At 54.2% G+C, this 126,806-nt stretch overlaps 6 protein-coding genes and 1 pseudogene across 14 annotated transcripts; 3 read left to right on the top strand and 4 right to left on the bottom strand.

The window, feature by feature from the left end:
- Positions 1-7,073: 7,073 nt before the first annotated feature.
- Positions 7,074-24,238, top strand: PGAP3 (post-GPI attachment to proteins phospholipase 3). 2 transcript variants are annotated; one of them, XM_050762834.1, is made up of 8 exons: positions 7,074-7,283; positions 9,403-9,500; positions 10,650-10,802; positions 20,607-20,669; positions 21,283-21,344; positions 21,717-21,853; positions 22,109-22,313; positions 22,498-24,238. In XM_050762834.1, the coding sequence occupies exons 1-8, from the start codon at positions 7,103-7,105 to the stop codon at positions 22,559-22,561; spliced, it is 963 nt and encodes a 320-aa protein (XP_050618791.1). In that variant the 5' UTR covers positions 7,074-7,102; the 3' UTR covers positions 22,562-24,238. The 2 variants fall into 2 exon arrangements, with proteins under 2 accessions (XP_050618791.1, XP_050618792.1); XM_050762835.1 differs by lacking the exons at positions 20,607-20,669; positions 21,283-21,344; positions 21,717-21,853; positions 22,109-22,313; positions 22,498-24,238 and adding an exon at positions 18,553-18,663 and having other exon boundaries at positions 7,103-7,283.
- LOC126938619 (uncharacterized) lies at positions 22,648-24,238 on the top strand (annotated as a pseudogene). Its single transcript, XR_007720118.1, has one exon. The product of XR_007720118.1 is annotated as an uncharacterized LOC126938619 (transcript).
- Positions 24,239-24,898: 660 nt separating this feature from the next.
- PNMT (phenylethanolamine N-methyltransferase) lies at positions 24,899-27,530 on the bottom strand. Its single transcript, XM_050762820.1, has 3 exons — positions 26,994-27,530; positions 25,543-25,750; positions 24,899-25,428 (listed from the first exon to the last, which is right to left on the bottom strand). Exons 1-3 carry the CDS (start codon positions 27,340-27,342, stop codon positions 24,990-24,992), a joined length of 996 nt encoding a protein of 331 aa, XP_050618777.1. The 5' UTR covers positions 27,343-27,530; the 3' UTR covers positions 24,899-24,989.
- A 1,562-nt stretch (positions 27,531-29,092) lies between these two features.
- On the bottom strand, positions 29,093-31,589 carry TCAP (titin-cap). The gene is made up of 2 exons (XM_050762951.1): positions 30,171-31,589; positions 29,093-29,924 (listed from the first exon to the last, which is right to left on the bottom strand). The coding sequence occupies exons 1-2, from the start codon at positions 30,278-30,280 to the stop codon at positions 29,531-29,533; spliced, it is 504 nt and encodes a 167-aa protein (XP_050618908.1). The 5' UTR covers positions 30,281-31,589; the 3' UTR covers positions 29,093-29,530.
- A 582-nt stretch (positions 31,590-32,171) lies between these two features.
- Positions 32,172-59,773, bottom strand: STARD3 (StAR related lipid transfer domain containing 3). 3 transcript variants are annotated; one of them, XM_050762755.1, is made up of 16 exons: positions 59,607-59,740; positions 58,558-58,705; positions 41,892-42,161; positions 38,536-38,613; positions 37,792-37,869; positions 37,618-37,671; positions 37,131-37,248; positions 36,824-36,922; positions 36,540-36,595; positions 36,095-36,187; positions 35,372-35,434; positions 35,122-35,217; positions 34,741-34,820; positions 34,545-34,649; positions 33,294-33,387; positions 32,172-32,837 (listed from the first exon to the last, which is right to left on the bottom strand). In XM_050762755.1, the coding sequence occupies exons 3-16, from the start codon at positions 42,108-42,110 to the stop codon at positions 32,733-32,735; spliced, it is 1,338 nt and encodes a 445-aa protein (XP_050618712.1). In that variant the 5' UTR covers positions 42,111-42,161; positions 58,558-58,705; positions 59,607-59,740; the 3' UTR covers positions 32,172-32,732. The 3 variants fall into 3 exon arrangements, with proteins under 3 accessions (XP_050618712.1, XP_050618711.1, XP_050618709.1); XM_050762754.1 differs by lacking the exon at positions 58,558-58,705 and having other exon boundaries at positions 59,607-59,773; XM_050762752.1 differs by lacking the exons at positions 58,558-58,705; positions 59,607-59,740 and adding an exon at positions 42,447-42,589.
- A 443-nt stretch (positions 59,774-60,216) lies between these two features.
- On the bottom strand, positions 60,217-70,690 carry PPP1R1B (protein phosphatase 1 regulatory inhibitor subunit 1B). Of its 4 annotated transcripts, none has more exons than XM_050762919.1 (7): positions 69,858-70,690; positions 68,084-68,144; positions 67,759-67,781; positions 67,276-67,351; positions 63,243-63,446; positions 61,111-61,230; positions 60,217-61,021 (listed from the first exon to the last, which is right to left on the bottom strand). In XM_050762919.1, the coding sequence occupies exons 1-7, from the start codon at positions 69,936-69,938 to the stop codon at positions 60,972-60,974; spliced, it is 615 nt and encodes a 204-aa protein (XP_050618876.1). In that variant the 5' UTR covers positions 69,939-70,690; the 3' UTR covers positions 60,217-60,971. The 4 variants fall into 4 exon arrangements, with proteins under 4 accessions (XP_050618876.1, XP_050618879.1, XP_050618877.1 ...); XM_050762922.1 differs by lacking the exon at positions 69,858-70,690 and adding an exon at positions 68,615-68,811; XM_050762920.1 differs by lacking the exon at positions 69,858-70,690 and adding an exon at positions 68,513-68,531.
- Positions 70,691-88,691: 18,001 nt separating this feature from the next.
- NEUROD2 (neuronal differentiation 2) lies at positions 88,692-91,943 on the top strand. Of its 2 annotated transcripts, none has more exons than XM_050762797.1 (2): positions 88,692-89,073; positions 90,200-91,943. In XM_050762797.1, exon 2 carries the CDS (start codon positions 90,205-90,207, stop codon positions 91,351-91,353), a length of 1,149 nt encoding a protein of 382 aa, XP_050618754.1. In that variant the 5' UTR covers positions 88,692-89,073; positions 90,200-90,204; the 3' UTR covers positions 91,354-91,943. The 2 variants fall into 2 exon arrangements, with proteins under 2 accessions (XP_050618754.1, XP_050618752.1); XM_050762795.1 differs by lacking the exon at positions 88,692-89,073 and adding an exon at positions 89,933-90,022.
- Positions 91,944-126,806: the final 34,863 nt, after the last annotated feature.

The raw sequence follows: 126,806 nt of genomic DNA, 5'->3' as shown, positions 1-126,806 counted from the left end.
AGCCAGTAGCTTCTTTTCTGCTTTTCAATGATGCCAAGCATGTTCCTACCTTAGGGCCTTTGCGTTGGCGTTGACAGAACAATCTGTCCCCAGGTGTTTTTTGTGTGTGTGGTTTTTTGTTTTGTTTTGCTTTTTGAGACAGGGTCTCACTCTGTTGCCCAGGCTGGAGTGCAATGGCATGATCTCAGCTCACTGCAACCTCCACCTCCCAGGTTCAAGTGATTCTACTGCCTCAGCCTCCCCAGTAGCTGGGATTACAGGCACATACCACCACGCCTGGCTAATTTTTTTTTTTTTTTTTTTTTTGAGATGAAGTCTCTACCTCCCAGGCTGGAGTGCAGTAGCATGATCTTGGCTCACTGCAACCTCCGCCTCTCAGGTTGAAGCAATTCTCCTGCCTCAGCCTCCTGAGTAGCTGGGACTACAGGCGTGCATCACCGTGCTCAGCTAATTTTTTTTTTTTTTTTTTTTTTTTTGTATTTTTAGTAGAGACAGGGTTTCACCCTGTTGGCCAGGCTGGTCTCGAACACCTGACCTCAAGTGATCCACCCACCTCGGCCTCCCAGAGAGCCAGGATTACAGGCAGGAGCTGCTGTGCCCAGCCCCAGGTGTTAATGTGGCTGTTTCCTTCTGGTCATGCTGGTTTCAGCTCAAAAAAGCCTTTCCTAGCCACCCAATCCAAAGTAGACTTTCCGCCGGGCGCGGTGGCTCAAGCCTGTAATCCCAGCACTTTGGGAGGCTGAGGCGGGCGGATCACAAGGTCAGGAGATCGAGACCACAGTGAAACCCCGTCTCTACTAAAAATACAAAAAAAATTAGCCGGGCGCGGTGGCGGGCGCCTGTAGTCCTAGCTACTCAGGAGGCTGAGGCAGGAGAATGGCGTGAACCCAGGAGGCGGAGCTTGCAGTGAGCCGAGATCGCGCCACTGCACTCCAGCCTGGGCAACAGCGTGAGACTCCGTCTCAAAAAAAAAAAAAAAAAAACAAAGTAGACTTTCCCTCCCTCCCCATTCCCCTCCTCCTGCTGTCACTGTCACATTATCCAGTTACACAGTTCACTTGAATACAACATGGAGGATAGGGGTGCTGTCCCTTATGCAATCAAACATCTGTGCATAACTTTTTTTTTTTTTTTTCCGAAACAATGTCTCGCTCTGTCGCCTAGGCTGGAGTGCAGTGGCACAATCATAGCTCACTGCTACCTTGAACTCTTGGGCTCAAGCAATCCTCCCACCTCAGTCTCCCAAGTATCTGGGAATACAGGTGCATGCCACCATGCCTGGCTAATTTTTAGAAAAATATTTATTTTGTAAAGACAGGGTTTTGCTGTGTTGCCAGAGTCACCTGGAACTCCTGGCCTTAAGCAATCTTCCCTCCTGCCTCCCAAAGTGCTGGGTGCTGGGACTAGAGGCATGAACCATCAGCATGCCCAGCCTTTTTTTTTTTTTTTTTTTTTTTTTTTTTTAAGAGACAGGGTCTTGCTCTGTACCCAGGCTAGAGTGCAGTGGTGTGATCATAGTTCACTGTAACCACAAATTCCTGTGCTCAAGCGATCTGTGTATGTATAACTTTTGACTCCCCCAAAACTTAACTACTGGCCAGTACCATGGCTCATGCCTGTAATCCCAGCACTTAGGTAGGCTGAGATAGCAGGACTGCTTGAGCTCAGGATTCAAGACCAGCCTAGGCAATAGGGAAACACTGTCTTTACAAAAATTTAAAAAAATTAGCTGGGCATGGTGGCAAGCACCTTTTTTCCCAGCTACTGGAGAGGCTGAGACAAGAGGATTGCTTGAGCCCAGGAGTTTTTGGTTGCAGTGAGCCATGATCGCACCACAGCACTCCAGCCTGGGCAACAGAGGGAGACCTTGTCACAAAACAAAAAAACTAATAATCTACCGTTTACCAGAATCCTTATCAATAGCAAACAGTCCGTTCACACACATTTTGTATGTGATATGTATTATATACTATATTTTTACAATAAAGGAAGCTAGAGAAAAGAAAATGCTACTAAGAAAATCATAAGTAAGAAAAAACATATTTACCATTCATTAAGCGGAAGTGGATCATCATAAAGGTTTTCATTCTCATCACCTTCACACTGAGTAGGCTGAGGAGGAGGAAAAGAAAGGAAAAGAGATGGGTTTGGTCTTGCTATTTTGGGGGTGGTAGAGGTGGAAGAAATGTGTGTATAAATGGACCCGTGCAATTCAAACCTGTGTTGTTCAAGGGTCAACTGCATTTAACTCGATGCTTGCTACTGCATGAAATTGTTTGTACATTTTTTCTTCGCGTTTTTGTTTTTGTTTTGAGACAGAGACTTGCTCTGTCACCCAGGCTAGAATGCAGTGGTACAATCTTGGCTCACTGCAACCTCTGCCTCCCAAGTTCAAGCGATTCTCCCGCCTCAGCCTCCCAAGTAGCTGGGATCACAGGCACCTGCCATCATGCCCGGCTAATTTTTGTATTTTTGTAAAGATGAGCTTTCACCATTTTGGTCAGGCTGGTCTTGAACTCCTGACCTCAGGTGATCTGCTGGCCTCAGTCTCCTTAAGGGCTGGGATTACAGGCAGAAGCCACCGCATCCAGCTTTTCTTTGTTTTTAATTCATTATATACACAGGCGGTACACAATTTTAAAGGTACAAAAATAAAAAGTATTCCTGGCCGGCTGCAGTGGCTCATGCTTATAATTAATCCTAGCACTTTGGGAGGCTGAGGCGGGCAGATCACCTGAGGTCAGGAGTTCGAGACCAGCCTGACCAACATGGAGAAACCCTGTCTTTACTAAAAATACAAAATTAGCCAGGCATGGAGGCGCATGCCTATAATCCCAGCTACTCCGTAGACTGAGGCAGGAGAATCACTTGAACCTGGGAGGCAGAGGTTGCGGTGAGCCAAGATTGTGTCACTGAACTCCAACCTGGACAACAAGAGCAAAAACTCAGTCTCAAAAAAAAAAAAAGTGTTTCTTACTTCCCTATTGATCAGACACATAGTCCTACTTCCCACCAGAGGCAAGAACTATTTCTACTTTCTTATTTATCTTTCTAGATTTATTCTCTAAAATAACAACCATAATACTATGCGCATAACACGTACCCTTATTTTTCTTCACATGGGGTACTGTATATAAGTGCACATACACATGCATACACACACACACATTTTGTTCTGCACTGTGCATTTGATACTTACCAAAATATTTGGCCAGGTGTGGTGGCTCATGCCTATAATCCCAGCACTTTGGGAGGCTGAGATGGGTGGATCACATGAGGTCGGGAGTTCAAGACCAGCCTTACCAACATGGTGAAGCCCCGTCTCTACTAAAAAATACAAAAATTAGCCAGGTGTGGCAGCGCACACCTGTAATCCCAGCTACTCGGGAGGCTGAGGCACGACAGATATATATATATATCATTAAGGTTTTACCATGCTAGTATATTACAAATCTGCCCCATTCCTATTAATTTCTCTTCAGCTTTCCATTGTGTGGCTCTCCCTCCATTAATATAATTCATTCCCTATTGATGGATATTTCGTTGTTTCCTTTTTTCTTCTTGCTATTGAAAGCAATGACTAATGCTACCACAAATAACCGTACTTACACAAATTTGCACTTGTTTAGGTATACTGGAGCTTATGTAGGTATACCTAGGAGTGAAATTGCTGGGTTAGAGGGTATGTGTGTGTATGTGTATATATATATATTTTATGTAGATGGAGTCTCACTCTGTCACCAGGCTGGAGTGCAGTGGCGCAATCTAGGTTCACTGCAACCTCCGACTCCCTGGTTCAAGCAATTCTCCTGCCTCAGCCTCCTGAAGTAGCTGGGATTACAGGCACATGCCACCACCTTCAGCTAATTTTTTTGTATTTTTAGTAGAGAAGGGGTTTCACCATGTTGGCTAGGATGGTCTCTATCTCCTGATCTCATGATCCGCCTGCCTTGGCCTCCCAAAGCAGTGGGATTACAGATGCGAGCCACCGCACCTGGTTTCAGTCTTCTGTTTGACACTTGTTTATGGCCTGTCTCCCTCCTCTGACCATGAAAAGGACAGTGCCTTGTGCATTACTCTGTTCCCAGAGAACTGCACATGGTAAACTTCAATAAATATTTGATGAATAAGGAACCCTCATTGTAGACTCTCTACCAATTTTGTTCTAAGAGTATGGTCAGCTTGCCATTCAGCCTTTAGCACACTATACTTTTTTCTTTTTTTTTTGAGACGGAGTTTTGCTCTTGTTGCCCAGGCTGGAGTGCAATGGCATGATCTCCGCTCTCCACAACCTCCACCTCCCGGATTCAAGTGATTCTCCTGCCTCAGCCTCCCAAGTAGCTGGGATTACAGGCATGTGCCACTATACCTGGCTAATTTTGTATTTTTAGTAGAGACGGGGTTTCTCCATGTTGGGTCAGGCTGGTCTCGAACTCCTGACCTCAGATGATCCACCTGCCTTGCCCTCCCAAACTGCTGGGATTACAGGCATGAGTCACCATGCCTGGCCAGCACACTATACTATAACATATGCTTTGTCTTTCTCTTTCTTCCCCCCATGAGTACAATGGCTGATACACAGTAGGACTCAATAAGCCTGAGTTGAAGGAATGAATTAATGACTTTTCTGACTGTGGCTCACATCTGAAGCCAAATACAAGTTAGGAAGAAGGATAAGCTAAGGAGGCTCAGGGGAGAACTAGGGGCTCCAGGCTAGAAAGTTGGGAAGAGGACAGGCCAGGTAATCACTCTCTAGACATTGTTGTCTGGGGCTGTGCTGGCAGGGAAATTCTCAAGAGCTGTCCCAGAGAGACAATACCCCATCTTCCAAGAAGTCAACAGGACAGAAGTCTCTACTCCCCCTTCCACCATTAATCTAGGATTGCTTTTTCCATCAGGTATGTAAGCATGGGTTTTCAAGGACCTCTGAAACACTTTAGACCTCAACAATTTCCATTGTTAGTTCTAAAATATAAGAAAGCTGCGAAAATTAATATTTTATGGCCGTGTGGCGCGGCTCATGTCTGTAATCCCAGCACTTTGGGAGGTTGAGGTGGGAAGATCACCTGAGCCCAGGAATTGGAGATCAGCCTAGGCAACATATCTAGACCCTGTCTCTACAAAAAATAAAAAAATTAGCCGGACATAGTGGTGCATGCTGCAGTCCCAGCTACTCAGGAGGCTGAGGTGGAAGGATCACTTGCATCTGGGAGGTCAAGGTAGCAGTGATGGAGTGCAATGGTGCGATCTCGGCTCACCGCAACTTCTGCCTCCCGGGTTCAAGCAATTCTCCTGCCTCAGCCTCCGGAGTAGCTGGGATTACAGGCATGTGCCACCACGCCCAGCTAATTTTGTATTTTTAGTAGGGACCAGGTTTCTCCATGTTGGTCAGGCTGGTCTCAAACTCCCAACCTCAGGTGATCCGTCCACCTCGGCCTCCCAAAGTGCTGGGATTATAGGCGTGAGCCACCGCCCCCAACCTTACGTACAAATTTTCTAAAGGGGAGAATCCCTACTTTCATCCTCTTTAATCCTGAATGTCCTCATCTTTAAATGAGGATCCTCATAAAAAGACTCATCCCAGAGTCACAGTAAGGACAAAATGAAATGAAAAAAAAAAAAAAAAAAAAAAGTATTGTGAAAGAACTAATCTGTAAGATGCAAAGTAGTATTAGCACTGGATTTCCGGTCAGCTCCTGGAGGGCTAAGGGTTGTTTTATTCATTTCAGCTTCTCAGTCAGTATCAGTTGGGTGGTCAACTCCAGGGGACACTATTCATGTTATATTTAACTGGAAGAACTGCCATTCACAGAAAATGCAATGTGAATGCTGCTCCCCAGAGCACCATTCACAGATAATGCAATGTGAATGGTGCCTCCTGGAGATTTTGCCTTGCTTAGCAAGGTGCTAGAGCTAAGGACTCAGAAATGTTTGTTAAGTGACTGAATGGAATCCCACTCTACTTCTTACTCATTCCAACCCCCAGGACAACAAAGGAAAAGTTGACAAGGGGTGAGGAGAGTGGGGGAGGAGAAAGGGTGATCCTTAGCTACAAGGCTTCTCTGAGACTGGGTGTGGGTCGCTGCTGGTGGGAATGCAGGGGAGGTGAGAGGGGAGAGGACACTAAAGCAAGTGTCCTGTTCCCAGGGTTCTCCTAATTTTCCTAGAAATATTACATCTCTCCGATCTCAGTGTAGAACCATACTGATGATTTTACAGCCCTGGATTTGTCAAGTTCTTATGTTGATGTATGCTGTTCATTCATTAAACAGACGAACAAACAAACGCACTTAGCGCCTACCATGAGCCAAATTCTGTGCTAGCACTGGAGGTAGAGTGGTGAACAGGATAGCAAAGGTTCTACCTCGCGTGGGGAAGCAATCACTCTCGGGAGGTGGTACTTTAATTGCGACTAGAAGAAAAAAGAGGAGTGAGCGATTCAGACCAGGCCAGGTAGTCAGGAAGCTTGAGGGACATAACCCTCTGAAGCGGGTCTGGAGCAAGGAAGTGAGGGAGACTAGTGGGCAGGGGCCAAATCACGCACGGCTTGTGGAGATTGTATTTTATCCAAGGTAACTGGGAGCCAGTAAATAATTTTAAGAAAAAAAAGTGATACGGGCAAATTTTAATTTTTCAAAATGGAGCTCAGGTTGGAAGGGGCAAAAGTAGAGGCAGGGAGAGCCGTTAAGAGGCTACTGCAGCTGTCTTGGCGACACATGATATCTTTAACCAGGGTGGTGCCAGAAGAGATGGAGAGAAGTGGATAGTTACAGGTACGTTTAGGAAGTAAAATCCGACAGGGCTGGTGACAGTAAACAGCCCTACCTCAAAAAAGATCCTGGAAAAGAAAACACTTTAGTTTGCTCATTAACCCATCAGGCGTCCCCCTTCCCTTAACCCTTAACCCTGTCGCCTCGATATACGGACACAGTAGGGGGACGAGGGGCGGGGCAGGCGCCCACAAAAATCCGGGAACTTTAATTTAAACTGGGTGGACGTCACCGAGAGTAAAATAAAGAACATAGGAACTTCCGGTTACTCCGGAAGTGGAAGCTTCACATACTCCTAAGCTCCTCCCCCGGCGGCGAGCCAGGGAGAAAGGATGGCCGGTCGGGCGGCGCGGTTGGTCCTGCTAGCTGGGGCCGCGGCGCTGGCGAGCGGCTCCCAGGGCGACCGTGAGCCGGTGTACCGCGATTGCGTACTGCAGTGCGAAGAGCAGAACTGCTCTGGGGGCGCTCTGAATCACTTCCGCTCCCGCCAGCCAATCTACATGAGTCTAGCAGGTAAGCCCCACCCCCACGGTAAGCCCCGCCCATTTGTCTTGCTCCCGCCCCCTGCGCCCCCAATACGCCTCTGCAATCCCTGAACCTTAGTTTCCACATGAGGTCTCTAATGAATGTGAGTGAAGCCCCTAAGGTGATGAGAGCCTTACCAGCCTCTCTTACTTTCCCAGAAGCTTTCATTTACTTATTTATTCAGTCAAAAGGGTATTTATTAAATACATTCAGGCTACAATGTCTAGGAATGGCACAGAAATCAGACCAGGGTCCCACACATTGGGACTCACAGTCCCCACGGGGACATGAGCCTTCTCAAGTGCAAGGCAGAGAATGATTTGAGCCCCTGAAAGACTCTTAGATTAAGAAGTGTTTGGGATAGGAAGGTGTGGGTTCTGGCTTTGAAGAGTTGGGGGCAGGGATCATCTTGGAACGTTTTGTGTGAGGGAGGGACTTTGGACTGGTACTTTCAATTTGGACCATAGTGGGCAAAGAACCAACGTATTGAGCACTCAGTGTGTGACAGATGTCACAGTATGTCCGGTAATTTTTATCACACCCTTTGAGATAGTTTCTCTAATCCCAGTTGTACAGATGGGGATTAGAGAGATTAAATGCCCTGCCCAAGGTCACACAGCCAGTATGTGGTAAAGTGGAGTTTCCAGTTCTGGCCTGTTTGACCACAAGCTTGTCCTCTTTACTATTATGCCACTTTGCATTCCAGACAGACGGAACAGAGAGAATGGATGCCCTGGGCAGATGTGGGCACATCCAGGAGCTTTATTTACTCAGGGAGCAGGGTACATGAACAGGAGTAGTGACCAATATGGTTGAAAAGGCAATTTGGAGCCTCAAAAGTCAGGTTGAAGAATTTGAGCTTCATTTTCATAGGAAGGGGGTAAGATAGCAAGAACTCTTTCCAGGAGAGTAAGAGCAAATCCTATATTCAGGAAGGACAAACATAAGCCCAGGTTTCCATAGATGAGTTCATCAGATGCCAGGATCTTGATGGACTTGAGCAAAAGGAGAGGAAATGTTTGCCAAGGTAGAAAGATCATTTGAGCCCTGGAGTTCAAGACTAGCCTAGGCAACATGACAAGATGCCATCTCTACAAAAGTTAAAAGAATTAGCCAGACATTGTGGTCTCAGCTACTTGGGAGGCTGAGGTGGGAGGATCATTTGAGCCCAGGGGATCAAGGCTGTGGTGAGCCATGATCTCCCCACTGTACCGCAGCCTGGATGAAAGAGTGAGACCCGGTCTCAAAAAAAAAAAAAAAAAAAAAAAAAAAAGCCAGGCACGGTGGCTTGTGCCTGTAATTCCAGCACTTTGGGAGGCAGAGGCAGGCAGAGGTTGGGAGTTCAAGACCAGCCTGACCAACATGGAGAAACCCCATCTCTACTAAAAATACAAAATTAGCCAGGTGTTGTGGTGCATGCCTGTAATCCCAGCTACTCGGGAGGCTGAGGCAGGAGAATCGCTTGAACCTAGGGGGCGGAGGTTGCAGTGAACCGAGATTGCACCATTGCACTCCAGCCTGGGCAACAAGAGCAAAACTTAGTGTCAAAAAAAAAAAAAAAAAAAAAAAAAAATGCCGGGCGCCGTGGCTCAAGCCTGTAATCCCAGCACTTTGGGAGGCCGAGGCAGGTGGATCACAAGGTCAGGAGATCAAGACCATCCTCACTAACATGGTGAAACCCCTTCTCTACTAAAAAATACAAAAAAAACTAGCCAGGCATGGTGGCGGGCGCCTGTAGTCCCAGCTACTCAGGAGGCTGAGGCAGGAGAATGGTGTAAACCCAGGAGGTGGAGCTTGCAGTGAGCTGAGATCCGGCCACTGCACTCCAGCCTGGGCAGCAGAGTGAGACTCCGTCTCAAAAAAAAAGAAAAAAAAAAGACAAATATCTCTAATTGCTCACTAAAATATGCATACATATATACACCTTCCCCTATGTGTACGTCTCCCCATCTCTCATTCATTCAAATGGGAAGCTAGAATTTTGAGATTTCTCCTGGTTCTCTCCAACCTACAGGCCCTCTTGGCCTGTATTTGAGCTTGGACCCATTCATGCTGTCTTTCCTCTCTGTGCTGGGGAGTTCACCAGGCCACATTTGTCTGTTTTCAGGCTGGACCTGTCGGGACGACTGTAAGTATGAGTGTATGTGGGTCACCGTTGGTCTCTACCTCCAGGAAGGTCACAAAGTGCCTCAGTTCCATGGCAAGGTGAGTTGGAGGGTCAGGGTAGGCATATGGTAGTAGTGTGGTAGGAGTAAGATACCCCCTGGTTGGACCACACTGTCCAAGCAGTCTGAGGCGTGGGGTGATGGGTGTGTGTTTGAGGCAGGTACCTGTTCTCCCCAAAATCTGCTGGTTTCCATAGAATTGGATAGGACCCATGTGTCCTGCCTCTGGATTTGGAGTAGCAATATCTGGAAGGCTTTGGAGTCTCCCCAGAGTGGTGCTGGGCCTCTTAGAGTGGTTGAGATGCCCACCTTACTGCAGGGACAAATTCCCTTACCTACTGTGGCATGTTTCCTGTTGCTTCTCCAGTAGGGGTCTGGATCCATAGTAATACGCTTCAGCTTCTCCAGCGAGGCACAGTTTGCTGGTACCTTTCTTTCTTTCTTTTTTTTTTTTTTTTTTTTTAGACGGAGTCTCCCTCTGTCGCCCAGGCTAGAGTGCAGTGGCACAATCTTGGCTCATTGCAACCTCTACCTCCCAGGTTCAAACAATTCTCCTGCCTCAGCCTCCCAAGTAGCTGGGACTACAGGCGCGCATGCCACCACGCCCGGCTAATTTTTTGTATTTTTTTTTTTTTTTTTAGTAGAGACAGGGTGTCACCGTGTTAGCCAGGATGGTCTCAATCTCCTGACCTTGTGATCCTCCCGCCTCGGCTTCCCAAAGTGCTGGGATTACAGGCGTGAGCCACTGTGCCCAGCCTGCTGGTATCTTTCAATCCAGTATTATCTCATTCTGGCCTGTTGAGGTTGGCAGGAAGTATTCGCCCCCGTTTTTCACAGAGTGAGCTGAGGCTCAGTGGTAGAGGAGAGGTTGGGACCTGTGTCTTCTGGATGACAACTCTGTGCTGTTTCCACCAGGCCATACTGAGTCATCTACCCTGACCCATCTGGTCTTCCCAGAGATCAGGGCTTACAGTGCTGTGCCTGCTGGCCAGGATGGGGGTGTAACCCTTAACCAGGCGCTGGAGGGGGGCTCACTGGTCTGAAGAGGTACTGAACCTGAGGCTTTGGTCAAACTCCAGAGCTGAGGACCCAGCTGAGGACCTGTTGCTGCAGCATGTCAAGAATAGGTGGACTGGGCCAGTTGAGGGTTGCCTGCCCCTCAAACCCCCTTCATCTGCTCCTTTTTCAGTGGCCCTTCTCCCGGTTCCTGTTCTTTCAAGAACCGGCATCTGCCGTGGCCTCTTTTCTCAATGGCCTAGCCAGCCTGGTGATGCTCTGCCGCTACCGCACCTTCGTGCCAGCCTCCTCCCCCATGTACCACACCTGTGTGGCCTTCGCCTGGGTAGGTAACCTAGCAGGACTCCTGCTGTCTCCCCTTATCTAGGAAGGAGGAACTCTATATCCCTATTAACACCCAACAGGGCTTCTACTTACCAGCTTCCCCTCTGTTTTCCAGGGCTAAAGTTGCAACTACAGGGTGGTAAGGCCTGGGGAGAAAACAGGGAGGGTGCTAAAACGGGCCTTACGTTTCCAGCAGAGCCCTAGGTCAGGCTGTTTGGGAAGGAGAGAGGAAAGAAGGGCATTTTTCTTGTCCCGAAGAAGGAAGCCACTGAAAGACCCAGTAGGACAGTTTACAAGCACAAAAGGTTGCTGGGACCACAGGTCTTTCCAAGGGCCCCTCTGGAGGACTTGGAGTAATCTCAATTCCAGCCCAGGCCTGGTGGGGAGTCACAGCCATAGTCTCTGTCTAGAGCTCAGCCTAGTCTTTGTTTTTTTTTTTTTGAGATGGAGTCTCGCTGTGTCACCCAGGCTGGAGTGCAAATGGCGCAGTCTTGGCTCACTGCAACCTCTACTTCCTGGGTTCAAGCGATTCTCCTGCCTCAGCCTCCCAAGTAGTTGGGATTACAGGTGCATGCCACCACGTCTGGCTAATTTTGTATTTTTAGTAGAAATGGGGTTTCTCCATGTTGGTCAGGCTGGTCTTGAACTCCTGACCTCAGGTGATCCACCCGCCTCAGCCTCCCAAAGTGCGGGGATTACAGGCATGAGTCACTGCACCCGGCGAGCTCAGCTTAGGCTTAGACTATCCCTGGAGAAGCCCAGGTATGGTTACATCTGCAGGTGCAGAAAGGGCTGTCAGCTTTACAGTATGACTGGTTTGAAGAGCTGTATTCAGGGCCTGATATAGTGTGATAATCACAGACGGGGGTGCAGATATGAACCATGAAAGCCTTGGGAAGGGCATGAGAATAAAAGGGTGCAATGGATGTCTCTAGGTCAGAGCTACCCCTGTAAGCCTTAAGGAAAAAATTTCCACTCACTCACCTTCCTGCTGTCACGGAAGCCATTCACTCAGGTGTTGAGCACCTACTATATGCCAGGCACTTCACTGGGTACTGGAGATCCAGAAGTCTGCCCTCTGGTGCTAATCATACAATTGAATGTAGGAGTACACCTATGAAAAAGTGCAGTCGGAGAGAGGTGCTTCAGGGGTGCGTGTAATGGCAGACCGAGACCAGCATGGGGCTGTCAGGGACGGCTTCCCCGGGGAAGGGGCATTAAAGGTAAGGTGGGAAGGATGCATGAATGTTAACTAGGTAAATTTGAGAAGAGTAGTGGAAGACTTCTAAAGAGAAGTCTTAGAGAGTGCCCAGGTGGGAGAGAGTGAGGGTCGTTCCAGGCAGCCTGACATGCAGGAAATCAGAGAGTAGGTGTGAGCTGGGCAGACTGATGGGTGGTGGATGGGGCCAGCCATGGAGAGCCTCACATTGGAGATCTTGACTCTCAAAGCATCAGGAAGCACAGAGGGATTTTATTTTATTTTATTTTATTTTATTTGAGACAAAGTCCTACTCTGTTGCCCCAGCTGGAGTGCAGTGGCGCTATCTTGGTTCACTGCAACCTCTGCCTCCCAGTTCAAGCAATTCTCCTGACTCAGCCTCCTGAGCAGCTGGGACTACAGGCATGTGCCACCATGCCTGGCTAATTTTTGTATTTTTGGTAGACAGGGGGTTTCACTATGTTGGTCAGGCTGGTCTTGAACTCCTGACCTCGTGATCTACCCTCCTCGCCCTCCCAAAGTGCTGGGATTACAGGCATGAGCCACCACGCTCAGCCTACGGAGGGATTTTAAATGAGGGTTGCGGAGAAAAGTGGTTTCATGAATAGATTTGTCCTTTGGAAAGCTCATTCTGGCTACTGTGTAGAGAACAGATTGGAGGGGGCGGGAGTGGATGCAATAGACCAGTTGGTAGTTTTAGCACAGGGCCCAGTAGCTAGACTAGAGAGGTGGCATGGGTCTTGAGCATTGGAGAGAAGTAAACTTGAGCTGTGTTTTAGAGATGACATTAAAACTCTTTAAAAATTTATTTTATTTCCTTAACAAATACGTACATAGCTCATACTGTTTACCAGGCATCACTCTAAGCATTTAATAAGTGTTAACCTTGTTCATCCATAATAAGTGGCAAAAGGCAAATTACAGCAAACTTACTTATAGATCCAATTGGCTTTAATTTGTGATTCATGAATTGGGGCAGCCTCCATTCTACAAAATAGAATGCAAATTTCCACTGGGCAATAGCAGAACAGTAGGTTTTGTAAGGTGGGAACCAGGAATCAGAACCATAGAAAGAAACCTGATTGGTTAACATCAGGTTTTTTTTAATAAGGGTTAAAGCAGAGGAGACTTCCTTACTTGGGTAGACTGGACGCTCCTGTTTTCAGGAAAAGTGGGCTGTTTTGGAACCTATCAGTTCCCTTAAAGTTTCAGTTTGAAGGTCAAGTGCGGTGACTCATGCCTGTAATCCCAGCACTTTGGGAGGCCGAGGAGGGCGGATCACCTGAGGTCGGGAGTTCGAGACCAGCCTGACCAACGTGGAGAAACCCCGTCTCTACTAAAATTACAAAATTAGCTGGGCGTGGTGTTGCATGCCTGTAATCCCAGATACTTGGGAGGCTGAGGAAGGAAAATCACTTGAACCTGGGAGGCAGAGGTTGCAGTGAGCCAAGATCACGCCATTGCACTCCAGCCTGTGCAACAAGAGTGAAACTCCATCTCAAAAAAAAAAAAAAAGTTTCGGTTTGATTATGTGACATTTAACATGAGTGACTTGATTTTGGTCTGCTCCCTTGGGTGTAGTGTGGGGGCTCAATCTGGAACAATGGCCTCCCGTAATTTTTATTTAACACAGCTTATAGGTATTATTATTTTCATCCCCAGTTTATGGATGAGGAAACCAAGGACTGAAAAGGTTAAGTCCAGCCACAGGTCACCAAGCCAGGGTTTGAATCCAGGCATCTGGCTCCAGAGTCCACACTTTCAACATCTTGGCTATGCTGACAAACTTCAAGAGTGGATTAGATGAGGGAAGAGGAATAAGGGATGACCCCTTGTGTTTCTGCTTATAAGACAGTGATTGGGGCCGGGCGCGGTGCTCCCACCTGCGGTTCCAGTACTTTGGGAGGCTGAGGCGGGCGGATTGCTTGAGCTCACAAGTTCCAGACCAGCCTGGGCAACATGGCGAAACCCTGTCTCTACCAAAAATACAAAAAAAATAAGCCAGGCCTGATGGCACATGCCTGTGGTCCCAGCTAGTAGGAGGCTGAGGTGGGAGGATTGCTGGAGCCCAGGAGGTCGAGGCTGCAGTGAGCTGTGATCCTGTTACTGTACTCTTGTCGCTCCAGCCTGGGTGACAAAGGGGGACCTGTCTTTAAAAAAAAAAAAAAAGACAGTGATAGAAGCTGTGGGTGTGGATGAGATCACCCCAGGAGAACTTAGTGAAAAGAGAAGGGATCTAGGGCAAAGCCCTGGGGAACCCCAAAACGTAATGGCTGGCTAGAGGAAGATGAGCCAGACACAGAGACAGAAGGAGTAGCTGGAGGGGCAGGTAGAGAACTGGGAGATAGTGTGCTTGGATTGTGCCTTCTGGGACAAGCACAGGAAGGAGAGAGGCTTCTGCTGTCCTGAATTTTGCACATGAGAACTGAAGGAGACCCCGGAATCTGGAGATACAGAGGTCTCTAGGACCTTAGGAAAGCTGATAGCTGGGGTGTGCTGCGAGTCCAGGCCGAGCCTTAGACTTGGGAGGTGGGCATGGGAAGGAGGTCAGGGAAGGAGGTTGATAAACTTCTGGGAAATATTGACCTTCCTTAATACTTCCTATTCTATTAATAATAATTGTGATAAGTTAAGGAACACGAGCCATATGACAGGCTTGTCTGAAGCACTTTACATACATTTCCTTATTTCATCCTCATGGTACCCTTATGAGCTCTGAGTTAGGCTCAGAGGGGAAAAAAACTTGCCCAAAATGAACAACAAGTTAGCAAGGAGTGAAGACAGGGTTGGCGTCCAGGGCTGTCTGGCTCCAGGGCCTGAGAACTTAGCTCTTCTTCTAGGCCACTGCATGTCCTGTGATGAGTGTTCGTGGAGCATTTGCTGGGGGTGGAGACAGGGTTTAGCACTTGTGGGGGCTGAACCTCCTGCCCCAGGGAGCTAAGCATAGTGGGAGGTGCAGGTCTGGGCAGCCTGGGCAGCGGACAGCAGGCAGAGTCAAGGGGTGCTCTGGTAGAGAGCCCTGGGAGTTGTGAGGTGGGGAGACCATGTCCTCTAACTGAGGAAGTCTGCCAGGCCAGGGAAGCCCGGGGAGGAGGAGAGGTTTAATCTGGGACTTGCAGGCCTGGCAAGGCTTAGACACATACATGTGTGGGGACAGGGGATTGAATTCCAGCATTCCAGGAAACCTTGGCCCCATTGTAGCTGTGTGAATGGGGGTAGAAGAAGACTAGATGGAGCAGAGAGGCCCCTGAGTGCCAGGCTGAGGGCTAGGGGCTCTGATATAGGCAGGGCCTGGCATCGGCACACACTGTCATAGGCTGGGTGAGATAAAGCCACCACTTCCTGTGTAGGCCTCTCGGAGCGAAGCAAATTTAGTCCTGGCTAAGAAAGCAGGAAGGGCAGGGAAACTGAGGAGGTTGCACCTGTCTCCTCTCCTTTGGGGTTCTTCCACGGACACTGCTTGTCTGGGCCCACAGCAGGTACCACCCCCTTGTCCCCACCTCAACTAGAGAGCATGGGACAGCCCTGCCTGAACTCTGAAGAAGCTTAGAGCCTCCTCAGATAGCCCACAGGCCTGAGGGGACCTCAGAGGGTCCCACCCCTTGCCTTTTAGCATGTGCCAGAGGCCAGGGGTCACTTCACAGCTCTAGTCTTGTTGTCCCTGATTCTCGGATCTTTCACCTCAATGGTATCTGCAACTCAGCTTCCTTCTTGAAGAGGGGGGTCACACTTCCCCAGGGTAGCCTGCAGTCCAATGTGACTAGGGACCCTAGAGAAAAAGCAGGAGATGGCCGGGCATGGTGGCTCATGTCTGTAATCCCAGCACTTTGGGAGGCCGAGGCAGGTGGATCATCTGAGGTCAGGAGTTAAGACCAGCCTGGCTAACATGGTGAAACCCCGCCTCTACTAAAAATACAAAAATTAGCCAGGCGTGGTGGTGGGTGCCTGTAATCCCAGCTACTCGGGAGGCTGAGACATGATAATTGCTTAAACCCAGGAGGCGGAGGTTAGAGTGAGCCAAGGTTGCGCCACTGCACTTCAGCCTGGGCAACTGGGCGAGACTCCATCTCAAAAAAAAAAAACCGAACAGAAAAAGCAGGAGATGTTGGATGTTGGGGTGGTAGAAGGCAGATAGTGGGGCCTGTGTATCCTAGGGTACACAGGGGCCTGTGTGTCTTATGGAATATGGGGTTCTGGGACATGGGATCCCGTCATGCTCTCACTAGGCCTTCGAGGGGCAAAGCCTCAGAACCCATACTCCTGTGGATAGCCTAGTTTGGTTTTCCCAGTTGCTCTTGTTTCCAGTTGCCCTGTGAGTTTCTGCAGGAGGGAGGGATCCTGAGCTATATGGAGGATGTGGCAGTGGACTTTGACCTGGGCCGTCTGGGGCACTGAGGCTCCTGATTTCTGTTGGGGTGAGGGTAGGAAGGCAAGGTCCCTCACCCACTCCGGGCTAAGTCTTGGGGAAGGGTACCTCAGCTTTGCCTCTGGGAAATGAGGAGACCCTGCCCCCCATCAGGGCTCTTGATAACGTTGGCACAAGAAAGCAGCCCTTGCCTTGCCATTTAGGCCTGGGCTTGGGCTGGGGGGCAGCCTGGCAGGGGGTGGGGGGCCCACCAAAGCTCCACATACCATGTGTCTTTGACTTTACGGAGCAGGGGCCCCTGCCATGTGCCAATGCTGGAACGCCAAACTAATTCCCCAGGCCTTCATCCAGTCAGGAAAGGTCCTCAGGTATAGAGAGAAGAGGGTGAAGTGGTGGGAAGCCCAAACCATCTCTGTAGAGTGGTTTGTGTAGGTGGGGACCGATTCTTCTCTTCCTCTGTTAAGAAGAGGTAGGTTGCGGCTGTAGTAGAATGATGATTAGACTTCAGGAAGGACTTCCCATGGTCAGACAAGAGCTAGTGGAACAGGCAATGGCGGGAAATCAAGGGATCCTTTGGGATGGTGGAAAAAGCCCTCCTTCTCCGTTTTATCCACCTCTCTCTCCCTTCTCTCAGCTTCTCCGTCTTCACCCACCTTTCTCTCCCTTCTCTCAGCTTCTCCGTCTTCATCCACCTTTCTCTTCCTTCTCTCAGCTTCTCCGTCTTCATCCACCTCTCTCTCCCTTCTCTCAGCTTCTCCGTCTTCACCCACCTCTCTCTCCCTTCTCTCAGCTTCTCCGTCTTCACCCACCTTTCTCTCCCTTCTCTCAGCTTCTCCGTCTTCGTCCACCTCTCTCTCTTCTGTCAGGAGTGAGCTGGGACTGGCCTGCCCTGCCTGAGGCAGGGGGTGAGACATTGTGGCCTCTGGAGGAGCCCAGGATGGCAGCAGGCATCATATTTAACATTCTGCCTCCCCCACTTCTGAGACACCAAGCTATTTTAAGCCCCACTTGTCCCCACCGCCATGGTGTCAATGACAGCCCCGAGCACTGGGGCTTAGCGCCGGGTCGAATTCCTGACAGATCTGGCTCACTTGGCATCCAACCAGTTTCACGGCTGTGATATTTTTGTCTCGATTTTCTTATTTCCAACAGACTGAAACAGCCTCTTGCTCTCCCTCCACCCAGCCTCCGATTCCACCCCCACTGGCACCCTGCCCCTGGCCACCCCTTCTACTCAGTGTTTACGCAAAACTCTGGGTGCCTGCCGGGCAGCCTGTCGCCCTCCTGGTCAGTTCCCCTGCCTGCCCCCCTTCACTCGAGCGTGGCGAGGAGTCCGAGAGTAGCCGTGCCTTGGCATCTTGGAGCTCTCCTTCCTTCCAAAGCCCATCTGTCCCCTCTGCTTGCTCTTGCTGACAAACTCTGAGTGAGGAGAAATGGATCTGTTTGGTTCACATTAATGGGATCACGGCTCCAGAGGAAGGAGGAGAGGCTTTTCCTATAGCTGAGGTGTCTCCGTTCCGGAATGGAGAGACCCTGGGGCCCCATAGTTTGACCTCGAACCTTGTGACCCTTGAGGAAAGGGAAGTTGAGGGGCAGGTGAAGGGGCGTGGTGAGAGTCAGTCTACTGGACCTGATGAAGGAAACTGACATTGACATTGATGGGCACCTACTACGGACCAGGCAACAAAACCAGCAGCCATTCAGAGGAGTTCCTTGGTGCCAGGCATTCTGCAGACCTCGTGCTCACGGCCTCCTGTGCGGTGGGCATCATTACGAACCTGTTTTGTAGGTGGGGCAGTGGAGGCTCACACATACTGGGTTATGTGTCCGAGATCACACAGCTGCTTAGTGGCTGAGGCAGGACTTGAATGCAGACTCTGTCTCATTGTGGAGACTGGACACTCTTCCCCCAGCCTGGAGCTGTGGGGGTGGGCCTAGGCAGCTGGGAGACCACCCCTTCTCTGCCTAAACATCTTTGGCCTGCGGGGAGAGTGGGAGGCAGACATCCTCTTGGGCCTCAGTTCTATAGGAAGCTGACGGGATTCCGTGCTGGTCAGGCAAGTGGAGAGAACACTCATGTTTCATCCTGTTCTGGGCTCTGTGCTGTACGCTGTGTTTGTATTGCTCATTAAAGCCTTATCAACTATGATTATTCCCATTTTGCAGATGAGAAAACTGAGGCACAGCAAGGTTAAATAACTTGCCCAAGGACACACAGGAAATGCAGAGCCAGGAACTGAACCCTGGCAGTCTGGCTCTAGGGCTTGCATTCTTAATGACACTACCTCCCAAATCTGAGGAAAGGGTGAGAAGAGGAGCACCCCCAGAGTGGGATGCTCCCCAGGGGGGAGGGGCTTTTCAGGGGTGCAGAGGCCAGGCTTCAGGTGGGTCTCTGAGTAGAAGGCACCCAGGGAGGCGGTTGGAGAGGGGACCCAGCAGCCCCACCCATCCTGTGGCCCTACGCACATGTTTGCCCGCACACACACCCCCTGCTTTCGGTGTTCTGAGCCACTTAGCTCAGTCCTGCAGTCCTCTTGTCACCTCCCCCTTCCTGCTGTGGGTGACAAGGAGGCCTGGCTGGCTGCCAGTCCCTGCCGCCCACCCCTTCTCCCTCCCACACTGGCTCCAGGGCCACTCTCCTCCCTAAGGATGTCCCTGTTCCTGGCCTGCCAGGGAGACCTGGTCCATGTGATTGCCTGGCCCCGTCTCCAGCCCAAGCCTGCTCCTCTCCCCATGCTGACCCTAAGCTTTTCAGACTGTGGGAGCAGTGTCCGAGAAGCCACCAGGTTCAGTCCCGTTTTGCAGCCTCCACGCCTGTCTCTGGGGAGCGGGCTGCAGCAGGGCAGAGCCTCAAGTCTGGTGGAAGGGACAGAGTGGCCATCCTCAAAGGAGGAAGCAGCCTGCCCGAGACCACACTGCCTAACGCTAGGCTGGGAAGGAACTAAGTTTCACTTGAGCCATGATTTGTCCCAGGGGAAGCTTGGGCTGAGAAGAGCAGGGCCCTTTGCCCAGGTCAAGAGGAGCAGAAGCAGCAAGGCTCAGCCCAGAGCCCGGGCCAGACAGGTGTGCCAGGTGGCCCTGTGTCCTCCAGAGCTCGGCACCCCGAGAACCTCATTGGTTGTGCAGTAGTTCTGCCCCACCTGCACCCCTTCTCCTTCCATTCTCTCCTAAGCTCCCCAGACCTGCATTTGGAATGCATCTTACTGTCTGACCCGCCTGCTGCCGTGCCCGAGAGCGTGGCTTCTTGTCCTCTCCCTCTGTCCCCCGCCTGGCCAGTTTTCCTGGTACATTGGAGCCAACTGAGCAGTTCCTGGCCTTTCCTCATCTCCGCCAGGCCTGTCCCACCCCAGCGCATCCCTCCCCACCTCCAGGCCATTCCCGGCCTGGCCCGCTGTTCCTTTGGTTGTCACGGTTTCCCAGCCCTTCCCCTCAGCCCACCCTGCTTTCAGCAGTTTGGGCCTTTGCTGTGGACAGTGCCAGCACCAACGCCCACAAGCTCTCAGGCTCATTCGCTAAATAACCTGTGTGCTTTTTCCACGCAGCGAATTTCCAGGAAGAAGGCCTCAAACATTCCCCTGGGCCCTGGCCCACCGCGGCCCCTCCAGTCCTGCCCTCTGCTCCTCCCAGGCTCGGGAGCAGCCACTGGTCTGGCGGGTTGGGCAGGCCCAGCCAGGAGGAAGCTGGGCTTGGTTCACCCTCCTCCTGGGAGCCTGGGCCCCAGTGGGATCTGCTTGATCTCCCTCCCCTGCTGCTCAGAACACACCCCAAGCTGGCTCGAGCCCCTTCACCCCACCCACCTCACCCACCTCGTTCCCGCCCCCAGAGGCTGAGGTCACTGGCTCCCCGGGCGCCCGGGTGGGGCTGTCAACACCTGCTGGTTGGAGGAGGAGGCAAGGCCCCTGGGGGCTGTTGTCTTAGCAATTGAGTAACTAGGGAGCTTGGCTCTGCCGGAACTGGTTCCCAGGCCAGGCCGGAACCTGTGGAGGCTGCAGCCCCCTGTGGCCTTGGGGGTTTGGGGTGGCAGGAAGTCCACCCCAGGGACCCTGGCTGGGTGGGGGTAGAGGGACATAGGTTTGTTCAGAGGGCTCCAGGGGCAGGAAAAGCACATTTCTTGTCCCGCAGAGCTCCTTCCCAAAGGTGAAATGGATGTGAGCCTATGGGGGTCCCTGCCTTGGGGTCAGGGTGTGGGGCCGCATGCTCACCAGCCCCTCCCTCCTCAGGTGTCTCTCAACGCATGGTTCTGGTCCACGGTCTTCCACACCAGGGACACTGACCTCACAGAGGTGAGCACTCCTCCAGCTCCCCCTCCTGCACAGGGTGGTTCCAGAGGAGCCCAGAAGCGGGCAGAGGGGCTCTAGAGGGTCATGCCAACTCCCTCTGAGGAGCACTGGGAGGAGTACAGGGTGGGCATCCTAAACCTGTTGGTGCCCTTGATCCTCATTGAGCCTCGTCAGGTGGGGATGAGTATTCACTCTTCTTGCCTGATGAGGCAGCTGAGCCTTTGAGAGGTGGACCGCATGCTTAGGGGCACCCAGCTAGTGAAGGGTTGCCACAGGACTTGACCCCATGGCTGTCAGACTCCACACTGTGCTCTGAATTCTATGCAGGGTTGTCATGTCCTGGAGCCTCAGCATGAACCCTCCACCAGCATCCCTAAAGCTTTGTTCCTGAGCACATTTTTCAAAAATTGTACAGTGATGTGAACACAAGGCTCAGTTGGAGTGAAACAGTGATAGGCAGGCCCAGGACCCCGCCCTCCATGCCCCATCCCTGAGGGTCCTCTTGGAGCGAAACAGTGATAGGCAGGCCCAGGACCCCTGGCCTCCCTGCCCCATCCCCATGGGTCCTCTTTGTGAAGCCTCATGCTGGTCTCTCACCACCTTTCCCTGTCCTCAGAAAATGGACTACTTCTGTGCCTCCACCGTCATCCTACACTCAATCTATCTGTGCTGTGTCAGGTAAGCCTGCTGGGGTGGCTGCAGGGGCAAAATCGAGCCCTGGGGGCAGAAAGGGGTCACCCAGCCCTCCCCTGGGGATGCTGCCCCAAGGGCCTTCTTCACTAGTCTCCCAGCACCTTCCCACCCCCCACTTCTGCTGTCCTGGGTGAGGACTCGGGTAGGACTGGGGGCCCTGGCTCCTGACAAGGAGCTGTAGCACTTGGCCCCAGGCCTCTGGGAGGGTTGGAGGCCTGCCCAGCTGGCCTTTTTGGTGGGGAAAGGGGTAGTGGCTTCAGGGACCATGTACCGATGTTGAGGGGAGGAGATGCTTCAGGGAATGCTGCTCTGGGGATGGGCCACCCGCCCTCTGAGCAACCCTGGACGGTGGGGCAGGACTGTGGGGCTGCAGCACCCAGCTGTGGTCAGTGCCTTCCGAGCTCTCCTGCTGCTAATGCTGACCGTGCACGTCTCCTACCTGAGCCTCATCCGCTTCGACTATGGCTACAACCTGGTGGCCAACGTGGCTATTGGTGAGGCTCTGGGGGGCTTGGGCCATCTGCAGAAGTGCTAGCTTGGGGTGCGAGTGGGAGGTTGGTGCCATTCCTGGAGAAGGAGGTTCTAGAGAAACCCTTGGGGTAGAGGAATGGAGAAGAATTTGAGGTGGGAGAGAGAGGAGGCTGGGAGGAGAGTCCGAGGATGATCCGGGGGTCAGAGAGCATGTTGGGTGCGGCCTTGGGGAGAAGGAGCCGAAGGAATGAGTCTCTCCTGCCCCCACTGGCACCCAGGCCTGGTCAACGTGGTGTGGTGGCTGGCCTGGTGCCTGTGGAACCAGCAGCGGCTGCCTCACGTGCGCAAGTGCATGGTGGTGGTCTTGCTGCTGCAGGGGCTGTCCCTGCTCGAGCTGCTTGACTTCCCGCCGCTCTTCTGGGTCCTGGACGCCCACGCCATCTGGCACATCAGCACCATCCCTGTCCACGTCCTCTTTTTCAGGTGAGTGCTGCCCCCTGCCTGGTGCTCACCTTCTTTAGACCCTTCCTTGCCCATTCCGCAGGGGAGACTGGGGGCTCTGTGTGCCCATCCTCCCCTTCCCACCTTGACTGCACGCACCCCACCCTTGTCCCCACGCGAGCTCTCAGAGCCGTGTGCCTCAATGGGCTGCTCCTTCGGCCCACAGCTTTCTGGAAGATGACAGCCTGTACCTGCTGAAGGAATCAGAGGCCAAGTTCAAGCTGGACTGAAGACCTTGGGAGCGAGTCTGCCCCAGTGGGGATCCTGCCCCCGCCCTGCTGGCCTCCCTTCTCCCCTCAACCCTTGAGATGATTCATTTTCTCCTTTCAACTTCTTGAAATTGGACGTGAAGGATGTGGGCCCAGAATCATGTGGCCAGCCCACCCCCTGCTGGCCCTCACCAGCCTTGGAGCCTGTTCTAGGAAAGGCCTCCCAGCATCTGGGACTAGAGAATGGGCAGCCCCTCTGCCTCCTGGAGCTGAACTGGGGTGGAACTGAGTGTGTTCTTAGCTCTACCAGGAGGACAGCTGCCTGTTTCCTCCCCACCAGCTTCCTCCCCACGTCCCCCACTGCTTGGCTGGGTCCCAAAGCTGTCTGTCTACCTGGGAGACCGGGGACCACAGGCCTTAGGGGGATACAGGGAGTCGCCTTCTGTTACCAACCCCCACCCTCCTCCAGGACACCACTAGGTGGTGCTGGATGCTTGTTCTTTGGCCAGCCAAGGTTCAAGGCGATTCTCCCCACGGGATCTTGAGGAACCAAGCTACTGGGATTGGGTTTGGGAAGGGGTTTCACCCTGATCATTGCCCTAGCCAGGTTCCCAGGAGGCCTCACCACACTCCCTTTCCGGGCCAGGGCAAGGATCTCATGCTGCTGTCTGGTTGAGAGCCTGCCACCGTGTGTCGGCAGTGTGGGCCAGGCTGAGTGCATAGGTGGCGGGGCGGTGAGCATGGGCCTGGGTGTGTGTGAGCTCAGGCCTAGGTGCGCAGTGTGGAGAGGGGTGTTGTGGGGGAAGAGGTGTGGTTTCAAAGTGTGTGTGTGCAGGGGGTGGGTGGGTTGGCGTGGGTTAGGGGAACATGCGTGTGAGCGTGCTGGTGGGCGTGTGAGATGCGTGGCTGCCAGTAAATGTGTCCACAGTTGAGAGGTTGGAGCAGGATGAGGGAATCCTGTCACCATCAATAATCACTTGTGGAGCGCCAGTTCTGCCCAAGGCCCCACCCGGGCGGACAGCCAGGACCTCTCCATGGCCAGGCTGCCTGTGTGCGTGTTCCCTGTCTGGTGCCCCTTTGCCAGCCCCCTGCAAACCTCACAGGGCCCCCACACAACAGTGCCCTCCAGAAGCAGCCCTTCAGGAACAGAGGAAGGAAAATGGGGATGTCCGGGGCTCTTTCCAGCCTCCTTTTCTCCTTGCCTTGGCATGGCTGGCCTTCCCCTCCAAAACACCCATTTCCCTGCTGCCAGCCCCTTTGCCATAGCCTGACTTTGGGGAGGGGGAAGGGGCGATTTGAGGGAGACGGGGAGAAAGCTTATGGCTGGGTCTGGTTTCTTTCCTCCCCAAAGGGTCTTACTGTTCCAGGGTGGCCTCAGGGCGGGCAGGGGCCACACTGTGCCTGCACTCTGGTAAAGGTGACCCCTGCCATTTACCAGCAGCCTTGGCATGTTCCTGCCCCACAGGGATAGAATGGAGGGAGCTCCAGAAGTTTTCCGTCCCAAAGGCAGTCTCCGTGGTTGAAGCAGACTGGATTTTTGCTCTGCCCCTGACCCCTTGTCCCTCTTTGAGGGAGGGGAGCTATGCTAGGACTCCAACCTCAGGGACTCGGGTGGCCTGTGCTAGCTTCTTTTGATACTGAGAACTGTTTTAAGGTGGGAGGGTGGCAAGGGACGTGCTTAATAAATCAATTCTCAGCTCACCTGCCCTTGTTCAGCTCATTTGCGTGAATAGGGTGGGCTGGAGGGCAGGAGAAGACAGTTGTGGCGGCAGGGGCAGGTCCCAGAGCTGGCTGGAGGCAGTAAACAGAGGTGGGGTCTCTGTCTGGGAACATGGGCGTGGGCGTGGGGAATAGCAGGGCCCAGAGGCAGAGCTGGGCAGAGCTCAAGTCCAGTTGTGAGAGGGAGCCAGAGCCAGTTCTTTCCCTTTCTCTTCCCTGGGCCATTGTGCTTCAATCATAACACCCCCACTTCCCCACCACCTTGCAGATTCTACTTCCATCTCCTCATGATCCCCACTCTTCCCCATTCTGGTCTGAACCAGGCTGCACTGTTTGTGACTTCACCTCTCTGAGCTTCACCTGGAAACAGACTAGCAGAACCTGCTGCTGAATGCAGGAATGAATGATGCGATGGACAGAAGGGCATATCACAAGTGCCTGGTGCACTGCAGGTGCCCAGTGAGCTTCCCCTGACCTTGGCCTTTCTTAGTTTGGGAAGAATGAGTGGTACAGAATGCTAGCCTCAAGGAAACTTCTGGAAAAAAAGAAAGCCTAGGGTGAATGTCTCCCCTACCCTGACACTCAAATCTCTGGGCCCTTGCTGCTGCCCAAGAGAGCCACAGACAGCACTGACCGCAGTGGCAGGGTATTCTTTCTTTATTAGGTGCCACTTCAAAGAACAGGGAATCCAGGTGGGTAGGGGCCACAGGGCACCAGGTACGCTGGCCCCTCACAGTCCAACCTTCTGAGCCCAGGCGAAGAAGATGCCCTTGACGTCATCTACACCTGTCTGAAGGTGGGCAGGCATGATGTAGGTGCGGAGGTCCCGGACCTCGTAGCCACTACGCACCAGGGCCTCCCTCACCTCCTCCTCAGACACTGGCACCACCGTCAGCCTGGCCTCCCCAGCCAGGTACCACGACTCCTCCAGGGCCCCGATGAGGAGGAGGTGCCCCCCAGGCCTCAGCAGCGTGGTGATGTGGTCCAGGGCCCGCTGGAAGCTGGCAAGATCTGGGCTCACAGCCTCCAAGCAGAAGGCAGAGACCAGGGTGTCGGCAGGCAGCGGCGCTGGGCTCCCAGTACCCAGGGGCTGGGGCTGGTGCACGTCGATGGGCAGGACCCGCTTCACCCTGGCTCGCAGCTGGCGCTCCTTCTCCTGCCAGGATTCCCTGTGCAGGGGGCACAAGGCAGGGTTCAAGGCTGTTCTACACTCAGACCTCTGTTGCCCCCACCAGCCACTCTATGGGAAGCCCCCTCCCCAGCCCTCACTCCCCAGTCCTTACCCCTTGCCCTCGATGAGGCAGGCATACTGGCTGTACATGCTCCAGTTGAAGGCTCCTGGCTCCTCCCGCAGCCAGCGCCCCAGCTCCTGGCGGTTGACCTCCAGGAAATCTGTCATGGTAATGTCTTCAAAGTGGCTGCAGGCGCTGAGCAGCTGGTACACGGTGGGGCCTGAACCAATGTCGATGAGGGTGCGTCCGGACACTTCACCTGGGCAGGGCAGAGGAAAATGGTCCTGGTGCCAGGCCGGCCCAGGCAGCCCCTGCCTCCTCACCCCTCCCTCCCCTGCATTTCCCTGCTTCTCTCTAGTTCTTCCTTCTCCTCTGCAAGTGTGTCTCCATCTGGAAAAAGCATTGGCCCCAGAGTTAGACTGAACCCAGCTCCAACGTGGACTGACTTCCCTTGGGAAGGGAACTTCACAGCTCTGAGACTCAGGTTTCACATCTAGAAAACTATACCTACTGGCCAGGCACAGTGGCTCACACCTGTAATCCCAGCACATTCGGAGGCCGAGGCAGGTGGATCACGAGGTCAGGAGTTCGAGACCAGCCTGACCAACATGGTGAATCCCTGTCTACTAAAAAAATACAAAATTATCTGGCTGTGGTGGTGCATGCCTGTAATTCTAGCTACTTGGGAGGCTGAGGCAGGAGAATTGCTTGAACCCGGTAGGTAGAAGTTGCAGGGAGCTGAGATCCGGCCACTGCACTCCAGCCTGGGGGACAAGAGCAAAACTCCGTCTCAAAAATAAAAATAAAGATAGGCTGGGCACAGTGGCTCACGCCTGTAATCCCAGCACTTTTGGAGGCCGAGGCGGGTGGATCACCTGAGATTGGGGGTTCGAGATCGGCCTGACCAACATGGAGAAACCCCGTCTCTACTAAAAGTACAAATAAATTAGCCAGGCATAGGGGTGCATGCCTGTAATCCCAGCTACCCCGGAGGCTGAGGCAAGAGAATCGCTTGAACCCGCGAGGTGGAGGTTGCAGTGAGCCGAGATGGCGCCATTGCCCTCCAGCCTGGGCAATAAGAGCGAAACTCCGTCTCGAAATAAATAAATAAATAAATAAATAAATAAATAAATAAATAAAAATAAAGAAAACTATACTTACCAGCCAGGCTCAGGGAGGAAATTCTGGCGGTTTCTCGCCCCGTCCCACATCTGCCTCTTATTTCCTCCTCTGCATCTCCACCTCAGTCTGTCCTGCATCCCCTACCTTAGCTCTCAATTCTGAGCACTCTCCGCTCCCTCTCTCCACCTCTCTCACCTCTGCCCCTCTCCTAAGGGATGCTGCTCCTTTTTCTCTTCTGTTTGCACCTCTCAGCTATCTCTTTCTTGGTCCCCATCTGTCAGGCGCCTGGTCTGTCTCCTATTCCTTCTTTCTATCTCCCCGCGCCTGCTTTCACTCCCCGACGACCTCTTGTCCCTCGTGTCTCCGTTTCCCCCGCTCACCGGTGGCGAAGGTCTGTGCCAAGCAGCGCAGCTTCCACGGCCCGACGCCGTTCGGGTTGCACAGGTCCCCGCGAGGGGGCGCGTAGTTGTTGCGGAGGTAGGCGCGCGGCTCGAAGCGCTGGTAGGCCGAGGCCACCGCCGCCCGACCCGAGGCCGAGTCAGGGGCTGCGCCCTCAGCGGGGATCCGGTCTGCGCCGCTCATGCTGCTGCCGCTGTCCGCCCGGTGCCCCGCTCGCCTCGCGGCCCCTTTTTCTACCGCCCGACCCCCTCCCCGACCAGTCTGCTGTGGGGGCGGCAGCTGAGCGCAGAGCCGCCCGGGGCCACGTGCGCCGCATCCTCCCCACCCCATCCATCCATCTCCCTTAGTGTCCGGGCTGCAGACGCACCGGAGGTGAGGGGGGCGGCGGCGGCTGCAGCGGCAATCGGCCCCCGCACACCCCTCTCCGCACTTGCTCCCGCAGCCCTCACCCTCCGCCTCGCCTGCCCCCCTCCGAGTACCGCCTCTGCGCCCCCCTCCACCCTCAGTTCCTCACCCCCACAAGCTTTAGACCCCCTCACCCCAGCCGGCCCACCCCTCCCGTCCCTATTCTCCAGCCCCCCCGCAGTCATTCACCTCTTTTGACCCGCAGCCCGCCCCTTCTCTTTCCTGATTCGAGGGGGAGACTGGGAATTAGGCCCTTTCCCCCAGTTTCCCCCTCGCAGCGCCCTCCTCGACGAGGCCCCAGACCCCACCAGGCTTCCCTCCCTCCCGGACACCCGTCCCAGCACCCACCCTTCCCTTAGAACTGCCACCCAACTCCCCTTCCCCGCCCCTCCTCCAGGCCTCTCTTGTCCTTTCCTATGCCACCGGGCCCTCCAGCTCTCCCCCGCGCCACCCCGCCCCAGAAAGGACAGTCCGTTCCGGGGGCCCCAGAGCAGGGCGCGGCACCGCCCGTCCGATGGCAGGCGCGATAAGGGAGGTGAGCTGTGCTAATGCACTTAGCGGGCGGAACAGCCGGGCCTCCCCTGCGGGCCCCGCGGGTTCCCAGCCGCTTATCTGGGGGGCTGCCGAGGACGGAAAGTTCGAGTTCGGGTTGTTCCCACCACGTCGGGAGCACCGGACCCAGGTGAGGGCAGAGGGCTTGGGCGGAGGAGAGGCAGGACGCATTCGTCGAGGACCGCTAGGGCCACCAGGGGGCGCAGTCCGGGCCTTGGGGCCCAGCCGATTTGGGGTCCTGCGGATGCAGGGGCTCTGACCCCTCTCCTCTCGCAGCCCACACTCCAGCTTTGCTCCAAAGAAGCGGCCAGGTCAGGCCTGCAGGTTCTGCTCAGCGCCCCAGGTCCTGGCTGTCAAAATGCCAGGGAGTCCCCACCTATCTCCCGGATGGGAAGCCAATTCTGCCTGTGGCATCTCCGTGGTCTCCCTGAAGACCCCTTCCTTCCCCTATGGATGAGTCCGGGACCCTTCTGCCCTGGGTAGGCCACCAGCCCAGCTCCTGCCACCGTGGGTTCCTGGACCCGCTTGATGCGGGCCTCGTCCATGTCCTCCCCTCCCGCTTGTCCCCAGGGGAAAGTCTCCTTGGGAGAGGCAGCCAGGTTGGGACATGAGTCACCACAACAGCTGCAGGGGTCACAGAGAGGAACCTGACCCCTAGCACCTCCAACCTTCCCTGGCTTCCAGGGCAGGGAGGGTGGGTCGAGACACAGCCGAGGATTGATTCTCCTTGGATTCAGAACTGAGGCAGGTTAGCTTTGAGGTCACTGACCCTCTTCACACCCTGAGGCAAAGCCAAGGACAGTCCTGGCACCAGCCCCTCTATATTCTCCACGAGACATCGTTGAAACAAACTCTGGATGCCAGCTGGCTTGCTGGGTACCACCCAGTGCCAGGGGGCTGAACACAGAAGCCAGGACTGGGCATGGGTCAGGGTACGGGAAGGAGACTGGAGACAGCACTCTGTTTATAGTTCTGTCCTGGCCTCCCCACCCCAAGTATGGGGCGTACTCATTAGCTCTGCCATATTTAGCTCAGATGCAGAGCCTGGTCCCAGAAGTGGGCACTGGGGGGACACCCATGGGCCAGCCCCGACAACCACAAGGAAAAAGAGGCAACTCTGGCACATGATTGAGCATTTATTGCGGCACTAACAGAAGGTGCTGGGGGCCCCACCATCCTTGCCTCTGCCCTCTTCACCTCCCCCTCTCTCCCAGCTGCTTCTGCCTAGAGCATTCCAGATTCCCCTCACATTTTCCTGGATCAGGGCCACTCCTCCCAGGCACCTCTTGCCCTCACCAGTATCTTTTGTCCCTTCTCCTGGGGCTGAGGGTCCTCAGCTGTGCTGGCCCCCAACTCTCCACCCTTAGTGCCCACCGTCTCTGCCACCCTCCCTTTGGGAACTCAGGGGGCTCAGGCATCCTGGCCTCTGGCTCCCTCCTCCCCTAACCCCCAACTCTGGGCAAACTACAAAGCAGCCATGGCCAGCAGCTCCCCTCCACAGTCCTAGCCAGGAAGGGCCCAGCCCAGGGCGGGCACAGCGGAGCCCAAGTCACAGTCCCTCTCAGCCTCTCTGTGCTTCCTGGGACATGGAGCGGGACAGGGAGCGACGAAGGGCACCGGGCTTGCTGACAGGCACCACAGGGGGCAGCTGCTTGGTGATCTCAGCCACCTCCTGGCGGTCCACACACTGGCCACCCAGGGCTGTCTCCAGCGCCAGCAGCTCCTGCAGCTGGATGGGGGTGTCCTCGCGCTCCTCCTTGGTGGCGCCCATCTTGGCAGGGGTGAAGATGGGCAGTGGCAGTACCCGCTGGTAGGGCAGCTGGTACTCCTGCAGCCCACGGCCGAGGATGCCCATCCGCATCACCAGCCAGGGCGAGTGCTGCACCAGCGCCTGGCACTGCCCCTGCTGGTGGTAGGTCTCATGTCTCTGGGTGTCCTCCTCATGCAGGGAGCAGCTAGGGAGAGGGGAGGGGCAGTGAGTTCTTGGGAGCTGTTGCTCTCCGGGAACAGGCTGGGTGGGGGGCTCCCCAGGGCTGCTGGGACCTGGGAGCGGGAGGGGTGGTTCCCCTTTGCTCTTCCCATGGGGCATTCTTCCTTCTCCCACCCCCAGAAATTTCTCCAGGGCTTCATGCTCTGGCCTCAGGGCTCAGTGAGGGTGCTTTGGAGGAGCAGAGGCAGGACTCTGGCAGACCCACACTCACCCCTCCTCAGGCCGTGTGGACAGTGTCAGATCCTTCCATTCTGCCCAGAAGGCCTCCCGGCGCTCACAGTTCTCCTCGGACACCTCGCAGCTCAGCTCTGAGGTAGCCATGATCACTCCTCACTCCCTCTCCCCTCCCAGGCCCTTTAAATAGCCCCCTCCTCCCCCTTCTCCAGGGGCTATTTTCGGCCCCTCTGGTGTCAGATGCTATAAGCAGAGCCAAGACTCACTAATGGGGGGACGCCGGACCCAGGGCAGGGGTTAGGGTACCTGGACGCTGGCTGCTCCCTGGTCAGAGGTCTGGGGTTCAGGGCCCTATGCCTCCAGGTGCCTGACATTACTCAGACACGTCTCAGGCCAGCCACATGCCCAGCCTCGTGCCCCCCTGGCACTTGCCCTCTGCCCCACCCACTCCCCTTTGCAGGGAGGACAGCAGCTTGTCTGTAAACAGAACAGGACCAGCAGGAACTGATGCCCCCTCTGGGCTCTGTACCAGGGCTGCCAGGTCCTGCCCTGGCTGTGCTCTCCTCTGCCTGGGCTCAAGGGCACATCCCCAGAAGGGACAGTGCAACCACGTCCTCAGGCGCCTGCACCGAAGGCCTAGTGCCTCGTCCCCAGTCACCCTCACCACACCAGCAGGGGCAGAGGAAGTCAATTCCATACCTGGGAACCTGGGGCATAAGCTTTGGTCAAGTGTTTTCCTTCCCCACAGCTGGTGGTCAGATAAGTGGTCTTAGGAGACAGGACAGTAGGGGTGGAGGGGGCCTCCAGTTCTACCCCAACACCCTGTGTTGGGTGAAATGGAAATCCAGGGGCTCTGATGGATGACAGAAGGCCTGGCTCCAGCTCCAGATCAGCCATAAATAGCCTGTGTGACCATGTGTCAGTTCCTGCCCCTCTCTGGGCCCCTTTCCCCACTTTCTGGCCACTACAAGAGGACCAGAAGACCTCTGGAGCCTGCCAGCTCTGATGTGCTACCTGGGAGGGGACTGGCTCTCCTTCATGGGGAGCAGGGGAGACAGATGGCTGTGGGGACAGTCCAGCACCCCAGGAGTGGCAACTCATGGTCCAAGAAGCTGGCACACAGGTGGTAGGCGTGGGGGGATGAGTGAGAACATTGCCGAGTGGACAAAGCAAAGGGCAGCAGGAGAGGCAGTGACAGGGGCTGAGCTCAGGACCCTGTGGGGACAGCAGAGTACCCAGGAGCAGGTAAGGCCCATGGGCACCCACCTGGGTGCAGAATTGCAGACTACTGATTACTGAGCACTGTGCCCGGTTCTTCGTATCTTTTAATCTCGTAACAACCCTGTGACATCAGTCACATTTTCATAAAGTAGGAAGCAGAAGCTGAGAGAGGTAGATTCGCCCAGGGTCACACACCTAGGCAGGACCAAGACAGGATCCACCTGGCTCTGAAGAAGCTGGCTCTGCTGGAAGCCTGCGTGCAGGCAGGCAAGGGGGCAAGCCTGCGTGCAGGCAGGCAAGGGGGCAAGCCAGCCAGGAGGGAGGAGGAGGGCAGTGGCCTGGCCCCGCCCTGCGATCCTGGCTCCAGGCTGCCCCTGGTGTGAGTGCGGTGGGGGGAGAGGCAATGGGTAAGTGGAGTCTGGGAGGTCCGGGGCTCCAGGTGGCTGGGATCCCAGAGATGCCTCAGTGACCCTCAAGCTCAGGCCCCACCTTCAGGCCACACAGTCAAGGCTTGCTGTGAGCACTGCCAGGTGCCCATACCCCCACCTCCATTCCTGGACTAGAGACTTTAACTTGCCCAGCTGAGGCCTGGCAGGGGGCGGGGCACTTTTTCTGACCAGTCATCTGCTCAGTTGAACAGGTCAGGAAAGGGGGGGCATGTTCCAGGAACTGGCTCCCCAGGCTCCGCCCTCCTGTGAGCCCAGGAGAGGCTGTGTGAGGGGTCTCCCTCTTCATCCAAGCTGCTGCCTGCCTTCCTCTTCCCTCAAGAGGCAAGGCAGCGGGAGGGGCTGGAATTTTTTTTTTTTTTTTTTGAGTCCATAGTTTTAATTGGCTTAAATTACAAAGGTCCCCCAGGAGGCCCTGGGAGGAGGGGGACAGCCTGGGAGAGGCAGAGATTCATGGCCAGCAGCCCACTCCCACCTGCCACCCACTCCCCAACAAGGGTCCCAGACTCTTTCAATAATCCTAAAAAAAACCCCGAGAGCACAGGCAGATGAAGAACCCCTTCATCTTCACACGGGTGACAGCCTAGCCTGCCCTGCCCTGCCCCCGCGCTGGCCCTCCCCAGCCAAGTCAGGCGCCCAGCCCAGACCCTGCCCTGGCAAGGCAGGGGACAGCAATCTGCTCCTCCAGGAGGCAGGGCACCATGTAAACATCAGCAGGCCAGACCCCACTTTCTCCAGCCAGGGGAGCCCCAGAGTCCAGTGCTCCACCCCACAGCCTGCTCAGACAGTCGACTCCAGGCACTGCATGGCTCGGTGGAGGGTGACAGCCTGGGGCCAGGTCCTATGTGGGCAGTGGAAGCCCAACTGGCCCCCTTTCTGGCTCTGGAAGTGGTGGCGACAGGACCCTGGCCCGCAGGGTGGGTGGGGCACAGTCACGCCCTAGCCCCCAGTTCGCTGATGCGCTGTCGCAGGTGAAAGGCAAATTCAAACATGGTGGCCGCGAGGCTCTGGTGGATGAGGTACCGGGGCAGGCGGCCCTGGGGGAAGGCAGGCAGAAGTCACTTGACGGCCTGCCCTCAGCAGGGTCTCCCCTTGCAGCTGGCACCAGCAGGGGGGCTCTGGGTCAGAATGCAGGTGCAGCTCTGGAATCCAGCCTGGGCCGCCCTCTCCCACTCACCCCTGGCGGGAAGAACATGCTGGGCCTGGCTCTTGGCACCAGCCACACAAACAGACCAGGGTGGGGCTGAGCTGGCCGCCAGCCACCCCTCCTCAGGGCCTCAGGACTCAGAGGTAAGAAGTGGGGGCACATGCCCTACAGCAATCCAGGGCTAAGAGACCATCTGGACCCTGACCCGAGTTTTCAAGTAAGAAAGGAGCTGACACAGGGGAGGCCCAGGCATGGCAGAGAGCTCCCAAGGTCACGCAGCAACCAAGGCAGCAGCAGGGTCCCCTCTACTCCACGGAACCCACCTGGCAGCCCCCCAGCACCCCACCTTGAGATCTGTATTAAGAATCCAGACAAAGGTGCAGACACGGGGGTTACTGGCCGACTTGAGCACGACGAAGCCCCCGGGGCCATTCTCTCCCCTATGGAAAGAGGCGTCACTGGGGGGACTTTTGGAACAGAGTGAGGCCCTGACACCCCCCAGCAGCCCCCACCACTCACCCTCCATTCTTGGCCCAGCTGGGACTGGGCTGGAAGCAGAAAGGCAGAGCTACCCTGTCTGAACAAGGCTTAGCACAGGTGTCCCAGGGGCTGAGAATCGGCCCTCCACCCCCACTCACTCTGTGATGCTTGAATCCTCCAACAGCCTGTTAGTGCTTGCACACCCCCAGGGGCAGGGAGCTCACCACCTTCCCAGCCCTCATCCACTCTGTCTACAGATTCCAGGTCAGCCCTGCTATGGCAGAGTAGGCTGGGCTGGCACTTCTTACCCCTTCCCTTTCAGGAGGGGACAACTGCTCAGGAGGAGACTAAGCCTGGGAGGCACAGTTCACATCCCATCACCATTTCATTCTCCCTCAGCTCCACTAAGCATGCCTGAGCCCACTCCGCAGATAAGGAAGTTGGTATCCAGAGAGGAAGTAAGCTTGCCCTGCACCCAGCAAGTCTGTCCAGTGCCCAAAGCAGAGCCTGGCACCCTATCCAAAGAACAGTGCTCCTGCTGGAACCCAGGAGGAGATGGGGAAGAGTGGGGTCTATGGGAGGGGGCCACCCACAGCACCACAGCCTAAGACTAGACAAAAGGGAAGACTTCAGAAGCCCAGGCACAGATGCGGGAAGACCATAATCCCTTTATCTTTGGGGGACTCCTGAGCCACTCCAAAGAAAGGTGAGGGAGTGAGGACAGGGTGAGGGGGACGAAAGGGGACCCAAGTCTCCTTAGGCAGGAAGATGAAACCCAGAGCATACAGCGTCCTGCTCAGGTCAATCAGCCCAGGGTGAGCACATGACTCTCAGGCCCCTTCCCTGCACGGGTCCCCATCCATGGCCAGCCACCGCTGCATGTCCCCTCCACCCCTCCAGGTGGCTTGGTTCCAGCTGTCCACCACCCCCCACCTCCACAGACAGAGCAGCAAGATTAGCAGGATTAGTGGCCGGGAGGAGCAGAGCCCAGCGGGACAGGAAACAGGAACGCAGCCTCAGCAGGGGAAGTGCCCAGCTGTACATGCTGTACCCTGCGCTGCTCAATGCTCCCAGGGGAGGGGCTGGCAGGGGTGACCCCAGGCAAAGTGAGGCTCACCGGACATATTTGTGCGTCGGGGGCTTGGCACTGTGTGCGGTGGCGATCCCTGATGACAAGTATCGGTCCCTGCGCCGCTCAATGCGCCGGACATTCACAAAGTCCCTGCGGGAGGGAGGGTTAGTTCAGGGGACAATGACCCAAGGCCAAAGTGCAGAAGGCCTGGCTGAGAGGAGGGGGCCCGGCAGGGACTCACCTTGGGGAGACCACGCCGCCCGCAGCCCCTGCAGACACGTCATAGGAGATGAGGGTGTTGTCTTCCACTCGCTGCAGGATCTGAGGGCCATCAACGGAGACTTTTGGAACAGGTGGCCCCAGGAAAACCCCAGGGATGGGAACTCCCCAGGCCAGCCTCCTCTGCCCGGGCCCTTTACTAAGAGCTATCGCCATCCGCAGGCCCTGGGCAGCACCTGATGAGCACTCCTCCTGCCCTCCTCCCAACCCTCTCGAGCAGGCACTGTTACCATTACACCCACTGTACACATGGGGCAGCTGAGGCGCAGAGGGCTTCAGTGATCCCACTGGGGCGTGGCTGTGCCCCAATCTGTGCCTTAAGAGGCAGCCAGGCTGGGCTCACCTGGCAGGCGGTCACTGTCTTGTTCCACAGCACCATCCTCTCGGGCTGCAGGATCACCTCCTGGTACACGAGCTCCGCAGGGCAGGGCAGGAAGGTCTGGGACAGGGCGGCAGAGGGCTGGGTGGTGCCAGATGGGCTCGGGCAGACCAATCCTTCCCTCTTGGTGGGCACCCACCAGAGGACCCCTCAGCCCCTTCCTAGAGCCTCCTGTGCTGTCTGGGGCTCCAGGACACCCGCTCCCCTCACTCACCTTCAGGATGAACGTCTTGCCGTGAAAGGGAACTTCAATGGTATACACGGTGTCCCCATATTCCTGTGGCAGGGACAGAAGGTGGCAGGGAGAAGAGTGGAGGCAGGGGGTGGGCTGGTGGCACAGAAATGGGTGACAGGCAGGGCAGGTTTTTAACAGCACAGGGTGGAAAACTCCAGGAGTCTGGGGCTACCTGAGCAGCTGTTACAAAACAGCAGCTCTAACAAACCTACAGCACTGGCGGGAGAGAGGCTTTTGATGCTGAGTTAAAAGACGGGGGCACAGCTGCCGCTGCAACCACGAAAAACCATGTCTCCAGGCCAATGGGGCTGCCACAGGAACTGGCCAGGGAGAGGGTCTGGGGCATGTTTCCCTCTGTTTTCCAAGCTCTCTACGATCTTTGTAGATAACGTTGTTTTGATCATGAAATGAAACAACGGACACAGAGCAGAAGCCTGGCTTCCCCTTCAAAGCCTGGAGCCAAGCGGGCAGAACAGCAGGGAAGTAAAGACAGGGTGGTGCCGGGAAGAGGGGGCCGAGGGGGGGTGGGGGAAACGTCCAATCCAGTTCGGCCTCCTGCCGACCCGAGGGCCCAGCTCCCTCTCTTGGGGCAGGAATATGGCTCCAACCCATGTAATCCTTGGGTTTCCTCCTGAGGCCTCAGAAAAGGGAACAGGAACTCCTAACACGCATGGGAAGGTCAGGTGGGAGAGGGCTTCTTACATTATTCTTCTCAAACTTCCAGTTCTCTTCCTGGGCCAAGATCTGGTCCACCACTGCTGTGGCCTCCTTCCCCTGGCGGATGTACTCCCGCTCCTGGACAGAAGCAGAAGGCAGCGAGGGGTCAGCCTGGGGCCTACAACTCCCCATGTTCGTGGCCTGTTCTCTCTCTAGACATACCACATGCTTCCCAGAGGGGCCTGGCCCAGTCACATGTGGGGGATCTGGGCTGGTCTCCCTGGACCCTGCAGGCCTGTGGCTGCTCCTCCTGTGCGCCCAACCATGAGGCAGACCTGGGGGGCTGGACTGGTGGAGGGGCATTCAGATGGGCATTGCCCGAGGTTCAGCCTCTACTGGGAAACCCCTGCCCACCCCGGCTGACCCCTGCACTGGCCCTCCTCCAGGCGCCCATTCCAAGGGCAGGGGTTGGGGATAGGCAGGCAAATACCTGAGCAGAGAAACTTTTCTTTCCAGCAACTTCTTCATCTGATTCATTGTCAGACCCTGCAGAAAACAGGCACAGATGACAATGGCAAGGGGTGGGGAGAGTGTGGGGAGGTAGTGGGGTTCGGGTATGTGAGTGCAAGGATGTGGGGGATAAAAGTGTGTGGGAGAGGGTTGTTGGCTTTCCCCAGGGAGCCTGATAGAAGGAATAGAAAGAACAGACCCAGCCTACCCCATTCCTCACAAGGCCCCTCCCTGAAAGCAGTTCCCCCACACACCAGCCCTCACCTGCAAAGGATTCTGGGGGTGAATAGAACTGTCCCTCGGACAGAGCACCGGGGAACAGCAGGGGTCCACGGGCAACAGCAGCCTGGGCGGCAAGATACCCTGGAGGAGCAGACATGGGCCGCCACGGTCCCAGACTGAGCACAGTAACACCCTAGCAGCCTGGGGTACCAACAGCCAAGCTCCCCCTCAGGTTACTGGAGGCTGCTCAGGGGTGGCAAGATGCTTCAGACTGACTGTCATGCCCGCAACTCCCCTCCCTTGGGGCTGGGGCAACCCTCGCTGTACCCCCCTACCCATGAGCCCTCACATCGTTCCTCTTCGGCTTCCTGGGGTAGGACTTTGAAGTCAAGGAACCAGGTCTCCAACCAGGCGAGGACGAAGGAGACGATGGGGAGCAGGTAGCCAAATGCCCCTTTGCTGAGCAGCTGTGGAGGGAGGGGGCTGAGCTCCATGGCAGGGGTCACCCCAAACCCAGAGCCCTCTCCTGTGGCTACCAACTCTAGCCAGCCAAACTGGCATATACCCCATTCCTGGTACCAGCTGCTTGGGAACCCTCTCAAGTCTGCAGCAGGATAAACTGGGATTAGGCTGGAGGAATAACTTTCTGATTCTTGGAGCTTCAGGGGGCTAAGTCAGGGAAGGATGATTCCTTAGAGATACCAAAGCACAGGATTCCCTCTCCCCCTAATCCGGACAACAGGGACAGACACCCCAAATTAGAGAAATGCTCCTCTCTAGAAGCATACCACTGAGGTCTGATGCCCACCAGACTGGCCAGACCCTGAGCCACTGACCTCAGAGAGGATGACCTTGACAATGAGGAATGCACTGGACACCAGCGTCGTGACCTGCCCAGGGGAGGGAAGGAGGAAGGGGAAGGCAGAGGCTGGGAAGTGAGTCCTCCTCCATCCCATCCCTTCCACCAGCCCTTCCAGGGCCCAGGAGCTGCCAGGGAAGTGGCATCTTACCGCAATCACCCACCAGTGCTGGAGCCGCAGCACGGCATAGCCCAGGAGCAGTCCAGAGAAGCGGAAGAAGGCCAGGACCTGGTGGGATGGGAGCCAGGCTATCACAGGAAGCTAATTCCCCCCACCGTGCTGCAGGCTGACCTCCCTTCTGGTCCTGCCCCCACATTCCCTCCCTATGGGCATGCACACCTCAGGGGACAACGACTGAGTCAGCATTTCTCTGGGACAATTTGGATGTAACCTTGGACAGGGGTCTGATCTTCCCTCTCCCACCTGGGGCTCTCTGACGGGGGCTTTGTGGAGGAAAGGTTATTTATTTATTTATTTTTTTGAGACAGAGTCTCACTCAATCTTGGCTCACTGCAACCTCCGCCTCCCAAGTTCAAGTGATTCTCCTGCCTCAGCCTCCCAAGTAACTGGGATTATAGGCGCGCACCACCACGCCCAGCTAATTTTTTGTATTTTTAGTAGAGATGGGGTTTCACCATGATGGCCAAGCTGGTTTCAAACTCCTAACCTCAAGTGATCCACCCACCCCGGACTCCCAAAGTGCTAGGATTACAGGCATGAGCCACCATGCCCGGCCTTGTGGAAAAAAGGTTTTAACGACTGATGGCTCCCAAAGGATGGGAGCTGAATCTCTGATGAGACTGGATATATGCTGCAGAAAGAGAACCCAGCGGAAGTCATTTCCCTGCTCCCTCTCTGCCTCCAGGGTCCCCGGGATCTCCCAAGGCCACTCACGAAGATGTCGAAGAAGGAAGTTTTGAAGTTGTACTGGATGATCTCCTGCTCCAAGTTCTTGCGGATGCCTGTGTTGGTCTGTGAGAGGGAGATAGGAAGAGCTCTGCAGGTAGAAGCAAGGGCCTGGGGCTGCCCCTCACCTCCCAGAAGTGGCAAGAGGTAGGGGAAGGAGGAACCTGGAGGGGAGGCTGTTAGTGCTAAGCCACCACCAGGGGGCCCCAGAAGCACCAAAGGAGCTCAGCCCAAGGCCAGAGACCTCAGACACCAATACCACTCCCCTAAGGATCCAGGCCGCCCTGATAGGCAGGGCTAGCTTCCAGCACCCTGCCCAGGAAGGGGCAGGCTGGGAGGCTTGGGGGCTGTGCAGGGGAGGCAATGCGCTCTACACAGGGCCAGCAGAAGGGCGCTGGAAGCCCACCTCTGACGGAATTCCATCTCCCTCCCGGCACTGCAGTGCTCCATCTTCCCAGCCATAATCCATCTGAGCTGATGGGGGCTGGGGGTGGGCAGTGGTGTCAGACAGAGCCTCAGGTAGCAAATCAATTGATTAGGTTTATGCTTAATGGGCAAAATCCATCACGCTGCTGGAGAGGGTGGAGACAGAGTGGATGTGTCCTTGCCTCTGTCCCTACCCCAGTCAGCCAGACATTTTCACCAGGACCCCTGAGGCCTTGGCCCCAACTCCAATGTCCAGAGGTCTGAGGGAACTGGACGGACAGCAGGCCAGACTCTGGCCTGACTCCTTGGAAGGACAGGGGTGACAGGCCTAGGCTTCTTCAGCCACCTTGGAGAAGAGAGGACACAGGGGGACTCTGGGCGATGGAGCCCAGGAACCCTGGAGAGGAAGACCCCTCACAACTGCCTAGACCGGGGCTTCTGCTCTCCAGCAGGGCAGCCAAATCTGGCAGGGGGAGGCTTGTTAAAGATGCAGATGCTCCCCCACTGAGCACACAGCCCCACCATGTGCCTCTCTACCTCAAGCCCACCCCAGCCCCACGAAATCTGATGCCGCCTCTCCTCTGGCTGCTGCTGAGGCCTCCAGGCCTGCCACCTACCCACCCCACCCAACCCACACCACCCAACACTCCTCTTGCTCCTCAGACTCTGTCCTGGGCTCTGCAGCCCCTTCCACCCTCAGTCACTGGGCCTCAGAGCTCTGTCCTCCCTCCTCTTCTCTCCAGCCTGGGCACCCACTGGTGCTGACTGATCAGGACTCGGGACAGCCAAGTCTCAGCCCCTGCTTTGCCACTCTCTGGCTCCAAATCCCCTGCTCAGCACGACCCTACTGAGGTTCTTATAACCACTGGGCAACACAGACACAGTCTGTCAGCGAACTAAAAATATATATGCTCCCAAATATAAAACTAAAACTACAAGACTGAAAATCAATACAATATTAAATGTCTGCCAAGGGAAACATCATGCGCACTCTACTAATTGTTCAATGCAGGATTCTGAAATGTTTCATGACATCTGAAAACAATTAGTAAGTTAGACCTTCTCACTTTGCGATATTCGCAGGTATGCATGAGGACTGCAGAGCAATCGCAGCCAACACAGCCAAATAACTTCAAAGGCACAATTACAGAGGTCAGGCACAGTGGCTCATGCCTCTAATCCCAGCACTGTGAGAAGCCAAGATGGGAGGATCACTTGAGCCCAGCAGTTTGAGACCAGCTTGGGCAACATAGTGAGACTCCACCTCTACCAAAAAAAAAAAAAAATAGCTACACGTGGTGGTGCACCTGTGGTCCCAGCTACTGGGGAGGCTGAGGTGGGAGGAACCTTTGAACCTAGGAGTCGGAGGCTACAGTGAGCTGTGATCACACCACTGCACTCCAGCCTGGCCAACAGAGCGAGACCCTGTCTCAAAACAAAACAAAAAAAAAAACAAAAGTAAACTTATCAAAATCTTTTCAGCTCTTCTTGGGTAAGGAAACATGTATTCAATGAAGGATGCAGGTAAGTTTTAGTGTTTGCTTTGATGTCGGATGGGACCTTGAAAAGGAAGTCTGCCAAAGACCTCAGAAGCTCTGCAGAAGGCTCTGAGCCTGCTGGGCCACAGCTTTTTCATGGGTAAGATGGCCCCTAGGGCCATCCATGGCTGTGGCTCCACCTCACTGAAGGTGCCAGCTCATCTCCAGGGCACAATGGACAGTCACCCTCAGAGCCCTGTCTCTCCCTCTAGCTCAACATGCCCAGCATCAAACTTATTTTCTTTGCCCCGAGCTGGCCCCTTCTCCGAGCTCATCACCTCTATTAACAAGACATTGTTTTCTTGTCACATAAGCTTGAGACCTGGAGGAAGGGCCCTTGCCATTCAGAACTCTGATGGGGAGCCCACGCTGCAGAAGGAAAACAAGGGGAGGACTCATGGGGCCGAGTCCCTTGCTGAGGTCATCGGGTCAATTCCAAGGAGGAGCTGGGACAGAACTGAGCCTGGAGTGCCCAGCTTCCAGAGCTCCTGCTTCTGTGGGCTTGGCCCTGCCCGGAGACCAGATCAAGCCACTGCCAACTAGACTGTGTTCCCGAGGGTGGGCCAAGCACTATGTGGGGTGGGGGTGGGGCAGCTCTGGTCTCCAGGCTGCCCAGCAGCATCTTATTAGAGCCACTGGGAACTGGGAGTTTTTCCTGTTTTGCTTCCCACTCTGCCCTCTGCTTTTATTTATTTATTTATTTATTTATTTATTTGAGTCAGGGTCTCAGTCTGTCACCCAGGCTGGAATGCAGTGGTGCAATCATGGCTCACTGCAGCCTCAGACTTCTGGGCTCAAGCGATCCTCCCACCTCAGACTCCCAAACAGCTGGGACAACAGGTGTGCACACCACACCTGGCTAGCATCTGCTTTTAGCACAGTGCCTAGGACACAGCAGAAACTCAAACAATGTTTGCTGAATGAACGAATGAATGAATGAATGATTGAACAAACAAATGAATGAACCAACTGGAGCTGGAGGGCAGTGGAGCAGTGGGGCAGTGGCAGGCAGAAAGAAGACAAAGGTTTCAACAGATCAGCCAGAGCTAGGTCTCCCCCTCCTCCTCTCTTGGGAGCCTCCACTAGGGGGCAGTATGGGGCAGAGGCCAAGAGCATGAACTCTGGAGCCACAGGGTGGGTTCAAGGCCGTGGCCTTCACACATGTGCATGCAGAGGGACCTTGGCCAAATGATGCAACCGCTCCGAACCCCTCCACAGCCCTTCATTCAGAATATGAGAACCCCTGTTGTTCCTCCCAGTCTTCATTTTACCCAGCTAACCAACCCCAGGGGAGAGGCAGCCCTCCCATGTGGCAGATGGACAAACTGAGGCCTGGGTGGCCTGCAACACAGCCTGTGCCCCAATCTCGTCTCCACTCACATTCAGTTCGATGATCCAGAGCAGGGAGATGAAGAGCAGGTCGAAGGTGACAAAGAGACAGAAGGTGCGGCGAACATCAGAGATGGCCCTGCGCTTCTCAGGTGGTGGAAGGAGGTGCGAGGAGAGGCTGTGGCTGTGGGACAGCGAGGAGCCCAGGGAGGCCACGGCGGGCAGGCTGCACTCCAAGTCTCGGGCCAGCTCCCCGGGCAGCTTGCTCATCCTGGTGGTCCCCCACCTCAGGGCGGGGAGGGCGGGGCCTCAGAGGCAGGGCTGGGAGAGATGCAAAGGCAGAGTCCAGTCAACCTCCTCCTGTCCCTCCCACACAGCCCCAAGGGTTGCCATTGGCTCCCAAATGCATTTGTCCCCACACTGAGTCCCAAGCCCACGGCCCAGGGCACTGTTGCCCAAACGTCCTCCACCAAACAGCCTGGCTCCTAGGTTGCAGGGCTGAGCATTCCGCTAATTATCTGTCCTTCCTGGTGCTCCCTGCCCCAAGCCCAGCAGCCACAGGGTTCACCCCTGGAGGGTTCTGGGGTCCCTCTGCTGGGTACCTACCCACTCCCGGATCCCTGGGGCCGCAGCCTGCTCCTGCCAGGCCCAGCCCTGAGCTCCAGCCTCTGGTCCTGTCAACAGCCTCTGGGCCTGCCACCACCCCCAGGAGAAGAGGGCCCCAAGCTCTGTTCTTTGTTTTCCAAGCACAAAGCCACATTCCCTCCCAGCAGCCAATCTTCCCCTCCCACCCCCTAATCCATGGCAACTGGGAGGGCCTTCCTAGAGCAGTGTCTGTGTATCTGGAGCTATGGAGAGCAGGCATCTTGGTCCCTCTCAGCTCCACCGCCCCTTGCCCTGCCCAGGCCCAACCACCACCATCTCTTCCTGGACCACTGCAATCTGCTTCTCACGGGTGGGCCTCCAGGCTGCCTCTCTCATCCTCCTGCTCTTCACACAGCTGGCCTAGAGAACGCGTTCCAATGCCCTCCCAGGGTTCCCCACCCTTCTCAGGCTAACAGTCTCCTCCTCACCAGGCCCTCTCAGTCCAGGCCTGCGGGGTGGCCTCTGCCCAGCCCTTCTTCCTGTCTTGCTGCCACCGCCACTCTGGCCTTCTTTTACATCCCTCAATACAGCTGCCCTATCCTGCCTTGGGACCTTGGATCTGGCTCTCCCCATGCCTGGAATGTTCTCCCACAGACCTTTCAACAGGCAGCTCAAAAGTCCTCTTCTCAGAGAGCCTCCCACCCTGCTGCCCCCACTCACAGCATAACATAGTGAGCTGCCTTCCTTTCTTCACTGAGCTGGGTCACTAACTGAAATGATCTTTATTGTTTTCACTGTTTCCCCTTTTCTCACTAGACTGGAAACTCCACGGCCTCAGGGGCTTTATCTGACATGGTCACTGCTGTCTCCCTGGTGCCCAGCACAATGCCTGTCAGGCAATAGGTGCTTCCTGATTGTTGAATGAATGAATGCTCAGTGGGTCTCCTGGCCCTCAGCTCCATGCTACACAGCAGACAGCAACAGGGCAAACCCTAAAGAGAGGAGGAAGCAGCCACTCTGGAGGCCAGCCCGATGCTCTACCACCCCCCGCCCCATGTCCACTCAGGGCAGGATGGTTCTTCTTTTACAGATATGACAACCAAGGCCCAGAGAGGTGAATGGACTTACCCAATCCCTTACCATCCTGTGCCAACATCGGGCTCTCAGGAACCCTAAAGACAAAAGGAACTCTGGCACTCCCTCGCTGCAGGTAGCCCCCAGGCCTAGGGTCTCTGCTTCACCCATGTGCTGGGCTCTAAGAGGCCCCACCCCTTGGGTGAGAAGGAAAGGTCCCATTGAAAGTCAGAGAGGAGCTGAAGCAGGGACGCAAAAACTCACCAGCTTGGTGGGGCCTGAGCTTCTGGGACTTGACCAAGAGGCTCCCTGAGTCTCCCCCACACCCCAGCACCAGGGGGCAGTTTGGGGGCTAGAGGAAGGGGAGCTCTAGATGTTTGTCCCTGATCTTGGGAAAGCAAGATCTAAGCACTCTCCCCTCCTGACACATCCCACCACACTTTCGCTATGTGGACTACCTTCCTGGGCCCCTCAGTCTACCACGCCCAAAACAAGCACAGCTCAGTTTGTGGCTGGCAGGAGGCTCTGAGCAAGCCAGCTCATCCATCCCTCTGCCCCGTGCAAGCCCCCACGAACAGGAACTGACTGTTCACAGAAGAGTCGGGGGACAGGCGAGGCAGAGGCACCAGGCCAAGGCTACTCCCAACACCACACTCTGAGCCCCAGGACAGGTTCATCTCCACAGTGCCACGGAGAAGCTGGGCTCAGCTCCGGAAAGAGGCAGTGGGGAGGGGATGTGACAGGCTGCTGGCAATGGGACCCTCAACATCCGTCAGCCAGATCTGTGCCAGACTGCACGCTCGGCACATCCCTCATGGTGACAGGATGCAGCTCCAGGGCAGGTGACATTTCCCTGTCTCTGACAGCCCTTTTGTTTGCAGCCAAACCTGTCTCCCTTCCTCACTCTCTCCATCTCTCCTCATCTTTTGTATCTGTTTCACAAAGTAACTTTCCATCTGTGTGGGGTTTTGTTTGTTTTTTTAGAGGCAGGGTCTTGCTCTGTCAACCAGGCTGGAGTGCAGTGGCACGATCATGGCTCACTGCAGCCTTCAACTCCTGAGCTCAAGTGATCCTCCTGCCTCAGCCTCCCAAGTAGCTGAGACCACAGGCGCCCGCCACCACACCAGGCTAATTCATTTTATTTTATTTTTTTTAGAGACGGGGGTCTCACTATGTTACCCAGGCTGGTCTCAAACTCCTGGGCTCAAGGATCCTACTGTTTTGGCTTCCCATGGTGTTGGGATTACAGGCGTGAGTCACTGCGCCTGGCCTATATTTCTTGTAAGTATCTTTTTACCTGTCTCCCTCTCCCTCTCCCATGTCTGTCATTTCGGGTTTGTTTGAAATGATGGACATTTATCATCTCCCAGTTCAGGAGGCTGGAAGTCTGAGAAAGGTGTTGGGAGGGCCGTACTCCCTCTGACCCCTTCCTTGCCTCTTCCTGGCTCCTGGCGGTATGTGAGCAATCTGTGCGAGCAATCTGGTGTGATTCGGCTTGTAGCCACACACGTCGACCTGTCTTCGTGGTCACATGGCGCTCTTCCCATGTGTCCATCTTCACACGGCCATCTCTTGATACGGACACCAGTCATACTGGGCCACCCTCCTCCAGTATGACCTCACCTTGACTGGTCACATCTGCAATGATCCCGGTTCCAAATAAGGTCACATTCTGAGGTACAGGCGGTTAGGACTTCACCGTATCCTTTTTTGGGGGACACGATTCAACCCCTAACAGTAACCTATCTGTTTTTTTAAGAGATGGGGTATTCGGCCGGGCGCGGTGGCTCAAGCCTGTAATCCCAGCACTTTGGGAGGCCGAGACAGGCGGATCACGAGGTCAGGAGATCAAGACCATCCTGGCTAACACGGTGAAACCCCGTCTCTACTAAAAAATACAAAAAACTAGCCGGGCGAGGTGGCGGACGCCTGTGGTCCCAGCTACTCGGGAGGCTGAGGCGGGAGAATGGCGTGAACCCGGGAGGCGGAGCTTGCAGTGAGCTGAGATCCGGCCACTGCACTCCAGCCTGGGCGACAGAGCGAGACTCCGTCTCAAAAAAAAAAAAAAGAGATGGGGTATTCTTGAAATCCTGGGCTCAAGCAATCCTCCCTCCTTGGTCTCCCAAAGTACTGGGATTACCCATTAGCAGTAACTTACGGCTTTAGTGTCTGCTTTATCCTTCTTACATTTCTTTTGTACAAAGGAATATACTTCCTTTGTATATATTTCTTTTTCTTCTCTGTGGCCCAGGCTAGAGTGCAGTGGCACAATCCCGGCTCACTGCAACCTCCACCTCCCGGGTTCAAGTGATTCTCCTGCCTCAGCCTCCTGAGTAGTTTGGATTACAGGCGCACGCCACCATGTCCAGCTAACTTTGTATTTTTAGTAGAGATGGGGTTTCGCCATGTTGGCCAGGCTGGTCTTGAACTCCCAACCTCAGGTGATCTGCCTGCCTTGGCCTCCCAAAGTGCTGGGATTACAGGCGTGAGCTACCGTGCCTGGCCTTATATTTCTTATATCCTTTCTTTCTTTCCTTTTTTTTTTTTTTTTTTTTTTTTGAGACAGAGTCTCGCTCTGTCACCCAGGCTGGAGTGCAGTGGCCGGATCTCAGCTCACTGCAAGCTCCGCCTCCCGGGTTTATGGCATTCTCCTGCCTCAGCCTCCTGTAGCTGGGACTACAGGTGCCTGCCACCTTGCCCGGCTAGTTTTTTTGTATTTTTTAGTAGAGACGGGGTTTCACCACGTTAGCCAGGATGGTCTCGATCTCCTGACCTTGTGATCCGCCTGTCTCGGCCTCCCAAAGTGCTGGGATTACAGGCTTGAGCCACCGCGCCAGGCCTTATTCTTTCTTTCTTACATGGACAGTAGCTTGCTATAGATGCTCTCTTGCTTGTTATTTTTTCATTAACAGTATATCCTGGTGAGCACTCCATATCAGTTTTACATTGTCTTTCTCGTTCTTTGATAGAGATGCTTGGTACTCCATTTTATAGACAAACCCTAGTTTATTCAGTCTCCCATGAATGAGCGCTTAGATTTGTAATTCCAGAAATGCTGCAATGAATAACCTTGAGCATATATACACACACAGACATATTCCCGTTGTTGGAAATATATCTCCAAGACAGATTCCTAGAAGTGGTATTGCTGGGTCAAATTGCATATGTGGTTTTGTGAGGCACTGCCAAGTTCCCTTTGCAGTTTGCACTCCCACTAGCAATGTACAAGAATGCCTGTTTCCCCACAGCCCACAGAACATATCGCCATCCATGTCTGTCTGTATTTCTCCCCATCTGGGTCTTCCTCTCAATCTATCTCCCATTTATGAGTCTTTCTCTTCACTCCCATCAGTCTCTCCCCCTTTCTCCACATTTCTCTCTCTCTTTTCTCCTCTATCTGCCTCTCTCCTCCCTCCTTCCCTCCTTAGTCCTTGCCTCACTTCCAGGTGCTGTCGCTCGCCTACTCCAGGCTACTTCTGTGTCTGTCTTTCCCTCTGACTTTCTCTCTCCCTGGGGACAGGACTTCGATGGCAGCAGCTTGGGTGTGAGACGCACTTGGAGTGGCAACCACACTGACACTCACACGCCCAGACGTCCCTGTCGAAGCGAGAGACACAGATGGGGCTAGAGCAGAGGTGTTGCGGGAGCCCCGGAGAGTTGAAGATGCCAGGGAGTGTGGGAGCCAAGCATGGGGGCTCGAAGGCAGAGGCGGTGGCAGTTGGCCAAGAGTCAAAGAAAGGGGGTTCGATATCACCCTCCCACCGAAAGCAGCTCAAGGTCCAAATGACAGCCTGTACAGTAGGCAGAGCACTGGCCCGGAGTTAAGGAACCTGTACCCCAGTCTCCGGGTAACCACTAATTCCACGTAACTCTGGACAAGTCCTTCTCACCAAGCCTCTGTTTATCTGGGGGAAAGTCAGTGGTTTTTTTCAATCATCTCCCTCCGCCTTTTTTTAAAGAGAGGATCTCACTCTGTCATCCAGGCTGGAGTCCAGAGGCATGAACATGGCTCACTGTAGCTTTGACCTCCTGGGATCAAGTGATCCTCCTGCCTCAGCCTCCCAAGTAACTGGGACCACAGGCACACGCCATTATGCTCAGCTTATTTATTTATTTATTTATTTATTTATTTTGAGATGGAGTCTCGCTCTGTCGCCTAGGCTGGAGTGCAGTGGCGCCGTCTCTGCTCACTGTAAGCTCCACCTCCTGGGTTCAAGCGATTCTCCAGCCTCAGCCTCCCGAGTAGCTGGGACTACAGGCGCCCACCACCACGCCAGACTAATTTTTTGTATTTTTAGTGGAGATGGGGTTTCACCGTGTTAGCCAGGATGGTCTCAATTTCCTGACCTCATGATCTGCCCGCCTCAGCCTCCCAAAGTGCTGGGATTACAGGCATGAGCCACCGTGCCCGGCCATGCTTAGCTAATTTTTAAAGTTTTTGTACAGACGAGGTCTATGTTGCCCAGGCTGGTCTTGAACTCCTGGGCTTAAGCGATCCTCCCACTTCAGCCTCCCAAAGTACTGGGACTACAGGCATGAGCCACCGCACCTGGCTACAAACCACCTCCTTTTCAAAGCAAGATAAACATTTAAAATAATAATACCAGCCGGGCGCAGTGGCTCAAGCCTGTAATCCCAGCACTTTGGGACGCCGAGACGGGCGGATCACGAGGTCAGGAGATCGAGACCATCCTGGCTAACACGGTGAAACCCCGTCTCTACTAAAAAATACAAAAAATTAGCCGGGCGAGGTGGCAGGCGCCTGTAGTCCCAGCTACTCGGGAGGCTGAGGCAGGAGAATGGCGTAAACCCGGGAGGCAGAGCTTGCAGTGAGCTGAGATCGGCCACTGCACTCCAGCCTGGGTGACAGAGCGAGACTCCGTCTCAAAAAAAAAAAAAAAAAAAAAAAAAAAAAATACCTTACTTGGAACCTCAATATATAAAACAGATAAAAACCAGACTGCTATGGGTAAAAGCAGCTACTGAATCCCACCTTTCAGCCTTTCCTCAAACTCCAGCATCACCCTGAGCGAGACCTCGTTGGCTGCAGTTTGAAAATGGGGCTCACTCAGATGACTTTGAAAGGTCTTTGAGCTCCATCACACCACCTGCCAGTCTAAGTGATAAAAACCTGCCGTGGCGTGGAACTGCCCTGCGCAGTCCCCAAAGTGCTCATTCTCTGGCTGACTGTAGGCTGCCGAGCCCTGGAGGCATCACAGCTAGCGCCAGCGCCCACCCACCACACCCACCCTCCTGATGAGGGGGAGGCAGGAATGGACAATACGGAGACGGCCCAGCCCCCTGGGAGCAGCACCCTACCCACTGCCAAAAGCCCACTGGTTGCTGTCACTGGCCTCTCCCAAGCACCTTCCGAACTGTCAGAGGGGAACAGCGGGGAACAGCACGTGTGGTGTGAAAGAGTCTGCCTGGGATGGCTGCAGACTTGACAATCGAATGTCTGCGGAAGCTGAACTGCTAAGGCTTGGGGAGGGAGTGAGAGTGGGAGGTAGGAGGGAAAGTGGAGGGTTTCTTTTTTTTCTTTTTTGAGACATAGTCTCGCTCTGTCACCAGGCTGGAGTGCAGTGGCGTGATCTCGGCTCACTGCAACCCCTGCCTCCCAAATGCAAGTGATTCTCCTGCCCCAGCCTCCCGAGTAGCCAGGACTACAGGTGTCCACCACCACGCACGGCTAATTTTTATATTTTTGGTAGAGATGGGGTTTCACCACATTGGCCAGGATGGTCTCAATCTCTTGACCTCGTGATCCGCCTGCCTTGGCCTCCCAAAGTGCTGGGATTATAGGCGGGAGCCACCGTGCCCAGCAAAAGTGGAGGTTTTACCATCCTGGGTTACAGGGGGAAGTGGGTGGGGAGGGGGGAAAGTCAGGTGCCAGGGCACAGAGGATTATTCCTGAGGCAAAGGGAAGGGGTGGGCACAGGCCCCCACACCCCTTCCCAGGCCTTCTCTTCCTCACCCCAGGATACAGTAGTACCAGCCCCACTTGTAATGGGGTTTTGGGTGGTGTGCTGGACTCAGGGCAAACATGAGGTAGCTGGTATCATGGAAAAAGGAATGGACTCTGAGGTCACAGTTCAAATCTCAGACTGCCCCCTTCCTAGCTGTGCGATCTGGGGCAAAGCATAACCCTTCTGAGACTCAGTTTCCTCAGCTGCATTAAAACAGGCAACAGGCCGGGCGCGGTGGCTCACGCCTGTAATCCCAGCACTTTGGGAGGCCGAGGCGGGCGGATCACAAGGTCAGGAGATCGAGACCACGGTGAAACCCCGTCTCTACTAAAAATTACAAAAAATTAGCCGGGCGTGGTTGTGGGCGCCTGTAGTCCCAGCTACTCGGGAGGCTGAGGCAGGAGAATGGCGTGAACCCAGGAGGCGGAGCTTGCAGTGAGCCGAGATCGCGCCACTGCACTCCAGCCTGGGCTGGGCGACAGAGCGAGACTCCGTCTCAAAAAAAAAAAAAAAAAACAGGCAACAATAGGCTGGGTGTGGTAGCTCAGGCCTATAATCCCAGCACTTTGGGAGGCCAAGGAGGAAGGACTGCTTGAGCCCAGGAGTTCAAGACCAGTCTGGGCAACACAGCAAAGCCCTATCTCTACAAAAAATATAAAAATTCGCCAGGTGTGGTAGCACACAACTGCAGTTCCAGCTACTCAGGAGCCTGAGGAGGAAGGATCACTTGAGCCGGGGAGGTGAGGTTGCAGTGGGCTGAGATTGTGCCACTGCACTCAAGCCTGGGTTACAAAGGGAAACCCTGTCTCAAAACAAAACAACAAACAACAAACAAAAGGTTAAAATGGTAAGTTTTATGTTATGCATATTTTACCATGACAAGAAAAGGCAAGAAGCCAGACATGGTGGCTCACGCCTGTAATCTCAGCACTTTGGGAGGCTGAGGCAGGTGATCACCTGAGGTCAGGAGTTTGAGACCAGCCTGGCCAACATGGCAAAACCCTGTTTCTACTAAAAACACAAAATATAGCCAGGTGTGGTGGCACGCACCTGTAGTCCCAACTACTTGGGAGGCTGAGGTGGGAGGATTGATTGAACCTGAGAGGCGGAGGTTGCAGTGAGCCGAGATCGCGCCACTGCACTCCAGTCTGGGTGACAGAGTGAGACTCTGTCTCAAAAATAAAAAAATAAAAAGGCAAGAATCCCTGTGTCACAGGGCTGGGTGTTGAGGTAGGTCTCAGGAAGGAGTATGGTAAGTGCTTGGTCAGTGGTGGTTGAGATAGACTAAGTAGCTGGCAAGACTTTTCGGGTAAGTGGGGGCTGGGAGCAGTGGCTCAGCACTTTGGGAGGCTGAGGCAGGAGGATCACTTGAGGTCAGGAGTTTGAGGCCAGCCTGGCCAACATGGTGAAATCTCATCTCTACTAAACATACAAAAAAATTAGCCAGGCATGGTGGTGTGTGACTGTAATCCCAGCTACTTGGGAGGCTGAAGCAGGAGAATCACTTGAACCCGGGAAGTGGAGGTTGCAGTGAGCTGAGATCACACTATTGCACTCCAGCCTGGGTGACAAAGCGAGACTCTGTCTCAAAAAAAAACAAAACAAAAGAAAAACCTTTTAAGTAAGAGGTAAATTGTGAGAGGGGGAGGTTAAATACACTACAGTGACATATAATAAAAATCACCCTAAAAGGCCTGGGTTCAAATCCGAACTCTACAATTCACCTGCTGTGTGGCTCAGAGCAAGCTCCCTAACCCTCTAGCCTGGTTCCTTCATCTATAGAAAGGCCAGGTTATTCCAGCTGCAGGCAGAGGTGAATTCCAGGTTGGGGGAGGGACAGGAAGTAGAGGACTGTCCTGGCTCCCTGCATAGGCTCTTAGGGGAGTGCAGGGGCAGAGACCGGTCCCTCTGCAATTGCAAGCTCCCACCCAGGAAGCAGCATCAGCTGACCCTTCACGCAGACAGAAGAGGAGGACAGCAGGATGGCTAAGCCGCCTCCCACTCACCCACCCCCAATTTTCAATTTCCACAAATCTCAGGCTGCAGAACCACAGACGGGGTTCCCTGCTAGCCCTTGGTCATAACCCAGGCCAGCCACCTTTCTTCAGGGAGGCAGCTCCAAAGCCCAGCTGACCGATCACAGCTCTCAGTAGGCATTTATCAGCCAAGGCAAGTCTGCGATTTTTTTTTTTTTCTTTTTTTTTGAGAGAGGGTCTAGCTCTGTCACCCATGCTGGAGTGCGGTGGTATGATTACAGCTCACTGCAACCTCAAACACTCCCCAGCTCAAGTGATCTTCCTGCCTTAGCCTCTGAGTAGCTGGGACTATAGGCAGACGCTACCATGCCAGACTAATTTCTAATTTTTCTTTCTTTCTTTTTTTTTTTTTTTTTTTTTTTGTAGAGACAGGGTCTCACTATGTTTCCCAGGCTGGTCTCAAACTCCTGGACTCAAGCAATCCTCCCACCTCGGCCTCCCAAAGTGCTGGAATTACACCACACTTAGGCTTTTATACCTGGCCTAGGCCTGTGATTTGAACAAAGTCACCTACTCACTGTGCAAGCCTCCACTGCTGCATCTGTAAACTCAGGCTACCTGTCTTGACCCTGGGCTGTCTGGGGCACCAAAGGAGACAATGATAATGATTAGCGTGCCTAGGACAGTGCCTGGCACCACAGAGTAACTGGTTAATGTCTAACCATATAGAAATTAACTACCGCTATCGCTTCCAGTCTCCTGGCCCTTTCCCACCTCCTAGCCTTCCAGGGAGGGCTAGGCCAAACTTTACAAGTTCCACCTACTGCTTATTCCACAGAGCTGTGCTCTGGGACTCAGGGGGAAGGGGAACAAGTCTCATCTATATCCAAAGATGACTCACATCTCTGGGCAGAGTGAGTTCTCCAAATCCCCCAGAGGCTAGAGGAACAGTAGACACAGGTCCTCCACACATCCCCCTGCCATATTCCACAGGAAATGCTAGCACCAGCACCCCCTGCCCATGGGGGCTTCCCAGGAAGTCCCTAACTCAGTACAAACCAGGATCAGTGAAGCTGAGAGAACTGGACTCCATGCCAGGAGATGGGTCAAACCTCAGATTTCCACCTTGCTAGTCACTTAACCTCACCATGCCTCAGTTTCCTCCCCTGTAAAACGGGGTTAACAATATCACCTACTCCTTATAGGTTTATATGGATTAAATGACTTATTCAATGCAATGGCCTAGAAGAGATTCTGACACAGAGTGGTGGCTGCATGAGGGTTAGCTGGGATTACTTTCCTGCTCTTCTCCAGAGAAAGAGAGAGTCTTGAACTCTGACTGACTGGTGAGATGGCTTCAGGCCAGGCCTGGGGTTGTTTTGAGTCAAGCAGCCCTGTCAATGCCAAGTTAACAGAGAGTCCGCAGAGGGTAGAAGGCAGAGGCCCTGGGTGTGGAGGAGGTTGGTCTTGGTCTGTGTCCCGCTGCTGGCTGGCCCAGGAGGGTGCTGGTTAGGGGAACGCAGGATAGCAGACCAGAGAGGCTGCACAGCATCCAGATGGGCCGGTGCAGAAGACACAGATCCAGCTGGCCGTGGCCTCCAGTGGCACCCTGCAGACATCATCTCCTTAATGCATCACACCCCCTCCCAGAAGCTATAGTGATGACTCATGGGAAGGAGAGCTGCCCACAGTCCCCCAGCCAGGAAGGGGCACAGCGGAGCCGACCCCAGAGGAACATGACCTTCCCCCATGCCAGGCTGGGACCTTCTAAGTACAAATGTTGCTGCCTGCAAGAGCCCTTGCTAGCTGGGGGACAGTGTGTCAAGAGGCCCTCTTTGGGCTTAGCAGTCATCTGGTCACACCTCCCTTCCACATCCAACCATGAGCAAATCCTGTTGTCTCTTTCTGTAAAATCCGGCCAGTATCTGCCCACTGCTCACCTACCACTATGTCACCCTGTCCAGCCATCACCTCTACCTGCCACTCTTCCTTGTCCTCACCGCTTCAGCCTGTTCTCAACACAGCAGCCACAGGGATCCTGTTAAAAACCAGACCACATCTCGCCAGTGCCCCAACCTCCAATGGTTTCTCCAGAATAAAGGCATAAATCCCCACCCTAGCCTACAAGTCCTTCTCTTCCCCTTTCCTCTTCCCCTCAAGCTCTCTACTCCAGTCACACTGGTCCCTCACTGTCCGCGGACGCATCAAGCATGCTCCTACCCCAGGGCCCTTGCACCTGCTGCTCTGTCAGGAGCTCCTCCCCAGGTCTTTGCATGACTTGCTCTCTCACTCCAATGAGGTCCCTATGCAAATGTCCCTTTGGAGAGACCATTCCTGAACCCTTATTTAGTCCCCACCCTCCATCCCTTACCCTGCTGTATTTTTCTTCACAGCACTTGTCACCCCTGACATATGATACATTCACTGGTCTGTGTTTACTGCCCATCGTCTCCCACTGGAATGCAAACTCCATGAGAGCAAGGACTTCCTGTGCTTTGCTCCCTGCTGCATGCCCAGTACCAGAACTGTACCAGGCTCAGAGTGGGCTTCCAGGAAATGCACTGAACGGCCATTTATACCCTTCCCTACAGCAGCACATGCACAAGTGCACATGGACACTCACGCCCAGCTGGGAGAGCAGCCCCTCCCTGCCCAGGCTGCCTCTCCCGGAGCTGGACTCCACCCTCTGCGGGGGTCTTCCCTGCCCAGAGCCCAGGCACTCTCTCCACAAGAAGGCAAGAGGAACTGGTTTCCTGGGGGCCCTCAGGCAGGGTGCCTGCTTCCCTCCCTGAGCCTGACTTGTAGGGAGAAGACTCAAGGTGAGTTAACCTTGAGTCTTTGATAACAGGGGAGGGTTAAGGAGGAGGGAGGACTCCAGACCCCAGAACTCTTCTTTTGCTATGTGGGTCAACACTCGCAGCCTCTACTCTGCTGATCATTGGCTGCTCCCAGGACACACCACAGCCCATCGCCTGGGCTCCCTGTTTCCTCATTCTTGAATGACCTCCTTCCTTTGGGGAGAACTCTGGCGCTTCAGACGACTAGTTCAAATGTCACCTCCTGGGCAGAGCTTCTCCTCACCCTTCAGACTCCCCTGACCTTTCAGAACTCTGGGTCAGCACTTCCCTTATCATAGCTAGATGTCTCTAGGCCATCTGTCCTAAGCCCTTGAGGTCCAAGTCACAATCGCAGTGCCTGGCCATGATACATGTCTAGTAAGGTAGCCTGTGGATCCGTAATGTCCACCTTGGAACAGAGGAAAGGCTGTGGGTTTGGGGTTGGACACCAGTCCTGGAGGCAAAAACCTAACGCCATTCCTTATTAGATTGTGTGCCCTTGACCAAACCACTGGGTTTCCCTGAACTTCAGCCTCCTTTTCTTTAAAATGGGGAGAATATAGTGCCTACTTCACAGAGCTTGAAGGGATTAGAAATAACACATGCAGTGTCTGTGCTTAATTAACAGCAGCTATTACTACTATTCCCCATGGGGACAGTGTTAGAGGCAGGGCGCTGGCCAGGCAGGTCCAGCATAGCACTTTGCCCAAACTGAGAGTCCCAGCAGTACTGCTAAATGGAAGGTAGACCCCGGCTTCAGGGGGCCGACCCAGAATGGCACTTTTTTTTTTTAAGAGACAGGTCTCACCATGTTGCCAGACTGGAGTGCAGTGGCTATTCACAGGCGCAATCATAGGACACTGTGGTCTCAAACTCCTAGGCTCAAGCCTCAGCCTCCCAAGTAACTCTGGGTCAGCACTTCCCTTATCACAGCTAGATGTCTCAAGGCCATCTGTCCTAAGCCCTTGAGGTCCAAGTCACAGTCACAGTGCCTGGCCACGGTACATGTCTAGTAAGTCAGCTAGTCTGTGGATCCGTAATGTCCACCCTGGAACAGGAAAAAGGGTACGGGTTTGGGGTTGGGCATCAATCCTGGAGTCAAAAACTTGGGAGTAGGTTCCCAAGTAGTTGAGCCTACAGGTATGTATCACTGCGCCTGGCTAGGATGGCACATTCAGGGTTACTGGCCCGTGCCATCAGCCTCGGGACAGCTGGCTGACTGGCCCTACTGTAGCCCTCCACAGAGGATTTGGGAAATCCCCTGGAGAAGTGGGAGTGTAGAGAGAGGAGGACACAGCTACAATGACAAATAAGACCCAAAGTCAAAGCCTGGCTCCGTTTCTCCTTTCCTTCCGAGGAAGCGGAAGGCGAAGAGTTAAGCCAAACAGAAACAAGACTCACCATCACACACTCCTCCCCCGAGCCGAGCTGGGGAGGCTCTGCGGTTGCAGTGTACAGGAAGACCCTAACACACTGAGATCCACTCACCCTCCTTTCCCCTTGTGCCAGGCCCTGTGAATCATCAGGGATGCCCCCAGTTCTGTGATTCCATGACCTCTGACCCACTCAGGGCCAGTGAATCAGGCCCCACCTGCCCCCTTCGTGCTGCTACTAAACCAATGAGGTCGAGTTCCCAAGGTTACTCCGGAAGGGGCCAGTCATCTTCGGGAGAAAAGGCTCTCTCAAGAAAAGGCTCCCAGAGGGCGAAGAACAAGGCGGGGGGGGGGGGGGGGGGGGGGGGGGGGGGGGGGGGCGCGGTTTTAGCACAGGATCCTTCAGGCACCAACCCTGCCTGGACAAAGCCAGGATTAGCCTCTCCTCAGCCAGAAAAAGGGACACTTATTTTTTGTCCCACTGATGTGGCAGCTGCCCCCTTGGAGGCTGGGACCCCAAGGCAGTTTCTGAGAGACATGCAGACCTGGAGTCAGGAGACAGTTCTTTAAATCCCTGCTGAGTGATCTTGACCTTACCTCCCCTGAACCTCAGCTTCCTTATCTGTAAAGTAGAGCCAACAAGGTCTCGCACTCAGTGGAACAGGCACAAGCTGCCAGATGTGCTGGATTTTTGGTCTCCCGCACACTGCTCTCCCTTAACAAGTCTAGCTGTGTGAGAGCTCAACTTAATGCAACACGCAGGTACCAAGGGCTACAGCGTGCTGGACACAGTGCAAGTCCTGGGGCCACAGGACCCTGTTCTGGTCCATCAGGGACTCTGGGTCTGGTGAGGAAGACTGGCAGATAAATAATATCATGCTGTGATCAGCGCTTTCAGGGAGGAATGAACAAAGGACCGTGGGCTCCCAGAGAAGGGATCATCTGACCCAGGCTGGAATGAGTGAAGTCAAAAAAGCCACAGGGAGGAGGTCATCTGACCCTGGCCTTGAAGAGTCAGCATCTATCAGCTGGAGGCAAGGAGGGTGGGCATTACAGGCAGGCAAAAGAGCTCCAAAAAAGGCCCAGCCCAAAGGCATGCACCATGGCCCTACCCAGGGGGCCTGGCCCCAAACACCAGGTACTAAGCCTCCAGAGCACAGATGCCCCCAGGCATGGTCCCTCCTGGCTCCCAAGTCAAGGGATGCTTCCTTATGGCCAATACAGGAAAGGAATCGCCAGCCTCAGCAGAGGACGCTGCCTCTGTCTTCCTCAGCTCCGTCTCCCCTGTTCCCCCACCCAGCCACCATCTACTGGAGCTCTGTTCAGAGGACCCAGCTTTCTGATCTCTGAGCCCACTCCAGTCTCTGCCTCCTTCTGATAAAATCCTCCCCTCGCTTTATAGCCCCCATTAACTGTCAGCTCCTCAGAAGCCACCCCTGGTCTTTTTCTCCCTCTAGTTCCCAGCTCTGTATACATTTCTCTAGATTGAATGCTTGCCATGTAACATGCACACATTTCCAGATTGGTTTTCCCGAACAGACCAGGTCTGAGCCCTTTTCACTCTTGAATCTTCACTCAATAAATCCAGATCCTGCCCGCCGTGTCCTCCACTCTAGCATTTTATTTATTGACAAAGAGCCAGGCTCTATCAAATGACTAGTAAACCACATCGACCATCCTCAGACAACTTATGAAATTAAAAATCATAACTGGTGAGCTATGTTGTCCTTACATAATAGTAATAACTATCTTTTTATTTATTTATTTGAGAAACAGGATCTCACTGTGTCCTTCACACTAGAGTGCAGTGGCACAACCATACCCCACTGTAACTTCAGATTCCCGGGTTCAAGGGATCCTCCAACACGTACCACCATGCTCAGCTAGTTTTTAAAATTTTTGTAGCAATGGGATCTCACTATGTTGCCCAGGCTAGTTACAAACACCTGGCCTCAAGCGATCCTCCTGCCTTGCCTCCCAAAGTGCTGGGATTACACTGCACCCAGGCAACTCACTTTTATTGAGCATTCTTGTGCCTAGCACTGGTTTAAGACCTAAACCTACAATATTTCATTCAATCCTCACAACCCTATGAAGTAGGGACATTCCTACCTCCCTTTTACAAGTGAGGAAACTGCGTAGCTGACTTCATCAAGGTCACCAAACAGGTCAGAGCCCAGGCAGTCTGATCCAGGAGTCTGTATTCTCAGCTACTATGCTATTATGGACAGGGTGCTACAGGACACAGAGGGGCAATTAACCTTGGGGGTTGGGGGGTGCAGTGCTGCCTGCGCTGAAAAACCTGTAGAAGGTAGCTCAGCAGACAAGAGAAGGTGGTTTTCTTTTTTTTTTTTTTTTTTTTTTTGAGACGGAGTCTCGCTGTGTCTCCCAGGCTGGAGTGCAGTGGTGTGATCTCGGCTCACTGCAAGCTCCGCCTCCCGGGTTCACGCCATTCTCCCGCCTCAGCCTCCCAAGTAGCTGAGACTACAGGCGCCCGCCACCACGCCCGGCTAGTTTTTTGTATTTTTAGTAGAGACGGGGTTTCACCATGTTAGCCAGGATAGTCTCGATCTCCTGACCTCGTGACCCACCCACCTCGGCCTCCCAAAGTGCTGGGATTACAGGCTTGAGCCACCGCGCCCGGCCTGAGAAGGAGGTTTTCAAGCGGCGGGGGCTGGTGTGTGCAAAGTGACAAAGATATGAACAGCAAGGGTAGGCATGGCACATGCCGCAGTGCCATATTATTGGACCTTAGGGTGCACATAGGAGACTGCTAGGTCAGATCACAGAGAGCCGTGTAAATTGTGCTAGGCGTTCAGCACATAGGCAACAGAAAGCCAGAAAAAGGTTATCAGCAAGGAATTGGCACCATCAGACTTGTGTTCTAAAAGGATCACAAGACTTACAGTTTGGAGACTGGGTTGCAAGCTGCCAGGGCTGGACTGTTGGGAATTGACAACACATCAACAGCGTGGTAACAGAAGAGATGGAGTGGGCCCAGTGTGAAGGATGTTCACGAAGTTGGCAGTACTAGGTCACTTTTAAGATGTGGGACTTGAAAGAGAGGAGAAAGTGTAAGGTAATTACCAGATTTCTGCCTGGGTTAGGGTAGAGGAAGAATTAATCTGCACGGAAAAGACCAGTTCAAGTTTGGATCCGGTGAGCTCCACGTGAAGCAGAGCTGTCCCAATGGCCGCTGGATAATCAAGCGTGGAGCTCCAGGGAAGGGCTGCGCTGAAGATGTGGATCTGGGTATTTAGTTGGCGTAAAGCTGAAGCCGTCGGGGTAAATGAGACCACTGAGATTCAGTGTACAGAGCGAGGAGTTGGGTGACAGAGGAAAACCTGAAGCGGGACTTCTGACCGACTGTCAGAGCGGTAGGAAGAAAACCAGGAGACACTGACTAAGCCAAAACAGGGGTGGGGTGGGGGAACGTGTCATTAGGAATGAGTGTCAATGGTACTATGCACCTCTAAGAACTCAAGACTTTAAAGGGCCCTTTTAATATCAATTAGGAAGTTATTCACAGCCGTTTCCAAAGGAAGTTGGGGAGATAAGGGATGACACTGAGACGCAGACCTACCGGAATGCGTAGATGTTTTCCTCTCATCCCAGATTCCGACCCCTCCCCATACCTGCCCCTGCTCGTAACACCCAGACACCTTCCCCTCGCCTCTCTCCTCAGTTAAGACGGAGGTTTTGGAAGGAGATCCCGAACGCCCTCCTCGGGCTCCCCAGGATAGGGGGGTCGCCAAGAGTCAGTGCTGGAGACCCCGACCCGCGCGGGGCGGAGCGAAGCGAGGCCAGGCAGAGGAAGGGGGCGGAACCTGAGACGCAGCGGGTGTGGGAAGGGTCGGATGGAAACCAGCATAGACAGCGGATGGGGAAGCGGGTTCGACCAACGGGAGACGGCCCTTTCACGCCACCCGCTCCCACCGACCGCTCTGGGACCCACCTGCTCCATGTCAGCCACGGCCCCGGCTCTTCCCGCCCCAGCCGCAGTCCGGCTCCGCAGCCTCAGTAGCGCCTCAGAGCGGAAGAAGATCTTTCAGCGGCGCCACTTCCGCCGCTGAGTCTGCCCCCGAGAGCGAAGCGGTACGTGCGTCCGCCTGCGGTTCCGCCCCTTCGCCCCGCCTCCAGCCCTGGCCCTGCGCAGAAGCGGGCGCGAAGGCCGAAGTCTAACTTAAGGGTAGGGGAGTGGAAAGAACACCGGGGCCGTAGTTATTAGGCCACAGAGGCCTGGCTGTGAGGGAAAAAGGGGAATTTCCCGAGGGGAGCCCTGTGGGGATGGGGGAATCTTTGGAGGAATCCAGTTACTCGAGAAGGACTTCCCCACCCCACCCACCCCACCTGCCTCCTTCAGGTATCCCAAGCAGGAGCTAGAACTTCTGTGGTTCTTCCTCTGAGTGCCCCGAGCCTGCTGTCTGCCAGAAAGACTCCTAGACTAGAGGATTGGACAGTAGGGTCAAACCCCTAACCTTTGGTTGACCACTGGCCTTCCCTATCAGGATGCCCCATTACCTCCCTTTTCCTCCCGCTTCCCCTGAAAGAGGAGTCTCAGCACAGTTATTTACAAAGATTTATTACAGCACGGGAGGGGTTCAGGCCTGGAGTCAGGGAAAAAGGGGAAGGGGGCAGAGCAACTGGGGGACAAGGAAAACCTGGCGCCCCTACCATGTGCCCCACTGGGGATATATACTAGGCGGCATTCCTGGCATCAAAGCACAAAACGCAACGAAGAAGTCTCTGCCAGTCCATCTTCCAGGCACCCAAGAGGAGCAAGGTGATTAAGGGAAGACTCCCAAAATGTTGAGGCTGTGGAGAAAAACGCCTTAGTCCTGGACCCTGGTAGAAGCCGGTGAGAGAAATGGTGACTTGGAATCCTCCATAGGAGAGTGGATGGAAAAGGATCTAAGGGTACCTCAAGGTTCTCAGGACCTCCTTTCCCCAGATCTTAGGGTCCTGCCCTGTGGGTCTCCTGTGTCCAGGGGAGAGGATCTGGGGAGAATTGTGAAGGGCAAATCCCTGTTCCCGGTTTTCTGGATTTTCCAGTGCGCGCTGTCTCACTTCCCACCTCCCACTGGGTGAGTGGAGGAATGACTGGCAGGGGTAGGCATCAGGCAGCAAGTGCCCAGGTTCTCTGGGCATCAGCCAAAGGTGGGCAAACAAGCAAACACAGACCAGCCTTAGTCTTCTAGAAGTCAGAAGCCGCAGCCCTAGCAGGCGAGGGGAAGGGCACAAAACAGGGTGAGGATAGAGTGGGTTTCTGGGGAGCAGCGATGTCCCCTCCACTTCCTCCTGGGAGATGCAGGCTGGGTGCTTATGTGCCAGGCTCAGAGGGGGAAGGGCGCTGAGGTTCCTCCCCAGGCTCTGAAAGGCAAGCAGAGAGGCACTCAGGGCCTGGCCCCATCCACCAAGATCCCAGCCCCCCCTCCTCATTCCACACTCCCAAGCCTTACCACTTAGTGCTGGGTCTTCCACTTGGTCCTCAGAGCTTCCATCTCTCTCGGGCTCATCCAGAGGGGGTGGGCGCTCCCAGGGCCCCTCCAGACCCTGGCCACAGGTTGTCTTTTGCCCAGCTGGGGATGGGAAAGAGGAGATAAGAACACAGGCTCCGGATAGCCATCTGGCTGTCCTGGAGTGTGAGCTGAGTCTCTGACGGCTGAGGTTAAGCTTTCCAGGGGCATCATGGCAGCATGGAGAGAGCACTAGGCTAGAACAGCTCTCCCAGTGACTAGCCATATGGCTTACATAAGTCAGTTAGTACCTTTCTGAAGGAAATAGTAAGGGGGAAATTGTGTAGATTACTTTAAACAGGATGTAATAGTGAATACCTTGCCCAGACCAGCGCCAGCACCCAGGAGCCACCAGGAGTCGTGGTGGTTTATATTGCTCCATCATAGGGCTGTCATTTGAGCCAGTGCCCTGCCGCTTTTGTTTTTTTGTTTGTTTGTTTGTTTTGTTTTTGAGATGGAGTCTCACTCTGTTGCCTGGGCTGGAGTGCAGTGGTGCGATCTCAGCTCCCTGCATCCTCCACCTCCCAGGTTCAGGGGATTCTCCTGCCTCAGCCTCCCAAGCAGCTGGGATTACAGGTGCGTGCCACCGTGCCTGGCTAATTTTTGAATTTTTATTACAGACGGGGTTTCACCATGTTGGCCGGACTGGTCTTGAACTCCAGACCTCGAGTGATCCGCTGGCCTTGGCATCCCAAAGTGCTGGGATTACAGGCATGAGCCACTGCGCCCAGCCACCTCCTGCTTTTCCTGAGGGAACAGTCTCCTCTCACCTCTCTTCCACTGTTTTGGAGGGGTCTCAGTAGGAACTGATTCAGCTCTTCCAGCTGTCTCTTGCCCACAAAGGGCCTGAAGCCCAGCAACAGCTTTTGCCCCCATGGCCAATGCCCTCACTGCCAGATAGGCAGGCAGGAGGCCCAAGACCTTTTGTTTGTGTGGAAGAGCTGACAGCTTCTAGTAGGGGTGGTTGACTCTTCAGTATTCCCATAAATAATGAGACTAAACAGTTTAATGTACCCTAGGAGGGACAGATGTGGCACAGCCTTCCATGGCCAGGCATGGAAGAAACAACCATGGAAGGGGGTGAAATCTTCCTGCCTAGAAAATCTCTGGGCCTTGGGACTTTTTTTTTTTTTTTTTTTGAGACGGAGTCTTGCTCTGTCGCTCAGGCTGGAGTGCAGTGGCACAATCTCCGCTCACTGCAACCTCCGCCTCCCTGGTTCAAGTGATTCTCCTGCCTCAGCCTCCCAAGTAGCTGGAATTACAGGCACGTGCCACCACGCCAGCTAATTTTTTATATTTCTAGTAGAGATAGGGTTACACTATGTTAGCCAGGATGGTCTCGATCTCCTGACCTCATGATCTGCCTGCCTCAGCCTCCCAAAGTGCTGGGATTACAGGTGTGAGCCACCACATCCAGCCTGGGACCTTTTGTGGAGTGTTTTGGATCTGGAACATCTGGCTTAGAGGCCTTCTGTTACAGGTATTAGGCCCCTCCCTGGCCCCTCTCCCAGGCAGCTGAGGCTGGAGATGCAGGAGACCGGATTGGTTCTTGAATTTTAAATTCTACATCTAGACACTAGAGGGCACCCTCCCACTCCATCCTAGGAAGGAAAAAGAGGAGAAACAGACCTAACAGTCCTGGAGTGGGCAAGTAAATCAGGCAGCCCTCTGCATCCCAGCAGAGACCACATCCTAGGTTCAAAAATGCAGGTGACGGGGGTGTTGGACTCTCTTGGTCCTCCATCCCTGAATGTCCTCGCACCCCCTCACTACCATAGGTGGGAAGTCCTTTTTTGGCTCTAGCCTCAAACCCCAAACGGCCTGGGCCTTAATTCCCAGGGAAGAGAGGAATTATTAGGGAAAACCAGATTGGCAGAGGGACTGAGCCAAGGATGGAGGAAGCCCATGTCTCAGGTAGGACTGAGTGTGAGGCACCCCATGGAGCGAGAAGACAGGGAGGCCCCTGTGGTGTCACTACAGTTTGCGTGTGTGAGACACTAAATTAGAAGGGGACGTCCCCATATACTCAAGGAGGACCCACACCTAACCCACATGTCACAGGCACTTCAGCTTACCAGACTGCCTGATGACCTTCAGGACTTCAGCCTGGCTGTCCTCTTCTTCCTCCTCTTCCTCATCATCCTCCTCTTCCTCCTCGTCTTCCTCTCTTGGATAACCCAGCTCCCGAAGCTCCCCCAGCTCATCCTCCTCCTCTGAGGCCTGGTTCTCATTCAAATTGCTGATAGACTGTAGGTGAGACTCAGCAATGCGCTGCACAGCTGGCCCAGAGGGGACCCAGGAAGGCAAGGGTCAGCCAGACACAGCCCATGGATCTGGAGATAGTGTGTGGCCCAGCCCCCAGCCTCCTTCCCATAGGCCTGGGACAGAGAATACCCCCTCAGGGGCCCAAGTTCAAAGGCCAAAGGTTACAGGTCAGCCTGATGGGGGTCAGACCAGGGCAGAGGCAGCCAGGGGTATATTTGATCATGTTTGGCTCTCAAGCTGTCCCAAGATGCTAGCCCCCAGGAGGCTGCCACCAGGCAGCTCCCCCACACCATAGGGCACCAGGCTGGGCAAGACCAGGCGGGCACAGCAGCAGCTTAACATTCCCTGGCTGGAGAGCTTGATTTGCCAAGTACCCAGTACTGGAGACAGTATCTCCCAGCTTCAAGCCCAGGCAAAAGGCACAGGGCGTATGGACCACGGCCTGGGGATTTGCCACTTTCCATTTCTTGGGGGTGCCCAGCCTGCTGAGGGCTCACTGCTTACCCTGATCCTATCTCCCATGCGGTGCATAGTCCCCACTCCCTGGCACTGCCCAGTCATAGATGCCAATCCACATACTCCTGCCCCGGGCTCCAAGGGACAGAACAATTCTGAGGCTGAGGACATAATAGTCTGCAGCCAGTGCAGTCTGTGCCTGGGGATGCGGCGTGCTCAGATGCGGCCCCCACAATCTTGACCCACATCCCCAGGTTCCCAGCTCCCTCTGCGGTGACCTAGAAAGCAACCCCCCAGCCTCCAAAGACCTGCTCAGATAGGGCTGGGAAGGGAACAGTGTGTGCAGCTGGAAAGAAGTTTCCAAAAGATGGAAAGGGGCAAGGGGTTAGAGAAAGGGGCCAGGGCCAGGGGTTCTGGGGGATGGCAGAGTTTGAGGGGCCCCTGAGGAGAGGCTGCAGGAGGTGGCGGGATCTTAGAGCATATGGGACACAAAGTTCACAATTTGCTGAGGAAGGGCTGGGGGTGGGGGGATGGGGAGTTGCTGCAGCTTCTTCTTGGTCCGCCAGTGGCCCCTCCCCTCAGAAGGCCCAGGGGGGTAGCGCCAGGCTGGAAACCTCTGGCACAGTGAGCAGGGTGCCATGCTCCTGCCAACTCAGGGACAGGCACAGAGGGTGCTTTGTATGTGCCCGCTGCCCCACCCAGCCCCCAGCTCCCAGCCCAGTACCTCCTACTGGCTCTGGGCAAGCTATCCAGGCAATAAAAGCACAATAAATCACCCTGCCCTGACCTTGGGGATGCAGCGGAGCTTCATTTTGAGCCAAGTGTGAGAGCTCCGACCTTGGAGTACAACCCCTCAAGCCAAGACTTAGTGCTGGGCCCTCTCTCCAGGGCCCTCAGTTCTTCCCTGACAAGCCCCAACCCTGCCAGGCACCTTCCCTTGCCCACAAAGGGACCGAAGCCTACAAAACAGTGCCCTCCTAGTAGAGAAGGATCCATGAGGGCTGTGGGGGGAGGTAACGCAGGAGAGCAGGTGGCAGCCCAGGCAGCTTCCTTCTCCCCCAGTGGGGGAGGAGAGTTCACTTCGTGAGCCACAGTGACAAGAGAAGGTGTGTGCAGCACCTGCGCTGGTGCCCCGTGAGCCTCCCTTGCCTCCCCCACCTCCCTCATGCTTCCTGGGCTCTCTGGGGTCTCCCCATCACTCCTTCCAGGCTGTCCCCTTCTCTGCCACACTCTGGGAGCCTGAACTCCCCCCATCCCAAGTCTCCCTTTTTCAGCTTGAAGGTCCCCAGCCTAGCCCCAGACTGGCCTCCCAGCTCTTGATCCCTTCCCTGCCTCTACTCACCTGGACTCTCCTAAGATGTGGTCTAAAGGGGCAGTTGGGGGTGGTGCACATTTTTGGCCACTGCATGGTGCATGGTAGCACCCTGGCCCTAACATCTTCATCCCGGCCTGTTCCCCCATGCTGGTAGTCAAGAGCCAGGTGTTCCCCTCACATCCACCCAGCCTCTCCCTGCCCAGCCCAAGGTGGGAGGGAGAGGGATTTCTTAAATTCTCTCCTGAGAAGATGCCACTTTCTCTTTCATGCCTGCTTTGGGGCCCTTCCACACACCCCTCTAGGTGGGGAGGTCCTTCCGGGTGCTGAGCCACACTGCCCACTTGCTGCAGCTCTGACCTTTCGTTTTCCTGTACTGGGGAAAGTGAAATAACCCCTTCCCTTCTCTCCTCCCTTCCCAGCCTGTCCTCTCTGTTCCCAACCCTGGCAAGTGGGCTGACAGGTACACCTGTTGACCTTTGCTGGTGCTGGGAACTTATTAAACCCTCCACCGAAGCAGTTCCCAGCATACTCTTCCAGTAGCTCTCCCTCCCAACTTCCGGATGGGGCTGGCTGGGCAGGAAGAGCCCCAGGCAGGAGTTGAGGTGGGGGTTGGTAGGCATCAGGGCTTAATCAGGGAGAGGGCCTCCTGTCTCCTTCAGGTATATCTCCCCAGCTCCCTGACTAGAAACCAAGCCTCTTCCAGGTTGGCCCAAAAGTACCCCTCTGACTCTCATCTCCTTTTCTTTGCACACCTTCTTCCATCTTCCTGGACCTGGGATGCCCTTGACTGCCTGTTAAATTCCTATGATCCTTCAAATCCAAGCTTAAACATCTTTGTGTACCTTCCTTGACCCTTTTTTTAATTATTATTATTATTTTTTCCTGAGACAGGATCTCACTCTGTAGCCCAGGCTGGAGCACAGTAGTGCGATCATAGCTCACTGCAGCCTCAAACTTCTGGGATCAAGCAGTCCTCGTGCCTCAGCCTCCCAAGTGTCTGGGACTACAGGTGCGCACCTCTGTACTTAGCTCACTTTTTTTTTTTTTTTTTTTTTTTCTTGAGACGGAGTTTTGCTCTTTTTGCCAAGACTGGAGTGCAATGGCACAATCTCGGCTCACTGCAACCTCTGCCTCCCAGGTTCAAGTGACTCTCCTGCCTCAGTCTCCCGAGCAGCTGGGATTACAGGAATGTGCCACCACGCCCAGCTAATTTTGTATTTTTAATAGAGACGGGGTTTCTCCATGTTGGTCAGGCTGGTCTCAAACTCCCAACCTCAGGTGATCTGCCCACCTCGGCCTCTCAAAGTGCTGGGATTACAGGCGTGAGCCACCGCACCTGACCCACTTAGCTCGCTTTTTAAATTTTTCATAGAGATGGGGATCTCACTGTATTGCCCAGGCTGGTCTCGAACTCCTAGGCTCAAGCAGTCCTCCTGTCTTGGCCTCCCAAAATGCTGGAATTTCGGGTGTGAGCCACCTTTCTTGGCCCCTCCCTGACCCTTTGAGGCAAAGGCAGGGACCAAATCTGACTCATCTTATTCTGCCCAGTGCCCACCAACTCGGCCTGGCATATACTAGGTGTTCAGTAAGTGTGTGCAAAAGGAATGGCTTGCTTTTCCATGGAGAAAGGGAAGCAGGAAAGAGGAGACCAGTGTACAGATCTGTGCAAATGAGATGCAAATGGGAGGGGAGGCCAGGGGTAAAGCCCACAGGAGAAGGCGCCCTAGATGAGCAGGGGTGGGATGTGGTCCAGCACAGGCTGGTGAAGAGGAGCTGCAGGTGGAGTCCCTTCCACGTGGATGCCTGCTGTTGTCTTAGGCCAGCCATCTCTTTTCTTTCAAGCCCACAACCCGATGTTAAGGCCCACAGCTGCCCACTGCAGCCTCGGGGCTCCTGTGTTTTGCGAGGCCAGACTGAGAAAAAATTGGTCTTTACGTGGGGTTGTTGCACCACACTGACAGAGGGCTACGTGTGGCCAAAAAAATCCCTCCCCACTGACAAAAGCTCCCCCAGCGTCTGCCCAGTTCCAGAGATCAAGGGGACAGCCAGGAAGGTCGGTGGGGGGATAGTACCTTTCAGCGAAGGTGGTGTGTAGGCACAGGGGTTGGGTCTCTTCGACTTGAGATGGTGCCCCTCTCCTGAGGCTCTCTGCCAGGGGAAGTGCCAGGTTAAAGGGGCTCAGCAGAGGCCCCTTCCCTTCACCCTCCCTCCCTTCCATCCCACCCATGGCCACCCAAGCGGACTGATTTCGCCGCTGCTAATGGGTCCTGCACCTAGGCTGGGCCTCCCCACCCTGTGGCTTTGGGAGGGCCCCCATAAGCCATGGCCTGGTTTAGGGCAGGATTCTAGGTCCTGGAGGTTCCACCCTGAGTCTGAGCAGAGGAGGATCTGCTGGTGGCACCTGGCATGAGGCACTCTCAGAGGACTGCCCATTGATATGCTAATGTGTCCTCTTGGGTGGCACCCCATACTGGTTGGTTGTCACTGCAGGCACCCGTCCACCCCACCCCAAAGGGCCCAGGCATCCCTCCTTCCAGCTGCCCCAGGAAACTCACCTGGTGGGGGGAGGCTTCCTCCTCTGAGGAAGGCCACCAAAGCCAACCAAACCGGAACCGAGTGAGGAGGAAGAGGAAGAGAGATCAAGAATCCGAGTTATTTTCCCCAGGGTCTCAATCTCTGGGGACAGGGAAAGTGTGCCCTCTCCCTTCTGAGGCTGGGAGGTGTCATGTCAATAAATAAAGCCAATAGAGTTGGGTTCCCAGACCTTATCCACTCCCCAGTCTCCTGCTCTGACTCCTGTTCGTGGAACTTCTGCAGGGCCCCTAGGAAGGCATCAGAGCTAGGGTGGGACAGGGGCTAAGTGGACAGGGAGGGCCCTACCTGGTGAGGAGTGCTCTGAGAGCCGGAACAGCATGGCAGGCGTTGGTCTCCTGCGCCGGATCTAAGGAGAAGGAGGGAGGGGTGACAAGATAGACCCCTGCAGCCCCCCAGCCCACCCCAGATAGCAGGGAACAAACAGTGCTTTGGAGTCCCTGGAGAACCTTTGAATCAAAGTCTGTCAGAGCCAAAAGGAACTCTGTAGCTCACCTAACCCCCTCATTTTATAGAGGTGAAAAAGCAGGGCTCAGAGAGGTTTGGCAGTGTCCTCAAGGCCACACAGCACACCAAGTCCAAAGGACAAGAAAAACCCCAGTCACTGACTCCCAGGCCATGCCTTTCCCACTCCATGGCTACTCCAGAACAGACATTTCCCTTCCTGTCTTCTCCCACCAAGGCCCTTCCTCTCCCCAGTTTCTGAAAACATCAGACCTCGGAAAACATCAGACCAAAGCTGGCTACAGCTGCAGCTGCCAGGGCTGGGCCCTGGGGAAGATGCCCCACGGGTCATGGCACCCACGTGGCCCTGCCCACCTAAGGTCAGTTCAAGGGCTCCAAACAAGCTGGATCCAGCTTTTCAGAAGGAGACTGAGCCAGGGCACTGCAGGCATCCCCCACCTCCAGCTGAGGCTCAGGGACCCACAGGGGCCTGGGGGGGACCTCTCTGGGGGCCTGGGTTTGGGCTTCTCTGCCAGTCTCTGTAAGGCTGCAGAACTCTTCACCCAGTCCTTGTGAGAAGTGAAAAGTTGCCCTCCTGCTACGTGAGCCAAGCTGAATTGGGGGGAGGCGGGTGCTGAGCACTCCCAGCAACTGACCCCCCACCCCTCAGCTTGGCAATCGGACCAACTGTCAGTTAATTAGGTCCCTGTTGAGCTCCAGGGAAATGCACAAAGAGAACCAGGTGAGTTAAGCTGAAACTGCCACCTCCCCTGCCAAGCTCCCCACAACACCCTCCCAACCCAAAGCTGCTTAGGCCCAGGGCTGTACCCCCTGCCCTCTATCTCTCCCCACAATGACTTGGCCCCCTCCTCACTGCTCGGTGGGGAGCCAGCTGCCTCTCAGCAACAAGTGACCCCTGCTCCACTAGGGACGGGAAGTGGAGCCCTCTGTCACAGCACCCCCCAACCTTTGGAAGCCCCTCAGCCCCCAAGAAGGCTCTCGGGAGGACTCAGTAGTCTGTAGGAAGACGTCTGGCTTTCTGATGACTTGTCACCTCTCCCTCCTTGGGGTTGGGGCTCTGGGGCCTGACAGCAGGAGGTCAGAGCAAGGTTCTGGCGACCCCAGCCCAGGCACACACGCGGGACTAGAGAGGGACAGGGCAGTGGGGTCACCCGGTGGCAACCTCACACTCCCGCCCTGGGTGGCGAGATCAGTGTCCGCCGCTGCTCACATCTGACCAGCTCTGGGCTGGAGCCAGGCGAGCGGTCCCGGTGGTAGCCTATTAGACTGACTACCCTTTGGGGACTGTGCTGGGACCAAAGGACGCCCCACTCCCGGACGGTCTGGAATCGGCCTGTCCCCCCACCCCCGCACCCCCAGCCTCACTGCCGGGAAGTCTCTGGCCCCGGGATTAGGACCAAAGCCGCGGGAAAAAGTTGCACGAGTCTCCAGCTAACTTCACACGCGGCCCCGCACCCAGTCCTGACCGAGGCAGAGCCCGGCTCCCCTTGCGCCCCCACCCCCAAGGCCAGTCCGGCCGGGGCAGCTCCCTGCGAGTGCGAAGAAGCCCCGCGGGGTGTGTCGGGGACACTGCTGGAGTGGGGCGCGGGCCGCTTACCATCTCCACCTGGCGGGGGTCGAGCTGGCTAGGGGGCGCGGGAACCGAGAACTGGATCTTCTTGCGGTCCTTGGGGTCCATGGCGCGTGGGGTGGGCGGCGGGGCTGGGAAGCGCGACTCGGGGTCCGGCGGCGGTCTGTGCTGGGCTCCCCCGCGCAGGTGGCGGGCTGTGCGGCGGGAGGAGGAGGAGGGCTGTTCGCTCACGGATAAAAATACCGCGCCCGCCGAGGGGAGGGCGCGGAGCGGGAGGAGGGTCGGCGCCCGGGCTGGGCGCGCCCCCAGGCTCTCGGGACTCTGGGGTCGCCCCCCGCGCTCGCTGAGCCGGGTCTGTGCCTCGCTCCCTCGCACTCCCCGGCCTGGGTGTCTCTGCGTCTCGGTGTCTCTCCCCTCCGGAGTGTCTCTGCGTCTCGGTGTCTCTCCCCTCCTGAGTGTCTCTGCGTGTCTCCTCTCTCTGCCTCTCGCGCCCTTCTCCACCTCCCTCCCTCAGCCTCTCCTCCTCTCCGTGTGTGTCGCTGCCTCTGCCAGGCTCACCCCTCCGGTCCCCGCTTTGGGGTCCCCAGCCCGTCCCCTCCGCCTGGGACTGGCGCCCGGGTGCTCGGAGGGAGGGCTTAGAGGAAACTGGCCAATGAGCATGGAGAATCGTGTTCTCCTAGGGCTGGGAGGAGGGTGGGAGTTAGAGCCAAGGCCGGGGGAGCCGGCTGGGGGGCCCCCTGCGGTCTCCCCAGAACTTGAAGCTGCATTATTGATGGAGTCCAGCAGAGAGGATAAAGGGGGAGGGAGAGAGAGGGGCAGCGGGGAGGCAGGACTCTGGCTTTAACCCCTTCGTGGTCCTGGCACTGGGAATTTCAGGGAGGCCTGTGAGGTCGTGGGGAGAGTACCAGCCTGTCACGCTGTGAATGGGGGTGTCCTGGAAAGGCAGCGAGTGTGACTGAGTTGTGTGTGGGAGGACACGTGTCAGTCATCGTGGCAGGGAGAGTGTGCAGGGGAGTGCCGGGGCCCTTTGGTGCCCATAGCCTGGGAGTGTGTGTTGGGGGGTCGGTGTGGTGTGTGTCTGTGTAAGTGTGTCAGAGTGTCAAAGATGCAGGTGTGAGTGGCAGGATGTGGGAGGACTGCGTGTGTGCAGAGGAGGGTGTGGGTGTCGGGGAGGATGTCAGAGGCTGTCAAGGTGATGGGCAGGCGTGTGCCAGCTTGCAGGGAGTGGGGGACTGTATCCACAGCTCCCACCGTGCAATTGCTGGGGGTATGAGGTTGTGAATGTGTGAGCGCTCCTGTGAGGGAGAAGGGGAATGCGCCCTGCCATGATGTACCCTGGATTCACGTGGCTCCTGTCTTTCCTCTCCAGATCTAATGGGGTGGGGAGGACAGGACCGACCCAGAGTTGGGCGGTTTGGGGGCTGCCTATACACGTGCCATCACATGCGTGAATTTGGTGCATTCCGAAGCAGGGTTGGGGGAGACAGGTGTGAGTCTCTCTCTCTCTCTAGAGGTGTTTGTGTGTGTCTCTGGAGCGGGAACAGGAGGAGCTGGCCCCGTGGGTGGAATGTCCCTATCTATCTGTCGGGGCCTTGGGTACCTTTGCGGGAGCTGCTGTTTCCCTCCTTGGGGCTGCGCAGGGGGTCTGAATGCTTCTGTCTAGCACTGAGAGGGTGCGTGTGTAGGCGTGTACATAGCATGTCTTCCTGGGGCTCTGTTTGTGTTGGCATCCTCTGTCCTGGTCACTCTCAGGCCTGAAACTGCCAGGAGCCTTCCCTACCCCCAATCCTCCTGCGGCTTTTCCACTCCCAGCCCCAGCATCTGGGTCCTTGGTGGAGTGAGAGGCAGAGGAATCTTCTGGAATTGGGGTCAGGGCCCACTCTGGGGGTGAGGGAAAGAGTGGCAGGAGGGCCAGAGTGTTGCTCACAGGAGCGGGATGCCCTGGCCACCCAGCTCCGCATCGGCCAACCCCAGGCCTGGCTCAAGTCCCCGCATGTTTGTTGACTTATATACTTGTTGGGAAACAGCCGGATGCCAAGTTGTCGGCCCAGGGGTGTAGGCATCTCTGGCAGCCCCTAGCTTGGCCCAGAACCTCTGTCGAAGATGGGGTGTGGTGGGGAGTGGCAAAGGCCAATTTGGCAGTGCCTTGGGAGGGTAAATAAGGAGGCCCTGAAAGGAAGAAGGGGTACAGGAAGGGCATGACCCAGGCAGTGGCCCGGACAGCCACTGGGTGGGCAGAGGTGGGGAAGGGGCTTGTGGCCAGTGCTGGTGGTGTGGGGAAGGATCGTGGGAATGAAGGGGACAAAGGACAGCTGGGAGGGTGATGAGAGGATGGAGACAGGGAGGCATGACCACCAGTTGCACCTCAGAGCCTGTCGGAGCTGAAAAGGCCTCAGGGAACTTGGCAGCTGAGCCCCATTTGAGCAGGAGGGCTTATTTACGGAGGCTCTGCTGAACTTACTGGAGCTCTGGGAGACCCCAGATCAGGAAACATTCCCTGGATCCCAGGCTGGGGCAGCTGAGAAGGGAGATGAGGGCAGAGAAGCCTCCCTCTCAGCTAGGCCTGGAAGATGAGGTCTTTGGGAGCAGAGGGCCGGTGTTTGCCCATCTCCCCCAGCCTGTGGCCAGGCATCCACACTTCTGGCATCTAAATCCTGGGGCCAAGAAGGGTGGGGAAGACTGGCTGACAGAGGGACAGACACAGGGGACAGACACGAAGGAGGAGGAGGAGACTGCACAGAGACAGGACGTGAGAGAGAGATTGAAGGGAGAGAGGAGAAAGCAAAGAGGGACAGAAAACATGGTTGAGAGATGGAGAGACAAAGGGAGGCAGAGAGAGAGAGGGAGCCTCACAACGGAGAAAGGCAGAAGACAGAGATGGAGAGAGAGTAAAAATAGCTCAGCATTAAGATAATTGCAGCTCACAGCTCTGCCCTCCGTTAGGAATTAAATTAGGTTTTATTACTTTGATTTTTCTCTCCTGGATCCTACGCGACTTCTCAAGAACTTGGGGAAAAGTTTTTCAGGTGGGCGGCCAGGTGGTGGGGGCTGCGTGGGCGACAGAGGAGGAAGGGGATGGGACTCTGGGGAGCTGGGGGAGGGGTGGGCAAGGGCAAGGAGTGGGGAGGGGCTGCTGGGGACAGTGGAGCCCGGCAGGGGCTGGGGGAGGTGGCCAGGACCAGGCACAGGGTGGGGGTGGGAGGGCGCTGAGAAGCAAAGGGCCAGGGTGCCCTGCATTCACTTTGACTTAGAATTAATCATATGCAAATAAGATGTAAAAATAATATGCCACTCCTTGGTTATTATTCTTGGGTTAGAAGCACAGGCAGTTGGGTCCAAGGAACAAATTCAAGACCTCATTTGACTTAACTCTGATTGAACTGTGGGTCTCTCTGCTTGGACTGACAGAAAAAGTTGGTGGTAGGGTGTCTATTGATGTACCATAGGTCTGAGTACACTATTTTGAGGCGTTTCTTTCCCATCATGTATCTTCATGCCATTGCTGGATGCCTGCCACGGGGCCTGGCGTGCAGGAGGCCCTGCATTCACCTCTGGAGGGAAAATTTGGGAGGGTGGTGTGAGGCTTTGCCCTCTTCCCCGGATGGGGGGAGAAGGGACACTCGGATCTGTCCCCCACTCCTCCCAAGCAAGATGTGTTTACCTGGACAGAACATCAGCTGGGAAGTCCCAGCCCTGGGTAGGAATTTCAGATCTGTAACTTACTGTGTGAACTTGGACACATTTCTTAACTACTCTCTGTGCCTCAGTTTCCTTATGCTTCAGAGCCCACCTCACATGGTGGCTGTGACGATTCAAAAGGAAGAAAAATAAAGCCCCCGCCAGGGCAGGATTCCTCATAGCCCTTGATCGAGTTTCCGGCTTCCCCAGAGGTCTGGGGATGCGCATCCAGAAAGAGCCGGCAGGTGGCGGAGTCGGCCAGGGTTTGGGTAGCTACTGCAGGCACTGCAGGTCTGGAGTTGGGCATCATACCCGTGACCTTGACACCACAGAGCTGAGCTGGCTGGGTTGGCATGTGGCAGCTGGAAGGGAGGCCCCGGAAGTCCCAGGAAGCACCCTGAGAGGAGCCGGGAGTGCTGGCTGGGAGCCCTGGGCGTCTTTCCCTGCCCTTGGGGGAAGGGAGAAGTGGGGACGGGGGAGGAAGAGGAATTCCAAGGCCCACCTCCTCTGGGGAAGGCCGTGTACCCAAGAGGAGAGGGCAAGGGCACCCTCCGTAGGAGCAGTGGTGGCACCAGGAAAGGTGGACAACAATCTGAGATGCTCATTTACACACGGACTCATTCATTCATTCACCCGTCATCCATCCCTTTGCCCATTCAGTACATTCACATTGGGTGCTTAGGTGCTTTGTTCCAAATTTTGTTGAGTTACAGTTTGCATACAATAAAGTGTTAAATATACATTTCAATGAGTTTTTGGAAATTTATATAGCATTTGACCACCACCACAATACAGACATATAATGTTTCTGTCACCCCAGAACGTTCGTTTTTGCCCCAATCCAAGTCAATCTCCCTTCTCCACTCATTGGGTGTATCATAACTCTTAGCACACTATTTTGATACGTGTCTTTCTCATCAATTTTTTTTTTCTTTTTTTTTAGAGACAGGGTCTTGCTCTGTTGCCCAGGCTGGAGAGCAGTGGCGCCATCACGACTCACTGCAGCCTGGACCTCCTAGGCTCAAATGATCTTCCTGCCTCAGCCTTCTGTGTTGCTGGAACTACAAATGTGCACCACCACACCCGGCTAATTTTTTTATATTATTTTTTGTAGAGACAGGGTCTCACTTTGTTGCCCAGGCTGGTCTGGAACTCCTGGGCTCAAGGGATCCTTCTGCCTTGGCCTCCCAAAGGGCTGGGATTACAGGCATGAGCCACTGTCGCCGGCCGTCATCTCTGTTTACATCATCACCGACCTGCCACAGTACCCAGAATACAGCAGGCACTCCATGACGCCGAGAGGATGCTTTGAGAAGTTAATGAATAGATGAATACATGAGTCAGAAATTGACAACGGTGACATATAGGGAGCCTCTGTGCTGGGCACCGGGCTAGGCCCTTCCTATGCACTCTCATTTAATCCTTGCTGGTATCCTTCCAATTCACAGATGAGGCTATTAGATTCAGAGAGGTTCAGCAGCTTTTGCCCAGAGCCTGGGTTCAAACGCAGACAGTCTAACTCCAGAGCCCTCCCGCTTTAACTGCTGCTTTTAACACGTTCAGGATGGACGCGTGGAAGATCGCGTGCACGCACTGCAGCGGGCTCCTCTCTTTCTCTGCCCTGGACCAGGTTTCTCTCTCGCTCAGTCCCGCCAGTTTGGACCGTTCTCGGGAGCAGCAGAAATCAATGTGCGGAGGCTGCCCTCTGGTGGCACAAACGAGTACAGCCGTATATGTGCCCTCTGGCGCCCCCAGGTGGGAGCTGGGAGGTTGTTGAGAAGAGAGCGAGCTGCAGCCCACAGCGGGGGCAGCCTCAGCCCCCGGCACCTGGAGACCCCCTGCTCTGGCCACTGCCTGGTGCCCCCCGAGGTGCCAGCTGAGGCTGCCCCCGAAGAATGCCAGCTGCCGGAGCCCGCCGCCTCCCACTCCCTCCACCAGCCTCACACACACTCCAATCCCGGTCCAGTCGGCTGCTTCCATTCCCTGAAGAAGAGGCCCTAAAGTTAAAACAGCTGTTAATTTATAAACCAATTTTTCCGTGACTGCTTAATAAATCGCCAGCAGCTGCTCTGCCCCGTCCTCCTGCCCAGGCACCCGGCCCCGGGGGCTGCATGGAGAAGCTCAGAGCCGCCAGCCTGCCCCTCCTGCCTTCTTCCTCCAACCTCTCCAGCTTGCCCCCATTCACCCAGAAACTGGGCAACTTGCGGGGCGGTGGGCGGGGGCGGGGGTGTGGACCTTGACGAACCCAACTTCTCTGGTCTTCAGTGCAGTGCTGAGACAGGGATGAGTTTTCTTTCCTAATGGGCTGCAGCTCAAGGGCCGTCCCTCCGAAAGTCCCACAACCCCCACATCCCACCGGCCTTCCAGGTCCGGAAGGTGGGTGTCAAAGGTTTCTCTAGTTCTGGGGAAATGAGGGTGTCCAGATTCCCTGGGGAAGCCCCCCTGAGCCACCAGGAGGTAAGGGGATCCTGAGAGCACTGGAATCCCAGTGTTCTGTCTCAGGGTGGACCCCCTGACAGATGCTAACAGACTCCCTGACCCTGCTGTGCTGTCAAGGGTGGGCTGGGAAGAGGCAAGAGAGGCTGGGATAGCATCCTGTTCTGGAGCTCCTGGTGCCTGCCCACGCGTCCTGAAGCTCTAGTGAGGAGGGATCGGGGCCACCTGAACACTCACTTTGCCCGCTTCTACTAACATATAAACAGCACCATGAAAATTCATGTGGGGCGGGGCCCTGTGAACTGCAGGCTTGAGGCCTGTTCTTTCTCTTTGCATCTGCAAGTTCCAAAGGCACCCAGGGTGAAAGGCCAGCTGCCACCATGATCCCTGATTGCTGGGCAAGGGGGTCAGTATGGCTCAGCGTGTGCAGGGTGGTGAAGCACCCCAGCTCAGAAGTTCAACTCCCAGTTCTACCACTTACTAGCTGTGTGACCTTGGCCAAGTCATTTAATCTCTCTTTCCTTCCTCGGTGTCTCCATTTATAAAATGGGGATAACAATAGAATTATAAAAACTAAGCAAGTTGATGCTCATAAGCACACAGTTTAAAAATGTTATTTATTACAAAGTGATGCTCAGTATTATCTTCTCATCCCCCTGCTGGAGACCGAAGCTCCTGGAAAACCCAAATAGGAGAGACAAATAGCAATTATTGGGGTAGGGGTGCCCAAGAGATTGCCAGGGGAAATGGGTGGGGGGCAGGTAGGAATGCAGGGACAATTTTTTTTTTTTTGAGATGGAGTCTTGCTCTTGTCACCCAAACTGGAGTTCAGTGGCAGCGATCTTGGCTCACTGCAACCTTCGCCTCCCAGGTTCAAGCAATTCTCCTGACTCAGCTTTCCAAGTAGCTAAGATTACAGACGCCCGCCACCACGCCCAGCTAATTTTGTAGTTTTAGTAGAGACAGGGTTTCACCATGTTGGCCAGGCTGGTCTCGAACTCCTGACCTCAAGTGATCTGCCTGCCTTGGCCTCCCAAAGTGCTAGGATTACAGGTGTGAGCCACTGCGCCCAGCCTATCAGGGACAAAATTTTTAAAACCCAGCCAGGATTCCTGAGTTATGTGGTCCTCATGAGGCTTTATCACTCTGGGCCCTTCTGTTCTCCCCAACCCCTCCACCCCCATCCCCATCCATCTCCCACTACACAGCCAAGGCCCTTCCTTGGCCTGCTTCTGGGAAAGGAAGAAAAGGCTCCATCCCACCACAGCTGCCGGAGCCCCCACCTTTCAAGAAGCAAGTTCTCCCCACCATCTAACCGAAAGCCCTTCCGTTTCTCTAGTCAGCAGGGGCTGCCACAACGCCCTCTTGCTCTGCCAGGAGGAAGAGATCCCAGCAGGGACAGAGATGGGGAGGGATCAGAGGGCCTGGGGCACTCTGTTGGACTCTGCCCCTCGCACAGGCCCGGTGTGAGCCTGGCCTTGCTACATCTTCCCTGTGTGTTTCAGAACAGCTTAGTCAACCTCTCTGAGCCTTGTGTTCCACATGGAGAGAATTCCAGAACCTACCTTCTGGGTTGTTGCAAGGGTTGGGTGGGATACTGCCCATGCAGTTCTTAGCACAGGACGTGGATCACAGCAGGAGCTACAGAAATGGTGGTGGGGAGAGGCGGAGGGCTGGGAAGAACCTGGATGTCAGAGCTGAACTGTCTGGTTCAAACTCCACTCCACTACTCACAACTGGGTGACCTTGAGCAGGTTGCTTAAACTTCGTGTGCCCCTGTTTCTCCATCCTTAAAAAGGAGACTGTAACAGAACTTGTGTCACTGGGGGGTCGTGAGGCACCTAGAGCTTGCTGAACAGTTCTCCAGCTAAATAAATGTTTGCCGAGTTAATAGTCTTGTTAGTTGCTGTCATTATCATCGGCCCCCACTAGAGCACTGACCCTCCTTAGACTGTGCCTCATCCAGGGGCTTGTTGATGGCAGAAGGTTGGAGGCTGAGCAGAACCAGACTAGAGACCCTGGCATGGGGAATACCAGCTCAGGACAAGCCCACAGTCCCCACCTCCTTAAGGTGCCCACCTCTGGTATCCTCCTACACCCTGGCACGAGCACAACTGATTCCCTCTGACTCCCCCGGTCAATGGCCCTGTAGAGCAGCCAGCCCCCTCCCTGTGCCCGGGTCCTGACTACCTCCTGGAAATAAAGCAGAGTCCCAAGGGCCCACTCAAGCCCAGGACTACTCTGCCAGGGTGCCAGCTGGTGCCCATGGGGGTGGGGCAACCGTTTGATCATGTGGAAGGGGAAAGCTGGAGGCACCCCCAACCTTGTGGCCCCCATGAGATACAAGAAAAGGCTGGGGCCACTCAGAACATCCTTCTAGCTTCCCTCCCCTTGGGAGAAGAGGGGTGGGAGCTAAGATTGGCCTGTCCTGTGCCTCAGTTTACTCAGCCGTCCAGGTGATGGAGTCTTCATTCCTGTCTCCCAGGCTACCTGGGGTCCCAAAGCCTTGGCATTGGCCTCTCACATCTCCTAGACCTCTTTCCTTTCTTAAAGAATCCTAGCTCAGCCTCCTGGTCCCCTCCCACGTTCTCTCCTTAGAAGCCACTTGGGAGGACACTGAGCCCCAGAGCGGGAGGCAGAAGCCACCGCACGCCGGAGATGGCCCCTACAGAACGTGAGGCTGCATCTCCAAGCCCGTCCAGGGCGCCAGTCCCCGCTGGGGTCACCGGCGATCCCCGCCGCTGCCCCTTCCCGCCGCCACTGGCCCTTTAAGAGACTCTCCGCGCGCTGCCGTCCCGGATCAGCCAGAGAGACCATTAAAATTTTATGCAGAATGAAAATGGGCCAGGTCTCCAGCTTCCTCGCTCCCATCCAATGATTTATTACTCGCAAATACCACAGAACTAATTAGTATAGTAATTAATTAATACGCATTTGCATATTTGCATGTGCAATTAGTGCAGTGGAGTGATTACTGGGAGAATGAGGGGCCCCGATTGTCAGATGTGAGGGGGAAGTGGCCTGGAAAAGAGTTAGTGGGAATGAACTTTGTAGGGAGCGCGATGGCGGGGAGGGAGGGGAGGCGAGCACGGGCGAGGCGGGGGGCACCGGAGCACCTCGCTGGGGCACGGGCGGCCGCGCCCGGGAGCATGGGGCAGGACTCCCCTGCGGGCCCAGGACGCAGGTCGGGGGTCGGGACCCCGGCGCCCCCGCCCTGCCCAGCCAGCGGCCCCGCCCCGCCCGCGCTGCGTGGCACGGCTCCAAGCGCGCGCCTGATTGTTATGCATTGTGTTTCTTGTAGCTAGCGGAGCCGGGCGGAATGGGGCTGGCACAAGCTGTTTCCCTGCCACGCGGCGGTGGCACCTTAAAGGGGCAGCGTCCCCTTTCCGCCGCCGCGGCCGACCCGCCCGGCCCCTGCCGGCCCCACCTCCGAGCCGGGGCGACCCGCGCTCCTAAGCCCTGCTCTGGGCGGGAGAGCGCGCGGGGAGGCCGCCCGGGAGGGCGCGCGGTCCCAGGGGGCGCTGGGCACGTGCCGAGGGAGCCCGGCGGGCAGGAAGTCAGGGCTGCGAGCCGGGATTGGGCGGCTGGGGCGCGCCGGGCGCCGTGCCAGGCGCGGGGCGGGGGTGGCGAGGAGAGAACCGGGAGCAAGCCAGGAGAAGGACAAGGAGGAGAAGGAGCGAGTGGCGGGGGCCCACCGGGCGCCAGGTGCTTGCTCCTAGGACGCCGCTGCTCCTCCTTGCAAAGATTTTGTGAGGCAAGGCTCCTTATTCCCATTTTACAGACGGGAGGGTAGACGGGGGCGGGGGCTGCAGGCAACTAGTGAGCAAGTTGTGAAGCTGGCGCTCCTAAAGCTGGATCGTCCATCCCCAAATGTTCAACGCGGTGCCAAGGGCCAGCGGCGGCAGCGCCATCAGGGGACATCAGGGAGGACTTCCTGGTAGAGGCAGCACCTCGCTGAGTCTGCAAGGGCTAGGAGGGCGTCTTCTGAAGAAGCTGAGGGAAATGGCGTACAGGGTGGAAAAACTCCATGTTTAATGTGACTGCTCCCTCTCTGTGTTTAGAAGCAGCCTCCACCCACCTACCTACCCATGAGCAGAACTTGATAGATCCAGGCCAGGGCATGGCTCTTGTGACTTGGGGACCTGGCTAGAGGGCAAACCCTGGGCACAAGTCCTTCCCAGGGTACCCTCCTTTCCCTCTCCATTGCGGAGTCTGCTGGTAATAGGGTGTGGAGACCACAGCGGTTTCGAAGAAAGGGACACACTGCATAACGAGTAAGAGCATGAGCCCTGGAGTCAAGCGAAACTTGGTTCGAATCCCAGCTCTGCCACTTTCTAGCTATGTGACCCTCACACATCAGCCTTGATGGCAACCTCTCTGCGCTTAGCATCCTGGTCTTTAAGTGGTGGTTCTAGGAATCCCTCCCACAGATGTCTTGTCAATAATAAAATAATATTCCTGTGAAGGCCAGTGCCTAGCACAGATAGCACTCACCATTGTCATTATTACATTATTAAGTATGTTATCACACAGTGCTGAGGCTCCGGGAACGGGAGGACCCCAAAGTGGCAACAGGGTCCTGGTTTCCTGTCCATGCTCTGCCACTCACTTATTGTGTGACACGAGGCAGGCTGCTTCCCCTCTCTGTGGCTTCTGCATCTGTAAAATGGGGAGTGGGCCCATGAGACCCTACCTCTCTAGACTATTCCCTTCCCTCCCTGTGGACCCCAATTAAAAAGTCAGGCAGGGCACGGAGGTGTGGGCCTGTAGTCCCAACTACTTGGGAGGCTCAGGTGGGAGGATTGCTTGAAGCCAAGTATTTGAGTCCAGCCTGGGCAACATAGCAAGACTCCTGTCTCTAAAAAAAAAAAAAATGACTGGGCACGGTGACTCACACCTGTAATCCCAGCACTTTGGTAGGCCGAAGTGGGTGGATTGCTTGAGATCAGGAGTTCGAGACCTGCCTCACTGGGCGTGGTGGCGTGCGCCTGTAGTCCTAGTTACTCAGGAGGCTGAGGCAGGAGAATTGCTTGAACCAGGAGGCAGAGGTTGCAGTGAGCTGGGATTGCACTCCAGCCTGGGTGACAGAGCAAGACTCCGTCTCAAAAAAAGAAAAAAGGAAGGAAGGAAGGGAGGGAGGGAGGGAAGAAGGAAGGAAGGAAGGAAGGAAGGAAGGAAGGCAGGCAGGAAGGAAGGAAGGAAGGAATCTCCACCCTTTATGCCAGGCAGTCCTTCCCAGGTCCACTCCTGGGGCTGACTCAAGAGATCTCTGGTTAAATTGTGACCTCCTAGCCTGACCATGTCCTGCGCATACACCATACATTCTGCCCCAGTGACCCTTTGGGGCTGTCCTCCTGAGTACCAGCACTACCACTAAGGTGTGGGTCATCCATGCCTACTGTCAGGCCCATATGTCCCCTGCACCCATGAGCTCAAGGGACGTTTCAGAGAATAGTCCAGCACCAAGCCCCTAAAATTCCCCAGCCCAGATCCCTGGCTCTGATTTCCAGGGGCAGAAACTGGGAAATACCCAGGTCACAGAGAAGATCACAACAGTGCCCGCCCTAAGGAAAGAGAGCCCATGATGCAGCCTGGTCCTGTGCTCTCCCCACTGCCCTGTGCTGCAGCATCAGGAAGGAGTTCCCCATCCCCCACCCACCAGCACTTGGCCACCCAAGAACGCACTTCCTAATCTGCCATCCTTTTGTTCCTCCCATCAGTGCTGAACTGCAGGGGACCAGGTAAACCGTGGCACTAGTCCCATTTTACAGATGAGGAAGCAGGGGGTTACATGATCTGACCAAGGTCACGGCTGCTAACTCTGGTCCAGTTGCCACCTTGAGCTCCCTGTTCATCTGCCTTCCTGTGTGGACTCTGGGAGTGAGTTTGGGAGGGGCTGGAGCAAGACATATCAGCTTCCCCATGGAAAACTCACAAGAGAAGCAGAACAAAGATATGGTGATGAAGAGAGCTGCAGGAACGAAATAAAAAAAAATAACATTGGGCCAGGTGCAGGGCTCACGCCTGTAATCCCAACACTTTGGGAGGCCAAGGTGGGCAGATCTCTTGAGGTCAGGAGTTCGAGACCAGCCTGGCCAACATGATGAAACCCCATTTCTACCAAAAATACAAAAAATAGCCAGGCGTGGTGGTGGGCGCCTGTAGTCCCAGTTACTCAGGAGGCCGAGGTGGGAAGATTGCTTGAGCCCAGGAGGTGGAGGCTGCAGTGAGCCAAGATTGTGCCACTGCACTCCAGCCTAGGTGACAGAACGAGACCCTGTCTCAAAACTAACTAACTAACTAACTAACTAACTAAATAAATAAATAAGAAAAAATAAAGGAAAAAAAAATAGTGCTGATCAGAGGCTTGAGGCAAAAATCAGCCACCTCTGGACAGAGCTGTTAGCTCATCTGAAGCTTATTAGCACACCCATTTTACAAAGGGGAAAACTGACATTCCATGTCAGTTCTGGTATTGGTGGGGAAGCTGAAGAGAAAAGAGGGAAGATTTCGAGGAGCGACTTCCTGTGGGTAGAGGTCCTGTGCTGGCTGCAGCCTTACATTTTGGGGGCAGAAGAACCGACACCACCACCCTCCCAACAGGGGCAGGACAGGTCTTGGTGCCACAGCTATATATTGAGGATATTCTGTATGCCAGGTCCTGGGTCCACTTCCTGCCTTCGTGAAATGTGCTGCCCAGAGTGGCTTCCTGGAGGAGGTGATGCTTAGGCTTAAGGAGTGAGGAAGCTGGACTGGACACCTCAAGAAGAGAGAACAGCCTGAACAAAGGTTCCTAGGCATGAGGCTTGTAAAACCAGAACTAGTCGGAGCTGCTGAGGGCACAGATAAAAGCAGCAGCTAAATCAGGGGTGTCCCTAAAGAGCATGGCCTCATCTTAGGGGCACTGGGGAGCCATGGAAGGTGCCAGAGTAGGCAAATACCATGTTTGGATTTGCATTTTGGATAGGATGTGCAGGGTGGGTAGCCTTGGTCCAGTGAGGGAAGCCAGAGGAGCAAGGGCCCTTAAGAAGTCACGGCCAACTTCCCGGAAGAGGAGGGATTGGGTCAGGCCCATAAGACAGAAGGGTTCTGAGATGCTGGGGAGCAGCATCAGCAGAGATGCAGCAGCGGGAGCGGGACGCAGCTGTGTCCCTGGACCTCATCTTGCCTCAGAGTGCCCCATGCAGAGCAAGAGTGGGGTGGGGTAAGAAGGAGGGGGCTCATAGCCTGCTGAAAGGTGAAGGTGTGGAGACCAAGCAGGAGGTCCACAGCAGGGCAGGCCTTGTGGCCTCAGCATCAGGGCCTGGTACCAGGAAGCAAGTCTGGCAGTCCCAGGCTCAGCCTCCTTGCCCTTCTTTGGGGGGAATCTGTGACCTCCCCCATCCCAAGTCCACCTCTCCAGACTGCAATTTGTGCAAAAGGCAAGGGAAGGGCCTGAGGACTCTGGGCTTGACCGGGACCCTCAGCTTTTCTCTTTAGGAGTGTCTCAGGAGAAAGGTCCCAGGACTCAAACTCTCTGACCCAGATGGGCATTAATGCAACAAGCATTTATTAAGCACGAACTCAGTGAGAGCTGTGTGTATGGCACCAGGCAGGTTGAATCAGCCCCAGGCGTGAACCTGGGAAGGACTGCCTGGCATAAAGGGTGGAGACTCTTTCCTGGGCATTTATTTATTTATTTATTTTAGAGACGGGAGTCTCACTATGTTGCCCAGTATGAAGCCTGAGACTAAAGAGATACAGAACAAGTCATCACCAGGGTCCAGGCAAGGAGACAGATGGGTAAATAGATCCTTCTAACAAAGGGTGGTAAGCTACCCTGCCCGGGGAGGTCAGGGAAGGCTTCCAGGAGGAGGTGTCCAGGAAGCATCTTAGTGAGAAATGAGAATGCATTTGACCAAAGGGAAACTCAGGGACCAGTGCCCATGAGGAAAAGCGCTCTTCTCAGAAAAACAGGGCTTAGAGGCCAGAAGTCAAAGGTTACTGGAGCAAAGGTCATGCCACCTTTAGAGCAAGGAAACAATCCAGAGGGGGGTGGCTTTGGTGCAGGACTGGCGGGTCTCCTCAATCCATCCTTTGTCCCTGATTGGGGGTGGGAGAGGGGGACAAGGATGCAACAGAGGTCTGACCTCTGTCATCGTCAGGCCGGTCCCACCCATCTTTGGGTGGGGTCTAGGCCCACAGTGGGAGCCCAGGGAGCAGGCAGAGGAAGTTGAAGAGAATCCTGGTGGTGAGTGGAGGTCAGGACAGGAGGTCAGCATGGAGGAGGGGGCTACACCTCACTGGCCCTGCCCTCCCCTCCCCCATGGCACCACAAGGCACGCAGCCGCATATCACCCGTGCCAGCCCTCACCTCCCGGCAACGTCGCCGCATTCTCAGCCACGCCATCTGGCGTGCCCGCCGCTCCCCAGCATACTGCGGCGGGCGGGGAGGAGGGGGCAGTGGGGCAGGTGCCCACCCCAGAGCCAGGAAGAAGCTGCAGGTCCCCCTCCCCCAGCATCCTTTGGACTTGATGTGGGGCAGGGGCTGGGGAGGGAGGTGGCAGGTGCTCTGATGCTTCAGGAGGAATATTCGAGCATCTTGAACTGCTAGAACACTGCTGGGCAATGCCAGCCTGTCCCCTCCCTTTCCCCCTCCCCCCACAGCACGGCTAATGGCAGGAACACAGGCCCCTCAATGATCTCCAAATTCCTGCCCTTCCCCTCAAATCTGAGGAGGGGAGTGAGAAGACAGGCAGCCCCCTTCCTTCCCGCGCTCCCAAGCTCTCTGGGTTCTCACCTGCCGGCCCCACTCAGCCCAGAGAGGCCCCAGGAGGTAGATAAATGTGTGGCTGAGGCCAGGGGCTGGACACCTGGGTTTGATCCACCTGCCGCCGCCCTCCCTGCCTGGAGCTTTGGTGGGAAATCAAGTGTCCTTCAGTGCCCCCACCAATCTCATTCAGGGGTGGTGACCACCAATCTCATTCGGGGGGTGGTGACTGGCTAGCTGTCCTTCTGGGTGTCAGAATGGAGTGGAGCAGTTAAAGATTTATGTATGTATTTTGGTGGAGCAGGGGGTATAACGAGAGCAGTTTCTAGAACACTCTTCCTGTGCCCTGAGCAAGAGTCCCCCAGACTCCTCAGGGATGACCTCCCACCTCCCTGACACACACACTCTGCCCCCCTCACCCCTGCCCCCAAGACCTGAGCCTGTACAAAATGGCCGCTACCCCTCTGAGGCAGCCATTTTAGGTGCCCAGACTGTGGCCTCCCTTGGGATGGGGCTATGTCTCCATGGGAACCTCAGGCCCCCCAGCTCCCAGTTCCTTCCAAGAGGAGTGGGCAGCAGCAATGGGGGCCTTCCAGGCCTGGCTGAGGTGCCCATCACTCCCTTTTTTCTCTCAGAGACCTGGAGGGGACCAGGCCCCTCACCAACTCCCTTCCCCCAATGCCAGGGGGAGGAACAGATGGCATCTCTGGGTGTCCTTCTCCTTCCGTCTCCTTCCTTCCATTTCTGGCTCTTTCTGTCTCTCCGTCACTGCATCTCTGCATCTCTGGTGCACAGAGAGACGCGCGTATGTCCCTGCGTGTTCATGCTTGCTCGTGTGTATGTGAACACACGTGTTGTGCCTCTTTCAAGCCCATGTCTGAAGCAGGCCCATCCCACACCTCCCTCTGTTCCAATTTTCCCCTGGTTTTTATTGTATCTTCTAAAAAAAAGTTGAAATGTGTCGAGTGAGAAAAACTTGTTCCATTTTTCTGAAGGAAGAAAAGACAGAGGCAGGAGACAGAATGAAAGGGATGAAGTCCTCAGGTGCACACCCGAACCTCAGGCCTCCTTCTCTGGGTGACTGAGGGGAGCTTCTCAGACCCAGAGAGTTGAGGTCATTCCTGACAGGTGGCTGGAAGGGTGGCAGGAACCCTCCACCCAAGGGCTCCCCTATCCTGAACAAGTTTTTACCTCCTGCCTGGAGGGGCCTGTGATACCCCTGGTGGGTTTAACCCAGCCCTCAGTGTCCAAGGGAGAAGGCAAGAAGGCACAACTTTCTCCCCCAAGGAAGCATTTATTCACCTATTCATCCATTCACTTGCCCATCAATTCAACAAAAATTCAGTTTCTATATAGACCAAGCATTCTGAATGTGTGTGGGGAGGGGTATGAGCAAAAAAATTAACGTTGTAAACATAATATTGTAAAGGTGTTTTAATTAAGAGTTGGCATTTATTGGAGGCTCATTTGTGGCATGGATTATCCCATTTAGTATTAACAACAGCCCTATGAGGGTGTAGCATAATTTATCCCATTTTATAGATGAGGAAATCAAGACCAAGACATGTTATATAACTTGCTCAAAGCATTCAGCATTTTTTTAATTTTTTTTTTTTTTTTTTTTTTTTTTTTTTGAGACAAGGTCTAGCTCTATCACCCAGGCTGGAGTGCAGTGGCGTGATCACAGCTCTCTTCAGCCTCTGCCTCCTGGTCTCAAGCGATCCTCTCACCTCAGCCTCCAGAGTAGCTGGGACTACAGGCATGCGCCGCCATGCCTGGCTAATTTTTGTATTTTAGGCCGAGGCAGAGTTTCACCATGTTGCCCAGGCTGGTCTCGAACTCATGAGCTGAAGGGATCTGCTGGCCTTAGCCTCCCAAACTGTTGGTATTACAGGTGTGAGCCACCGTGCTGGGCCCAGCATTTTTTTTAAGTTGGTAATGGGGTTGGCCAGGAATCAGAAGCCCAGAGCATGAGCATGTAATCGAAATACCACAGAGCCAGGAGACTCCAGGAGAAAGGCTGCCAGTCAGAATTGAGGACCCTGCCTCAGTAAACGGATTGCAAAGCCTTCGAGGCTGTGCCCAGACTTGGTGGGGGCTGGCCAGCACTCCCGAGTCTCTGGCCTACCCGAGGCCCGTCCTTTGGCCTCTTTCTCTGCCATGCCCAGAATCCCCCCACCCCAACTATCTGCCATAGATGAGATTCCCCTTGCAGACCCAGGTTCCGGGAATGAAGGGAAGCATGGTAGGCTTGTTTTTAGAGACCACTAAGGCAGATTGTGGGCTTATAAGTGGAGCACTGGCCTGTGGGTCAAGTGCCTGAGTTCTAGGACCAGTTCTGTGTTTCCCCTCTGTGTTCCTAGGCAGGTCAGTTTCCCTCCATGGGCCTCTGTAAGAGAAGGAGTTGGAGAGGTACATTCTCAGGCTACTTTCAACTCCCGGCCAAGTGACTCAGGCAGCACCAAGAGTCTCCGGCAGCACTAGCACCCCTATCTCCAAGGCCTCCTGATGTGTGTCTCTATTTAGAACTTAATCCAGCCTACCCAACATTAGATCAGTGTCTTACCAAGGTCCCTGGGGAGCCTCCTAGAGGGAGAGAGCCTGCCCACCCAGACTGAGGGTAAAGGCCTCCCCGTGCTCATTTTTGTACCACCACAGTGCTTGGCACATGGTGGACATCAACATGTGTGTGCTGAAAGTATAATTGAAGTTGTGTGCATATGTCAACCAGAGTGTCTGGAGGGGCATGAAATGTGGGTCTAAAACACACAAATGCCCGAAATGGGGTGTGGACAAGGGTCTGTCTACACCAGGCTGTGATCCTGCTCACATACATGTGTCTATCTGAGTAGCGGTGTGTTCTCTATTTTTCCACACCACAGGGTGAGGAACAGGTATGTGTGTGCATGTGTATGCATGCCTGTGTGTGTGTATGTGTGTGTGCATGAGAGTGTGTGTGTGTGTGTGTGTATCCAAAGCCACCTCTTCAACCTGTGCCATTTGTGTCTGCGTCTGGCCCAGTGAGAGGGTTGAAAGGTGAGCCGCAAGATAAAACAGCAATTTCTACCTTCCTTACCAAGACACCTGTCTGACCTACCTCCCCTTGGCCACTCTTGGGATTACTGGGGTTGGCTTCAGTATTTTCAGATTTTTCACAAGGGGAGGAGAATACTTGAGTCTCATCCAGGAACTTAGGCAGTTCTCAGCACTGCCTGTTCCTCCTCCCTCAAATAACCAAGTCTGAAGGCCAAGAGAGAAAGCCGCTGGTGGACTGGTCACCTGTCTGACAGTGGGAGGAGGAGAGTGAGAGGTTTCTAGGTTAGGAATCCAGACTTAGACCCTCCCCTCCACCCCCAGATGGGTGGTGCACAGGCTCATCTCACAGCCCCTCCCCACCTCCACCCTAACATGGATACGCCCCCAACAACCAAAGAAAGATCTCCCATCGGCTGACTCCACAGATACACACATGTCCCCACAGACACACACACGCCCATGCAGAGGCACAGACATCCAGGCACATCTTTCCCTTTCTCTGTCTTTCCCTTGGTTTGAATTTCGTTTAGCCACATATGTTGTGTGTGCGTGAGGGCGGGTGGGGGAGGGGCAGACAGGGATGAGGGATGGCATGGTGCCAATATCTACCTATGGGGCTCGGGCCAGGGACGCCCCTTACAGCCTTCCTGGGAGGGGGCCTCAGCTGTCCCTTTGTGGCCAAGGGGACCCTCCTGGGGAGTGGGGGCAAGCACAGAGGTCCCCTCTCCCCAGCCCAGGGTCTGGTCCCTGACCCACCTTGGGGGCCTGCAGGGGAGGAAATGGACAGAGCGGGACCCTGAGGGAGGATAGAATTGGCTACCATGAGTCCCCAGTGTCCAGCCTTGCCACCCCATTGTTCCCATGTGGGGGACTCTATATCCAGGGGGGCAACTCCTCCCACCTTCCTCTCAATCCCTGCTTTCCCTGCGTTGGGCGGGGAGGGGAGGGCAGCAGAAATATTTATTTATTTCCTTTATTTATTTAATTTTTTTTTTTTTTGGAGTAGAGAGTGACAGATGGCGGCGGGTCCCGGGGGAGCCGGCTCTCCCCCAGTGCAGACGCATGCCAATCACCGTCTCTCATGTGATAGCTGCTGCCCGTGACGTGCCAAGCCCATATGGCCTGGCATAGAGGCTGGTACCCCGCCTGGTAGAGATGCCACACTCGCTCCGCGGTTCGCATGGCGCTCTGAAGACGCCGGCGCCCGCCGCCTTGAGGAGCCGCTGCCCCCGCTCCCTGAAGATGGGGGAACAATGAAATAAGCGAGAAGATCCCGCTTCTCCCCCCTCTCTCTCTTGCCCCCTCCCCCCCTCCCCTCCCCTCTCCCCTTGACTCCTCTCCGAGGTAAGTTGTCCGAAAGGGAGCTAGATCTGACCCGCCGGTTGGGAGGGGGGGCGGCAGCTTCGGCCGAAAGGAGGGTCCTCAAATACCTCCTTCCTGGGATGATGCCCTCCTCATTGAGTGGGCATCGGAGGCGCCCCAGATTCTCTCTCCCTTTGGGGCTGCAGCCCAGGGGGCTGCAGAGGAGGTGTCTCTGCCTGCGATGGGCTCGGTGGGGGTGGGGGGAAGGCAGGATCACGGAGGGGGAGATGCGAAGAGGCCGAGACGGAGGACCCCTCCATGGTTGTCCCAAAAAGCCTGCGACCTTTCCCCACCACCAAAAAAAAGGGAAGCAAACAAACAAATTTGGATTTTTCCCCATCAATCCCCAAATACAACGAGATCTGAAGAGCCGTGTGGGAGGGAGGCAGCTTGAAGGGGGAAGGGGGTCCCTGACCGTAGGGGGGACGGACTGGGCTCGTTTCTCTCAGTCTCCTCCCCATGCCCTGCTGCTTCAGTCCTCACCGCCCAGAGCCGGCTCCGGGAGCTGGGGACGCATCGGCTAGAGGAGACGATCCTCCCGCCTCTGGAATTGGGGGTGCGGGGGTGGGGGCCAAGCAAGGGGCGGCGCGCAGCCAAGTTGCAAATTGGATTAGGGAGCGTGGGGGTGAGAGCCACGGGAGGGGTAAGGGAGCTGGGCCGAGGGGCCCGGGCCGAGAGAGCGCTGAGCGGGGCAGCTGTCCCCACCGGCGGCCGACCAGCCTGTCTCCACTGCCAGGAGAGAACAGGCTTTCAGGGCGAGTGCGCCGCCTTCCCTGGCAAAGATATCTGGTCCCTAAAATCCCCACCCGGTCTCTGCCCTGACCCTGAGAAGAAGCAGGCGCGGGGAGCAGCCCCCGATTCAAGCGAGGGGCGGAGCCGGGGCCCAGAGCCTGGGAGAGGGCCTGGGCCGAGATCCCAGGCCGGCAGCCGGGTAGGGCTGGGCCGGCTCTGGGCGGGGCAGGCGGCGGAGGTGGGCATCCAGGGTAGCCTAGGCAGGAGCCTGCACGAGACTCGGGGGTGGAGACGGGTTGTGGGGGACGTCGTGACCCCAGCGTGCCCCTCACTTTGTGCTGTCTGTCTCCCCTTCCCGCCCACGGGGCGCCCTCAGGCACCATGCTGACCCGCCTGTTCAGCGAGCCCGGCCTTCTCTCGGACGTGCCCAAGTTCGCCAGCTGGGGCGACGGCGAAGACGACGAGCCGAGGAGCGACAAGGGCGACGCGCCGCCACCGCCACCGCCTGCGCCCGGGCCGGGGGCTCCGGGGCCAGCCCGGGCGGCCAAGCCAGTTCCTCTTCGTGGAGAAGAGGGGCCGGAGGCCACGTTGGCCGAGGTCAAGGAGGAAGGCGAGCTGGGGGGCGAGGAGGAGGAGGAAGAAGAGGAGGAAGAAGGACTGGACGAGGCGGAGGGCGAGCGGCCCAAGAAGCGCGGACCCAAGAAGCGCAAGATGACCAAGGCGCGCTTGGAGCGCTCCAAGCTTCGGCGACAGAAGGCGAACGCGCGGGAGCGCAACCGCATGCACGACCTGAACGCAGCTCTGGACAACCTGCGCAAGGTGGTGCCCTGCTACTCCAAGACGCAGAAGTTGTCCAAGATCGAGACGCTACGCCTAGCCAAGAACTACATCTGGGCGCTCTCGGAGATCCTGCGCTCCGGCAAGCGGCCAGACCTAGTGTCCTACGTGCAGACTCTGTGCAAGGGTCTGTCGCAGCCCACCACCAATCTGGTGGCCGGCTGTCTGCAGCTCAACTCGCGCAACTTCCTCACGGAGCAAGGCGCCGACGGTGCCGGCCGCTTCCACGGCTCGGGCGGCCCGTTCGCCATGCACCCCTACCCGTATCCGTGCTCGCGCCTGGCGGGCGCACAGTGCCAGGCGGCCGGCGGCCTGGGCGGCGGCGCGGCGCACGCCCTGCGGACCCACGGCTACTGCGCCGCCTACGAGACGCTGTATGCTGCGGCAGGCGGTGGCGGCGCGAGCCCGGACTACAACAGCTCCGAGTACGAGGGCCCGCTCAGCCCCCCGCTCTGTCTCAATGGCAACTTCTCGCTCAAGCAGGACTCCTCGCCCGACCACGAGAAAAGCTACCACTACTCTATGCACTACTCGGCGCTGCCCGGCTCGCGGCCCACGGGCCACGGGCTAGTCTTCGGCTCGTCGGCTGTGCGCGGGGGCGTCCACTCGGAGAATCTCTTGTCTTACGATATGCACCTTCACCACGACCGGGGCCCCATGTATGAGGAGCTCAATGCGTTTTTTCATAACTGAGACTTCGCGCCGGCTCCCTTCTTTTTCTTTTGCCTTTGCCCGCCCCCCTGTCCCCAGCCCCCAGAGCGCAGGGACACCCCCACCGACCCCAGCGCCGGGCGCGGGGAGCGGGCCACCGGTCCTGCCGCTCTCCTGGGGCAGCGCAGTCCTGTTACCTGTGGGTGGCCCGTCCCAGGGGCCTCGCTTCCCCCAGGGGACTCGCCTTCTCTCTCCCCAAGGGGTTCCCTCCTCCTCTCTCCCAAGGAGTGCTTCTCCAGGGACCAGTCTCCGGGCGCTCCCTGGAGACACCCCCTCCCCCATTCCCAATATCTTCGCTGAGGTTTCCTCCTCCCTGCAGGCCCAAGGCGTTGGTAAGGGGGCAGCTGAGCGATGGAACGCGTTTTACCCTCTCATTATTATTTTAAAAACAGACACCCAGCTGCCGAGGCAAAAAGGAGTCAGGCGCTCCCTCTTTCTTGAAGAGGGTAGAAGTCAGGGCGCCGGAGCCCGGGCCTGGAACGCCCTCACCCCCAACCTCCAGTCTCCGCGTTTTGCGATTTTAATTTTGGCGGGAGGGGAAGCGGATTGAGAGGAGAGAGAGGCCAAGAAAATTTGTAACTAGAATCTGTTTTTCCCTTTTCCTTTTTTTAAACAAACAAACATACAAAAGAAAAAAAAAAAAAAAAAAAAAGCTAAGACGCGACGGAAGCCGAACGCAGAGTCCGGATCGGAGAGAAAACGCAGTAAGGACTTTTAGAAGCAATAAAAGGCAAAAAAAACAAAAAACAAAAAAAAACAAACAAAAAAACCACTACTACCAATAATCAAAGACACAAATATCTATGCAAGGAGGCTCCACTGAGCCTCGCGGCCCGGCCCGGCCCCGGGATGCCCCGCCCGGCCCGCGGGCCGCCCCGCCCGAGCGCGGATCTGTGCACTTTGGTGAAGTGGGGGCCCGCGCCGCCCCCTCCCCCTCCCCAGGTTCTTACAATCAGTGACTCGGAGATTTGGGGCCCCAGTGCCACTGCCCTCCCCCGCCCCGTCCCCGTTGTGCGTCATGCTGTTTTTTAAAAACCTGTTTCCAAATTTGTATGGAATGGCAAACTGTTGGGGGGTCGGTTTGGGGAGGGAGGGTTTGCATGAAAGACACACGCACACCACACCGCACGCACAAACAGGCCCGGCGCCGACGTCCGGGGGGGCAGAAGGAGGTGAGCTCGCCGGCTCCTCCTCCCCGCGGGCACTTCTGTCCCCTCCTGGGGTGAGGGGTGGGGATGGAGACCTGGGGGCAGCCCCACTCCTGCCCGGACTGTGCCTCGGTGGGTGCCAGGCGCAGGGCGATTTCCGGTGTCTGGAGAGAGTATTTTTTGGTCCAAGGAGTCCTCCTGGCTTTAGCTGGTGGGTGGGCGGGGAGAGGTCTGAGGGCTCCTGCTGGAGGTTCCCCCAAAAAGGGGCAAAAGGAGACCTTCTCCCCACCGGAGGCAGGGGATCAGGCATCCAAATACACGATGCAAAAATGCAAACCCACAGGCGACACACCCACACACTCACCCACACACACGCAATTTTACCTTCCTCTTGTAGCGAAGATGAAACTCCCGTCGGACACCCGAAGTGCATTGCGTGTTTCTGTTCAGTTTAATGACGATTAATAAATATTTATGTAAATGAGATGCAAAGCCGGACCGGTTTCTCACGGTGGCCTCATTTCATTGAGCAGGGAGAGAAGATTTGAGCTGGGGCTGGGGTCATGAAGGCAGAGTGTCAAGTGACTGTGCAGAGGCCAAAGAGAGGGACCCTGGACATTCTTCGGTAGGATTCCTGCCCTAACCACCCCCCATACACCCACTGGGCTATACTAGCTACCCCTCCCGGACCCAACCCAGGCTCGCACCTTCCCAGCACTAAAGCACTGACATCCTTACACTTCTTCACTCCCGGACATGCACAGGCACCTCCCTTGAAAACAAAATACCTTTTCATCACCGAAAAATGATCAAGTTGGAAACAGCCCGTCATTTTACAACTCTCTGCCCACTGTTGCAAAAAGCAAGTGGGCAGAGACAAAGAGACAACCATTGAACCAGACAGGGGTATTTTTAAACAAACAAAAAAAATTATAAGGTCATGAAGATGAAATATTAATGCGGGAGGCCCCTTTTTCATCTTAAAGTTGTGTTTGGGTGGACTCAGGGGAATCAGCCATTTTGGTCTCAGGAATGTTGACATTTTTAGGGGTGTCGACAAGGTTGGAGGAACACCCCCAGAGGTCTATGAGGTGGCTGAGTCTCAGTGCCCACCCAGTAGAGAGGAACCTAACCATGTTCTCCCCTGGGACAGGGCAGCAGGTGCCCACCCCATCCAAATCTGGGCTGATTTCTTCCTGCCTGGTACAGTTCTGAACAGAGGGAACCCTAAGGGCTTAGAAGGGAGGAAAGGCACTGGATGAGTATCTCCTGCTCAGATAACGCGGCCTCACAATTCTTTTTTCTCTGAACCTCAGAGGCAGGGGCAGCTCTTAACTGACTTCCCTGAAAGAGCCCCTCCTACTCCCCCTGCTCAGCGCTCAGTGCACGCTGTAGTCCTAGAATATTTGAAGAAGGTTCTGAGCCCCAAAGACTCCAATCCTAAAGCCTGAACACATTTAGGAGTCCCCCAAGGAGGCTGTTTCTGATGCTGCTCATTTAAATCATTTCTCCAAACACTGTGGCTCGTTTTAGGGCTGAAATGGAGCTTGTAGTGTTGGGGTTGAGGATTAAGGTCAAGCGTGCAAAGGCTTTTAAAGATTGGGTCCAAGAACCCAAAATAATATCTCCCTGACAAGCAGGAAAGGGAAAGGTTGTTGAAGAAGGAAGTCCTACAAGTCAAAGGGTGGATCCAATTATACTCTGAGCTTGAGCTCATTGCATCCCCTAAATGTCTGTCCTCAAACCCTTTCTGTCCCCCAGTAGAAAGGATACCCTCCCCGTGGTCAGGAAGGCAGTCAGCAGAGGCGCCAAGGCCAGGAGCTGTTCACTCTGGGGTGCTGACCCTCGTCCAGTGTGTTTCCTTCCGGCTGCAGAGGGAGGTCTATGTGCCTGACCCAGGGGAACATGGAGCAGGGGGCCCTTTCCAATGCCGCGCCGGAATTCTCCAGCAGTTTTCAGAACATTTTTACCAGCATTCTTTCAAAATTTCACTGCCTTCTCTGGAATTCTCCCGACATCGCCTCTCTAGAGTGAGATCACAGACTGGGGCCTTCATCCCCCGTATGTGTCCCTGTCTTCAGCATCTTATAAACCTCTGAATCACTCTTATTCATGGAAGAAAGGAGTTGGCCCATCTTCCTTCCCCCTCACTTATTGCAGGGAGTGTGGAGCAAGGCACATATCCCAGATCCTAACCTGCAAAAGTCTGATCTGCACTCATGGCATAGGGCAAGGCCTGGCGGGGCAATTGCAGAGAAAAGGAACTTGGCACTTATCCCAAGGCCTGATTCTTATCCTGCCCTGGGAACAAGGTTAATTGGGCTTCTCCCCTACTCAGCCAGTTTCCTAGAACCTGCTCAGAAGTCCAGAGCTGGGCGGAATTGGGGCCTGAAGCAAAGGACCCCTCCATGTGGCTCCCCTGGACACACCACAGACTTCTTTCTATGCATTGTTCTTCAGCTACCCTACATGGCTCAATTCTGTTTTGAAGCAGGATTCTAGCCCTTTTAGAAAGATGCTGACGACTCTTGGGCCTGTGTGACTGTGATCACATTAGGTGGGGGTGCACGGGTCCCTTTTGGGACAGAAATCCCCCTGAGTGACTCCGCTTCTAGTGAATCCCGGCATCCACACCAGTCTCCACTTTCCCGTTTCCTGACCCTTCCCCCCACATTCCCTGCACTCTGGCTGGCTCTCGCCTCTCATCACCCTCCTCCCCAGTGCTCAACTTCCCTGGCGAGATGGTGTGATGAGCAGGAGAAGAAGATGTGCGCGGACATGCGGCCCCAAACGTCCCCTTGCAGGTCTCTTTCTCTTGCTTGCTCTCCCGCCTGTGCACACACACCCAGATATGCTCCAAGAACAGAAGCAGGGGAGGGTCCAACGTAGTGCCCGGCCTGGGGAGAAGGCACAGATAGGATGCCCTTCTTGCCCTAGCCTCAGCGTCAGGATCTCCAAGCGCCCACCAGCCAGCTCAGTTCAACCCCTGGGCCGCGGAACTCGACGACTGGATCCAAGTTCAATCAGGAGGACTTCTTCCTCTTGATTTTCCAGCCCCCATTCTAAGTCCAGCATTTGGAAGGTGACAGAGAAAAAGAGGTATCTCTGAGTCCAGGCCATTTGCCCATCTGGCAAGAAAGGGAAGGAAAGTAGTTACTCCCTGTCCCTTCACTGTTAAGCTCCATTCCTGTCCCTTCACCGTTGAGCTCCGTTCCAGCCATGACTCAGACAGTGAGCCATGGACTCCCAGTAAACCCCCAGCCCTGATTTTGTGACTCGGGGAAACAGCCTGATAAATCACTGGGGGACACCGACCCCCATGAGGGTCAGTGGCAGGAAAACCCTGACACTCTGGAGGCTCCATGGGGCTGCGACTGCTTCTCTTTTTCCCTTTCATGGGAAAGTCCACAAGCTGATGGACACAAGAATTTCTGGGCAGAGGTCAGAGATTTCGTTCTCTCTTGGGCATCCTTGCTTCCTCCTCTTCCCCAGAATCATTGACAGGAATTCACCTGCTCTGAGGGGAGCCATTGATTTGAGGGGGATTGGGACTAAGATATGGTTCTAGATTCTACAGTTTAGTCCTTAAGGAAGCTGGGGAGAAAGAGAAGGCAGAAACCAGGACTGAGCAGCTTTAGCCTGACCTATGCTCCCAACCCCTCCATGGCAACAGAGGGGCAGCGCAGGACTCCGCATCTGACCTGCTCCAGTGTGCTCAAAGGAGGATGCTGCTTTTTGCGAAAAGTGGGAGGGGCAGATGGGCCTCTGCTGTCAGAACAGGCTTCCCAACTCACAGCCCAAGACACTGTCATTTTTCCATCCTTCAGGGCTGGGATACCCAGGCGCTGGCTACGGGGCCAGAGCAGAAATGACACCTGAACTGTGAGAAACCTTAAAACCCTGCCCCGGTTCTGAATTCTGAAGCAGCTTCTGCCTTTCTGTCCTGCAGCTTTAAAAATTCTCGACAAAGTTTCCCTAGGTGAGAAGTGGTAAGAAAGGGCGCAGCTGCTTTGGGAGGGCTGTTTTGCTCTGGAAACTTTCTCCATCCTAAAGCACTGGGACAGGGGCGCCAGCCCTGGGAGTGTGGACCCGAGAAGAAGGCCAAGACCAGGGCTGGGTTCACAGGAAGGAGGGCAACGGATTTCAGGAAGGAGATGCGAGGAGCGGAGTCACCTTAGTTCCCTAGTGCAGGGAAGGGAAGCTGGGGCGCTCCGAGGGGAGGAGAAGAGGGAACCTCTAGGCGCTGGCCGTGCCCAGGGAGCTGGGGTACAGCGTTGGGTGGAGACGCTGCCCAGGTGTGAGCCAGGGTATGGCTCTAGCGCAGCCAACTCTCCTGCCCGCTCCAGCGCGGGAGCGCAGCGCGGTCTCCCCGGGCTGATGCGGGGCTGCGGAGTTCCATACCAGAGTGTGTGTCTGGTGTTTGGGTATTTAAACCTCTCTCTCAGGCTCTCTCCGTATCTGTCTGCGTCTCATTCCTCTTTTTGGAATTAATTGAATTAGGAACGGGTCTTTCCGGGTCTCTTCCGCCTCCCGCCTGAGGCTGCGCTGGCCAGGAGGCCAAGGCTGCGAGGCCAGGTCCCGCAGGAGCCGCGGGAACCCCCGAACCCCTTTGGGAACCTGCATGCCAGTTCCTACCCTTAGCCAAGTCTTCACCAAGGGCACAGCTGGGCGGGGTCTGGGCAGTTCGCCCGGTTTGGGACATCTGTTCTCGCCAGAGTCGCATTAAAAGCGAGGGGTGGGGGTGGGGGGCTCAGAACCAACCCCTCAAGCCTGAGCGGGTGCCCCTTTTCTTGACCGCAGGCGGAGGCAGGAGGGGACAACGGACTCACATAGTTTTTTTCTTCTCCCTTGGGAACAGCGCGAGAATTGGAGTGGGGTCACTGGGGCTTTCTCTCTTCCCTTCATCTCTCCCACTTCCCAATCAGATGCCACATCCAGCCTCAGTCTTGGAGGGCAGCAGGGTACCCCTGCCCCCAGGAGCCGCAGGGGAGCCCCTGGAGGCGCCCGCGCCGGGAATACCGCGGAGGCTGCCGGCCAGCCGGGCGCAGAACGGAACCCGCTTGCAGCGAACTCGCGCTCGGCTAGGCTCCCAGGCCGAGGCTGGGGCGCGGCGCAGGAGGAGGGTTAAAAACAACTCAATTAAAATATCAAAAACATTTGGGTTTATATGGAGTGGAGGGCGGTGCTTTAAAAAATATATCAGAAGAACCACAAAGAGCCAAAGCAAAACCAAACCAAAATCCTAAACTACTGATAATCTTGTAGAAAAAGACAGAAAAATCCCGCAGACACTTCTCCCCTGGTACCAACACGGAAAATCTCCCGCCTGGCCTACCCCAGCCCCCGGATGCCCCTTCACCACCCCAGAGCCCTGGCGCTGAGCCCAGGTCGCCCCCTGCCCACACTTCGCTCGCGCGTTGGTGCCAGTCTGTGCCACTCAGCCGGTGCCCGGTGCCCGGTGCCAGGCGCGGGGGGAAGGCGGGGAGGAGCCGAGGCTCCAGCTTAAATTCCATGGCATCTGTTCATTATTATACAGTGAGGATTTTTATATGGACAGCTAAATTAAAGACAGATTTTTGCCAGAATTGCAGATCCCATAAAAATGATGACACAGGATGGGGGCTTTTTCTTTTAAAAAAAGAAAGTAAGAAAGATTAAAAAACACAACCCCACAAACCACAGCCCAAACTCCTCTGTGCCCCTCTCCTCTGTCGTGACCAGTTTCTTTGCCCCCTTTTGCCCCCCTTTTCTTCCTTCACTAGCTCGGGACGCCCAGGGAGAACCAAACCCCGGGGCTCTTCATGCCCAGCCGGCTCACAGATGCCCAGTGACCAACCAGCTCGCTCCCGCAGCCGCTGGCAGGGGCAGAGGCAGGACAGCCAGGTCAGGCATGGAGGGCCAGGATAGGACAGGAGCGGGAATGGGGTCCGCTCTGGAAGGCAACGTCAGAAAGGGACAGTAGCCAGGGGGCCTTGACCTTTCTGTGTTCCTAAATCAAAGGGCAGGCTGCACTGTCGGCTAGTGGCCAAGGTTCTGGAGGCAGCCAGTGAGGACCAGGCACGTAGGGCAAACCGTTCAGGGGCACCGGACAGCACCCACTTCCCGCTCACCCACGAAGAGGGCAATATAAGAACTGGGCACTCAGCACGATTTGCAATTCGTGGGAATTCTGGAATTTTGAATTTCAGAGGTTCTAGAATGCTAGAACTTGCACCTTGGTGGTGTTCTAGAACTCTCAGGGATGCTGGATTTCTAGAACTACAAAAGGGTCCCGCATGAAGGGACAGACCACGCTGACTTCAGAGGTTCTGTCTGCCACCATTTAACTTAGAAGCTACGTAAAGATGTTGTGGGGCTCTTGAGGCCACTGAAAAAATCTGAACAGGCAACACAAGGAGGAGAGGAAGGGTGGGGCATTCACCGGGGCACTGGGAGTGTCCCCCAAATTAATGGGAGCGTTTCTTATTTTTCTTTCTTTTTTAAAAAATGTTTTCAGGGAAGAAAAATATCTGTAGAGTTCTGCGTCTTCCAGAAAATCGCTCTAGCTGTGTCTGTGTCTGTGACTCTGTCTGTGTAGCTGTCTGCTTGTCTCTCTCGGATTCGGAGCTGACAGAATTCATATCAGAAGAGTGAGCGCAGGGACATCTGTGTGCGGAATGACTGTGCTACTCGAACCTGCCAATCGCTCCTGGCACGAGCTGGGTAACAAATGCCTGTTACCTCGGAATGCTGGCGGGTGGGGGGAGGGTGGGGGAGGGCTCCTGGCACCACCCCGACTGCGAAGCCTTGCCAAGGCCCCCTCCTGCCCGCTGTGGGTCCCGCCCCCTTCCCTGAGTTGGGGGTCCACGGAATTGGATTATTCATTAATTAGCAGTGATTAGAAAATTTGGGTGTCTCACAGCCAGGGCCAACCCTGTCTCCTCCACCTCCCTAATCTCAATCCCTACTCTCTCCCGTCCTCCCCCCCCACGTTTTCCGGATTAACTCGGGGTTTCTACTGAGGGCAGGCAGCCAGTTGATGGTGATGAGGGGCGGCTCAGGAATGCATGAAAAGGGGTCTCTAGAGGAAATAATTCCACCAAAGTTGCCAGGAGGAGTTTCTGTCGTGAAGTGTGAGGGTCTGTGTAGAGGATCTTCGTAGACTTGGTGGCTGGGATGGACTGTAGGGTGGGACAGAGGCCGTGAAGGACATAGACAGTGGAGAGATGGGAGTGAGGGGATGCGGGAGAAGGGAAGGAAGGAGAGAAGGAAAGAGGCCCGCACAGCGCCAAACGGTTCCCTCCGCGCTGGGAGCCGCCACTGCCACCCCGCGGGCCTCCCGGGCTTCCTGGCCCAAGCCTGCAGCCAAGCTCCCGGATCTATCACCCGGTTTTGCTATTGGGAGCTGGGGGAGGAGGAGGGCGCCACGCCACAGCCGGTGCCAGCTGGGGGGGTGGGGGGGGGGGGGTGGGGGGAGTTATTGCGAGGAGGGGCGGAGAGCACATCTAAAATTCCGAGACATCTGTTCACCCAGGGAGGAGACACCGCGCGCAAGAAGGCTGGGCGCCCCCGCCCCATACGCTCTGCAACTGATTGCGCCAGGGCGGGACCTCCGCACCCCAGGCCACCTAAGCGGCCAGTGCGGGGAGGAGGAGAGGAGGGCGTCAGCCTCGGGATCGGGCAGGGGCAGGGGGTGGGGGTGCGGGAGCTGCCGCCCCACTGATGAATTCTTAGAAGGGGAGAATCGTGGCTCTGGGGAGGCCTGTGTAGGGAAGACGTCCTGAAAAGGAGGATGTGGACGGACGTTGGCTGAAATAGATCCCCCTCGCCAGCTCCCTCATCTCCTGCTTCCCCACCCCCTCCCACCAGAGCACCCACAGACACCCCCACATACACACATACACACAGAATCCAGTCAGGACACACTCGGATAGAAATCTCCCATTCCTGTGAACGCACGCAAGTCTGCATAACTGGCCCCTTTCCCACTCAATCACTTATTCATTCAAGCAACTTTATTGGGTGCCCTGTTTGTGCCAGGCCGGGGCTGGGTATCAGGAAACACCTCCCTGCCCCTCAAGGCTTGGTGAACACATTCAGATACCCAAGTGCATAGGCACACACATTGCCCTCACACTCACCCTGACTCTTTGTTCTTAGGGAGGGGTGGGAGCTGGAGGGAAGGAGTTCCAGTAGCAATACCCTCTCCCTCCTCTGTAAGCAGCTTCCCCAGGGAAATCCAGCACAGGGTCTGGGGGTCCCAGCAGGGAGTCCTGGACCCACTGCCAGCCACTTGCCACTTTCTTACCTAGTCTCTATTGGCAGGAGCCCCTGCCCCAGGTTTTGCTTGAAAAAGCTCCAGCCTCACTTCCCACCAAACCTCAATGACCACCCCTCTCTCTTCGGTGCCCTGGCCTGGCACCTGCCCCTCCACCAGTGTTGCCCTAGCTGGGCCAACAGAGGCCGGGCCTCTCAGCTGGGAAATGTCCATGTGGTTGCTACTTAAAAACTGATTTATGAGGCCGTGGCGGCTGTGGAGGTTTGGCCTGCGGTCCTGGTAGTAATCAAGGGCATATGCCCATCTCGCCTGGCACTGCCCAGCTTGTGAGCCCAGCCCTGGCCTCTGCTCTTCTGCTGGGAAGAGAGAGGCATTAAAGGCACCAAGTCTCCTTTCTCTGCAAGCCACCTCTCTCCTCCTCCACTATATTTCCTTTCCTCCTCCTCCTCTTCTTCCCTTTCCTCTCTCCCTCCTCCCTTCATCCCTCCTCCTTCTCTCCCTCCCTCTCTCTTCCTTCTCTCCCAAGTGGCACGGACCAGCCTGTGTGCCGGGCTGGCGCTCACAGCTGCAGCCCATCTGCTATGATTGAATGGTGACAGTGATGAGACAGGAGCTGGGGAGAATAGGGGGACATGGGGACTGCCCTGCCACCCCTCGCCCCTCCTGTGCCAGCCCCCACATGCTTCTTTGACCACCAGCAGGAGACCATCCATTCTGCTGGTTCAGGGTGGGGGAATCCCACTCTAAGTAGTGAGGGAATTCCTTTCCTTCCAACTAGATTCCTGAGAATAAAAAAAAGGGACAAGAAAGGAGCAGAGGGTGAATTGAAGAAAGTGAACGAAGAGAAGGAATTGGGGTTGAAAGAGGAGTCTGGAGGAAATGACCCAAACCACACAGGCTTGGGCGGGGTCCGGACAGGATCACTTCATGGGGCAGATGGCTGAGGCTCCAGGCTGGATGGGGAGGCACTGATGTAGGTACAGGGTCCAATTTCTTCAGGAATCCAGGAAAACCATCCGTGACAGGCTCTGGTGGGAAAACTCAGTGACCTGCACCCTAGACTTTTCTTATCATGGGGTTTTCGCTTTGTACTCCAGAAAACCTCTTGGCTGCCTCTCTTCAGGAGTAAATTTGAATATCTGGGAAATCACAGTCCTCCATGTGAGTAAAGGGAGACCTAAAAGTGTTGAACCTAAGGGCATAGCAAGAAGGTCTAGGTAAGCATGAAGAATTCCCCAACTGGGCTGGGTGCGGTGGCTCACGCCTGTAATCCCAGCACTTTGGGAGGCTGAGGCGGGCAGATCACCTGAGCTCAGGAGCTCAAGGCCAGCCTGACCAACATGGAGAAACCCATCTCTATAAAAATACAAAATTAGCTGGGCGTGGTGGTGCAAACCCTGTCTCTACTAAAAATACAAAAAATTGGGCATGGTGATGGGCGCCTGTAGTCCCAGCTACTCAGGAGACTGAGGCAGGAGATTGAGCGACTGCACTCCAGCCTGGGCAACAGAACGAGACTCCGTCTCAAATAATAATAATGATAATAACTCCCCGAGTGATCCAGTGCAAAACCAAGATGTAACAACAACAATATGGAAGCTAACATACACTTGGAGCTTGTGATATGTTAGTAATTGACTCAGCATTATACAAGAGTTGATAATCCTCTCAATAACCCTATGAGTTTGGGACTCTCACTATAACTATACCACAGACAAAGACACTGAGGTAGATGTGCCCAGCTGGTAGCCTGGGCCTTCTTCCTCTTTTTGTTTCTTTTTCTTTGAGACAGGATCTTGTTGTGTCACCCAGGCTAGAGTGCAGTGGTGAGATCTTGGCTCACTGCAACCTCCACCTCCCAGGCTCAAGCCATCATCCCACCTCAGCCTCTCGAGTAGCTGGGACTATAGGTATGCACCACCACACCCAGATAATTTTTTGTATTTTTGTAGAGATGGAGTCGCATCATGTTACCCAGGCTGGTCTCACACTCCTGGAGTCAAGTGATCCACCCGCCTCAGCCTCCCAAAGTGCTAGGATTACAGACATGAGCCACCATACCCAACTGAGTCTAGGCCTTTTTCTCAAATTGTAGGGAAAAAAAGAGAATAACAGAACATCCAGAACTTTCTAGAAGAAGATCCAATATCCTTTTCTTCCCACTTACTCCTCTCCCTCTGCTCTCTTCTTCCTTTTCCTCTTCCTGTTCCTCATCCTCAATCAACCCAGTACCCACTCTCCAGGGCCCACCCAAGCATGTGACATCTGCCTCCTGCCACTGCTTACACATGAATAGGTGGAAACACCCCAGGAGACACCCACTGTCCTCACCCCACCCATAAGGAAACCACACATGCACTTGACTGCATCTGACCTCACCTTCCTCGCCAGAGCAGCTGCTCCTCACATCGGTAGTCCTGGCCCACAGGGTCTTTTTGCCTGAAGCTCTGGGTGAAGAATGACATTGTGAACAGCTGCAGGACTAAGCTGGAATTCCAGTCTTATCTGGGCCCCTGGGACACTTGAGGGGAGCAATTTACTCCAACTGGCACATTTTCCCTGCCCCTTCCCTGGACACAGGATTCTGTCTGGTTCACTCAAGCCCTGTCTTACTCTTGCCATCTGCATCTCCACCCTCTTCCTTCCTCTTTCCTTTCTTCTTTCATCCTCTCATCCACCACACACTTTCTTTCTCCTTCTCTTTTCTCTTTTTTCTCTCTCCCATCTTCCCTTATCCCTTCCCACCTAGTTATATGATAATCCCTTCAGTCCTTGAAGATATCTCCCCACCAGAAGAGTGAGCATTCCTCATGTTACATAAATTCTACAACTAAGGGGCTGCTGGTGGGACAGCCATCTCTATTAGGCAATTTCTCTGGAGGGAAGTTTCTTTCTTTTCTTTTTTTAATCTCAGGAGAGAGCAAAAGGAACCCATAATCCAATCTGATGGATAAGCATTAAGCAGTCACTAAATCCCTGCAATCCCCAGAACAAATCCAGATCAACAGTGTTGTCCACTTGCCCAACACAAATTGAGATAAGTAATCAGGTAGGGAGCTATCTGCAGGTCCACTATAGGGCTTTCCCAGGTCTGTCTCCTTTCCCTACCATTTTCAGGTCATCTAGGGCAAGGCGGCATATGGAAGGAATGACTGGAGGTCACAGGAGACACACATCCAGCGGGGAGGGATGGGGGCTGAGATAATCTTCCATCTTTTTCTTCCTCTCCTAGTCCCAGGGTTCAGATAGTCCTTGGTTATCCTAGAATCCCTTACATTCTCTCTCTTATTACCAGATTTCTCTCTCCCCTCTCTTCTTTCTCCTCCATTGCTTCTTTTTTGTCCACCACCCATTCCCAGGTCTTTTTCTCCTCTTTCCTGTTAGTGCTTCCATAGGGAGAATGTTCAAACATTCTTGTTTCAGCACCACGGACAGAGACACCAGGTGGGTTTGCCTAAATGTCCTAGGCGGGTCAGGTTCTGTCTGGATCCGTGCAAGTGGAGACTGCCTATGAATTTATCTGGGCGGGTGTGAGCGTGTGTGTGTGTACCCGAGCCTGTGTGAACGCCTGCGTCTGTGCCCCGGAGGGGCACACGCCTGTGGGCGTCTCTGGGTGCATCTGTGTGTTTGTATCTGTCTGTGCTGTGTCCCTGCCTGCTCCCCGAGTCCCTGGCTGGGAAAGGGGATGGGATGGGGACGCTCCGTTCTGGAGGTGGGAGAGGCAGCGGGTGGCTTGGTATCCCAGCCGGTCCTGGGGGCGTCATCCTTGCCCAGACGCGCGCCAGGCACCATGTGGCATGTGTGCCAGCCGGCACAGGCTGAGGGCATTCTGCCCAGCTTGGGGAAAAGCAGGGGGAGGCAGCGAGCTGGAGACGGGCAGGAAGAGGTGGAGAGCTGAGCTCAGAACTCAACTCTGGGGCCAGCCCCTTTTTCCATCCTGTGGGAACTCCACCCACCAGCACATGCTTGAGGAAATTTACAAGTTACCTGCCTTTCTGAGGCCCCAGACAACCGGATAATCATCCCTTCACACACACATATCCTGAGGGAAATGCACAGAATCCAGGCTGTTCTGACTTGCATGTATGTGTGCAAATCACCTGGTCCTTTGCACACCAATTATTACACAAATGCACACACACATATACAGAAGTGTAAATGCACCTGCACAAACACCAAAGCCATCCTCAGAGGATGAATACAAGAATCAGCCTTTTGTATCACAGAGCAGGATCCTGCACTACATAGATGGGAACCTCCCTCCTCTGACACCAGGCAATTGCTCTAAGGGACTGGTAGGTCTTGTGAGATCTGTGCCCTCCCCAACAAATGGACACATTTCCCCAGCAAAATGCAGGCCCTGGAGTTGTCATCGGGGTGCCTGCCCTCTGCAACCAAGGAAGTCTGGAAAGATAATGCTGCCTCTGTGCTCCATTTGCAAGAATAAATGAGAAGGAAGGGAAAGGCATCACAATGCCTCTGCCCTTCCTCCACCCATGCAGCCAAAGTCCTCATCCCCCAAGAGAGTCTGGTGTACTGGAGACAAGCCCAGGTTTCTCATCCCATTCCTAACTGGCTATTTGACCCTGGGTAGGTTATTTCCCAATAAGATTTTAAAATGACAATTAATGTAAAGCATTTAGTTCAAGTGAGTTGTCATTAAGTGGTCACTATTATTTATTACTACTACTATTATTATTGTATTATTAATACTGTGGAAAGAGTGGTTGGCAAGATTGAATGAAATAATGTAGCCAATGCTTCTAGCATAGTATCTGACCCACAGTGGGTACTCAGTGAATATGAGTATACTATGAATTTCGTGGTAGAATTTCAGGAACTTAGGCAGTTAAAGGGAACTGAGAATGACAGAATTATCTCTCCAAAATTCCCTCTCCAAACTAGAGAGATGCATTTCCAAGAATAGCAGGAAGAATGGAAGTTAGACATGTAAAAAAAGCTAAAGGACAGGCTGGGCACGGTGGCTTGAGCCTATAATCCCAGCACTTTGGGAGGCCGAGGTGGGCTGATCATCTGAGGTCAGGAGTTTGAGATCAACCTGGCCAACGTGGTGAAACCCTGCCTCTATTGAAAATACAAAAATTAGCTGGGTGTGCAGCCTGTAATCCCATCTACTTGGGAAGCTGAGACACGAGAATCGCTTGAACCCGGGAGGTGGAGGTTGCAGTGTGCCGAGATCACATCACTGCACTCCAGCCTGGGTGATACAGTGAGACCCTGTGACAAAAAAAAAAAAAAAAAAAAGAAAAGAAAAAGAAAAAGAAAAAGGTGAGCCAAGATCATGCCACTGCACTCCAGCCTGGGGGACAGAGCAAGACTCCATCTCAAAATAAATAAATAAATAAATAAAAGCCGGGAAGCATCAAAGTGGGGTGGTAAGAGGAGACTCCCTTGGTGTGGGCATCCAGGCCTCCATCCCTCAGGGCCAGGGAAACCTCACATGAACTCTTTATTGTTTTTAGTTCTGGGGTACATGTGCAGGATGTGCAGGTTTGTTACATAGGTAAACGTGTGCCATAGTGGTTTACTGCACCTATCAACCCATCACCTAGATATTAAGCCCAGAATGCACTAATCATGCTTCCTAATACTCTCCCTCCCCCACCCCACCCTCTGACAGGCCCCAGTGTGTGTTGTTCACCTCCATGTGATCCCAGCATTCAGCTACCACTTATAAGTGAGAGCATGCAGTGTTTGGTTTTCTGTTACTGCTTTAGTTTGTGGCAGATAATGGCTTCTAGCTTCACACATGTTCCTGCAAAGCACATGCTCTCATTCTTTTTATGGCTGCATAGTATTCCGTGGTGTATATGTACCACACTTTCTTTATCCAGTCTATCATTGATGGGCATTTGGATTTTCTTTGTTGTTGTTGTTGCTGTTGTTTTTGAGACAGAGTCTCACTCTGTCACCCAGGCTGGGGTGCAGTGGTGCAATAATGGCTCACTGCAACCTCGACCTCCCGGGCTCAAGTGACCCTCCCACCTCAGACTCCCAAGTAGCTGGGACCACAGGCGTGGGCCACCATGCCTGGTTAATTTTTTTTTCTTTTTTTGAGATGAGGTCTTACTGTGTTGCCTAGGTTGGCCAAGTCTGAATTCTTTATCCACATGTCTTTCCACCTGCTTCTCCTCTTGGCTCCACCACTGCAATGAATGGCAGCACCCAGTTCAAGAGAGAAACCTGAGAGTCACCTTTAAGCTCACCTTGTCCCTCACTCTCCACATAGACTCTCACTAAGAATCACTGCTTCTTGCTCCAAAGTGCATCCCAAATCCAGGCTCTTCTCTCCTTCCTCAGTGTTTTTCCCCCTGAGCCAGGTCACATCAACTCTCCCCTGGGTCTCTACATCTCTGCTTCAGTCTCTTACCTTGCCCCTCTCTGATCCATTCTCTCATAGCAGCTGGGGTAATCTTTTTTTTTTTTTTTTTTTTTTTTTTTAAGCCAGAGTCTCACTCCATCAACCAGGCTGGAGTGCAGTGGCACGATCTCAGCTCACTGCAACCTCCACTTCCCAAGTTCAAGTGATTCTCCTGTCTCAGCCTCCCAAGTAGTGGGAACTACAGGCGCCCGCCACCACACTCAGCTAATTTTTGTATTTTTTTTAGTAGAGATGGGGTTTCACCATGTTGGCCAGGCTGGTCTGGAACTCCTGATCTTGTGATCCTCCCGCCTAGGCCTCCCAAAGTGCTAGGATTATGGGCGTGAGCCACCGCACCTGGCCTGAGGCAATCTTTTTTTTTTTTTTTTTGAGATGGAGTCTCGCTCTGTCGCCCAGGCTGGAGTGCAGTGGCCAGATCTCAGCTCACAGCAACCTCCGCCTCCCGGGTTCACGCCATTCTCCTACCTCAGCCTCCTGAGTAATTGGGACTACAGGCGCCCGCCACCTCACCTGGTTAGTTTTTTGTATTTTTTAGTAGAGACGGGGTTTCACCATGTTAGCCAGGATGGTCTCGATCTCCTGACCTCGTGATCCACCCGTCTCTGCCTCCCAAAGTGCTGGGATTACAGGCTTGAGCCACCGTGCCCGGCCTGGCAATCTTTTAAAAATATAGGCTGGGTCATTTTACTCCCTGGCTTAAAACCCCCCAGTCTTTAGCATATAGAATAAAATAACTCTGGTTGCCTAAAGCTTGAGGGCTTGGAGGAAAATGGGGAGTCATTTTGAATGGGTATACTTTCTTTTTGGGGTGATGAAAGAATTCAAGCCTGATTGTAATCATGGTCCTCACCTCCCTTCCTGGTGTCCTTTTCTGTCTCTCCTGCTCCCTCTCTATGCACCAGCCTCACTGGCTTTTCATTCCATTTTGCAAACACTAAGAGCCCCATCCTAGGACCTGGGTTTTTTTTTTTTTTTTTTTTTTTTTTTTTTTTTTTTTTACAGAGTCTAGTTCTGTTTTGCCCAGGCTGGAATGCAGTGGTGCGATCTCGGCTCACTGCAATCTCCACCTCCTTTATTCAAGTAATTCTCCTGCCTCAACCTCCCGAGTAGCTGGGATTACAGGCACCCGCCACCATGCCTGGCTAATTTTTGTATTTTTAGTAGAGTCAGAGTTTCACCAGGTTGGCCAGGCTGGTCTTGAACTCCTGATCTCAGATGATCCGCCTGGGCTGCTTTCTGAGAACCAATTTCCTCAACTCCCTCCCACTCTTGGGTTGGCTGACTCGTTTTTATCTTTCGAATCTCAGCTTGCCCATTCACCTAGAAACGCTTTCTGATCTCTTTGCCCAAGGCAGATCCCCCAGGTATTCTCTAGTTCAGCATCCTGTTATTTCCTTCCAGGCACTTGCAGTGCTTTGTTAAACTGTTGGCTGTTTTTGGTTTTGGGTTTTTTTCTTTTTATTGTTGTTGTTGTTGTTTTTGGTCAGCCTCGTCTCCTGGTGTGTAAGCTCTCTGAAAGCAGGGATCATAGTATTTGTTCTGCTTCCATTGTACACTCTGGGCCCGGCAAGGAATAGGTACTTAAAATGTGGGTTGAATATTAGAATTGATTAATGCTTCGGCATCTTTGAAGAGGGGTTGGGAAGGATAAGTAGGTCCTCTGACCTGGGTTCCAACCTGCCTCATTAGGACTTGGTCCCACCTTTCTTCCTCTCAGGAGGCCAGTCTGCTGGCAGCCTCCTAATTATGTTTTACTTGACTATAAATCTTTTCGTTAAACGTAATTGAAAAATACAGCTTTTGAATCATCGCGTTAACCAAGCATCAGCAGGAAGATGGTAATTAATGCCTTCCTAGAATCTCCCACTAGGTTGAAGAGAACAGGCTCTGAAATAATCTTCTGCCAACCCCAAATGTGTAGGCACTAGTCCTTCTGCCCCCAGGGAAGGTGGAGGTGCAGGAGCTAGAATGACCACGAATGGGTCAGGCTCAAGGGCGATGAGCAATGTCTTCCACTTCTTTCCCCACTGCAGGAGTCAGATAACTAAGAATGATGCCCAAGCCCCCTGCCCAGTACTCCTTTGGGACCTAAGGTCTGCCATATTCCTCCCCCTCATTCTTTCGTGGGCCCCTGGCTCAGAGCAGTCTCAGTTAGAAGGCCAGAAAAGAAGGGGATAGGAATGGAGTGAATGCTCCACAAGCACCTGAAATGAGTTAGGTCCGTCCCCATCAGTCTCTGTAGCTGATTGAGTACAAGTTGAGGAAACTGATGCTCAGAGATATTCTGAAATATAATAGGGTTAATATTCAAATTAAAAAGCCAGGGTCAGCTGGGAACCATGGCTCATGCCTGTAATCCCAAAACTTTGGGAGGCTGAGGCAGGTGGAATTACTTCAGGTCAGGAGTTCAAGACCAGCCTGGCCAACATGGTGAAATCCCGTCTCTACTAAAAATACAAACAATTAGCCGGGGGTGGTGGCACACACCTGTAATCCCAGCTACTCGGAGGCTGAGGCAGAAGAGTCGCTTGAACCCGGGACTCAGAGGTTGAATGAGCCAAGACTGCACCACTGCACTGAAGCCTGGGCAACAGAGCAAGTCTCCATCTCTAAATCAATCAATCAATCAATCAATCCAATCAATCAATAAAAAACTAAAAAGCCAGGGTCTTACAACCTAAATTCTAAGGGCAATCTCAGCACTGCCCTTGAAGGCCCATGCCCTCAGGCCATCCCTTCCTCCTTTCCAGAACTCCAGTTCTTCAACTATTCTAGTTTACGTTCTTGTATATCCCACATTTGATTCATCAGGGAATTTGTCTGCTCTGCCTTCAAAATAAATCCAGAATCAGCGCATTTCTCCCTCCACTGCTCCCCACTGCCTTCCCTCTCTCCTGGATGACCACAGTTTCTGCCCTTGGTCCGCTCCTGTAGTCTATTCTCAGTGCAACAGTCAGAATGATTTTTTAAAAAACAGAACAGCTTCGTTGAGATATAAGTCACCCATTTAACATGTACAACAGGCTGGGCATGGTAGCTCACGCCTGTAATCCCGGCACTTTGGGAGACCGAGGCGGGTGGATCATTTGAGATCAGGAGTTGGAGACCAGCCTGGCCAACATGGTGAAATCCCATCTCTACTAAAAATACTAAAAAAATTAGCCAGGTGTGGCGGTGCACACCTTTAATCCTAGCTACTCGGGAGGTTGAGGTGAGAGGATATTTTGAACTTGGCAGGCAGAGGTTGCAGTGAGCCAAGACTGCACCACTGCATTCCAGCATGGGTAACAGAGCGAGACTCCATCTCAAAAAATAAAAAAAAATTAAAAAAAATAAAGTGTACAACAGGGCCAGGTGCGGCAGCTAGTGCCTGTAATCCCAGCACTTTTGGAGGCCGAGGCGGGCAGATCACCTGAGGTGACTCAGGCATTCAAGACCAGCCTTGCCAACATGGTGAAACTCCATCTCTATTAAAAATACAAAAACTAGCTGGTTGTGGTGGCAGGTACCTGTAGTCTCAGCTACTTGGGTGGCTGCGGCACAAGAATCACTTGAGCCTGGGAGGTGGAGAGTGCAGTGAGCTGAGATTGCACCACTGCACTCCAGCCTCAGCGACATTTTAAGATATTTTATTATCTTAAAAATAACAAATAATAACAAATAAATAAAGTATACAACAGGCCAGGAGTGATGGCTCATGCCTGTAATCCCAGTGCTTTGGGAGGTTGAGGTAGGAGTATCACTTGAGGCCAGGAGTTCAAGACCAAGTTGGGCAACACAGTAAGACCTTGTTTATACAAAACATTTAAAAATTAGGCAGGTACGACAGGGCATGCCTCTAGTCCCAGCTACCCAGGAGGCTAAGGCGGGAGGATGGCTTGAACCCAGGAGTTGAAGGCTGCAGTGAGCCATGATCATGTCACTGCACTCCCTCCTGGGTGACATAGACTCTGTCTCAAAAAAATAAATATGTAGGCTGGGCGCAGTGGCTCACACCTGTTATCCCAGCACTTTGGGAGGCCGAGAGGTGGGCGGATCACCTGAGGTCGGGAGTTTGAGACCAGCCTGACCAACATGGAGAAACCCCATCTCTACTAAAAATACAAAATTAGCCGGGTGTGATGGCGCATGCCTGTAATCCCAGCTATTCGGGAGGCTGAGTCAGGAGAATCACTTGAACCTGGGAGGCAGAGGTCGCGGTGAGCCGAGATCGCGCCAATGCACTCCAGCCTGGGCAACAAGAGTGAAACTCCATCTCAAAAATAATAATAATAATAACAAACAAATAAATAAGTAAATAAATATGTAAATAAAACATAAAGTGTACAATACAATGATTTTTAGTATATTTATAAATTTGCATGGCCATCACCACATAATTTTGAACATTTTTCCTTTTTATTTTGAGACAGAGTCTCGCTCTGTCACCAAGGCTGGAGTGCAGTGGTGCAATCTTGGCTTACTGCAACCTCTGCCTCCTGGGTTCAAGCAATTCTCCCGCCTCAGCCTCCCGAGTAGCTGGAACTACATGTGCCCACCACCACGCCCAGCTAATTTTTGTATTTTTAGTAGAGACAGGGTTTTGCCATATTGGCCAGGCTGGTCTCGAACTCCGGACCTTGTGATCCGCCCGCCTCAGCATCCCAAAGTGCTAGGATTACAGGTGTGAGCCACCGAGCCCTGCTCTTTTTTTTTTTTTTTTTTTTTTGAGACAGAGTCTTGCTCTGTCACCCAGACTGGAGTGCAGTGGTGTGACCTCAGCTCACTGCAACCTCTGCCTCCCAGGTTCAACCTCCGAATAGCTGTAATTATAACTGTGCACCACAACACCTGGCTAACTTTTGTATTTTTAGTAGAGATGGTGTTTTGCCACGTTGGCCAGGCTTGTCTCAAACTCCTGAACTCAAGTGATCCACCTGCCTCAGCCTCCCAAAGTGCTGGGATTACAGCATGAGCCACCACAACTGGCCAATTTTGTGCATTTTCATCACTCTAATAAGAAGCCCATCCCATTAGCAGTCTCTCTCCACCCACCTCCCAATCCCTCAGCCCTAGGCAACTGGAATGATTTTTAAATACTAAGTCAGATGATGTCACTCCTCTGCTCAGAACTCAGAGCCCTCAGATGGTGTACCTTTTCATTCAGTGTGAAAACCTGAAGGCCCTAGACAGTCTGACCTTAGGGTCTCTGGGCTCAACTCCTTCAACCTTCCCCTTGCTCATTACCTCTTCCAGACACTCTGGGAAAGCTATTGCCTGGGGGTCTTTGCACTGGCTGTTCTTTTTGATAGGAAAGTTCTTCCCCAGATATCTGACCTCTTTCAGATCCATACTAAAATAGCACCCTCTCTAAGAGTCTTTTCCTCGCTGTCCCATTCAAAACTGCACTGCTTTTCCTTTCTTCCTTCCTTTTTATTTTGAGACAGAGTCTTGCACTATAGCCCAGGCTGCAGTGGAGGGGCATTAGCTCCACTCCCTGCAACCTCCGCCTCTCCGGGTTCAAGTGATTCTCCTGCCTCAGCGTCCTGAGTAGCTGGGACTACAGGCATGCACCACCACATCCAGCTTTTTTTTTTTTTTTTTGTATTTTAGTAGAGATGGGTTTCACCATCTTAGCCCAGGCTGGTCTAGAACTCCTGACCTCAAGTGATTTGCCTGCCTCAGCCTCCTCCCAAAGTGCTGGGATTACAGGCGTTAGCCACCACACCTGGCCCACCTTCCCTGTTTTTTTTCTTCTTTCATATACATTTCACCATCTAACACACTATGTATTCTACACATGTAGTATGTTCATTGTCTATCTCTCCCAACTTAGTACACAAGCTCCTTGGTTGGGGGTTGTTTTTAGTAGCACTCCCAGCACCTAGGACAGGACCAGGTACATATTAGGTGCCCCCCCCAAAAATGTGGAGTAAATAGATGAATGGACTCAATAATAAAGGTATGGAGATCAAGGATCTCAGAAGTGGCAAGCATTCTTGAGAGGCAGGCGATAAGACCAACCTGGTGCCCAGCTTTCTCTCTGTCTCCTCTCTACCAGGGCAGGAGTTGGTCATTTCCTCCTTTTTGGTGGAATACTCTGAGAACCTAGCTTGCTCTGAGTATTAATTGATATAAAAGTAAGTACATGAGCTGGCACGATGCCTGTGTCCCAGCTACTTGGTAGGCTGATGTGGGAGGATAACTTGTGCCCAGGAGTTTCAGACCAGTCTGGGCAACACAGCAAAACCTCATCTCAAAAAATAAAAGTAGGTGGAATACTCCCCCATCTCCTTACTTCCTACCCCAAAAGAAAGGATGAAGTATGCCCTCATGGTAGGGAGCATGGATAGGAGCTCTTCCTTAAAACTGGCAACTGGGGTGGTTTGTGACTCTATTAGATGGGATAGGAGTTAGACAGCCGGAAGGATTTACCAAAAGTTACGAAACGAAGTAAAGGAATGAAGTGTCTTCTTCTTTATTTTTATTTTTATTTTTATTTTTTTGAGACGGAGTCTCGCTCTGTCACCCAGGCTGGAGTGCAGTGGCCGGATCTCAGCTCACTGCAAGCTCCGCCTCCCGGGTTTACGCCATTCTCCTGCCTCAGCCTCCCGAGTAGCTGGGACTACAGGCGCCTGCCACCTCGCCCGGCTAAGTTTTTGTATTTTTAGTAGAGACGGGGTTTCACTGTGTTAGCCAGGGTGGTCTCGATCTCCTGACCTCATGATCCGCCCGTCTCGGCCTCCCAAAGTGCTGGGATTACAGGCTTGAGCCACCGTGCCCGGCCTATTTTTATTTTTATTTTTATTTGAGACGGAGTCTCACTCTGTCATCAGGCTGGAGTGCAGTGGTGCCATCTCAGCTCACTGCAACCTCCGACTTCCAGGTTCAAGCAATCCTCCTGCTTCAGCCTCCCAGGTAGCTGGGACTACAGGCATGTGCCACCACCGCCAGCTAATTTTTGTATTTTTAGTAAAGATGGGGTTTTAGAGATCATGTTGGCCAGGATGGTCTCGATCTATTGACCTTGTAATCCGCCCACCTTGGCCTCCCAAAGTGCTGGGATTACAGGCGTGAGCCACCATGCCTGGCCAAGGTGTCTTCTCCTCTTAAGGGCTAAGAGAATTAAATCCACTAATCTTCCTGTGTGCCTTCCTTTACATCTTCCTGAATGGTCAGCAACAGATCCTCAGAACTCCAGACCTCATTCCTCTCCAGTTTCCCTTCTCCACTCTTCCTCATCCCTTTTCCACCTCCCTCAGCTTAATGCCATTTCCTGGGGCCAAAATAGAGGACCAGCTCCATATGTACCCAGCGAATATTAAGCCAGGTTGAGAGGGAAGAGCTGACTTCTAATGTATGGCCCAATCACCTTATGCAGTGTGGTAGAAGGGAAAGGCTGGAGCTTCAGGTCAGTCCTGGCTCTGAAGTTGGTCAACTTCTCTGAGCCTCGGCTTTCTCATCTGTTAAATGGGGCTAATAATATCTGCTTTGCAACATGTGCAAGTTGGAAATGGCTCAGTGGCACAGATTAAGCACTTATTTTAATCTTATTTTATTTTAAAAAATCCTTACAGAGGACAGGGTAGGCACTTAATAGTGTGATGATGATGATGATGATGATTATTATTATTAGTGAGACTCCGTCTCACTCTGTCGTCCAGGTTGGCGTGCAATGGCGTGATCTCGGATTACTGCAACTTACACCTCCCAAGTTCAAGAGATTCCCCTGCCTCAGCCTCCCAAGTAGCTGGGATTACAGGTATGCGCCACCATGCCTGGCTAATTTTGTATTTTTAGTAGAGACGGGTTTTCACCATGTTGGCCAGGATGGTCTCGAACTCCTGGCCTCAGGTGATCCCCCCGCCTTGGCCTCCCAAAGTGCTGGGACTGCAGGCGTGAGCCACTGTGCCCTGCCTATAGTATGATTATTATTCCTTGGGCTCCAAAAGGCCCTCTTTTTCATCCCCATGGATAAGGAAGGCCCTTTCCTCCCATCGTTCTCCATCTGGAACTTTCATCTGGACAAGAGAAACAGTTTCACTGCTGGCTTCCCTGCCTCCGGTCTCACCCTGTTCCAATCCAGCCTCTACACTCTGCCAGAATTATTTTTCTAAAACTCAGTTCACTGCTGAAAATTCCTCCAAAGTTCCCCCATTGCCTACCAGAACACAGCAAGCAAGCGATTAAGAGTTTGGGCTTGGTGTCAGACTCAGGTTTGAAACTTAGCTCTGTCACTTTCTAGCTGTCTCTCTCGGGCCAAGTTACTTCGCATCTCCGAGCCTCTGTTTGCTCATCCAAAAAATGGGATAATAGTACTTGGTTCATGTGGTTATTGTAAAGAAGAAACAAGATAATCAATATAAAGCATTTGGCACACGAGAGATGCTAGCTATGCCTATTATTATGACAACGTGATTTAAATCATAGTTCTTGAGCACAGCATGCAAAGCTGTCTGTAGGAGTCAGACAATAGGAAGAACTTCCCAACTTGCTGAGAAGGATTGTCAGAATGAAGCATCAGGCCTGCCTATCCAACCTTGTTTCCTGCCATCCTCCGCACAAACCCCACGTTTTGGTGAAGAAGCACGTTACTCACTGCCTCCCATGCTGAGTCTCCTTTCGGTGCTTTTGCACATGCTGTTCTTGCCGCCTAGAATGCTCTTTCTCTCCTTGCCCACCTGGCAAACTCCAACTCATCAGTCAAGACCTAGTTCAGGGCCGGGCGCCGTGGCTCACGCCTGTAATCCCAGCATTTTGGGAGGCCGAAGCAGGTGGATCACCTGAGGTCAGGAGTTTGAGACCAGCCCGGGCAACACAGCAAAACCTGGTCTCTACTAAAAATACAAAAATGAACTGGGAGTGGCAGCTTGCACCTGTAATCCCAGCTACTCAGGAGGCTGAGGCAGGAGAATTGCTTGAACCCAGGAGGCGGAAGTTGCAGTGAGCCGAAATCACACCACTGCACTCCAGCCTGAGCAACAGAGCAAGACTCTGTCTTAAACAAACAAACAAACAAACAAACAAACTAGTTCAAGCCTTCTATCGTCTGAGAAGCATTCCTAGACCCCAAGCAGGGTCTATCACGTCCTCATGCTTCACCATCCATTGGAGTTAAGAGCCACTGGCCTTAGAATCAGGCTACCTGAATTGGAATCCTAGCTCTGTCACTTGGTAGCTGGGTGACCTTGGGCAAGTTACTTCACTTCTCTGGGCCTCAGTTCCCTGATCTGGAAAATGGGGGTGATGATAATAATATCTATCTGATAAGGTGGTTGTGAGGAGTAAACAGGTTACTATACACAAAGGATTTGCTCCCACATTTGGCATAGTGTAAATGCCTGGTAAGGGTAAGCCACCATAATTCTTTTTCCAGCCTCTTTTGTCTTCCAGGGCAGGGGTCAGTCTGCGTGTCTGTCTCCCTCACCAGGCTGTGAATTTGAAGGGCTGAGGCTAGAGCTGATTCAGCCCGTGTTCCAGGTCTCAATTCCAGCACAAGGCTGGCGTAGGGTGGACACGAGGCACCTCCGCCTGGGTGGGCAGTCATGGAAGCTCTCCTAATGTGCTAGGCTCTGTGCTAAAGCAGTGATGTGTACCATCTCATTTGTTCCTTAGGATAATCCTATGGGTACTACTGTTCTTCCCATTTCACAGATGAGGAAATTGAGGCCCAGACGTAAGTGCCTTTGGGCCCTAGTAAGAAAGCAAACAGCAGAGCCAAGGTTCAACCCTCTGAGCCTCAGTTTCCTCATGTATGCAATGGCATGACAGCTGTTCTTCCTATCCCTCAGGTTAACTGTGTGAATTAATATATGTAAATATAAGAGACAACAAGAATCGGGCTCATGTTCTCCCTATGAACTGGGTAATGCTTTGTCTAGGACAAAAACAACTTTTCTGGAGGTGAAACTGAGGAGTAGCCGAGACTCTAACTGCCCAAGGCCCCAATTTACCCCTCTCCCTAGGGTTTGTCTGCAGCCTAGGGCCAATTCAGCAACCTCTCCCCTCTCCTGGGCCCACTGCCAGCCCCTCCATCCATTTCCCCCACCCACTGCCACTGAAAGACAATGGTGGGCAGGCCCAGCCTTTGTGAGAGGGGTCAGGCCAGTTAATCTTGGGCTGGCTTGGGGAGGGTCATGTAGGGGGACCAGAGGAAGGGAGTGGGGGCTGCATGTTGGTAGAGGGGAAGAGACAACAGTGGGTTGGTAAGAGGACGTTAGAGGCAGGGGGCCTGAGAAGTAAAAGCTTGAAACAGGCTTTGGGGAGCATTTCCTCCGAATGTAGATTTGAGCTCCTATTAAACTTGCCAAAAATTTGTGTTAGCTAATGGATTCTTAATTCTGTCTAAAATGAGAGAGGGAAAATTATGCCATTCATCTTGTATTGGTTTGAAATTACAACTGACACCTAATCGATCATACTGTGGAACATTAACTCTTTGGAAGAGACCCAACTTTTTCTCTCTCCCTCCATTTCCAGGGCTCTGGAGCCACCCCCCCACCCTTGATTCCTTCTTTTGTATTTCATTAACTAAGCAAAGCTCTGGCTGTCTCTTGGGGTGAGGGGGTGGGAGTTGGGGAAAGGGTTCATTTGAACCAAGGAAGATAACCAGGCCCCCGAATCCTCTACCTATAGTCAGAGTCCACATTTCCAACCTTCAATTGACCTCCTCTCTCCTTCTGTTTTTCCCAAGCATTCGGAGATGTGGAAATGCAGAATGGAGGCATTGGGGTGTGGGGTGACCTCAGAGCCACCTTGGGGGCACCAGGGAGAGGCGGGAGCCAGGCAAAGCGGAGCTGGCACCTGGGGCTGGGGCAGGGGCCATGGTGGGGGGCTCACCTGCGACTTGCCTGGCAGATGGGTGAGGAGGAGGAAGGCAGATGACAATAGCTTTGCCTCTGGGGATCCTGATGAGCTCTGACTGAAAACCCGAACCCCAGACCTGCTTTTCCAGGAGGAGGACTTTTTGGCAGCAGGGAGAACCCACTGGAGGCCGACAGACCTAGGCTGGGATTCTGGCTTCACTCCTGACAAGCTGTGTGACCTTGGGCAAGTTATATAAGGCCTGAGTCTCAGTTTCCTTCTCTGTCAGAGCAGAATAATAATGCCACAGCACAGCACTGGGCTGAGGGCTAAATGACATAATCTATCTAAAACCAGGACACAGCCTGGCACACAGTAGATGCCCAGTAAAGGTGACAAGTCAGAATCCATATCTCCACGACATCTCCCTGCTTCTGAGCCTTCCCCATTCCCCCTCATTCCCCTTCCTCTCTCTGGCTTTTCACTGCCTGACCCTTCCTTGAACGTAGATCAAGGGCTGAGAAGCCACAAGGTCAGGCCAGGCCATGGGGGCCAGCCAGTGCTTCCTGCTAAGATGGGAAGGAAGGAGGCCTGGGCCCCTGGGTCTCTGCAGGGACCATGGCCTCTTCCTCTCTAGAGCTATTCTATCTCCTCCAAGTTGTGGAGGTTGTCTCCTGCATGAAGGGCCCTCTCAGCCATCCCCAACCTGCCTAGAAGGTGGAGTCTCTTGAGGGAGGGAAGATCTAGGAGGTGAGACCAGGAGGGGGGCCCCAGCTGGGAGAGAGACACTTGCTTTTACTAGGGCACCTCTGGCCTCTGCCTGTGGTTCCAAAGGGCTCCTGTCTCTAATTTGGACACCCCATAACCTTAAAGGAGGGAGATGGATTGGGCTGGGAGTGGGGCTTGACTATCAACAGCAAGGGAGAGCAAAGGGAAATAGGTGGGAGAGGGGAGGGGGCAGGGACATCACCCCCACCTCTATTTCCCAGGAGACACTATGGCTTCTCCCTTAGGTTGGCTTTGGACACTAGGGGAAGAGAAGGTTCCTAGTCCCTCCAGCTCCTCATGATGGGGGTCATGATAGAAGGAATGTGGCATGCAGCTGACCTCTGGTACCGGACAGCAAGAGGAAGCTGAGATGCCTCTTTCATAAAAATTTGGGCAGCTGCTCAGCGCAGGGGCTCATGCCTATAATACTAACACTTCCTGGGAGGCCAAGGTGGGTGAACTGCTGAGCTCAGGAGTTCAAGACCAACCTCGGCAACATGGTGAAACCCCCTCTCTACTAAAATACAAAAAATTAGCCGGGTGCGGTGGCTCATGCCTGTAATCCCAACTCTTTGGGAGACCAAGGCGGGGGGATCACCTGAGGTCAGGAGTTCGAGACCAGCCTGGCCAGCATGACGAAACCCCGTCTCTACTAAAAATACAAAAATTAGCTGGGCATGGTGGCGGGCACCTGTAATCCCAGCTACCCAGGAGGCTGAGGCAGCAGAATCACTGGAACCTGGGAGGCAGAGGCTGCAGTGAGCTGAGATTGTGCCACTGCACTCCATCCTGGGCAATAGAGCAAGACTCCGTCTCTAAATAAATAAGTAAGTAAGTAAGTAAGTAAATAAATAAATAAATAAATAAATAAATAAATAAAGCCAGGCGCAGTAGCTCATGCCTGTAATCCCAGCACTTTGGGAGGCCGAGGCAGGCAGATCACAAGGTCAAGGTAGAGACCATCCTGCCCAACATGGTGAAACCCTGTCTCTACTAAAAATACAAAAATTAGCTGGGCGTGGTGGTGGGTGCCTGCGGTTTCTTTGAGACTCCATGTCAAAGAAACAAATAAAAATAAAATAAAATACAAAAAGTTAGCTGGGTCTGGCAGCTTGTGCCTGTAGTCTCAGCTATTTGGGAGGCTAAGGCAGAAGAATTGCTAGAACCTGGGAGGCAGAGGTTGCAGTGAGCCAAGATCACGCCACTACACTCCAGCCTGAGCAACAGAGCGAGACTCCATCTCTACAAAAAAAAAAAAAAAAATGGGGCAGCCTTAGATCCTCTCAGCACAGACTTCACTCTCAAAAGGCACCTACAAATGCCTGAATGAATGCATGGACAGGTGAAGGGCCCCAGCTCGTTCAAGGTCAATGTAGAATTCCTAGAGTCAAGGTCACTCTAGGAATCATGAGCTTCTGTTGGATATCTGTCCTGGTATAGGAAAGAATGGCCTAGAATGCCCCAACTGTATTCCTGGACTTTGTGGAGGAGGCCCAATGTAGAGACTAGGAATGATGAGAAAATTTCATTTTACAGAGGAGGAACTTAGGACTCAGAAAGGGAGGTATAACATGCCAGAGCCACGGGGTAAGGCAGGAAGCTCAGAACTGGGGCCTCTGACTCTCAGCCCAGTGCTCTTCTTCACCTGCATCATGAATCTGAAGGGACATTTTCAGTCACTTGTCCAGTCCCAGAAGAGCCTATAAGAGGCTGGAGTTTTGGGAGGCAGTGGGAGAGTTGCTCCAAGAGGCTTTTCCTGAGGAGAAAGGAACAGAGGGGCTGGGGAGGCTTCTTATCTCCCTCTCCTGCCCCAACATACACATTGACACACAACGGCAGAAATTTTACTTCCAAATATCCCTTCTCTGGGGAGCTCGCTGTTTCCCAGGAGACGCCGGGTAGAGATGCCCCTTCCTGCCAGCCTCCCTGGCAGCCACTAGGCGGCTGTGGCTTCATCTTTTGCCTGGAGACGCCACAGTGAGGGTCCCACGTGGTTTGTATTAATAGGAAGTGGAGCTGAGGGCTATAGGCGCTGAGGATAGGGCAGGCCAGCCAGGGGTGGGTGGGCAGCCAGGCCAGTGGGTAGACTGAGGCAGCCATACACAGGGCCACACTGAACAAAGGTCCTGGGCAGCTTTGCAAGCCTAGATACACGAGCTAACCTGATTCTAGCTACCAAAGGGGAAAAAAATGCTCCTTGGCATCTTTTTTTCCCAAACTGGAAGTATTTTTATTGTGTTTTCCCTTTTAATATAAAGGTAATGAATGACTGGTGTAAAAATAGGGAATTCCAACAAAAAAGAATGAACAAAAGCCCCAGACTCAAATTTTAGGATGTCTTTCCCCAGAGGAAATTAGCCTATGGACACTGTGGAATGCTCTAGAATCTGGGAGATGTCCCTGCACCGGCCCCTAGTATTGGAGAGCCTGTTGTGTGCATTGGTCTGTTGTCCCCAGATCAGTAGTTTCACAGTGGGTTTTTTTTTTTTTTGAAATGGAGTCTCGCTCTGTAATCCAGGTTGCAGTGTGCAGTGGCACGATCTCAGCTCACTGCAACCTCTGCCTCCCGGGTTCAAGTGATTCTTGTGCCTCAGCCTCCTGAGTAGCTGGGATTTACAGGTGAGCACCACCATACCTGGCTACTTTTTGTATTTTTAGTAGAGACGAGGTTTCACCATGTTGGCCAGGCTGGTCTTCAACTCCTGACCTCAGGTGATCCGCCCACCTCAGCCTCCCAAAGTCCTGGGATTACAGGCGTGAGCCACTGCGCCTAGCTTCAGTGTTCTTTCCATCCTGTGTTTTTTCCATACTCCCAACCTGCTGGGTGCACCATGCTGCCCCGCTGTGGTCACCCAGTAAATGTGGGTTGCAACAATAATGAATTTACAGAAGAGGAAACAGGCCTTGAGATAGACACTGAAGTTGCCAGAGAGGCCCAGATCACATTCACAAGCATGACAGGTATACATTAAACAGCCTCAAATTCTCCACCAGTTTCCTCTTTCCCAGGGCTGAGAGGGACCAAAGGTTTGAGTCTATGGAAGAAATTTCCCAGGTCTGGCCCTTGGACAGGCCAGGGGCGAGGCACTAGAGGGAGACTCTCAGGGATTGTGTGAAGAGAGGCCCCAAGGCAAGAAGGACAGTAGTGGAGAGCCTGGTGTAAACCTAGATATTGAATCCATGCAATGCCAATGAGGTAGAGAGCAGTTTTGCCCCTCTACTGTGACAAGGGGGCAGCTTTGACTGGAAGGTTTGAGGTAAGTTAAGCAGGTTAAGCAGGGAATTTTTTTTTTTTTTTTTGAGATGGAGTCTCGCTCTGTCCGCCAGGCTAGAGTGCAGTGGCACGATCTGGGCTTACTGCAAGCTCCGCCTCCTGGGTTCACACCATTCTCCTGCCTCAGCCTCCCGAGCGGCTGGGACTACAGGTGCCCGCCAGCACACCCGGCTAATTTTTTGCATTTTTAGTAGAGACAGGGTTTCACTGTGTTAGCCAGGATGGTCTCGATCTCCTGACCTCATGATCCACCCAGATCGGCCTCCCGAAGTGCTGGGATTACAGGCGTGAGCCACTGCGCCCGACCTAAGCAGGGATTTAAGCATATGGAGAAGACTCACCTCCCTCAAGGGATCCACCCAAAACAGCAGCAGGGATAGAGTTCAGCCCCTTATCTCCCTTTCTTCTTATTGCCAGAGGACTTAAGGTCCTGCCATCTACACATTACATATTATCCCATTTAGTCATTGGCAACTGGCTTATCCCTATTGTACAGATGGATAAGCCATGGCTAAGAAAGGTAAAGGGACTTGCCCAGGCCACAAACCAAGTGGCAGAACTAAGAAGATGCTCCAAACTCAGCAAACTCAGTTCTGGCCCCCAGGTGCTCTTTTTTTTTTTTTTTTTTTTTTTTTTGAGACGGAGTTTTGCTCTTGTTGCCCAGGCTGGAGTGCAATGGTGCAATCTTGGCTCATAGCAACCTCTGCCTCCCGGGTTAAAACGACTCTCCTGCCTCAGCCTCCAAAGTAGCTGGGATTACAGGCGCCCACCACCACGCCCAGCGAATTTTTTTTGTATTTTTAGTAGAGGCGGGGGGTGTTTCACTATGTTGGCCAGGATGGTCTCGAACTCCTGACCTCGTGATCCGCCCGCCTCGGCCACCCAAAGTGTTGGGATTACAGGCATGAGCCACTGCGCCCGGCCCAGATGCTCTTTCTACTAAGGTGTCAGTACTTGGTTTGGGTGTGGGGTGGCCACACCCTGCCGGATTCTGGAGAACAGGTCCTCTCCCTCACAAAGACTCCTGGCCCTCCTTTGAGCTCAGATTCTTGCGGGGTGTCCTGTGTTGGTTGGGTCCAGACCCTGCCCCTGCCTCTACTGAGAACTGTAGGGGGAAGATGCCCAGGAAGGCACACAAGACACGCGTCACCAGGCCTTGACACACGTGACCAACACTCCTCAGAGATGTCACCTTTTCCGTTTTGCCAGGGCTTGTTCTCCTGAAGTTCTCAGTCCTCCACTGTGTTCTTTCCCCACCCCAACCTTTCCATATCCTCCCGCAGAAGGCGCAAAATCTTTGCTGAGGGCGGGCCGAGGCAGGGTGTACGCGGCCCAGAGCGGGCACCTTGGGAAAAGCACCGACCGGACACTGCTCCCCTCCCCCTTGGGGCCCTCCCCTCCCCGCCCACCAAGAGAGCGGAGGCCAGGCCGGTCCTCCATCCCCGCCCTGCCTGGCCAGCCACAGCAGGGTGGCCTGAGGAGCGGCTGGGGGCGAGGGCCAGGGGAGGGGCCTGCAGATGCCGCCTCCGCCCCCCTTCCTTGTCCGGGGCCCCCATGGTGTCGGGGAGCAGGAGGAATCAATCAGGATAATGAAGCCGCAGCCTGCCACGCACTGCGGGGGCACTGAGGAGCGGGGGCCGGTGCCAAGTCCGCCAGACGGTTCGGAGGAGCAGAGCCCGGCGCGGCCCAGCGACGGCGGCGGCGATGGCGGAAACCCGAAGCCTGCGCGCGAAAGCCGGACGCAGCTCCGCGCAGGCCGCTGGCAACCGCGCCTTGGCAACCGGGACGCCCGAGAGAAATCTTAAAGCCGCAGCGCCTCTTTCCCCGCCATTGCGGTCGCCGCCAGGAACCCAGGGGAAAGGGTCGTGCGGGGAAAACTTGCTGGGGGGAGTCAAGCTTTGAGCCTCTCGGGACTTGGGGGGCCGATTCATACCCTTGCTCACTTATTTATTGTATTTTATTTTATTTTGAGACGGAGTCTCACTCTGTTGCGCAAGCTGGAGTGCCGTGGCGCGACCTCGGCTGGCTGCCACCTCCGCCGCCCGGGTTCAAGCGATTCTCCTGCCTCAGCCTCCCGAGTAGCTCGTATTACAGGCGCCCGCCACCACGCCCGGCTAATTTTTTTTCTATTTTTACTAGAGACGGGGTTTCACTACTTTGGCCAGGCTGGTTTTGAACTCCTGACCTCAAGTGATCTGCCTGCCTCGGCCTCCCAAAATGCTAGTATTACAGGCGTGAGCCACCGCGCCCGACCTCATTTATTAAATGTGTGTTGAACTTATGTACCCGAGCACAGGCTAGACACTAGGGAGGGGAACGGGCGGTGATTAGAAATGAACAAGATCCTGCCAAGAGGAATTCACAGTCTAGCGCGCGAGGCAGACCAGAATGGCTGAGGTGAGCAGAGCCCTGTGTTACCCAGGATAAAGGGGCTTGGTTGGAGGGCTGGCGGGGGGGGGGGAGGGGGGGTGTGTTATAAAATAATCCTGCAGCACCTGCCTTGCTCCGGGCTGTGGGTTGGACGCTTCTTTCCTGGGCTGTTATTATCCCAAAGGCCCTGTGATGTGGGTATTGTTACTACCCCTATTATCGATCCCATTTTAAAGATGAAGAATTAGAGGCCCAGAGAGGTGAAGAGACTTAGCCAAAAATCTCATTTTATTTTTTGGAGAATCTAGGACTGGGTCAGTCCTATGACCACAGGACTCCCGATTCTGGCCAATTCTCATTATGCATGATGTCTGCAAACCTGAGTGAGGACTTCCAATATAAATTGTGTAAGAAGTGAGAAAGGAGAAAGGGCAGCTGAAGGAAGAGATGGGCACTTCATCCTGCTGCTGCCCACTACCCCGACCCTGTCTGCCCCTGTCCTCATGACAGGGCTGGGTGTGAACAGAGGACTAGATGAGGTGACCTCCAGACACCCTCTGGTTCTGTGATTTGATAGATCCTGCCTGAAGTCCAGGCACTGTGCCACCCTTCTGGGCAGCAGTAGTTGGCAGGGGGCTGCAAGCTGGGGGGGATTCCAGGCTTCTGAAACAAGGGGTCAGGGTTGGTGGGGGAGAATAAGAGGGGTGGTAAGGGGGCTTTGGCAAAAGAAAGCTAGAGTCAATATCACTAAAAATGCTGGGCCTCATCATTCGTTCTCTTGTCCACCTATCTTTCTTTTTCTGCACATCCATTCAGGCAAGAAACCTGTGCCAGGGCCCGGGGTAGGCTCAGAGGCTGTTGGTAAGGCAAAAAGCATGTTGGCTTTGGAGCCAAGCTCAATCTGGTTTCAAATCCCAGTTCTGTCATTTACCAGCTACGTGACTTTGGGAGCATGACTCAATCTCCCTGAGCCTCAGTTTCCTCATCCATAGAATAGAGGCATTAATACCTACATTTCAGGGTTATTGTAAAACTTAATTGAGGTGAGAAAAATGTATGTAGGTGTCTGGCACATGGTACTTAATAAATGGTACATTTTAAAATGTCTTTGCTTATTTTGGTGGTCTGACAGCTTCTAAAGATATGTCCATGTCCTAATCCCCAGAACCTGTGAATGTTACCTTAACTGGAAAATGGGTTCATCTTTGAGGATGTGATTAAGAATCTTGAGATGGGGGCCGGGCGCGGTGGCTCAAGCCTGTAATCCCAGCACTTTGGGAGGCTGAGACGGGTGGATCACAAGGTCAGGAGATCGAGACCATCCTGGCTAACCCGGTGAAACCCCGTCTCTACTAAAAAATACAAAAAACTAGCTGGGCGAAGTGGCAGGCGCCTGTAATCCCAGCTACTGGGAGGCTGAGGCAGGAGAATGGCATAAACCCGGGAGGCGGAGCTTGCAGTGAGCTGAGATCTGGCCCACTGCACTCCAGCCTGGGCGACAGAGTGAGAGAGAGAGATTATACATACATCAAAGAGTAGAAGGCGATATGAAGACAGAGGTGGAAATTGCAGTGATGGGGCCACAAGCAAAGGAATGCTAGTAGCCACTAGAAGCTGAAAGAGACAAGGAACAGATTCTCCTCTAGAGCCTCCAGAAAGAGCATAGCCCTGCCAACACTTTGATTTTGGTATAGTAAAATGGATGTTGAACCTTTGGTCTCCAGAAGCGTGAGAGAATAAACTTCAGTTGTTTTAAGACACCAGAGTTGTGGTTAATTTGTTACAGCAGCCTTGGGAAACTAATACACTTATACTGGAGATTTAGTCTTGAACAAAAACCAGGAGTTCATGGTCTAGTGGGACAAGAGATAACTAAACAGACAGTGCATAGAGGCACCCAGAAGGGAGGCACCTTGTCAGAACTGAGGAGTGGAGGAGTAAGGTAGGCAAGAATGTTGGAGGACTTAGTCAAGTGAGGGGCTGAAACAGGAAGGGCATACCAGGCAGAGAAAACAGTGTCGGTAAAGGCATGGATGGGAGAAAACACTGCCTTCAGGAAACTGCCCATGTTTGGGATGGCAGGTGTGTGAGGTGCTGTGGGGGCAGCATGACAGAACTAACTGCTGAGGTGGGCAGCAGGGGCAAGAGAGCCAAGGATCTTGGCTTCCACCCCAGAATGGAATCAAACCCTCCACTCTGCTCTGGCACTGGGCCCAGGTCATACAATCCCAGACTGTTGGTACTGGAAAAAAGCCTTAGAGACCATCCAGTAGTCTTGCCATTTCATACACAGGGAAACTGAGGCTCACAGAAAGTGAGCCAATTCAGGGAATAAGCAAGAACCAGATGGCTGCACTCTGGCCTCTCTCTTGAGCCTGGGTGTCCCATATCTGAGGATCTCAGAGACACTGTCTGGAGGGCTCTCTGCAATCC

Source organism: Macaca thibetana, chromosome 16, assembly GCF_024542745.1.
Source record: "Macaca thibetana thibetana isolate TM-01 chromosome 16, ASM2454274v1, whole genome shotgun sequence".
NCBI classification, from domain to species: Eukaryota; Metazoa; Chordata; class Mammalia; order Primates; family Cercopithecidae; genus Macaca; species Macaca thibetana.
Note: the sequence above shows the minus strand (reverse complement) of the source record. Positions and strands in the feature narration are given on the sequence as shown.

Coding starts and splice junctions, on each gene's coding strand:
- STARD3 (XM_050762754.1), bottom strand. CDS start 42,110: ATGAGCAAGCTGCCCGGGGAGCTGGCCCGAGACTTGGAGTGCAGCCTG. Junction 34,821..35,121: donor AGACAGTGACCGCCTGCCAG/GTGAGCCCAGCC, acceptor GATGGCCCTCAG/ATCCTGCAGCGAGTGGAAGA. Junction 32,838..33,293: donor TTCTTAATACAGATCTCAAG/GTGGGGTGCTGG, acceptor GCCTTCCCCCAG/GGCCGCCTGCCCCGGTACCT.
- PPP1R1B (XM_050762919.1), bottom strand. CDS start 69,938: ATGGACCCCAAGGACCGCAAGAAGATCCAGTTCTCGGTTCCCGCGCCC. Junction 68,145..69,857: donor ACCCCCGCCAGGTGGAGATG/GTAAGCGGCCCG, acceptor CCTTCTCCTTAG/ATCCGGCGCAGGAGACCAAC. Junction 67,352..67,758: donor AGGAAGCCTCCCCCCACCAG/GTGAGTTTCCTG, acceptor TTCCCCTGGCAG/AGAGCCTCAGGAGAGGGGCA.
- TCAP (XM_050762951.1), bottom strand. CDS start 30,280: ATGGCTACCTCAGAGCTGAGCTGCGAGGTGTCCGAGGAGAACTGTGAG. Junction 29,925..30,170: donor TCCACACGGCCTGAGGAGGG/GTGAGTGTGGGT, acceptor CCCTCTCCCTAG/CTGCTCCCTGCATGAGGAGG.
- PGAP3 (XM_050762834.1), top strand. CDS start 7,103: ATGGCCGGTCGGGCGGCGCGGTTGGTCCTGCTAGCTGGGGCCGCGGCG. Junction 7,284..9,402: donor AATCTACATGAGTCTAGCAG/GTAAGCCCCACC, acceptor GTCTGTTTTCAG/GCTGGACCTGTCGGGACGAC. Junction 20,670..21,282: donor GGGACACTGACCTCACAGAG/GTGAGCACTCCT, acceptor CCCTGTCCTCAG/AAAATGGACTACTTCTGTGC.
- NEUROD2 (XM_050762797.1), top strand. CDS start 90,205: ATGCTGACCCGCCTGTTCAGCGAGCCCGGCCTTCTCTCGGACGTGCCC.
- PNMT (XM_050762820.1), bottom strand. CDS start 27,342: ATGGGGTGGGGAGGATGCGGCGCACGTGGCCCCGGGCGGCTCTGCGCT. Junction 25,751..26,993: donor GGCACAGACCTTCGCCACCG/GTGAGCGGGGGA, acceptor TGCCCTGCCCAG/GTGAAGTGTCCGGACGCACC. Junction 25,429..25,542: donor TGCCTCATCGAGGGCAAGGG/GTAAGGACTGGG, acceptor CCCCCTGCACAG/GGAATCCTGGCAGGAGAAGG.